The 144179-nt window shown below is 46.3% G+C and overlaps 1 protein-coding gene and 1 long non-coding RNA gene across 2 annotated transcripts; one reads left to right on the forward strand and one right to left on the reverse strand.

Annotated features, from left to right (window-relative positions):
* The first annotated feature begins 26294 nt into the window (after positions 1 to 26294).
* EMP1 (epithelial membrane protein 1) lies at positions 26295 to 83325 on the forward strand. Its single transcript, XM_069231241.1, has 5 exons — positions 26295 to 26586; positions 64358 to 64471; positions 69507 to 69603; positions 69742 to 69882; positions 80873 to 83325. The coding sequence occupies exons 2-5, from the start codon at positions 64394 to 64396 to the stop codon at positions 81028 to 81030; spliced, it is 474 nt and encodes a 157-aa protein (XP_069087342.1). The 5' UTR covers positions 26295 to 26586; positions 64358 to 64393; the 3' UTR covers positions 81031 to 83325.
* Positions 34754 to 80975, reverse strand: LOC138292561 (uncharacterized). Its single transcript, XR_011202724.1, has 3 exons — positions 80846 to 80975; positions 80457 to 80569; positions 34754 to 39077 (listed from the first exon to the last, which is right to left on the reverse strand). It is a non-coding gene; the product is annotated as an uncharacterized lncRNA (long non-coding RNA).
* Positions 83326 to 144179: the final 60854 nt, after the last annotated feature.

Consider the following 144179-nt stretch of genomic DNA (forward strand, 5'->3'; position numbering starts at 1 on the left):
CATCCCTTGCATTTAAAGATCCTGCCAGGGGTTGTGCAGTCAGGGATATGCCATAAGCAATCAGTCACTTCCAGAGACATAGACCTTCCTGAAATAGGACCCATGACCCCACACCAACCTGTTTGTTGCACAACTACAAGGCACTCATGTTGTTTGTAAGCACCTGTGCCCATTCTCCCTTGATGATTGAGAGGAACGCCTTCAGTGCCCAGTGAATCGCTTGCAATTCCAACAAGTTGATGTGGAGACGAGCTTCTGCCAGAGACCAGAGCCCTCTGATCTCCACCTCTCCCAGATGACATCCCCAACACAGTACCAATGCATCCGTCACAACCATTAGGCATGGAGATGGGTCTGCTATCAGTTCAACTTTGGTGTAGCAGCCACTATTGCAGGTCTTTCACAGTTTCCTTTGACGCCTAGATAGAATCTCTGAGATTATCTTGGTGCTGAGCCCACTGAGACTTCAGATCCCACTGCAGAGCCTGCATGTGCCAATTGGCATATTCCACGAGAAGGGTACAGGAGACCATAAGGCCTGCAGGTTGAAACATCGGATCATAGTCCAAATACCCTGGACTAGGTGAGGTGGAGCAATGGTGTGGAAAAGCACAGTGTCCCGGATGACTCCAATCAAGGGGAGCCTTTTGGAAGGAGCCAGGTATGACTTTGGCACATTGATGAAAAACCCAGATGATGTCAACAGGTCGGGCATGGTCTGGAGGTGCTTTATCACTGTGGAGGTAAGCCCACCTTCAACATCCAGTCATCAAGCTACGGAAAGACTAATATTCCCAAACACCACAGATGGGCTGTGACCACCACCATCACATTTGTGAACACCAGAGGTGCACTGGTAAGAAGACCAAATAGTAGCATGGTGAACTGAAAGTGATCTTGATACACCTGAAACCACAGGTAACATCTGTGAGACTGCAAGACAGGGATGTAAAATGTGTTTCCTGCAAGTCCATTGTTACCATCCAGTATTCTGGGTCCAGGCCAGAAAGAACATAGGCCAGGGTCAGCATTTTGAACTTGTCCTTCCGGAGGAAGGAATTCAGAGGGCGAAGGTCTAAAATGGGACCAAGGCCTCCATCCTTTTTCAGCACCAGAAAATAACGGGACCTGCCCAATTTCCAACGCTGGTGCTTTCTGTATTTCTCCCTTGGTCAAGGGAGCTTGAACTTCACGGAGTATGGACAAGTGGTCCCCAGGGAGGTATTGTGGTGTGGATGGGATGTTCAAGGGGTAGGAAAGAATTGATAAGAAGTATCCATTTTGGATGACTGGGAGCACCCATTATTCGAAGTGATACTCCTCCAGCCGGGAAGATGAAAGGAGATGCGACCCCCCTACTGGCTGATTCTGCAATGACAAGAACAAATTAAAGTGGTTTTGTGGTGGCTGCGGGAGGAGGGGTTGGGGTTTGGGCAGCTCTTTGCCCCTGTGGCAGGACACTGTCAGCCTGATGCCTGGCCTCGATGTCAAAAGGACAGGTAGGCCTATTGCTGATGAGGCGCACATTGTCTCTGCCTCTGTTGGTGTCCCATACCAAAGCCTTGAATGGGGCACTACTGTTGGGGAAACTGCTGAACTGGCAAAGCTATGCCCAAAGAGTAGACAATTGCCTTGCTCTCTTTAAATGTTTCAAGGGGTGTGTCCTCCTTTGCGCTAAACAATCTAGAGCCATCGAAGGGTATGTCTACGAAGGACAGCTGCATGTCAGATGAAAAGCCCATGGAGCAGATCCAGGCATAGCGATTGCCTAAGCACCACTCTTGTGCCAAATGCCATACCCAGGCAGTCATTAGTGTCCAGACCAGATCAGATTGAGTATTTTGCTGCATCCTTCGATCCAAAATTAGTCTATGTAAGGATAGGCAAATATCCTCTGGGACAGCTGGCAAGATGTCCACCATCCTGTCCCATCATGCAAGCAAATACTTCCCAGGAGATGTGGTGTATTGATGGAGTTTAGGATGAGCCAGGCATAGGGGAGAACATCAGTTTTGTAATTGTCTCTTTCCATTTAGATTCACTAACAGGTGGAGTGGTTGGGAAGAAATTGGGGTTCAGGCAGCTGGTAGATGGCTGAACCACCACGCTCTCTGGAGTAGGATGCTATAGAAGGAAGTCTAAATCCACAGCAGCATGTTCATGTAACCTTGCCACTGTCAATGCCCTTATTAAAGTGGAGAATAGGTTCTTGGCTGGATTGCACTGGGTTGTCACCCTCTCTCAGCTTGTTGGTCTTAACTACTTGAGAGGGCAAAGTAAAGTGTAACACCTCAGTTGCTCTCCGAATTGTTGTTGCAAAGGAGGCGGACTCCAGTGGCCATGGAACCAAGCAAAAATAGGCAATGTGTGGTGAAGTATCCAGACCACTGGCATCCTGGAGTTCAACAAATATGTTGCCTTCTTCGCCATACTAGTTATTTTCATCATAATCAGTAATCCCAGTGTCATACTGTGGGGCATAAGTGTCTGGCTCTGCAACATATTAGGTCCTGGGTGGTGACGCACGGGTCTCTGAATCTCATAGAACTATTGTGCCATATACGGCATCTTTGATGTCTGTATCTGCATCGATACCAGAGCCAGTGGTGTCTGCTGGGCCACTGAGCGTGGTGGGAGGGTGCAATCGTGAGTGGCACAGCAGCCGAGGCCTGTAGTGGTGACAACTGGGAAGGGGTCAAACTCAGAGCAAGGTTGAGGGGCAAGTAGGAATGGAGGGCAGATCTGCTGACAGTATCCCATACTGGAGTCCACCTCGGATCCATGGTGCGTAGAAACACTCCAGCAGGATCTTCCATGGTAACCTTAAATGAAGTAGCTGTTGTAGCATCGCTGTCTGATTGGGGAAAGATCAAAGTGGGTCTAGCGTTGGAATCGGCTCAGTGGCCTAGAAGAGCCAGGAGCATCACATGACTCCAAGCGGGAGGATGAGGGAGACCTGTGCTTAAATTTTTTATCTTTTTTGTACGACATCTTGGACTTACCCAAGCCCTATGACCTCAATGACACCACCAGTCCAATGTACGAAAGAATTTCTATGAAAGTTTCCAGATGTAGTCTGGTGCCTGGGGTAAAATTCACAGAGCAAGGACTATGCAGTTAGAAGACTCTGGGCCTGATTACAACCTTGGTGGATGGGATACTGTAGGAAAGTACCATCTTGCCTGGCATGTTACCCCCATATTTACTGTATATATGTTGTTTTAGTCTATGTGTCACTGAGACCCTGCCAGGCAGGGCCCCAGTGCTCATAAGTATGTGCCCTGTATGTGTTCCCTGTGTGATGCCTAACTGTCTCACTGGGGCTTTGCTAACCAGAACCTCAGTGGTTATGCTCTCTCTACTTTCCAAATTTGTCACTAACAGGCTAGTGACTAAATTTACCAATTCACATTGGCATACTGGTACACCCATATAATTCCCTAGTATATGGTACTGAGGTACCCAGGGTATTGGGGTTCTAGGAGATCTCTATGAGCTGCAGCATTTCTTTTGCCACCCATAGGGAGCTCTGACAATTCTTACACAGGCCTGCCAGTGCAGCCTGAGTGAAATAACATCAACGTTATTTCACAGCCATTTACCACTGCACTTAAGTAACTTATAAGTCACCTATATGTCTAACCTTCACCTGGTGAAGGTTGGGTGCAAAGTTACTTAGTGTGTGGGCACTCTGGCACTAGCCAAGGTGCCCCCACATCGTTCAGGGTAAATTCCCCGGATTTTGTGAGTGCGGGGACACCATTACACGCGTGCACTGTACATAGGTCAATACCTATGTACAGCGTCACAATGGTAACTCCGAACATGGCCATGTAACATGTCTAAGATCATGGAATTATCACCCCAATGCCATTCTGGCATTGGGGGGACGATTCCATGATCCCCCGGGTCTCTAGCACAGAACCCGGGTACTGCCAAACTGCCTTTCCGGGGTCTCCACTGCAGCTGCTGCTCCTACCAACCCCTCAGACAGGTTTCTGCCCTCCTGCGGTCCAGGCAGCCCAGGCCCAGGAATGCAGAACAAAGGATTTCCTCTGAGAGAGGGTGTAACACCCTCTCCCTTTGGAAATAGGTGTGAAGGCTGGGGAGGAGTAGCCTCCCCCAGCCTCTGGAAATGCTTTGAAGGGCACAGATGGTGCCCATCTCTGCATAAGCCAGTCTACACCGGTCCAGGGATCCCCCAGCCCTGCTCTGGCGTGAAACTGGACAAAGGAAAGGGGAGTGACCACTCCCCTGACTTGCACCTCCCAGGGGAAGTGCCCAGAGCTCCTCCAGTGTGTCCCAGACCTCTGCCATCTTGGAAGCAGAGGTGTTTGTGGCACACTGGACTGCTCTGAGTGGCCAGTGCCAGCAGGTGACGTCAGAGGCTCCTTCTGATAGGCTCTTACCTCTCTTGGTAGCCAATCCTCCTTCCTAGGTAGCCAAACCTCCTTTTCTGGCTATTTAGGGTCTCTGGTTTGGGGAATTCCTCAGATAACGAATGCAAGAGCTCACCAGAGTTCCTCTGCATCTCCCTCTTCATCTTCTACCAAAGGATCGACCACTGACTGCTCAGGACGCCTGCAAAACCACAACAAAGTAGCAAGACGACTACTAGCAACCTTGTATCGCTTCATCTTGCTGGCTTTCTCGACTGTTTCCAGGTGGTGCATGCTCTGGGGGTAGCCTGACTCCTTTCTGCACCAGGAGCTCTGAAGAAATCTCCTGTGGGTCGACGGAATCTTCCCCCTGCAACCGCAGGCAACAAAAGACTGCATCACCGGTCCTCTGGGTCCCCTCTCAGCACGACGAGCGTGGTCCCTGGAACTCAGCAACTCTGTCCAAGTGACTCCCACAGTCCAGTGACTCTTCAGTCCACGTTTGGTGGAGGTAAGTCCTTGCCTCCCCACTCTAGACTGCATTGCTGGGTACTGCGTGATTTGCAGCTGCTCTGGCTTCTGTGCACTCTTCCAGGATTTCCTCCATGCACAGCCAAGCCCGGGTCCCCGACACTCTAACCTGCAGTGCACAACCTTCTGAGTTGTCCTCCAGCATCGTGGGACTCCCTTTTGTGACTTCAGGTGGAAGCCGGTTCACTTTTCTTTTAAGGGCCTATTCAGGTACTTCTGCGGTTGCTGCCTGCTTCTGTGAGTGCTCCCTACGTTGCTGGGCGCCCCCTCTGTCTCCTCATCCAAGTGGCGACTTCCTGGTCCCTCCTGGGCCACAGCAGCATCCAAAAACCCTAACCGCGACCCTTGCAGCTAGCAAGGCTTCTTTGCAGTCTTTCTGCGTGGGAACACCTCTGCAAGCTTCTTCACGACGTGGGACATCCATCCTCCAAAGGGGAAGTTCCTAGTCCTCTTCGTTCTTGCAGAACACTAAGCTTCTTCCAACAGGTGGCAGCTTCCTTGCACTCTCAGCTGGCATTTCCTGGGCTCCTGCCCACTCTCGACACTGTCGCGACTATTGGACTTGGTCACCTTGTCTTACAGGTACTCAGGTCCAGAAATCTACTGTTGTTGCATTGCTGGTGTTTGTTCTTCCTGCAGAATCCCCCTATCACGACTTCTGTGCTCTCTTGGGGTAGTAGGTGCACTTTACACCTACCTTTCAGGGTCTTGGGGTAGGCTATTTTTCTAACCCTCACTGTTTTCTTACAGTCCCAGCGACCCTCTACAAGCTCACATAGGTTTGGGGTCCATTCGTGGTTCGCATTCCACTTTTGGAGTATATGGTTTGTGTTGCCCCTATACCTATGTGCTCCTATTGCAATCTACTGTAACTTTACATTGCTTGCATTACTTCCTTTTGCTATTACTTCATAATTTTGGTATTGTGTACATATATCTTGTGTATATAACTTATCCTCATACTGAGGGTACTCACTGAGATACTTTTGGCATATTGTCATAAAAATAAAGTACCTTTATTTTTAGTACTTCTGTGTTTTGTGTTTTCTTATGATATTGTGTATATGACACCAGTGGTATAGTAGGAGATTTACATGTCTCCTAGTCCAGCCTAAGCTGCTTTGCCATAGCTACCTTCTATCAGCCTAAGCTGCTAGAAACACCTCTTCTACACTAATAAGGGATAACTGGACCTGGCACAAGGTGTAAGTACCTCTGGTACCCACTACAAGCCAGGCCAGCCTCCTACATTGGAAGCAGCGATGGGATAAGTACTTGTAACTATTTACCACTTTGTCATTGTGTACTTTTCATAAGAGAATAATATACAAAACAAGTTCAGTGTATGTACACCTAACCAAAAGGTTTTGCTTTTCTCCTCTTAAACTTTTTACAAAGTTCTGATAATTTTCTCTAAACTTCTAAAAGTTTCCAAAAAGTTAGAAACAGTTTTTTTCTCTGTTCTTTAAAAAGTTCTGAAACTTTTTCTTTCTTCTCACTGTCTCTAAACCTTCCTTTATCATGTCTGATGTAGAGTCTGCTCTTAAAATGGTCAATACTACCTATGACAATTTGAATTACAAGAGCCTAATGAGTCTCTGCTTAGATAGAGGTTTAGTGATAGGAAAGAACCCCACAAAAGAGTTTCTATATAACATGCTTATTGGGAATGATGAGTCCCAAGCAGGCACTTCAAATGAGAAGTTAATAGATGGCTCCCATTCTGACTCAGGGGATCACCTTGAGGGAGGTGGGGAGGGTTTTGTTCCAAATCTGCCCCCTAGCAGACCACCTAGTAATGCTGGTAGTAATAGAGACTCCCATCATAGTAGGGGTGTTTTTATTCCTGTAGGCCAGGTTGTTAGAGTCCAGTCAGTTAGGGACAGATCCCCGCTGTTGTTTCCAATTTATCTTCTGTGTCCAAGCATTCCCAACCCACCCACCCTGAAGACAACATGTTAGAAAGGGAACTCAAAAAGTTGAGAGTGGAAGAGACCAGACTGAAGCTTAAACAGCAACAGCTGGCTCTAGATAGGGAATCCCTAGACCTGGATAAGGAGAGACAGAGATTGGGGTTAGGACCCCATGGTGGCAGCAATAGCAGTATTCCTAATATTAATCCTGTTAGAGAGCATGATTCCCGGAATCTGCACAAGATAGTCCCCCCTTACAAGGAGGGGGATGACATCAACAAGTGGTTTGCTGCACTTGAGAGGGCCTGTATGGTACAGGGGGTCCCTCAAAGGCAGTGGGATGCTAAATTGTGGCTATCTTTCAATGGAAAGGGTAGGGATAGGCTCCTTACTGTTAGAGAAAGTGATGCTAACAATTTTTCAGTTTTGAAGGATGCACTCTTGGATGGATTTGGCTTAACCACTGAACAATACAGGAGTAAGTTCAGAGACACCAGAAAAGAGTCCCCACAAGACTGGATAGACTTTGTTGACTGTTCAGTGAAGGCCTTGGAGGGGTGTGTGAGAAAGTAGCCTCTTGCTAGCCTTGTTACCCCCACTTTAGGCCTGTTTGTGAGTGTATGTCAGGGTGTTTTCACTGTCTCACTGGGATCCTGCCAGCCAGGGCCCAGTGCTCATAGTGAAAACCCTATGTTTTCAGTATGTTTGTTATGTGTCACTGGGACCCTGCTAGTCAGTGCTCATAAGTTTGTGACCTATAGGTATAGGTATGTGTTCCCTGTGTGATGCCTAACTGTCTCACTGAGGCTCTGCTAACCAGAACCTCAGTGGTTATGCTCTCTCTTTATAAATTGTCACTAACAGGCTAGTGACCAATTTTACCAATTTACATAGGCTTACTGGAACACCCTTATAATTCCCTAGTATATGGTACTGAGGTACCCAGGGTATTGGGGTTCCAGGAGATCCCTATGGGCTGCAGCATTTCTTTTGCCACCCATAGGGAGCTCTGACAATTCTTACACAGGCCTGCCACTGCAGCCTGAGTGAAATAACGTCCACGTTATTTCACAGCCATTTTACACTGCACTTAAGTAACTTATAAGTCACCTATATGTCTAACCTTTACCTGGTAAAGGTTGGGTGCTAAGTTACTTAGTGTGTGGGCACCCTGGCACTAGCCAAGGTGCCCCCACATTGTTCAGGGCCAATTCCCCGGACTTTGTGAGTGCGGGGACACCATTACACGCGTGCACTACATATAGGTCACTACCTATATGTAGCTTCACAATGGTAACTCCGAATATGGCCATGTAATATGTCTATGATCATGGAATTGCCCCCTCTATACCATCCTGGCATAGTTGGCACAATCCCATGATCCCAGTGGTCTGTAGCACAGACCCTGGTACTGCCAAACTGCCTTTCCCGGGGTTTCACTGCAGCTGCTGCTGCTGCCAACCCCTCAGACAGGCATCTGCCCTCCTGGGGTCCAGCCAGGCCTGGCCCAGGATGGCAGAACAACATGACTTCCTCTGAGAGAGGGTGTTACACCCTCTCCCTTTGGAAAATGGTGTGAAGGCAGGGGAGGAGTAGCCTCCCCCAGCCTCTGGAAATGCTTTCTTGGGCACAGATGTGCCCAATTCTGCATAAGCCAGTCTACACCGGTTCAGGGGACCCCTTAGCCCTGCTCTGGCGCGAAACTGGACAAAGGAAAGGGGAGTGACCACTCCCCTGACCTGTACCTCCCCTGGGAGGTGCCCAGAGCTCCTCCAGTGTGCTCCAGACCTCTGCCATCTTGGAAACAGAGGTGCTGCTGGCACACTGGACTGCTCTGAGTGGCCAGTGCCACCAGGTGACGTCAGAGACTCCTTGTGATAGGCTCCTTCAGGTGTTGCTAGCCTATCCTCTCTCCTAAGTAGCCAAACCCTCTTTTCTGGCTATTTAGGGTCTCTGTCTCTTGGGATTCCTTAGATAACGAATGCAAGAGCTCATCCGAGTTCCTCTGCATCTCTCTCTTCACTTTCTGCCAAGGAATCGACTGCTGACCGCGCTGGAAGCCTGCAAAACTGCATCATAGTAGCAAAGACGACTACTGCAACTCCGTAACGTTGATCCTGCCGCCTTCTCGACTGTTTTCCTGGTGGTGCATGCTGTGGGGGTAGTCTGCCTCCCCTCTGCACTAGAAGCTCTGAAGAAATCTCCCGTGGGTCGACGGAATCATCCCCCTGCAACCGCAGGCACCAAAAAGCTGCATTACCGGTCCCTTGGGTCTCCTCTCAGCACGACGAGTGAGGTCCCTCGAATCCAGCAACTCTGTCCAAGTGACTCCCACAGTCCAGTGACTCTTCAGTCCAAGTTTGGTGGAGGTAAGTCCTTGCCTCACCTCGCTAGACTGCATTGCTGGGAACCGCGACTTTTGCAGCTACTCCGGCCCCTGTGCACTTCCGGCGGAAATCCTTTGTGCACAGCCAAGCCTGGGTCCACGGCACTCTAACCTGCATTGCACGACTTTCTAAGTTGGTCTCCGGCGACGTGGGACTCCTTTGTGTAACTTCGGGTGAGCACCGTTTCACGCATCCTCGTAGTGCCTGTTTCTGGCACTTCTCCGGGTGCTACCTGCTGCTAAGAGGCTCCTTGTCTTGCTCGATGTCCCCTCTACCTCCTGGTCCAATTTGCGACCTCCTGGTCCCTCCTGGGCCACAGCAGCATCCAAAAACACTTACCGCACGATTTGCAGCTAGCAAGGCTTGTTGGCGTTCTTTCGGCGGGAAAACACTTGTGCACGACTCTACAAGGCGAGAGGGATCCGTCCTCCAAAGGGGAAGTCTCTAGCCCTTTGCGTTCCTGCAGAAACCGCAGCTTCTTCTGTCCAGTAGAAGCTTCTTTGCACCCGCAGCTGGCATTTCCTGGGCATCTGCCCATCTCCGACTTGCTTGTGACTTTTGGACTTGGTCCCCTTGTTCCACAGGTACCCCAGATTGGAAATCCAGCGTTGTTGCATTGTTGGTGTGTGTCTTTCCTGCCTTATTCCCCTAACACGACTCCTTTGTCCTTTGGGGAACTTTAGTGCACTTTGCACTCACTTTTCAGGGTCTTGGGGTGGGCTATTTTTCTAACCCTCACTATTTTCTAGTAGTCCCAGCGACCCTCTACAAGGTCACATAGGTTTGGGGTCCATTCGTGGTTCGCATTCCACTTTTGGAGTATATGGTTTGTGTTGCCCCTATCCCTATGTGTCCCCATTGCATCCTATTGTAACTATACATTGTTTGCACCGTTTTCTAAGACTATACTGCATATTTCTGGTATTGTGTATATATATCTTGTGTATATTTCCTATCCTCTCACTGAGGGTACACTCTGAGATACTTTGGCATATTGTCATAAAAATAAAGTACCTTTATTTTTAGTATAACTGTGTATTGTGTTTTCTTATGATATTGTGCATATGACACTAAGTGGTACTGTAGTAGCTTCACACGTCTCCTAGTTCAGCCTAAGCTGCTCTGCTAAGCTACCATTATCTATCAGCCTAAGCTGCTAGACACCCTATACACTAATAAGGGATAACTGGCCCTGGTGCAAGGTGCAAGTACCCCTTGGTACTCACTACAAGCCAGTCCAGCCTCCTACAGGGTGGTTACATGGCAGTAAAGTTTCTGACTATGAAAGCCTATATAGTCTTATTCTGAGAGAGCATATTCTGAATAACTGTGTGTCTGACTTGTTACACCAATATCTAGTGGACTCAGATCTGACCTCTCCCCAAGAATTGGGAAAGAAGGCAGACAAATGGGTCAGAACAAGAATGAACAGAAAAGTTCATACAGGGGGTGACAAGGATGGCAAGAAGAAGGATGGTAAGTCTTCTGACAAGGGTGGGGACAAAAGTAAAAATGAGTCTTCATCAGGCCCACAAAAATCCTCTGGTGGGGGTGGTGGGTCCAAATCCTCTTCAAATCAAGTTAAAAAGCCTTGGTGTTATTTGTGTAAAGTCAAAGGCCATTGGACAACTGATGCCAGTTGTCCAAAGAAAAACACCAAACCTCCCACTACCACAACCCCTACTGCAAATCCTAGTGCCCCTAGTAATAGCAGTGGTGGTGGGAGCAAACCTACTAATAGCCAATCCAAGGGAGTAGCTGGGCTCACTTTTGGTAATTTAGTTGGGGTTGGTCTTGTTAGGGAGACCACAGAGGCTGTGTTAGTCTCTGAAGGTGCCATTGATTTGGCCACCTTGGTTGCTTGTCCCCTTAATATGGATAAGTACAAGTAACTTCCCCTAATAAATGGTGTTGAGGTTCAGGCCTAAAGGGACACAGGTGCCAGTGTTACCATGGTAATAGAGAAACTGGTACACCCTGAACAACACCTACTTGGTCAGCAGTACCAAGTGACAGACGCTCATAACAACACTCTTAGCCACCCCATGGCTGTTGTGAATCTCAACTCAGGGGGGATTACTAGTCCAAAGAAAGTTGTGGTTGCTTCAGATATACCTGTAGACTGTCTACTAGGAAATGATTTAGAGACATCAGCTTGGGCAGAAGTGGAGTTGGAGGCTCATGCAGCAATGCTGGGCATTCCTGGGCATATTTTTGCTTTGACAAGGGCTCAGGCCAAAAAGCAAAAAGGACAGGGTAACTTGGATCCTGGAACAATGGACCAAGTGCTCCCTAAAGCTAGGGGTAGCAAGGGTAAATCCCTACCCACTATCCCTCCCTCTACAGATGATTCTCCTTCTGAGGAAGAAGAATTTCCTGCCTGTGCAGAACCTTCACAAGATGAGCTGGCAGCAGACACTGCTGAGCTTTTGGGTGGAGGGGGGCCTGCCAGGGAAGAGCTGAGTGTGGCACAGCAATCCTGTCCCACATTAGAGGGTCTCAGACAGCAAGCTGTCAAGCAGCAAAATGGGGATGTCAGTGACTCACATAGAGTTTACTAAAGGACAACCTCTTGTACACAGAGGCAAGGGACCCAAAACCTGGAGCATCCAGGAGATTGGTCATTCCCCTGCAGTACAGAGAGTTCCTCCTAACTCTGGCACATGACATTCCTTTGGCTGGGCATTTGGGCCAGATCAAAACATGGGAAAGGCTTGTCCCCCTGTTTCACTGGCCTAGGATGTCAGAGGACACAAAAGATTTTTGTAAGTCTTGTGTGACATGCCAAGCCAGTGGCAAGACTGGTGACACACCAAAGGCTCCCCTAATTCCACTACCTGTGGTTGGGGTCCCATTTGAAAGGGTAGGGGTTGACATAGTTGGCCCCCTTGACCCTCCTACTGCTTCAGGCAATAGGTTTATCTTGGTGGTTGTTGACCATGCCACAAGATATCCTGAAGCAATTCCTCTAAGGACCACTACAGCTCCTGCAGTGGCAAAAGCCCTCCTGGGAATCTTTTCCAGGGTGGGTTTTCCAAAAGAGGTTGTATCAGACAGGGGTAGCAACTTGATGTCTGCATACTTGAAAGCTATGTGGAAGGAATGTGGTGTAACATACAAATTCACCACTCCTTATCATCCACAAACTAATGGACTGGTAGAGAGGTTTAATAAAACTCTCAAAGGAATGATAATGGGACTCCCTGAAAAACTCAGGAGGAGATGGGATGTCCTGTTACCTTGCCTCCTTTTTGTTTACAGGGAGGTACCCCAGAAAGGAGTGGGCTTCAGCCCCTTTGAACTCCTCTTTGGGCACCCTGTAAGAGGTCCACTAACACTTGTGAAGGAGGGTTGGGAACAACCTTTAAAAGCTCCCAAACAGGACATAGTGGACTATGTACTTGGCCTAAGATCCAGAATGGCAGAGTACATGAAAAAGGCCAGTAAAAACCTTCAGGCCAGCCAAGAGCTCCAGAAGCAATAGCATGACCAGAAGGCTGTTCTGATTCAGTACCAACCAGGACAGAAGGTGTGGGTATTGGAGCCTGTGGCCCCAAGAGCACCCCAGGACAAATGGAGTGGACCCCATCTAATTGTTGAGAAAAAGGGTGAGGTTACCTATCTGGTAGACCTGGGCACTGCCAGGAGTCCCCTTAGGGTGACTCATGTCAACCGCCTAAAACCCTACTATGACAGGGCTGATCTCACCCTGCTCATGGCAACAGATGAAGGACAGGAAGAAGAGAGTGACCCTCTCCCTGGTCTCTTCTCCTCCACTGAAGAGGATGCTTTAGTGGAGGGAGTAGTTTTAGCAGATTGTCTGACTGCAGAACAGAAAGACAACAGCATAAATCTCCTTGGACAGTTTTCTGAACTCTTTTCAACTGTGCCAGGCACCACATCTTGGTGTGAACACACAATTGATACTGGAGACAGCTTGCCTGTCAAAAGTAAAATCTATAGGCAGCCTGACCATGTCAGGGACTGCATAAAACAAGAGGTTCAGAAAATGCTTGATCTATAGTGGTTAAACCTTCTGAAAGCCCATGGGCGAGTCCTGTGGTGCTTGTACCAAAGCCTCACTCAAAATATGGACAAAGGGAGATGAGGTTTTGTGTAGACTACAGAGGTCTCAATCAGGTAACAAAAACTGATGCTCACCCTATACCCAGGGCAGATGAGCTCATAGATACACTGGCATATGCAAAGTATCTAAGCACCTTTGATTTGACTGCAGGGTATTGGCAGATCAAATTGGCTGAGGATGCTAAACCTAAAACTGCATTTTCAACTATAGGAGGGCACTACCAATTTACAGTGATGCCCTTTGGTTTGAAGAATGCACCTGCCACTTTTCAGAGGTTGGTGAACACAGTCCTGCAAGGGTTGGAGGCTTTTAGTGCAGCATATCTAGATGATATAGCTGTCTTTAGCTCCACCTGGAATGAGCACCTGGTCCACCTTTGGAAAGTTTTGGAGGCCCTGCAAAAGGCAGGCCTCACTATCAAGGCCACAAAGTGCCAGATAGGGCAGGGAAAGGTGGTTTATCTGGGACACCTGGTAGATGGAGAACAGATTGCACCACTTCAGGGGAAAATCCAGACAGTCATGGATTAGGTTCCCCCTACAACTCAGACCCAGGTGAGAGCCCTCCTAGGCCTCACTGGGTATTACTGGAGATTCATTAAAAATGATGGCTCCATAGCAGCCCCACTTAATGATCTCACCAGTAAAAAGATGCCTAAAAAGGTATTGTGGATAGCTGTCAGAAAGCTTTTGAGGAGCTCAACCAGGCTATGTGCACTGCACCTGTCCTAAAAAGCCCATGTTACTCCAAGAAATTAATTGTTCAAACTGATGCATCTAAATTAGGGGTAGGGGCAGTCTTATCACAACTGAATTCTGAGGGCCAGGATCAACCAGTTGCTTTTATCAGCAGAAGCTTGACCCCTAGAGAAAAGCGTTGGTCTGCCATACAGGGGGAGGCCTTTGCTGTGGTCTGACACTGAAAAAGCTGAGGCCATGCCTGTTTGGAACTCAATTTATTGTTTAGACAGACCACAAACCTCTACTTTGGCTAAAACAAATGAAAGGTGAAAACCCTAAATTGTTTAGGTGGTCCATATCTCTACAGGGAATGGACTATACAGTGGAACATAGACCTGGGAGTACCCACTCCAATGCAGATGGACTCTCCAGATATTTCCACTTAGACAATGAAGACTCATCAGGTCATGGCTAGTCTTATTGTCCTTCGTTTGGGGGAGTTGTGTAGGAAAGTACCATCTTGCCTGGCATGTTATCCCCATATTTCACTGTATATATGTTGTTTTAGTCTATGTGTCACTGGGACCCTGCCAGGCAGGGCCCCAGTGCTCATAAGTATGTGACCTGTATGTGTTCCCTGTGTGATGCCTAACTGTCTCACTGGGGCTCTGCTAACCCGAACCTCAGTGGTTATGCTCTCTCTGCTTTCCAAATTTGTCACTAACAGGCTAGTGACTAAATTTACCAATTCACATTGGCATACTGGTACACCCATATAATTCCCTAGTATATGGTACTGAGGTACCCAGGGTATTGGGGTTCCAGGAGATCCCTATGGGCTGCAGCATTTCTTTTGCCACCTATAGTGAGCTCTGACAATTCTTACACAGGCCTGCCAGTGCAGCCTGAGTGAAATAACGTCCACGTTATTTCACAGCCATTTACCACTGCACTTAAGTAACTTATAAGTCACCTATATGTCTAACCTTCACCTGGTGAAGGTTGGGTGCAAAGTTACTTAGTGTGTGGGCCCCCTGGCACTAGCCAAGGTGCCCCCACATCGTTCAGGGCAAATTCCCCGGACTTTGTGAGTGCGGGAACACCATTACATGCGTGCACTGTACATAGGTCACTACCTATGTACAGCGTCACAATGGTAACTCCGAACATGGCCATGTAACATGTCTAAGATCATGGAATTGTCCCCCCAATGCCATTCTGGCATTGGGGGGACAATTCCATGATCCCCTGGGTCTCTAGCACAGAACCCGGGTACTGCCAAACTGCCTTTCCGGGGTCTCCACTGCAGCTGCTGCTGCTGCCAACCCCTCAGACAGGTTTCTGCCCTCCTGGGGTCCAGGCAGCCCTGGCCCAGGAAGGCAGAACAAAAGATTTCCTCTGAGAGAGGGTGTAACACCCTCTCCCTTTGGAAATAGGTGTGAAGGAGTAGCCTCCCCCAGCCTCTGGAAATGCTTTGATGGGCACAGATGGTGCCCATCTCTGCATAAGCCAGTCTACAACGGTTCAGGGATCCCCGAGCCCTGCTCTGTCGCGAAACTGGACAAAAGAAAGGGGAGTGACCACTCCCCTGACCTGCACCTCCCAGGGGAGGTGCCCAGAGCTCCTCCAGTGTGTCCCAGACCTCTGCCATCTTGGAAACAAAGGTGTTTGTGGCACACTGGACTGCTCTGAGTGGCCAGTGCCAGCAGGTGACGTCAGAGGCTCCTTCTGATAGGCTCTTACCTCTCTTGGTAGCCAATCCTCCTTCCTAGGTAGCCAAACCTCCTTTTCTGGCTATTTAGGGTCTCTGCTTTGGGGAATTCCTCAGATAACGAATGCAAGAGCTCACCAGAGTTCCTCTGCATCGCCCTCTTCAGCTTCTACCAAAGGATCGACCGCTGACAGCTCAGGACGCCTGCAAAACCGCAACAAAGTAGCAAGACGACTACCAGCAACCTTGTATCGCTTCATCCTGCCGGCTTTCTCGACTGTTTCCAGGTGGTGCATGCTCTGGGGGTAGCCTGCCTCCTTTCTGCACCAGGAGCTCTGAAGAAATCTCCCGTGGGTCGACGGAATCTTCCCCCTGCAACTGCAGGCAACAAAAGACTGCATCACCGGTCCTCTGGGTCCCCTCTCAGCACGACGAGCGTGGTCCCTGGAACTCAGCAACTCTGCCCAAGTGACTCCCACAGTCCAGTGACTCTTCAGTCCACGTTTGGTGGAGGTAAAGTCCTTGCCTCCCCATGCTAGACTGCATTGCTGGGTACCGCGTGATTTGCAGCTGCTCCGGCTTCTGTGCACTCTTCCAGGATTTCCTCCGTGCACAGCCAAGCCTGGGTCCCCGACACTCTATCATTACACATGGAGAGAGGAAGAGGGAGGAGGGGGGATAACTATGGAGGAACACTCCGTACTTAGCTCCCTATAATTCAAAGTACACACGAAAGTACGAGGTTCTCTATAAGCGGACGTCGCGGATATTAGCGTAGTCCTAGGTTGTATGTATTCCTATTTGGAAGGGTAACGTCAGTGGAATGTCAGTTGGAAATTACCGAGTGGAACAGCGAGGGGAGGGAAGAAGGGAATTTCCTTTTACGGACTAGGTGGTCTCACACACTATATAGTGTCATGCTTCATCATTTGACCACCTAGACCCACCCAGGTAGGACAGTGCCACCTGGGCGGACTCAACCTCACTGTTAAAAGAACAGGAGGGAGTGCGTAAATAAACTTGTTTCTGGAAAGATCGGGATCCAGCTAATCTACTGAAAAACTAAAAACACCTAAGCAGACACCTGTGAAGAGCAACAAATTTAATGGTGGTGTCTGTTTGGTGTAGTTAAAAAGGGGGGTTGGGACACCTCTGTGAGGACAAGGACTCACAGGGTCACCTAACTAATTACTAGCCAACATGTTTCTGCCCTCAAAAGTGAGCCAATGAAGGTCTCGGGGCATTCGTCAGGGCCTAGGATCCCTACGTCTCACGTTGGAGGAAAATACTCTATGGGGAAATCAAAGAGTGAGAAAATGAAAAAAGAATGATCTACATTACCCAAGGAATTACCTTGAGGCGGCCTATGGGGAGAAAAGCAATTAATTAGCACTCTGGTGGCACACAGCACTGCAAAACCAACCAACTACACACGTGTCAAGGGGATGCATTCATGCACGAAACACATATGTTCAAAAAAGGTAAAATACATGCGTGGAGTGACTGAGTGGGTATATCTACACAAGTGGACAGTCCTATCACTGCAGGGAATTATAGTTCTTACCCTTTTCTTAGAGGCAGCTAGCCTCTGGTATCCAGGAGGGGGAGTGTCCCCTTATAGTCACACACTAAGGGATAGAGATGAACATAAAGACGAAGTGAGGAGAAGAACAGAAGTAGGCAGAATAGATACAGAGGGAGCAATAGGGGGGAAAAAACAAGTTCCCAGTAGGAACCCACTATTGCTGGTAGAAAAATACTGGTTAAGAGAAACCGAAGTGACTATAGACAAAAAAAGTAAGATTAAAAGCAATAAGGGCTTATCTGTGTTGCCTGTGATCCGGTATGCCACTCACTACATCAAAAGGGACGCTCGCCGTGCGCCTACTTCGTCCTCTCCTTGGACCGCTTGTGACAAGTGGCTGAGGGAGAACGGTCTATTTATGGCTGTAAGAAATTCCAGGTGCGCCCTGTTAGCGCGTAAATTGGAGTTCAATTAATGTTAATCACCGCCGCGGGCCTCCTTGCGTTACTAGCCTCGATATGATTGCCGTAATGGCGGGCGCACCGGCCAAGCCGGGGCGCCGGCATGAATGTGATCGATTGCAAAGGCGGGCCTCTTTAGGTTGATGGCGCGATGTGCTTTGCCGCACCCGCGGGCGCCCCAGCAGTGCTGGGGCGCCGGCATGAATGCGGGCGAGTGCAAGGGTGGGGCCCGAGCCGGAAGATTCCGGCCCGAGCGCCACCAGCGGAAGGCTCGCGTTTACAGTGGACGCTGGGAAATGTAGTTCCCAGCGGTCCCGTAGCCCAAAGGGCTAAGAAAAAAAGGGAAAAAAGAAAAAGCGAGGAAAAACGAGGGAAAGGATAAAGAAAAGGAAGGAGAGGGGGGGGGAGAAAAAGAGGGGGGGGAAACGAAAGAAAGGGAGGAGGGAGAAGGGATATTGTAGAAGAAATGCAACCGGGGGGGGGGGGGGGGGGGAAGGGGAAGAAAAAGATAGAGCAGAAGCAGACGGAAGGGAGGACTCATAAGTTAGTCAGAGAAATCATTTATTGAGTGTGAACCAAGGGATCTCATCATTAAGACCATTGGTGTCCGTGTGTAATCTCCAGACCCAACGTTGTTCGGTCTGGAGCAATCTCTGTGTCATATTGGAGGACGATGGAGATAGTTGCTCAATGACCGTCCAGTGTAAGTCATCTGCCGAATGTTTTTCCAGAAGGAAGTGGTTAGTCAATTTAGTAGCCTCTCGTTTACAACGGATCGTACTCCTATGTTCACAGATTCTCGTGGCGACCTTTCTAGATGTCATTCCCACGTATTTAAGGTTACAGGGGCATCTAATCAAATATATCACGTTTTTGCTGTTACAGTTGGTTAGGGATCTTTGAGCCCATGGAGTCTTAAGGTCTAGGTCTATTGTGGTTGACTTTTTGGTGAAACAGCAGACACTGCAGTTGCCACATGGGTAGTGTCCTCTTGGTGGTGGGAGGCCCCATAGTGTGGTTAGTGTCGTCAGGGAATTGTTTTTTTCTTCTTTGGGTCTTGTGTGGACAACCATGTCCCGTATGTTTGTGGCTCTTTTAAACGCATGTAGTGGCTGCTGAAAGGGTAAACCACCAGATATAAGGATTTTCCACTCATCATTGATGATTTTCTGAATCTTATTGGATAGTGGATTGAAGGTAGTCACACACACAATTTGTTCAGTGTCAGACGTCCTAGTGCGTGGTTGTAGTAGTTGGTCCCTATTATTATTCCCCGCTCTTTTGTATGCTCTCTTCACCAGATGTGTGGGATAATCCTTGGTTTGCAGCTTACTAACCAATTTCTCAGCGTGTTTGCGGTAGTTTGTGAGGGTGGAACAATTCCGTCGTAGACGTAAGAATTGACCAACCGGGAGATTCTCCCTCAGGGACCTTGGGTGGAAGCTTTTGAATTGGAGCAGGTTATTCCGATCTGTGGGTTTATAATAGACCTCTGTGGCTAGAGCCCCATTGCTTTCATAGATTGATAAGTCAAGAAATGCTAGTTGGTTGTCACCTATGGTCATGGTGAAGTTCAGGAAAGGGTTAGCTGTATTTAACCAATTTACAAAATTCATCGCCTCATCTCTAGTTCCTGTCCAGACCAATAGAATGTCATCTATATATCGTTTCCAGAGTTTAATCTGCTGGGAAAACGGGTTGTCATCGTGGTTGACTACCTGTCTCTCAAAGGGTAAGAACTATAATTCCCTGCAGTGATAGGACTGTCCACTTGTGTAGATATACCCACTCAGTCACTCCACGCATGTATTTTACCTTTTTTGAACATATGTGTTTCGTGCATGAATGCATCCCCTTGACACGTGTGTAGTTGGTTGGTTTTGCAGTGCTGTGTGCCACCAGAGTGCTAATTAATTGCTTTTCTCCCCATAGGCCGCCTCAAGGTAATTCCTTGGGTAATGTAGATCATTCTTTTTTCATTTTCTCACTCTTTGATTTCCCCATAGAGTATTTTCCTCCAACGTGAGACGTAGGGATCCTAGGCCCTGACGAATGCCCCGAGACCTTCATTGGCTCACTTTTGAGGGCAGAAACATGTTGGCTAGTAATTAGTTAGGTGACCCTGTGAGTCCTTGTCCTCACAGAGGTGTCCCAACCCCCCTTTTTAACTACACCAAACAGACACCACCATTAAATTTGTTGCTCTTCACAGGTGTCTGCTTAGGTGTTTTTAGTTTTTCAGTAGATTAGCTGGATCCCGATCTTCCCCGACACTCTAACCTGCAGTGCACAACCTTCTGAGTTGTCCTCCGGCGTCATGGGACTCCCTTTTGTGACTTCGGGTGGACTCCGGGTCACTTTTCTTTTAAGTGCCTATTCAGGTACTTCTGCGGGTGCTGCCTGCATCTGTGAGGGCTCCCTACATTGCTGGGCGCCCCCTCTGTCTCCTCATCCAAGTGGCGACATCCTGATCCCTCCTGGGCCACAGCAGCATCCAAAAACCCTAACTGCGACCCTTGCAGCTAGCAAGGCTTGTTTGCGGTCTTTCTGCGTGGGAACCCCTCTGCAAGCTTCTTGACGACGTGGGACATCCATCCTCCAAAGGGGAAGTTCCTAGTCCTCTTCGTTCTTGCAGAACACGAAGCTTCTTCCAACAGGTGGCAGCTTCCTTGCACCCTCAGTTGGCATTTCCTGGGCTCCTGCCCACTCTCGACACTGTCGCGACTATTGGACTTGGTCCCCTTGTCTTACAGGTACTCAGGTCCGGAAATCCACTGTTGTTGCATTGCTGGTGTTTGTTCTTCCTGCAGAATCCCCCTATCACGACTTCTGTGCTATCTGGGGGTAGTAGGTGCACTTTACACCTACCTTTCAGGGTCTTGGGGTAGGCTATTTTTCTAACCCTCACTGTTTTCTTACAGTCCCAGCGACCCTCTACAAGCTCACATAGCTTTGGGGTCCATTCGTGGTTCGCATTCCACTTTTGGAGTATATGGTTTGTGTTGCCCCTATACCTATGTGCTCCTATTGCAATCTACTGTAACTTTACATTGTTTGCATTACTTCTTTTTGCTATTACCTGCATAATTTTGGTTTGTGTACATATATCTTGTGTATATAACTTATCATCATACGGAGGGTAATCACTGAGATACTTTTGGCATATTGTCATAAAAATAAAGTACCTTTATTTTTAGTACTTCTGTGTATTGTGTTTTCTTATGATATTGTGCATATGACACCAGTGGTATAGTAGGAGCTTTACATGTCTCCTAGTTCACCCTAAGCTGCTTTGCCATAGCTACCTTCTATCAGCCTAAGCTGCTAGAAACACCTCTTATACACTAATAAGGGATAACTGGACCTGGCACAAGGTGTAAGTACCTCTGGTACCCACTACAAGCCAGGCCAGCCTCCTACAGATACTCAATCACAAACGTGATGGATATCCCATCTGCCATATTACAAGCTCCATTATATCCTATGGAACTTGTATAACGGCAGGATATCCATCATGTTTGTGACTAAGTATCCCATCCTACAAGGTCGTAATCAAGCCCTCTATCAGAATAGTGATATATTAAGAGAGGAAGGGACAGGTTTGGTAGAGTGCTATATAAATAGATAAAGGTGAAGCGAGAGGTGTGGTACATATGATGACTTGAAATAGAGAAAAAGGTACAGAGAAATATGAGAGAAAGTCCAAGAGACAGGAGGGAATGATAGATGGAGAAAAAGGGATACAGGTGAACAAAGTGGTAGTGGACAGGAATACAGTAGTGAGAATGGGGAAGCAGAGAGAACATACGGAAAAAAAGAAAAAAGGGAAGATGGAGAGGTGAGGTAGAGACTGAATGGTGAGGTAAATTGAGAGGTTATTGAGAGTGAGGTAGTTAGAAAGATGTGAGGGAGAGAAATGACGCAGAAAGAAAAAAGTGTGTGTTAGAAAGTGGTGAGGTAGCATGTGAGGTGTAGAGAGGTAGAAAAGGGTGAGGCATGGAGAGTTGGAGAAGGAGGTGAGGTAAAGAGAGATGAGGTTGAAGGAGAGAAGTACATGGAGATGATACAAGAAAGTGAGATAGAATAAGAGCAGTGAGATTCAAAGAAGGTGATGAGTTAAAGATGAGGGAGAGAGAGGCGGTAGAGGCATGTATATAGGGCTAGGGAGCGAGAGTGGTAGAGAGAGGTTTGAAGCCATGACAGAGAGAGAAGAGTGGAGTAGAGTACAATGTACTAAAAGACAGGTGAAACAGAACGAGTAGTGAGAGAGGTGGGGGTATGAACACAGAGATGTGGTGACGGGTAGAAAGATGGAGGTAAAGAGAAAGGGATAATGGAGAAGGGGTAAATTGAAATAAGGAGAAAGACATGAGTCAGAGACTGAGAACAGAGGTGGACAGAGTGATAGAGATACTAAGAGAGGAGAGTGTTTATCGAAGTGGGGTAGTGGAAGGGGATTTCATAAAAGTCGAGGTAGAGATAGATAAGATACAGAGGCAGACAAGGAGAGTGATCAAGTAGAGAAAGGTGAGGTACAAAGAGGGGGAAGGTAAACAAAGCAATTTAGACAGATGACAGGAAGAATAAGTTAGGAGTTTGCGAAAGAAGCAGATATCAAGCATTTACAATGCAATAAGTCTTGCATTTGTGAAAGTTTGAGCTATTGGTATTGTAAATGACAATGGCCCTCATTTCAACCTCGGCGGTCTTTTTACAAGACCGCTGAGGTTCTGCTGGGCCGAAGACCGCCAGTGGTGGCGGTCTTCCGCCAACCATATTATGACTGTTGGCAGCCCTCTGCCCTTTTTTGGATGGAGAGCCGCCAGCAACAATACTGGCGGTCGGCGGTGAAGTGGAGGCTGCTCCACCGTCACCACCACGTCATCAGAACACCGCCCACCGTAATACGACCCAGTATTCGGTGTGGCGGTGTTCTGGTGATGGGGTGCTGGTGGCGGAGCATCCCCCATGGATCCCGTTCCCTCCCGGAGGACCACCGGAACAGGTAATGTGATCGTCCATTAGGGGAGGGGGTGGAGGGTGTTGTGTGTTGTGTGCGTGCATGGCTGTGTGAGTGTGTAGAGGGGTTGTGTGAGTGTGTGTATGCATGTGGTGGTGTAATGTGTGTATGGGAAATGTAACGTGTATGTATGTGTGCATGTATGTGCACATGTATGTGTGTGCGTGGTGGGAGCGTGCATGTAGGGAGGTGTGGGGGGTATGTGTGTGGGTTTTCATGGAGGTGGGGTGGGGCGAGGGGCGGGGTGGGGAAGGGTCCTACCAGCTTTGGAGGTATTAGGGGGGTCGTGCGTGTTGGGGGAGGACACAGGGGAGGGGCAGGGGGGAGGGGTAGACCCCGATCAGTGCCAGGGAACGAATTCCCTGGCACTGATAGTGCCTACCGCCATGGATTTCGTGGCGGTACAAATCCCCACGAAACCCATGGCGGTATGCGGGGTCCTGATACGGCCGGCGGTCTAGTAATGGCCGCTGGGCTGGAGACCGAAGTCTCCAACCCAGCGGTCATTACCACCCTGGCGGTCGGTCTGTTAAAGTGGCAGTTTTGGATGGCAGTAACCGCCATGGTCAAAATCCCTTTTTTTTTTACCGCCGGCCTGTTGCCGGTATTACTGCCGATTTAACACCGACCGCCAGGGTTGTAATGAGGGCCAATGTCTTTTACACATGGGTTTTGGTTTGGAGTTTGTAGCAATGTCATGTGTTCCCATTACAATTGTGATTCTGTGGAAATGGGTGTGAAGGAGATATATACTTGTTAAAATAGTTACTTGGTGAAAGTACAAAATGCACTGCTTGTAAGTCAGAGGGTACGTTGTACGTTTGGGGTGTTAAAGTGAAAGCGATACAAGGAAGTGCAGTGAGAAGAGAGAAAAAAAGTGGGTGCAGAAAAGTAAGGAGAAAACATGTAAGATGCTGATGGAGGATATGTGGAGAGGAAAGAGCAATACATGTCTAACATAGAATAAACATGACAGGAGTGATGGAGAAGATCTGAAGACCAGTACCATTTTCACAGGCCTCTGTAATGTTCAATTCACAAACTCACAATTTCGAATTGAAAACGGATTCCAAATTATTTCCAAAATCATAAGTGTTGTTATTTATTTCAAACAGCTACCACATCCACTGACAAAGCCACCAGTCCGGGCTTGTGTTAGCTGTTGTGTTCTATATGGCTACAATTAAAAAAAAGTTCAGAGAGGCACCAAAATACCTGTTGTGTGGTACACTATGGAAATCACAAAAATGTAGCTCATGTGTTGACGCCATGCCCTTAATTACATAAGCCACGCCCTTTCACAGACTATCCACCTCACTTTTTTTCATCCCATTTAAAGCCCTGCACACAGCAATGATCACTATGTGAGCAGTGGTGGGTCTGTATGTTCTTGGTGCACAGGCTCCATGAAACGGCTACACAAATGTAAATTGGTGCCATGGAAAACGTGACATATTTAATACATTCTGGCTTTCCTGTATAACACTTTTTGTTATGGGATTTTAATTAAGTTTTCATCATTATAAATAGTGTCTTAAATGATACAGCATGAAAGGGGTCGTTGGTTTAAAAATCAACCCTGGTTAAGAGTCACGCGTGACACAGAGAACATTTGGCAACTATGGATGTAGGTGCTAATCATATTGTGTTGGCCTGGTATATAGAAAGCAGGCTAATCTGTGCACTTCACACTGCACAACAACTGTCTGTATGGTGATTGCCAAGGTAAGATATACCCTGCACTGTGAATTAACGTAAATAATGTGCCGTCAGCATTGGCAAGATGTAAAGAGTAAGTGCAAGGATACATTGAACACCTCACGTGGCTGCCGCAATTGCCTAACAAAAAGTCCCCAACCCTGCGCTGCCCCGCTTCTCCTGAAGGTGTATTCTCCTCAGTACTGCAGGAGTTAGTTGCTGCACACGGACCCACACAACAGAAACCCCCAAGAAGGTAGTGAACTAGTTCCCATTAGAGGAATGACCCCAGCAACGATGTAAACATCATGTGACACGCGTGTCACGTCCTAGTTCTGTGATTCATTGCATGAAAATACAGAACAAATACATTGTTCCGACAGTCAGGAAAGCTGTGCTGTCTGTAGAACAACAAAAAAGAGAAAGGGGAGTCAAAGTGAGGAAGCACACATGAGAGCAACCCAGTGGAGAAAGAACAGCGGCTGGGATTAAAGGCAAAACCGAAACCAGGCGGAAGGAGGGGCCATCACACGCTGTAAAAGGAGGAAGCGTGAACGTATGTGATGGTCAACAAAAATGTTCTCTTAGTGAAAATGCCTAGGAGGGAACTAAGCACCCAAAGGAGGGACATTTAGGAAAATGCACCAATAAAAAGCAAGTATTTAAGACAAGCACAATAAACAATGAACGGCAACAGTGGGTGTGGTCAAAGTCTATAGACTAAATCCAGCATGTCTTGCAGCTAGCGCATGCAAGCTGCCAAGGATCGCCCTAAATAGGGTTAGCACGGTAGTGAAAGATGACAGCAAGAGAAAGATAAGGTAGCTAGAACAGTAGTTAGTAGAGAAGGAGGATTAGGCTGCGAGACAGAGGGAGAGGTAGACCGCAAACTAAAGAGAGGTTGAGACAGAGGAAAGAGCTTGAGAGAGGGTATGAGGGCGATAAGGAGAAACAAAGAACCCTCTGGCTGTTCCAGTCACTTTAATAGGGGGTCTTGGCAGCTAAGGGTCCTGGGCAATTGCCCACTTTGCCTATGCCTTCAAACACATCTGAATAGTAGAGTATTGCATTCAGTTCTAAACGCATCACTTATAGTCCTGTGTCTAATACTTGAGGCCTAGCCTGCAGTGCTGTGTCCAATTGTTGAGGTCTCCTATGGTGTATTGTGTCCAGTCCTAGGGGTCAAATCTGGGATACAGTGTCAGGTTTTGGAAGCCTCTTCTTCCGTGCTGGGCCCAGTCCAGAGATCCCATCTGTAGTACTACAAGCAGTTCTGGAGGCCTCACGTCTGGAGCAATGTCCAGTGCTGAAGGCTTCTCTCCTGAATGGTGAAGACAGGTTAGAGACAGCTTCTTGGAAAGCTGTGGAGAGTGCGCCAGGAATCTTACTAGAGAGCCCTGTACACGGTCGGGGGGGCGGGGGCGAGAGGGAATAACATAGGGATTGTAATTACAGAAAGAGAGGTAAGTGCGTGTTCCCAGCCCCCAGCAGAAAGGGCAGGACCAGTCACAGGCACCGACCGTGTGGAAGCAACAACATAGCTGGAGACTACTTTACACCTGGAACAGGAAGCGAGCCGGGGCTATCAGTCCACTTCAGGGGGCACAAATCCCAATCTTTTGCCCCTCTGACAGGTGTCCGCACACTGATCTAACCTGCCCCTTCCAAGGAATGTACCCAGGCGAGCACCGGTAGGAGAGCTTCCACGTGCCAGTCCAGCTCCTGGGTGATGCCAGCCTCCCTCCTCGGTATCTGTTGACCCGCCTGTTGCCTGACAGATGATGCTGTTTGCCTCTTTAGGTTTTTATGTGGGAAAATGTTGCGCGCTCCCTGTTCCCCACCCCAGCTGTGTCATCCATGCGACTCGCGGAGTGATTCACTGGCCTGCTATTCCATTCTCTCTGCCGCGGTGTTCCCTCCCAAGCAGCATGTCCTATTACCAGCTGCCAAGAAAATTGGGTGTAGCTGATTTTTGGCTTTTTTTTTGCTTTCAATCAGGGTGATTCACCAAGAGGCCTTTAAAAACAAGGAGGCACCTCCCCTTGGCACGAGGGAGTCCAAAGAGCCCGAGAGGAAGCGTATAACTTTGCGAGGAGGGGGCCCTACTTCAGAGGAGCGGCGGGACACACAGGAGGAAGAGCTGAGAGGCAAAAGGAGCCCTTCTCCAGGCAGCGGCATATTTACAGAACTGCAGGTAAGCTGCCGATCCCTGCCCAGGGCCTCTCTGCGGGGCTCCGAGGTGCAGATTTACAAACGTGTGCAAAGAGCTGAGTAGAAATGGGCTTACTCGGAGGCATGCTGGGGTCCACCCATGATTTCTGTATCTCCATCCACAGATGAAGTGAGACATAAACAAACGAATGCAGCTTTAGTAACGCAGAGGTGGTATGTGCCTGCTGCACGCACACATACATAAAGAAGTGTGTGTCTGTGTGTGTACACACACAGACTCATACATAGACCGGGAGGCTTATGTGTGTTTATTCGTCTAGTCTGCAGCTCACAAGTCCCAGAAAGACATATCAGTGGATTGATGCACTTGACACAGAGATATTTCTATACCTGTTAGGTCACAGGTCTCAAACCTAGCATGATCACCCTAGCTCTTCATCTTCCGAAACAGTGAAATAGCCACCACTGTGTTGGGTAACAGGTAAACCTGTTATTTGTGCACCAGTAAGCAATTCTTTCAGTGTTATGTGTTATAAAAATGACCAAAATCTTCAACCTTGTTCGTCCTAAGAAGTGTTTAGCACTCCCTGGACACTGGTGCAATACTGCACCACCCGCTAAGACCTCCTGAGCTCAAGCTTTGGTAGTGGTCATAGTATGCAGCACCCACTCTGGACTAAGCTGCCTCTAGGCACCTGGGGTGGAGCCAGGCTGTAGATCTGGTGCTCTCAAAAGGTGCTGGAGGAAGAGCACTGGTGCTTTAGATTCCATTAAGGCATTCCAGGTGGCATTCTTGTTATTGGTGGTGGCAATGGTAGCATTATTGCTATTCTTGTTGTTAATAATAATAATAATAATAATAATAATAACAATAGCTTTGCCTAGGTCTCCCCTAACCTAGTGAGCAGGGAAGGGCCGAATGCATCTACCCCACAAAGTGTTCTGAGGCTGGAATGCATACGTCTATAGTTATAGAGTTGTGTTTTCTGCTCCCAGTTGGGCGCCGTCCCATGCGTTTGGGGCATGACAGGCACAAGGCGATGTAGATGTACATGCAGAAGGTTCAGAGTTCCAATAGTTTGGGGGCTGTCTGAAAGAGGGGGCTCACATCTCTGGTCAAGTGAGGAAGGCGCCCTATGACGAAGAGACAGGGACTGAATAGCTCCAAGACTCGAGAACATTTGGGAAATATATTCTTATTTCTGATTTGTTTAATCATTTTCCTACTTCATTTGCTCCTTTTTGGTTTTTATTTGCTGAGGTACTTATGCATTCGTTTACATATTTAGGAACTCGCTTGCTGAAGTTTTCCCTCGCTACATACAGTCTTATATCTCTTTGGGGGGGAAGGATACTCTGCGCACCGTCCTATGCCATCTTTACTCACCGGACTACAATTTATGCGCTTCTTTTCTGCTTCATTGACACTTTTTTTTTGCTGCCTGCTTGTTTCATTATTTATAGGCGCCTAAGTCCATTTTTCGTAAATATGCTTATTTTCACCAACAGCACCTTGAGTTGATGTTCCATGGGACACACCTAAAGGGCACTGAGACAGTGGGTCGAAGGGGAACTCTTCCCCTAGTGATCAGTGAGGGCCAAGCTGACTCTTGGTGCTTATGGCATTTCCAGGAAGGGCTCTGCTGAAAAATATCCACAACATCAGGTGCGTTATGACCCCTGGCATGCCAAGGGTCCTCCCCAGGCACTAGAGGAGCAGGGCTGAGGACCACGAGGATCTGTGGAGCAGGGTGCGGCTCTCCCGTGTGGTCCTGCAGGGAGGAGAATTCTTCCCATGGAGCGGTGCGCGAGGGCCACACCTAGTAAGGATTTCAAAAGCAGCCCCACCCAGTGCGATTGCCATCAGAGGTATTGTGAGTAATGCTACGAGTCACGTTTGCAGCCACATCTGGTGTAGTGTGTCCTGTTCTGGAGGCCACATCTGGACTAGTGTGCCAGCTCTGGGGGTCATATATTCAGAAGTATATAGACAGCCCAGAGGAGGGCGTGGCGGGCCTGGTACCGCGGTTGAGTCAGGATGATGGTCTTAGCATTACCACCCTCCAGCAAAAGAGTGCTAAAGGTGTGAGGCATAACAAACCCCTTACAGGAGCAAACAGTTCAAAAGGCTGATTTGTGGAAGGAGGCTGCTGAGGGCATCTGAGGCCTAGCACAATGCAGGAGAAGGCTTGAGCAGCGGTACCATAGCTTGAGAGAGCGTTTGACGCCATCGTTGACGAAATGCATGTCTTCCTGCCACCCACTTCTGTTTTGGGACCCATCTTCGGAGGGTGCCAGGCTGCGTGCATCCCATGCGTGCAAGGAGTACAACTCTCGCTCTGTTCCCTCCACCCACGCCGCCCCCCCCCCCCCTTACATGGGATGCACAATGCTTCCACAGTAAGATTTACGAACCTCCATCGCAACCGCAGTCCCAGCCACTCTGTTCCCACGGCCAACACCCACGTCTCAAGACATTACCCGGGGGAGGGAGGGGGGGGAGGGGGGGGGGGGTGAGTAGCCGGTGTCCGCAGCCTATCCTTTAGCCAGATGCCACCTTTTGTAGTGTAGGCCTTCCCACCATTCCGAGACCCCCATTGGCATTCATTTGTTTTTCCGCTCCTGTTTTCTAGATATGTTCTGCATACCTCAGGTCGGGGGCCTCTGATGCCAAACGCAACTCTCTCGCACCACTTTTTTGTAAAGTTTGGAACACGTAGTGCCTTGAGGCTGCGCAGCACACCTACCATGTACACGTGACAGGACAGTTCAACTTGGTCTTTATTTCATCCATCTTAGAAGGATGAAAGGAACCTGTGATCCTCAGATGACATGCAAATGTCTGCAGCAGAAAAAGCAGAAAACAGAGAAGTGTTTTCAGGCGAAAACGCACGGATCCCGCGAGTGTCTGGCTGAAAAGTAATTGCAACGGAATGTGGCCGCGCCCTTACTCAGAAATGTGCCCACTTCGAGCCAAAAAAACAGAGCGTCCAGCTCTTGAAAACTACAGCTGGCAGAAAGCCTCCGGCACCTCCCAGTGAAATTAGCGCCAGATGCCAAATACCGGTGCTTCTCACAGGTTTAAGTCCCGAGAGTAGGAGGCAGCACAGCTCCGCCTTTCATCCTTCCACAAGCGACAAAATGAGTAAGGGTATTAACGATACGGACGTCTCTTTGTAGCGCCACGAAGACGACATCAAGTGTTCTACCGAAATTCAGCTTATAAATATAATCAGAACCAGTTTTTAGCAAGTTTGTCAGTCGAGAGGGATCATTTTACGATCCCATTCAGTCCTTGATCTCCTTGATAACTATTTTGTGCCGATTAAGTATGCAGGTTTTGGTTCGGGGAACGGATAAATATGAGGTCAACATCTTAACTTTATTTCCTTTCCAATGCCTTGTTGGCGCTCAAAATCTCAGCAAACAAATGTAGGCAAAAGCATACGAGTGTAGAATGTTTGTTTAAAACTATACCAAGACCACACAAGGTAGCAGGCACTGATCAGACAGTATCTTCAAACATGCTGGAATTGCCTAAAAGTTTACGCTCTAATAAGTATATTTCCATTTCTTTGATATAGCGTTTGCTGCGCCAGCCTTGTAGCTTCACGACGCTAGAAATATCATGCCTTACTATAATCCAAATCCACGGTATTCCTTTTTGACATAGAAAGTCCAAAATGTCAGGTCATGTTTTCCACGGTTTGAGCCCAGAGCTCCCAAACAGAAATCCCTGCGGCAGGGCGTTAACCGTCTGAGAGAGCAGGAGAGGAGTGAGCCTGATCCTGGTGTAGAAGGATCAGTGCAGAAGTCAGCTGCTCAGTCTTCTGATGAACCCACCAAACTTGGCTTTTCTGAACATGTAGGCCCATATTTACAAACTTTTGACGCTGGGCAGCGCCACAAGCCTTCTTGTTGCCTCAAACTAAAAGGGCAGGAATGTGCAGTATCTACAAGATACAATGTATTCCTGTCCTTGTTCGCTGCAATGGGGCGCAATGAGCTGCCTTGTGCCAATGCAGGCAATCTTGCACCATGGTGCATGGGTACCTGCATTGCAAGGATGATTGTTTTTGTGCAGGAAGGAACACCTTCCTGAATAAAAACATCCACAAGAGGATATTTCCTCTTTCTATGTGTGCTGAAAAATACAGCACAAACAGAAAAAACAAAAAACTAGCAGAAATAAAGGTATTTCTCCTTGTTACATCTCACTAACACATCCCTTGGGGAGGCAGATGCTTTTGACGCATTCCCAGGTTTACAAAACCTTGAAAATCTAGGAATGTGTCAAATGCCATGGGTGTCATGTGGGAACACCCACTATAAAGACCATGGCACGCCTCCCTTTTGCAAGGTGAGTCAACGCAGCAACTTGCGCTACATTGATCAGTCCATATTTACAAGGTCATGAAAAGTCAGGCAGGGCAGCTTTACGTGACCTTGTAAATATGGCCCTGCAGTGTGCACCGCCGGACTGTCACTAAAGATGGCATTCCAGTGGTTCAAAGGGCCTTGTAAATATGGCCCTTATTTCACACAGTCCTAACAGTTAAGAGTGTTTTTATAAGTATATACACATATCTATCTATCTATATATCTATCTATCTATCTATCTATATGCTGTCGTTGTAAAAAAACAAACAAAAAAAAAAAAACCTAATGTCTGGAGGGTGGCCTGCATGAATTGGCAGACACCCGCCAGTATTCCAACAAAAGCGCTAAACAACTTCATTCCATGTGACATAACGTGCAGCGGAGTCAAAACGGAGCAGCAGGTAAAAAACCGAGAGAGTGCGAGTTCATTTGTGTCAGTGGAGGTTCCAACCCTCTGCAAGAACCGCCATGTAAAGCTTCGGTTTCAGAAACGGCACCACTTCCCCTTGAATCATCTTTCAGTCTCGTGCCCTACCCTTGCATGCTGTCCCTGTCTCCTGTGGCTAGTCCACCTCGGGTACTCTGGCTTCCAACCCCTCGATGGTTGTACCTATGTCCCGGGAAATGACTCCAGCCCTGCAATCCGTGCCCCTCAGTCCATTTGTGTTTTTTCCTGGTGTGCAGTCCAGCACTGACCCCTTGCCTGTCAGCCAATTAGTGGTGCCCCTAGTGTCCCGGTGGGCCTCTCCAGCTCTGACAATCTACCCCTCAGCCCACCGGGGGTTTTCCAAATTCCCCGGTTAGCCAGTCCAGCTTGTGAGACTAGGCTTTCCCTAAAAGGCCTGTCAAGTGTGTGTGAGAGCTCTAGTTTGGACACCAGCACCACGCCCTGGGCACTCTCCATTGACAGGGGTGTGCCGGCTGGCGAGCGCGGCGGAAACGCCCTGATACCACGCCTCACCTCAGAAAACACGGGGCAATAGACTGCGGAAGCTTAGCGCGCGGCAGGCGGCCAGAGGCACGCCCAGGTGAGAGGGGCTGCGGCCGCCACTGTTTGGGCCGGGCGAGGCCTGGTGCAGTGGCGCCACTTAGGCAATCGCGAGAGGGTGTTTCAACAGCGCCTTAATCTGCTGTGGCCACTCCTCGCGGGGCGAGGGGGCACCATTCGAGGTCAACGGGCGAACAGGAATTTGGTTACACTCTGCCATAGTTTCCTATCGAAGTTTCGAGCACCTCTGTGGATACGTCGGATATGCTGAGTTAATATGGGTCGTGTACTTCATTCAGGCACACGGCAGGCCTCTACTACGCCTTACTCCCCACCACACTCACACCTGCCCTCGCCTTCTTCCATTTCATCTCAACCACCTATTCATCCCAACACCATATTTTCAACACCTAGGGGGTTCCATTTTTGCACTCGTATTATCTTTTTGAATAATTATGGGAAATTCAGCAAAATGGAAACCCGATATTTGGTGCTAATGTACACAAGGACGTATTTCGCGATAATCAAAATAGCATAAAACCACAATTGCTTTAAATAACAGCCGTTTGCATTGTGTTCATTTGCATTGTACTTGTGTTTCTGCGATAGGCTTTTAACAAGAATGACCTTGAAATTATGCAATAAGGTGTAATGGTGTACTTTCGGACATTTCGCCTGTTAGGAGTAAAGAGAAATGCCAGAAATTATGCAAGATTACTGCTTTTCTGCATGCACAGTTTGGGATTTTGAAGACAGCACGATTGGATGTGTCAATGCTTGTTTATTACAGTATATCAAGTACTCCATGGGGCAAAACGCACCTATGTGTCTTCAGAGAAATCAGGGTACTCTCAGTCATACTAGGATACTTGCAGTGAATTCAGGGTGCTGGCAGTAAAAACACTAACCAAGCATTGGCAAAGCCAATAGGTCTTGCTTATGCGAGAGCTATTGGCGGTGGCATTGTGCTTCATCCATGTTGTACACCAGCGTGGCTGCTGTTCAGCATGGTTAAAAGTTAGTGACGTAGAAGAGAGTGGTGTGGAGTGTCATAGAGTGGAGTAGGGCAGAGTGGTGTAGGGTATCGCGGAGTGGCATAGAGAGAAGTGCAATTGTGTGGAGTGGCATAGAGTGTTGTAGACTGGAATAGAGTAGGGTGTTATACAGTGGAGTAGAATAGAGTGGAGAAGAGTGGCGCAAAGTGTTCTCAAGTGGAGTGACGTTAAGTGGCATCAAGAGGCGTTGAGTGTGGTAGCGCAAAGCAGAAAAGAGTGGAGTGATGTAGAGTGAAGTGGCATGGAATGGCGTAGGGTGAAGGGGCATAGAGTGGCATTGAGTAGAGTAGAGAGGAATAGAGAGTCGTAGAGTTTTGTAGAGTAGCATAAAGCAGAGTGGGGTGGCGTGGCGTAGAGTGGAGTAGAGAGTCAGAGAGTGGAGTGGAGTGGAGGATAGTGGAGTAGAGTGCCATTGAGTGAAGTGGTGTTGAGTGAAGTAGAGTGTAGCAGAGTGGAATGGCACAGAGTAATGTGTCATAGAGTGGAGTGGCACAGAGTGGAGTGTCATGGACGAGAGTGTTGTGAAGTAGAGTGTCGTGGAGTACAGTGTCGTGTCGTAGAGTGGAGTAAAGTGTTGTGGAGTGTCATAGAGTGGAGTGTTGTAAAGTGATGTATCGTAGAGTGCCAGAGTGGAGTAGAATAAAGTAAAGTGGCATAGGGTGGAGTGAAATAGAGTGGATTAGAGTGTCGTAGATTGGAGTGGTGTAGAGTGTCGTAGAGTGGAGTGGCACTGAGTGGAGTTAAGGGGCCTGGAGTGGTGTACAGTGGAGTAGAGTGTCATAACGTAAAGTAGAGTGTCAGAGTGGAGTAGAGTAGTTTGGAGTGTCATTAAGTGGAGTGTCATAGAGTGGAATAGAGTGTTGCGGAGTAGTGGGTTGTACAGTGGAGTGGCATGTAGTGGCATAGAGTAAAGTGGTGTGGAATGGCGTAGAGAGTAGTAGCTTAGAGTGCCGTGGAGTGTCATAGAGTGGAGTAGTTTTGTAGAGTGGAGGTTTGTCATAGAGTGGACTAGAGTCGTAGAGTGGAGTGGCAATTAGTGGAGTAGAGTGGAGTGGTGCAGAGTGAAGTGATATAGAGTAGTGCAGAGTGTCATAGAGTGGAGGGGCATAGAATGGTGTGGAATAGAGTGTCATAGAGATTCACAGAGTGTAGTGTGATAGAGTGGAGTAAAGTGCTAAGTTGGAGTAGTACAGAGTTGAGTGACTTAGTATGTAGTGGCATAGTGTGGAGTAGAGTGGCATTCAGTGGAATGGTGTAAAGTGGAGTAGATTGTCATAGACTGGAGTGGCGTAGAGTGGAGTGGCATAGAGTGGAGTAGACTATTGTAGAGTGAAGTGGTGTAGAGTGGTGTAGAGTGGCGAGGCATAGAGTGGTGCTGCATGGAGTTGAGTGGCGCAGAGTGCCATAGAGTGGAGTATTTGTGGTGTATTGGTGAAATGCAATTAGGGCAAACACATTTTCAACTGAAATGACCATTACATTTGCACAGGCACACAGTTTTGGTGGTATAACTATACAACACACAAACCAACATTTGTGAAAATGGGCATCACCTAGTGTATTGATTTGTTTGGATCCTATTAAATATTTGTTTCCACCGAATCACAAAAATAGTGCTTCATTTGTAGTTTCCTAATTCCGATATATTATGAAATATTTGTACAGTTCATTTACAGGCATTTGTATTTTGTTATGTGCTAAAACATAATATTTTACAGCCCCCACCACCCAGTACCCAGCAAGATTGTCACATAAAAACTGTCACTTTGCAGTCAGAGAAAAAAAGTAAACACCAACCTCCATTGGAAAACAGAATCTAACATTTGACCTCTGTCTTTGAATACACAGCAAATGTGACACAAACACATGTCTTAAAGGCCTCTTTATTACTCATTCACTTCTGAACTTCAGCACAGCTATTATGGAGGTATTTCAGCACCCCACCTCCCTCTACTTCCAGCACCTATGGCATAGGCATGAAATTAAGGAAGTGGATTGTTTAAGTTTTATGTTAATACAAAAGAGCACTGACCAAAATAAAGATGCTCGTAGGCATAACATTGTTCCTTACAGGCATGCTAGATTAACTGGTACTGGCAAAGATGAGTAGAGTCAGTCAAGCAGACAGATAGGAGGCTGGAAAAAATTTCAAAGAAATACAGCACATTTACTAATTCCTGAACTAGTATACAAGGCAGTTAACTGAAAAACACATCCATGTTTGTGGCATGTCTCAAGAAAAAGTAAAAAAAAGAAAAGTTTCCAAAAAGCAAGCATTCATGGGACAATTCAGGAAACCAATCAGAGAAGTAGTACGCAGGCTATGCTCCACAGAAGAGGCAAATAAATGATGTATGGTCTAAATAAACAAAGCCAGCAAATAAAAAGAAAGCAATTGTGAGTTACAAGCCACAGAGCCAACATGAGTTACAAACCACCAAGCCACTGGTATTCAATAGGCAGAAGACATTCCCAGGGAAGCTTTCAGAATGTCCCAGAGAAGTCTTTTGCAACCAGACAGCTGTGCTATCTGGTAGGATTCGACCAAATAAGTGGTGCGGAAAGAAAACAACAAGCATTGGCAAAGACAATAGGTCACAGCTACGAGACAATAGCTAGTGACATAGTCAATGTTTAGCCATTCTCTACAGCAGGGTGGCTGCCATACAGCATGGCCTAAAAAAGTATTGGAAACACCAGTAGCTCTTGTCTTTGAGAGCTATTGGCTTTTGCAGCATTGCTGAAAGAAGAAAAAAGGGCTATTGCACAGCCAGAGCTTGGCATGTCATGGAGCTATTCTAGTTGAGGAGGTGTGGGCAAAAACAGGGATGGAGGGTGTGGGAAGAGCGAAGCACTATGGTGTAGCCAGCGCTGGCCGAGTAGTAGTGCTTTCTTTGTTTATTGCAGGGTGAGGGTGAGAGGCAACACAGAAGGAGGTGATGGAGGAGAAGGGTGATGGAGAGCAACAGAACAGACAGCAGGTTTGGAGGGTGAGCAACAACATGGACAGGGAATGGTGATGGAGGGGTGGCAGGACAGAGAGCAACAACAGGACAGTAGGTGGGGCAAGCAACAACACAAACAGTGGGTAGGGTGGGGTAGGAAGGAGAGGAAAAACATGGACAGCATATGGGGCAAGCAACAACACACACAGGGTAGAAGGCAAACAACAACACAGACAGCAAGAAGGCACAAGCGACAAAAAGGTCAGCGGGAGAGGCAAGCAACAACACAGACAACGGGGGCAAGCAACAACATAGACAGCAGGAAGGGACAAGCAATTACACTGACATTTGGAGGGAGCAGGCAACAACAAGTACAGCGGCCAGAGCAAGTAACATGGAGGGAATAGCAACATGGAGGGCGGGGGAAGCTGGGGCCCTGAAGCAACACAGAAGACAAGTAAGTGAGGGAGACTGCTGGAAAAAACACACACTGTAGTCAAGTGCTTAAACAAAAAGAAAAAAAACAGTGCCTGATTATGTGAGTAGTAGAAGGGCACAAGTAGTTGTGTCATGCTCCAGGAGAGGGATAACCACAAGAAGCTGAAGTGAATGCCTCATGCACCAACTTAGAAAAAGCAAGCAAATTAAGAGTGACAGTGAAGATAACCAATGATAAGCAATGGGCAGCCTCAAAGCCCATGTAAGGAAACCTAGGGCTTGATTTAGATCTCGGCAGAGGGGTTACTCCATTGCAACGGTGATGGATATCTAAATACCATAGAAAACAATGGTATTTAGATTTTGGTGGATGGGATATCCATCACCACTGTGACAGAGTAACCCCTCTGCCGAGATCTAAATCATCCCAAAATGTCTTGCAAGCGACAGAGCATGAGCTCTATCAGGTGAAACCTAAAAATAATCGCTTTCAGTATACAACACGTGTGATACAAAGACTTTCACGTGTGATGATTCAGGGTACATTTGAGATGAAAAATAGTTTGCCATGCCGTGCAATTGAGGCACTCTATAGAAGATGGATTGATACACCAATCAGCCAATAGCATGAGACGAGAGAGAAATACTCCGCTGGACAGAGCCAAAGTCCAGTCTATGTATTTTAAAGCACTGGAATGAATAGAGCGCACACATTCAGACAGCTGAGGTGTTAAGACAGACCTTAAAACATGGAACAGATTCTACTGAAAAAGGGTATTTCTGAGAATAATTGGACTGTGCTTGGAGGCCCTCACTGATCAAAAATGAGAATTTATAGATGGGTTTGCCCAATTTGTTTGAACCAATTGTATTTACAATACAAATCTATATTTCCATACCAAATGCATTCAAACCATTTGATTAAAAAATATGCTTTCGAATCAAATTATATTTGATACTATAGCTCAAAGTCTGTCCAATTATGGATTCTGGGGCTTCCTGACAACTCATAATTGTTTTTCTTTCTTCCAACACTACCATAATTCCAGAAAATGGGTGAGAAAACTACAGACCCTAGACATCTTCCCTATAATAACTAGCTCTCACAAACCAACTGGCTTCATATTAGACTAATTCTATAATCTTAACAATCGAATTAGGAAAATCACTAAGAAGTATGAAATTTCAACTAAAGCATCATAACCTAACATCAGACTATTCAAAAACAAGGCTTTCAGTCTTCAGTGCATATCACACTTCACCCCTCTCATATTTACCTTTCATTCTTCTGGCAGGCTGATTACTCATTCTGGAAAATTTGATTGGATCACTCCTAATATAACCTCCGTCAACTAGCTTAAGCTTGAAGCAGATTCAACATAAAACACATTTGACTTTCTTTGCAAGGTCCTTCACCTGAATTCTCCTCGATAGCTTCCACAGTAATCAGATCTCTTAGGCACAAAACCAGAAGTGAGGAAGCAAATCAACTCTGCTTCTTAAAATGCCTTCCTTCAAGAACATGGCCACCCACAGATGATCCTTCTCAGGTAATGCTGCTAGAATGTAGAAAGCCGTTCCCAATTCATTTCAGATTGGCTATTTCACTCCAAACCTTTAACCGTAAACTGAAGGAACACCTTCTAAAATTCCACTTAACTTCTCTCCTCTGACCTTGGTCTCGCTCTATCTACACTGAAGTTCTATTACACAATTTGCTTTTGTTCCTTCTACTCTATATCCAAGCTCCTGCCTTCTTCTGTCCCAGCTCTACAATCGTTTCTATCAAACCTTCCCTGCTGTTTTGACATTGTACATTACTGCTACTACCTCAATATTGTACTTGCTCCCTTGCTGTTGAAATTACTATGCCATTGCTGACTAGGCAACAATGCACTACCAAGTGTTATTCTATAGGTCGTTGCCACTACCAACTACAGCTGGTCTAGCTGTATATTCTACCTGTATGTTGATTAAAACACTGTTGATCAGCGCTCTGCGCCCATCTGGGCCTAGCAAATGAGGGAAAAAATTCTAAAATAAAAAAATGATGAATAAAATATTCCACGCAAGTCTTGGCTTTACTTATAGCATTCAATGTCATCCTTCACCTCTCTCAAAGCCCTTCAGCCTCTCGCCCCTTCCACCACTATCGCACTCCAAGTCACGTCCCTCCTACATCCCCTCATCCTCCAGAGTCACCTGCCACCACCCTCAAACAACAACCAGATGTTACAGAATGTAAAATCCCTGGCTTCCTTCTAGACAATGATCTTCATTCTAACTTGAACATCACAGGCATGGCCAAAGAGAACACCTCCGTCTCTGCTTTCTCAAAAATAATAATATTTCTAAAATACTCATTCGTCCTTGAAAATGCTTGTTGACGCTTAGGCAATAGGATGTTAATTGCAACCATGCTCAATGGTACTTATTTCATCCACCTTGGACGGACAGTTGAATTGATGCTCTGTGATTTGAAGCTGTGAGGTCCAGGTTACATACGGATGACTGCTAAAGACGCATTAGTCCACCAAGGTATCTTCGTCCTAGTAGCAGTTATAGTTGCCTGGGAGAAGGGGTAGTCTCGCAAGGTGTGTTTGTCAGAGAAATGTGACTGAGATTTCCAGGTATTTGTCTTTCTAACTCTTTGACAGGGTGGAGGTCTCCAGGTGACCAAGCGCAGGACCTCATTGAGTGCAGGCATCTATAAAAATAGATTAAATGGTTTTTGAAGGATAAATCCAGGAAAAAAAAACATTTACGCTAAGGCACAACACGTGATGTACCTTTTAAGGACGACCTATGCGAAACAGGTTTTATCATTGAGAAATATCAAGAGAACAGTCAGTTAATACAACCATCAGTAATTGGCGCATGATGCATTAGCACGATGTCTAGATCAAGAGAGATGAGATCGAGCAGGCAGACAGCTACAGGCAGACTAGCAAGATAAATAGAGATAAGCATATTGACAGATGGGTAAGCAGCCACCGCAGGAAAAAGGCACAAGTGGAAAGAGAAACTCAGACATTCAGACAGGCAAACAGATTCTGCAGACATGCTAACAAAAAGACCCATACATGCATGCCACCACACAGGAAGAAGAAATACAGACTGGTAGACGAACGCACGCGGATATAGAAATACAGACAGTTATAAACAATTAAATCACCGTTTATTAACCTGTGGTCTGTGGACCCCTGGAGTCCAAATTTAAATTAAGCCAACATTCATGTTACGCTGGTCATGTAAAATTCTCAAAATTTTAAAAAATTGTGTGATTAAGTGCCATTCACAGTAAAAAAAATGTATTGTAAATGTGCCATTTGTGTCACGGTTTCGGGCGGATCTGATCAGGACTTTGGTTGGGACACCCCTTGAGGTCACCGAATATCCTAAAGAGGTAGTACACTGGGGCAGAGGAGCAGCTAAAGGCATACACGGAAAGGACAGTTATGGATAGGCACAGGAAACAGGAAAGTAAAAGCAGAGCAACCCCTGTGTGAACAAACAGGAAACGGATTGCCAGTGGACAAACACGCTGGGGTTGTACACAGAGTAAGGCGCAGAACCTCCCACAGTGACAGGGAATCTCAATGCCTCTGTGCAGTTTGCTCTTACAGATAGTCACCCTGCCAGCCCCATAGAAAGGAGGCAGCAGAAGTGATTCTGTCTCTGGACCCTAGAGCACAAACAAGGATAGTACTTACATACACAGGACACGCTCTTGTGGGTCCAGCTGGAAACACAGTGGCGATTCCTGAGAAAACAGCAATAGCACATTGTCACTGTTAGGCACGAAATACAACGTATAACACTGGACAAGGATGGGGGCTGGAATTGCCTCCTGGAAACCAGGAGCCAACCCCAGTACACAGGAGGACACGTATACACTGGTGAAGACTGATAGAACACTTACCAGACACAAAGAACCAAGAAGAAACAGAAACAGAAGGGAACAAACAAAGAGGCAGAGGCAAGAACTAGGAACAGGCTCAGGCTGAAGCAAAAGGCGGGTCTAGGACTTGAAAACAGGGCGCAAACTTCTGGCTGGGAAAGACAGAGACAGGACTGGGAAACTGAGAACAGGCTCTGGCTGGAACAGGCAAGGACAGGACTGGAATACAGGGAGTAGGAAATGAGCAGTAAACAGGACTGGGAAACAGAGAGAAGGTTCAGGCAGGAGCAGGGCAGAGAAACAGGGAGCAGGCTTTGGAAGAAACAAACAGGTACAAGGCTAAGAAGTAGGGAGCAGACTCTGGCTGGAACAATCAGGAGCAGGGCAGAGAAACAGGAAACAGGATCAGGCTGGAACAGAACAGGAACAAAACTGGAACACCATCCGACAAGGGGTCTGTAACACAAAGGAATTGAAGTCCGATGCACGACGGGGAGCTTGAGGAAATGGCTGCTTATAAGCAGTTCCAAGCTGGGCTGCACAGGAGAGGTATCAGGTGTGTGTGGTTTCAGACACTTGCAAGTCCTGGAGGAGAGGATCCAGTGAAAAGGAGCAACTGGACTTCTCCCATTGAAAACAATGGGAAACAGAATCCGGGTTTTCCTGACTACCAAGCTGCGCATTATGGGATTTGCAGTCCCAAGAAGCAAATGTAGTCCTACACAAGTGTACCATGGAGAAAAGAGAAACAAACAGGATTCAGCAAGGGACTCTAGATAGGAGTTCAAGATGATTCCCAGGCTTCTGACAGTCCCCTTACAGCGCTCCCTGGAAATGGAACGACAGAGTCGTAACAATTTGTGGTAAAAAAAAAATTGCCATTTAATGCAATTTATGCACAGGAACAACAGAACGTGAGCTGCTGTTGTTTGAGGTGCTTGTTTGCACTTCTCATAAAATGTATCCTCATATCAAAAACTGATGCGGGGGCTCACTTTGGGCTAAAATATAGCGAGAAATGTCAAATTAGCATTTTGCTTAATTTCGTGAAATTTTTCCAGGATTTAATGTAATTATGCTAAAGCAAATTGCATGAAATTTGTACACCCCCATATGTAAAACTTACTTGCAGTCTACTGTTTTCCTCCCCAATGTATTTGATGTATGTATCAATAACATCAATAAGACAGGTTTACATTTATATTGATAAGCATTTTAAAAAACTTTTAGTCAGAAGCTGATTGCTAGTTCAGGACAGAGCTTGTTTGCTCGCAGACTGTCCACAACTCCGACCTGAACTAGACGTCAGCTTCTGACTAGAAACACTTGAATTATTTCAAGTTTACTAGAAAATCATGTGCATGTGCACACTTTAAGAGGCAGTGTCCAAACCACTCAGCGATCTACCCATGTGTACTACCCAAAAGTATGCTTCTCCTATCCACTGCTTTACGTGGTCAGGCACTTACAGCTCTTCTTGAATCGGGAAGGGGGTATGCCCTTTTCAGCAAATCTGAAATACCTCCACAGGCAGCCTTTGTGCAAGCTCTGTTTTTTTGTCACCTTTTGGCACAAAGATCCTGCATGATCTCCAGCTTTATCCATACCAAGCTGGATTGCTGCCCTGTGTCAGCCCAAGGGCAATGTCAATCTAGTTACTACTTTTGCCCTGCGTCTTCTGCTGAGAGCACTGATTTCATATGATTACCAACTGACACGTGAACAGGACATGGGTCTTGTTCTGGTGTATAGTCACTTTCACATTTAAACCTGCAATGAGGAACGTAGATGCATTGAGCTCATACCATGTGTACTTATTTGTGAATTATTGCTGTGGTTAAAATGGTAGAAGTGGCCTTGGGGTCTCTGGCTTCCACTTGCGATTCAATGGAATCCACAGATGTTGAACGTTTAACAACCACTGAATTAAATGAAGAGATAGAAGACATGGGAGGCAGACAGGCAAGCAATGGCAGACAGACATTTCTAGCACTGGCGTAACAAACGCCATAGCAGCCCCAGCTGTCCGGGCGAGCTCCAGGGGGTGGGGAGGCCTCAGCACAGCACCTGACCTGAGTGATTCTGGAGGGACCCCCCTCCATGCTCTTTGCAAGGGGCCCCCTCCAGTTTCGCTTTTATTATGCCACTGATTTCTAGAAATATAATGACAGACATATGCATTGGATGACGCAGACAGACAGAGAATGGAGGGTCCCGCTGAGAAAGAGACACGGTCTAGTCTCTTGGCGGGAACATTCGGGAGAGGAAGTGACCTGTAGCGATGGGACAGGTAAGTCGGGGTGGGACATGGGAGGGGGTTTATTAGGGGCTGAGGGGGAGGGACCTGTCTCTTTCTGCGCTGATCATCGCACGCTTAAGGAAGTTGGAAACCCACCCACCTGGCAAGAAGATGAGTTTCTTGGAGAAGAGTCATGTGTTTTAAATCAGGAGGAGAGCTTGTGGGAGGAGGTTTGGGACGCCAGTTAGGGCAGATTACGACAGAGTGCGGGACGGCAGTAGATGGGGAGGGTGGAGAGTCAGATGGGGGCCTGGCCACCCTTCCAGGGGAAAAAGAAGCAGGTGAAGGATGAGAGTGTAGTGGATGCCGGAAACAGGCAGGGCATGAAATGAAAAGGGAATGTGTGGGGGTATGGAAGTGTAAAGTGAAGGGAGGTGTGGAAAGGATGAGCAAAGATAATGTTACAAGGTGGGGTTCCAAAGTTGGAGTTATTGTTGAAAGTTTTAAAAAGTTATGTATAAGTTGCAATCCTTTCCTAAATAAATGGCCTTTTACACTAACATGACAATGTCACTGAATGGGTCCCGATGACAAACACGGAGAACAGATACTGACAGACTGGCAAGGCTACATGCAGGATAAACAAAAACAGACTAAAACTCAGGCAAGTAGTGGTAGACGGATCCAGGCCGAAGGATGATAGATTGAAACAATAATAGACATGAACAGGTACACATAGACGCAACAGATAACTAGGCAGATGAGGCGAACAGATGCTGGGAGACAAACACAGCCAGTCAGAAAGCAACACAGACAGATAATGACAGGCGCAGACAACCACTGAAGCACTGAGCTTTGGTTTTTACTCTCACTGTTTCTCCCAGAAGAGGATCTCATGATCACCCTTCCCAAGCAAGGATGTCCTCTTATGCCCTTGATATATCTCTTTTTATGAACAATGTTGGACTACTTCAGCAAGGAGTGTCAGGGACCCATCCGTCTCATCTCAATGGAAGCGCCACACCTTAAATGATCGTTGCTGCTGTGAGCCTCCGGTGCCTGGCTCACTACCACAGAACCGCCTTTAACCCCACACCCTGGGCATGATGGGACTGGTGCTATCCTGAGCTTGGCGCAGCCACAGACACCTGTGATGGGCAGATGCAGAGTCAAGGAAGAAGGCTCAGGGTGCAATTGTAGGGATGGGTGAGCCCAGAGGTGGGTCCTGTGCTCACTGTTCCACAAGACTAAAACTGCACCTGACGGACGAGGGCCAGATAGCCTGAAATCGGTGTAGGGCGACTTGTCACTGTTCAGAGGGGACCTGGTCTGGCAGTTCAGGCTGGAATGTTCCCTGCGGGCTGTACCGAGACTGATTTGCATAAGGCTGATTCCCGTCCAAGATGGTATGGTGGGTAAAAAAAACGATGGGCTGGAATGCACCCCTAAGTAGTTACCAACGGCTGAGGTTAATACAGAAATTTCACCTATCACTTGTTTTCATTTCTTCAGGTGCCACATGAAGCAACAAATTGCCTAATTCACTTACTCAGATGGTCATGAGTCAGCGGACCACGCCTCAGCCCTTTAAAACCACTATTAGGCCCTGTGAATACCAGCATTTTGAGTGCTGCTATCCAAGGATGCACTTTGGACACCGTCTTTGAAGGTCGGACACATATTGCTTCACATTTAACACTGTCAATCATCCCAACAATGTTGCAGTTCCTCTCAAAGGATGCTCTATCTTCTGCTCCTAACACTGTTAATGCAGGGGCGCCTTTCAGGGGCTTCGCAGCAAACCATCCCCAAACAGTATTGCACCCAAGAACATATTCCATGCCTCTGTTTGAGTTGGTAGGGGCCTGGTCACAAATCAGCAACTGCGGTGCACCTTCACTGGCTGCGGGTCAAAGCATCCCAGCTAACCCATGAGGAGGGGTCTCTGGCTGTATACACCACCTTTATATTCATATCACAGGCTTAGTCTCTTCCCCTTTTAACTCACTTCTACAGAAGTGCTTTGAAAGGTACTTTGAAAAGTCCAGCACAAGCTAAATAGAGAAACATGGGTGTTGGGCCTCTGTAGAGAACAGGATAGTTTTGGATACCCCACCGCGAGCTGAAAGTCGTTGGCTTGGGGTTCCCTACTTTGAGATGAATGCCAATGTCTTCAGATGCTCTACTGCAAGGTTAGAGTAGCGTGTGAGTGGTTGGCTATGGGTATCAGGCTTGGGGTGAGACTGAGGCAGCCCCTGGTGCTCTGGTCTGGAGGTAGGAGTGGGAAGGCAACTGATACTCACTTCTTCAAATGAGAATGGGTGCATGAGAAACTCTTCTCTTGACGTGAGAATGAGTGGCTTCATATACTCTACTCTTGAGGCAGTAGTGGAAATTTCTTCTGATACTCGTAGCAAGGAGAGACTCAGTTGTTTTTTGATATTCTACTGTGAGGCGAGATTGGGGTGTTTTCTGGTACTCTTGAAGTGAATGGATTGCTTAAATAATTGATTAGGGGTAGGGTTAGGAGGCGTTGAATACTATTCCAAGGAGGTGAAGGTGGTGGGAATCTGATACTCATCTCTTGAATTGAGGATGGGGTGCCCTTGGATACTCTTTTCTTGAGATGAGAGTGGGTTGGTGTAAGATACTTTTACCGTAAGGTGGGAGTCGGAATTCCTTCTGCTACTTTAAAAGGAGAGTTGAGTGGCTTCTTATACTCTAACGCAAGGTCAGATGTGGATGGCTTCTGATGCCACACTATGAGGTGAAGAGTGGGGTGGCTTTAGGTTCAGTTCTTTTGGGGTTAAAGTTGAAAGGATATGTATACTCTTTTCTTGAGATGAGGGTATGATGGCTTCAGAAATTCTTCTCATCGGATCAGAGCTGATCGTCTGGATACTCCACTGTGAGGGTAGGGTCTGGTGGACTGACATACTCTGAGGAGGGACGGTTGCCTCCTGATACCCATCAGCTGAGGTGAGAGTGGGATGGCTTCTGAAACTGTCCTGTGAGGTGAGTGGGGTGGTTTCAGAGACTGTCCAGTTATCTGAGAGTGGGTGGGCTCTGATACTCTTTTATGAGGTGAGAGTGGAAGTAATAATGATAGTCTACTGTGAGGTGAAAGTGGAGTGGCTACAGATACTTGTCACCTGAGCTGAGAGTGGGGTGCCTTGAGGTACTCTTTTCTTGATGTGAGTGTCCTGGGTTCAGCTATTCTTCTGTTGAGGTGAAAATAGATGGCTCTAGATGCTAGACCGTCATGTGAGGGTTGGATGTCCCTGGAAACTCCACTGTGAGGGGAAGAGCAAATGGCTTCTGTTAATCTCCTCGAGGTTAAAGTGGAATGGTTCTGGATAACTTTGCTGTGAAAGTGGAGTGGCTTCATGTGCTGTTCGATGAGGCAAGGGCTGACGGTTTCTGATGCAGTACTGCTGAGGTGAGGGTGAGCTGGCTTCTGAGCCTCTCCTGTGAGGGAAGAGTGGAAAACGTCCTCTACTCTTCTGTGAGGTGAGACTGGGCCCAGGAGAGACTGGATAGCTTCAGTTCCTGTCCTGTGCTATGCAAGTGGAATGCTTGCAGATACTCTTCTCTTGACATGGGAGGGCATGGTCTCTGATACTGTCTTGTGAGGTATAAGTGGATGTCCCTGCATACTTTTCTCTTGAAGTGAGAGTAAAATGGCCGCCTATACTCATCTATGAGGTGAGAGTTGGGTGGGTCCTAATACTCATCTGTGAGAAGACAGTGGAAGATTTGAGATACTCTTCTCTTAATGTGAGAGTGTGTGGCTTCTAGTATTCTGCTGTGACAGAAGGTGGCATCTGCTCTTTTCCTGAGATAAGAGTAGATGGCTCTGGACACTCTAACCCTTAGGGGAGAGTGGTACGGTTTCTGAGAGATGGGAGTGAGAAGGTTTCTGATCCTCCTCCCCATACCTCACAATAGAAAGGTGGACTCCAGTACTCTTCTCTTCAGGTGACAGTGGGTGGCTTCCAATACTCTCCTCTTGAGGTGTGAGCACATAGCTTCTCAATTTGTACCGTGAGACAGCATGGAGTGGCTTCTGATACTCTATGTTGAGATGAGGACGTGATGGCTGCCAATATCACAGGCTGGGCCACTGCCAGCCTATAATGTTTGCATCATACCAAGCCACTCTCAGTTTCTGTATGCCCATACCATAACCCAAGTGCTGTCAGCCTTTATAGATACTATAGTCCCACCCTATACATGTCCATACCATAAGGTGGCTTGTATGTGCCCATACTATAACCGAGATGCTGTCAGTCTTTGGATGTCTATACTGTAACTTAGCTACTCTGCTTACATACCAGTGTCTGAGCGTCTCTCAGCCTGCAGATGTCCAAACAGTAAATGGAGTCACTTGCAGCCTTTAAATGCCCCTGGCATAGCGAAGTGTACAAATAAGTGATGGGTAGAATGCTTGAATTAATCTCAACAACTGGTTTACGCACCTGTCCCAATTAGGGCGTAACACTGAAGTATACAAAAAAGTGATGGATGGAATGCCTGAATTCATCTCAGCTACTTGTAAATACTCAGGCTGCATCCCAGTATGTTACTTTGCACACCATGCCACCTTAGTTTGGACCCAGTCTTATGCAAATCAGTCTTGTCCTGCTCCAATGGAAACAGTCCACCCCGAACTGCAAGGACAGGTCCTCTCTGAACCAAAACACAAGCAATTTAAGTCTGGTTCTGATCGTGTGAGGGTGCATCGGGTAGGTATAGCTTAGTTCTAGTGGCATAGCGGCCGCTGTCCGGCTTTGGATGTTTCTAACACAGACACGGCTTGAGGCAGTATCATTAGCACAACCAGTGCTACTCTATGGTGGTACATGCTGGTAGCTGATCCTGTTCTATTCTCAGTAAATCCAGGCCACAGGCTCTGGCTGCTCCGGTTCCAGTATCCAAAGTTGTATACTGTTCACCGAAATCCAATGCTTAATTTGAGCCAGTGGTTTCTGGTGCGGGCACCAGCACTTATTTTTGAGGGACGGCACTTATTTTTCTGCATCAGGGAATTACTGCGAGCAAAATGCACTTATGGGCAAGACGGAGGAAGAGAAAAACGAAAAAGCGCCACAAAAGGAGAAAGCAGAAAGCTGCAAGAGTTTGCTGAGGGGGTAGGGAGTGGCTGTAAATGGTTTGAAGAGGCACGAGGTGGCTTTAGGATTACTGTGCCTCAGCATTCAGTGCTCGCACATTTAAATGCAGCAGCCGCGTGTTTCAAAGGCGAGTTTTGAGCACTGGCATGTTTTTATTTACAAATTAAGCACTGCCGAAATCCGTGCCGTTCTCAGTTAAGTACCTACTGTTCACACCGGATTTGATTTGCACACCCAATGCCAGTCCCCGTAAATCCATACCACTTCCCAAATGCTGTTACTATATGTGATTTTACACACTAGGCTGAGCCGTGGCACTCTATAAATCCATAGCGGAGGCACATTGGTGTCACTTTCTAGAAGTCTATCCCTTTGGCTAAGCCAGTGCCATCCTCCGCGGAGGCTGAGCTGGTGCCACCCTGCTCAGGTGAATACCGGAGGCGCAGCCAGTGCCACTCTGCAAAGCCCTGCGCTGCACGCTGAGCCGATGCCAGGCTGCCCACGACCATCCAGTCGGCGCCAGCTGTGGTCATTGATTGGCCACGAAAGATGACCCTTCTTGCAGGAGTTGGTGCGCCGGGAGCTAGGAGATGCAATGCCAACCTAGGGGCCCCTTGTTCCCCACAGCTCGCCCAGGAATGAGACAGACTGAAGGGCGGCCAGCTCTGTTTTAGGGCACTTGTGAGATGGCAGTGTGTACCACGAGGCCAAAGGCTGTAAACCGAGCCAAAAAAGCACACTGGGTTGATGTCTTTACTGCAGAGATGTGCGTGCAGCTAGCATATGCCAACGTTTTAACTTGTTTAAGTATCTCCCTCGCGAAAATTCATGTCAGGAGCTCAGGAGGATATCCACGTGAGATAAATGTACACACAATTAAAGGAAATTGAAATAATATTCACATCATTTGTTAATCTGAAAATACGGTGTGACTGCAGCCATGCCGTGGGCTCTGCTGTATAGCAAAAAATCAAGCGCCAGCCGCAGCTGAGAGGCCGAGTATTGAGGGGGGCTTGGACTCTGCACTTCCTTTTCCATCTGACTTAAGCCCTGAGCATGTACTCGTGCTCTTACATCGATGGCCAACCTTGGGCATTCTGTGAAGCCTGCAAAAGGTGAGACATTCGCCACCATCTACCAGATCGTGCCGTCGCCTTGGTAGCGCCGTATTATTTATTCATTCTTTGTCTGGGGGTTCCTTTCTGTTTTTCATAGGACGCGGTGTAATTTTTGAAGCCAATAAATGAGAGGACATTTGTAAGAAAAAAACACAAGTATGAATGGGTGCAACTAGCTTACTCAGAGGAGCCCTGAGCGGGGCCAAGATGGCAAATGTGATAGGCAGGCGGACTCTGTGGCGACACCGCCTAAAGCCCACGACCCGCCCCTCGTTTCGGAGATCTCCCAATTTCAGCAGACAGGGGCATTCAAGTACGCATAGGAGGGAATTAAACTGCAGCGGCTCACACGATTCAGCGAGGGCGGAAACGGAGCCTCCCAGGATGCTCTGGTGTTGCTGCAAAGACGTGACAGCTTGCAGGGCCGGTTTGGGAACCAAAAATAGCCCTGGCAAACTTTGTCAGACCGGCCCTCATACCGCACTTAGCGGCAAGCTAGCCTGCCCCCTGCGAGAAGGGCTTTGGAGGGAGTGTTTTGTGGGGGGAAATGCAACTATGGTGCATTTTACAACACATTCTTCAATATAGACCTATGCCAAATCAGGGAAGATTGGCGACATGGCTGCATGGCTCAAATAATGAATGAATAGTTGTATGGATGAGAGGGTGGGTGGATTACTTCAAGAAAGGATGACAACGAATAAATACTTTTTAGCTACATGGAGCAAATGATTTTAATACACTGACCCAAGGGTGAGTATTCTGGTTGTCATTTTAGTTTATACGTTAAAATATCACCTTGAACAACCACCAGTACTTCATTCGAGCTAGTGGTAGCAGGTGGGACCCACCAGCGCTCATTTTTTGGAAACCACTTATTTTTCCTCAACAGAGTTTGACCCAAAACAAGAGAGCGAAAAACCCTAAAAGAGTAAAGAAGGAAAACAGCAACAAAGCGAGAACAAATGAAAGAAAAGAAGGTGAAAGATTGAGCTAAAGGGGAGGGAGTGTCTGGTGGTGGATTAAAGAGGCATGAGGCCGAATCAACAGCCTTCATATTCAGCTCCTGACGCTTGAGAGTGCCGGTCACCGGTGTTTGAGAAATCTTTAGGCACAGGCACTTAGGCCCATATTGATACTTTTTTAGCGCCGCATTTGCGCCACTTTTTGATGCAAAAACAGCGCAAACTTACAAAATACTGGCCCATATTTAAACTTTTTTAGCGCAGCATTTGCGCCACTTTTTGACGCAAAACGGCGCAAACTTACAAAATACAATTGTATTTTGCAAGTTTGCGCCGCTTTTGCGTCAGAAAATTTCACAAATGCGGCGCTAAAAAAGAATAAATATGGGCCATTGTATTTTGGAAGTTTGCGCCGTTTTTGCGTCAAAAAGTGACGCAAATGCGGCACTAAAAAAGTATAAATATGGGCCTTACTATTTTACAAAAAAAGGCCTGCTAACCTCCACCATCAATCCCTGTGAAGCATGCGTATTCTAGATGTATTTGACGCAGTTCACAGATTTAGCGCCTCAAATAATTAAACACAAACATTAAGCTTTGATCTAAAATGGAAGAGAGAAAGAGCTGACCATGTAGTGGCCAAATTGCACAATGTGAAACCAGGAAACCTTACACTAATCCCAGCTTCCACCTGATCACAATGTGTAATCCTAGATATTTACTTTTTTTACAGGGCCTCCTTTTCCCTCAGCATCACATGAGAGTAACTTTAAATATAAAATCCAGCCTACCATGAAGTGAAGGTATCTCCTATGCTACTGCGGGATCAGAACATAAAAGTACCAGTCCTACAAGTCGAGGGACATTATTCAGGCTACAAATTTTAGAGCCAGACAAACCTGTGATTGGGTCAACTTCTTGAATTTTTACTTGCAAAGAAATGCATTTAAGACTCTGAGGTCTAAAATGGGACACAGACATCTATTTTTCTTAAGCACAAGGAAGTGACAGGAGTAACACCCCTGCCCAATCTGTTCTGGGACAAGCTCAACAACTGCTTTATCACCAAAAGAGAGTTTAGAGGTTCAAAATCATAGCACATCCTCCAACACCATAGTACCAGACTGACTGACAGATGTCTTATAGGTATTCCCACAGGGCACACTTCTTGGTGAATGTGTGACTACAAAGAGTGTTCGCCCCCGCTCAGATCTGGCAGACAAAAAAAACCATAGGGTATGACAGTGCTCATTTTAAGGCAGGAAACGTACTTACCCACATATGAATGTTCAGGATAGAACTAATGATAGGGATCCCATACACCAGAGGTCTCCAAACTTTTTAATGCCGCGCCCCCCCAGTTGAAAAATAAAAATCATTGGGCCCCCCTCAGAATTGTTCACATTTATTTTATAAACATGGCAATGTTTAAATATGTCTAAACCTATTTAAACATTGCAGTTAAGTACTGTTACCTTTTAAAAACTGCAATAACATGCGTCTGCTTAAAACAAAGGCCTGTTATCTGTATAATATTTATTTTGGTCAGAGTCTGGGGCCCCCCCAGGGATCACTTCAGGCCCCCCTAGGGGGGCCCGCCCCCCAGTTTGAAGACCTCTGCCATACACCCTGATGCAGGCATGTGACCCATCCCTTGGCACACAACGGGTTGAAACGTTGACACCACTAAGGATGATGGGATCATTATACTAACATTGATCCCCTTTTTTCCCTTTATTTTGTAATCATACCCCTTGTATTCACCAAGAAAGGAATTTCCCTTGGGGTTTACCCAAGGTATTTTTAAATAATAACCTTAAACCCTAAACTATTCAGTGTATTTTATTAAGAACTCCCTCTCATGGTTTTTCAGTCCACCCTGATAGTATCATCCTATCAGGGTGGGATACGGTTGCCTACGATGATGCATGCCACAAAAGTGTGGGTTAAGTGTTCTCATCCGATCTATACTGTACTTATCAGCTGATCAGTAGCCAGGCCTGGTGCAGGCTTTCAGAATTACATTAAGCACTATCACTTTTTGTAATCTCACACTCGCTCCACTACCCCTTTTTGTAGCAGGGCCTTGACGTCCTGCTGGAACATGCAGGTGTACTTATCTGCCTGGGAGAAGAACATAGGGCAGTGGGAAAGGGAAACTGTTGGAAGGGCATAACCAGTTTCTATGACCTGTAGGATCCACAGGTTGATTGTGATGGCCTGCCAAGCCTTTGAATGGTATGCACCTTGCTCCTGTATAACTGTAGAAACTGGTTGGGTTGTTGGACTGGCTTGTAGAGTTTACACTGGCAAAAATACATACCCCTTATATAACCGAGCAGCCTTGGGCGCTGCTACACCACTGTGGGTTCCACAGGCCTGAAGGTGCACCAGAGGGAACTAGGACAGTATGGAAGAGTGCCAACATGGCTTGGGTAAATGCCAAGATCTGTGCCAGTGTCAGGCTAAAGCTTGATTTGACACTGGGGTGACCCCGACGAACTTTGACACAGAGAAAGACCCAGTCACATAGGGACCTGCACCTGGGAAGATGATCTGGATCTGAGCAGGAACTGCAGCATGATCGAGGCAAATCTCGTGCTTGCTACATGCATAAAGCGTTTCACCTTATGCTCCTTTATAGGTTTAGTGCGCAAGAGGCCACATTGTCACGCAAATTTGAATTGTACCAAAGTAGTGTAAACAGACTGCACGAAGGTCTGAAATGAACAGTTGTCCATGGCAGAAAGAACACCCACAATCTATGTGATGGGGAGAACCAAGTCTACACCAGCAGTTCAGGTCCCGCTCTGTTTCCCATAGCCATCTTCTGTCACTGATGTGGGGTGGCCTCCTCAGGCATAGTTATATTTAAAAAAAATGAGTAGGCAAGCAAAAGTGCGAGTTGTTGTTTCTCTTAATAAGGAGAAGCATGCACCCCACTCTCTACTCCTCCCTCTACTTAATACTTACTCCACAGCTAGCCTTCTGACTGATTCCCAAAATCTGCCCATCCACATCGTCTGTAGACCTTGATCACCAAGGATACACAACAAAAAAACAACCTGCCAGTCATTAAAAAATCGCCCTGGAGTAGAATACAGTTACCCTCTGTCTTTCATTCAATCAAAGTGGTTCTAATGTAGTGCAGATCTGCTGTCTCAAACTCTGGAGCTGCATCTCGTCTCATACCGTACCATGAGTTAGAATTCCTCACAATCATTAAATCCTGGTTCTATCCCTCATCTAAACCCTTAATTGATATCCAACCTCCCTCTGCTTTCAAGATCTTTCACCTAGACGGATCCCACAAAATTAGGTGGTGCAGCCATTATCCACAAAGACTCTGCCACTTGTACCCTCGTCACTTGTCACTACTTTACTGCCTGTGGTAAAAAAGAAACTGTTTGCGGAGAAACTCCTTGATTTTGTGACAGCACAACTTCTATCCTCCCACAAGTACAATTTCTTAGGTGATTTCAACTTGGCCTAGAATTCCCAGAAAGGCATTGCCTCATTTCTTAGTAATTTTCTTGATGACATTAAGCTAACACAATCTGTGATTGACCCTCACATACCAAAGGTTCCAATCTAGACTTAGTGGTTGGCGAGAAGGACCTCATTCATACCCATGACCTTTGCAACCTACAGTGGTCTGAGCTCTTTCTTATCCTATTCAATTCTATATTGTCAAACCCCTTAATTATTACTCCTACCAAAACCCTACCCCTATCAAAATAGCAAAAGGCATTGGCCACAGGCAGTTGGACTCACTGCTTCAATCACTAAAGCTCCAAAGTATCTACCACACCAACCACTGCAACCTAATTGCTCAGTAGGCCAATCACAATAAAGCTTCGGATTTTTAACGTGGAAGCTCATATAAAACTAAATTCAAGACAGGCATGAATTAACTATGATACACAATAAAACAGAAAGAACTAAGGGCCAGATGTATCATCTGATTTTGCACTCGCAAACAGCGAAATCGGCCGTTTGCGAGTGCAAAATCGGGGTCTGCAATGCATCAACTGCATTCGCAGACCAAAAAGTGAAAATCGCAAAAATTGCGATTTTCTGCATGGGGCGACCTGGATTTTGCGATTAGCAAAATCCAGGTCGCAAAGCAATTCTGCAAAAAATCGCAAATTGCGATTTTTCGCTGAATGGTATTTTGCACTAGCAAAATACCATGACCTGCAACCAGGTGGTAACCTGGTGCAAAATTTAAAAATGCAGTACAACTGCATTTTTAAATTAGATATGTAAAGCACACATGCCCTTTTGGCATGTGTGTACTTTACATGTGCAAAAAAAAAAATTGGGGTGCAGGAGGGGGGGGGGCCTTAGGCCCCCAGCACCCTGGCCCTTTGCTTTTCCCAAATTGTGATTTCTGTTTCAGAAATCGCAATTTGCGAAATGCAAAAAATTTGCAGCTATGGGCCAACAGGCCTATAGCTGCGAATGGGACCAGTATCGCAATTTGCGATTCGGTAATTGCATTTGCGATTTTTAAGAAATCGCAATTACCGAATCGCAAATGTGATACATGGCCCTTTGCGAGTCGGTAATTGCGATTTCTTAAAAATCGCAATTACCGAATCGCAATGGGCCAGATTCATACATCTGGCCCTAAGGGCTGAGGAATGTAAATGGGAGTAAAGTACCTTCCAAAGTCAATCTCCTGCCTTAAAATATAAAAAGAAAACTTACCAGACTCTCTTACAGCAAACGAAAAGTCTTTTTCAAAGACAATCCAAAAAGCATCCAACAAACAAGAAGATAACTTTTTAGAAACACAAACAATGGAAGAAGAACTCCTACTCCTCCACCCAAAGTTATAGTCTGCAGTGCTAAGTATTTACTAAAAAATATACCAAAACTAAGACAGCACAAACCAGCTACTCCACCTCTCCCCTAGCATCAAATACTTTGATCTCAACAGGAAAATCCAAATGCTTTCTTGATTTCCTCCACACCCAGCACAAAGCACAATCTACATCACATCAATGTTGATATATTTGTATCCCAACATGATCCCACCTCCCTCTATCAGCAAACAGCAAGCACATACCCTCTTACTTCTAATGATTACGATCAACTCTCCCGTACAGCAAGTTATCTTTCCAGAGGACCTGTAAACTGTCTATGTTCCTCCTCTACTCAAATAAGTAAATAAATAAATAATGAAGGCAGAGCCAAGGACAGCTGAAAACTACAGACCTATCACAGTCCTCCTTTTCCTTCCTAAGAATGAGAGAATTGATCCATGGTGGTATTCCGTAATCTATCTATGGCTTTTGATACCATAAACAATGACATCCTCCGCCACACAGTCAGGGACAGGATGGGCATTCAAAGCACAATACTAAACTGGTTCAAGACTTATCTCTGTACATAACACATAACAAATACCTAAATACAATTGCATAAATACACATTTTGCAAACTTTTCCATTTGCTTTGTTTTATCTGACAGGCAGAGTGGTGGGGAAAACACTGGGGTTTAGGTAACTGGTAGATGCTTGTACCACTAGACTTTCAGCATGAAGTCCAGATCCCTGGGAAGCAGGTTTATGCTGCCCTGCTGCCTGTTGCTGTACCTGGGAGCAAGATCTTGGCTTTGCCCAGGTGCCATCAGCACATCAAGTAATGGCTCATTGAAGGGCAACAGAGGTTCTTGATTGGTTTGTCCAGGATTAAGGACCTCAGTGAGGACACTGGTTTTACTACCAGGGTGAAAAGAGTGAGTTCTAAAATGTCCACCACTTTCCTAATGAGTGTCACAAAGGAGATGGACTCCTCAGTTTCCATGGCTCGATGGTGGGAGGATAGACCTAATGCAAGGACAAGTCCTAAAAAAAAAAAAAGAAGAAGGGGGATTAACCAAGTGAGACAGTATACAAAGTACTTCAGGGCACGTGATATCACAGCATGTGACATCATGACACGTAATATCGCAAGTGGCACCACAGGAAGTAGCATTACAACCCATAACCTCACAGGCAGTGACATCACAAAAATTACTTCTGATCTTAAGTCCTCATAAATATGTTTAGCAGGCATATAAGGAGTACATTTGAGTGAATTAAAAGATTTAACAAATGAGATTTTGTGTTGGGGTTGTGCCAAAAACATGACTCAACCCGACACAAAATATGGGCCTCAAAATTTAGCATTTATTTTTTTACATTTCTGCCACAAAGGAATTGACACAAGGAGAAACTTGACAATACATCTGTTGTGTATAATTGGTTGCAAAGACTGCATTAAAAAAAATCTTAAGGGCTTTAGGCATCTGCTGCAGAGAGCTTCAAATGCCCCCTAAATATCAGGGAATAATATTAATGCTAAGATTACTCTGGTAGTTAACGCGTTTGCTGGACAGATATATGTCGTGTCTAGTCCCAGTTGTGAACCAAAGTAACATACAGGGTTAACGTCTCTCCTGCAAAGCACATCATGATAAATTTTTTATTTCATGTAGATAGGTAAGTGGGCTACTGCTTTTAATAGGGAAATCCTTTTGTTACTTGCAGTTCATAAATTGTAATCTTCTAATATAGCACAGTGAGCAATAAAGGACATATGACTCCTACACCTTGTACCCCTCACTATCCTATGTATCCCATCCTGTACATAGATTTACACTTTTATGATTTATTGTCAATGTATAATGTGTACATGTGGCTGTAAAGCGCTCCGGCATCCTGCATTAGGATAAGTAGAGCTATAAAACAAAACAGTGATAATAAATTTCTATTTGTGTAAATATAGGACAGACCAGAATATCTAACATTCTTGCTGTGCATGCATAATTATATACAGGGACTGACCAAAGTCAATATCATGCCTCTCTTAAGTACCTGTAATTTGACAACAAGGTGTGTGCTTTTGTTTCCCCTCCATTGCATTCGCAGGTAGGGGTGAGGCTCCAGATAGCTCCAGCGAGAACAAAAAGAGGCCTGATGGCCACTTAACTTCAGGGTTTTGGCCCCACCTTGAATTTAAAATAAAAAGCCCTTTCTGAGCATGTTGCTGCTCAGAAGGAAAGCAGACAACGTGCAGGCGCTGTGTTTAAACATTACACCAGGACGAGTTCAGCATATTATTTTGCGGCACAACTACTTGGCAGGGTGGACAGCATCCATCTTTTCAAAACAGTGGGTGGATGCAGTGTACTTCCGACTTGTGCCTTGACCTAATGTCTGGAGAGGTGACCAGGCGACTGACCTCTTGTTAAGTCATCAAGAAGGTTGCCATCATCAGATTCATCATAGGTGTTGTCATCTGCTTCATGAGCATCAAGGGAAGCAGTGTACATCTCTGGGTTTAAATGGGCATATTGGCCTTGTCACTGAGGTGGAAAATGGATTTCAGAGTCTGATAAAACTATTGGCTTCGCTTCCGGCATCAGAGCTCAGGCTGCCAGGTTGCGATTACTCTTCAAGCAGCACTCACGTGACACCCAGTCGTGTTTCGATCTCAGACACAACAGAGAAACGTCGTGGATATCAGTCATCAACATTTTTTTGTGACAATCCCAGCATAACTGAAACACTGTGTATTTTTGGGGGGAAACATGCTTGCACTCTTAGAAGTTTGAGGGGAAAATTCTGTCAGAAGGCAGGATTCGAGAAGCCCCAGATCCATGTCAAGATGCATGGAAAGAAAGAAACTGACATCAGTGTACAAAGGTGGCACATGTATGGTGGCCTCAACATCATATCCAGGGCGAGATGGATCCTACTCAGGGCTACACAATGTCACCTGCAGATGAGCAAGGGGATTGCTAGCAAAAGATCCCGGATACAGTCTGAAGCCAGGGGAAATTCACAAAGTGAGGAATCTGCAGTTAGAATTCTATCAGAAAAAAATGATTTTTGCTTCAATTTCAAAGAACTCCCATCGAAATGGTCAAATAAACTAAATGAGCTCAATATTCTTCTCAAGATTGTGACCTCAGCTATATCCCTTGGTTTTACTCTTGCTAAATCAACAGAACCAGATGTCAACTCAAAGTACTGCAAAACATCATGCTCTTTGTCTCCACTCAAGATCTCAAAACTGCTGTCCAAACAATGGTGATCTTGTCTATTGAACATGGAATTACTCTATTCTTTGGTCTTTCTAAGTCTCACCTACCTCTGCCCCCTCATCCCTGAAGACTGCCCTTCATCTAGAAGCTAGACAGAGCACTGGCAGTGGAAAAGTTTACAAAATCTCTCCCGTCCTAGGATCCCTCAAATGACTCCCTCTTGAACAACTTTCTCTCTGCAAAACAGTATGGCTCATGAACACAGCAATTCCTCTGAAAACACCTATTTACCCTTCCCAGAAACACAAGAGAGCTGAATGCAGCAGACTACTTAGAAGCAGACCATCCCTACTCCTCAAAACCCCAGAGCTAAAAAAAAAACACGTTTAAGAACTTAACTTGATATGTATCTAAAAATCTAGAACGTTCTTTCATCTCACATCAGATGTGCATCCTCGTTAAAATGTTAGTCTAAACTGGAGCACCACTTCCTTCACCCCACCTAATGCATCTGGAATTCAAACAGAATTTCTCCTACATTTTGTGAATGGGAACTATGTAAGTTCCATGAGAAAAAAAAACGGGTACTATTCGTAATGGAAACTGTAGTTAGCCCAAAGATCTTACTCCTGATATCCATCCCTTGTAAAATTGTAATGCCTCATTGCAATCTTGTAAAGCTCTCTGTCATCCTTTGGGATTGAGCAGACTGTACCAAGACCCATTATTTAAAATAAATGGATGCAATATGGGAAATGCGTGATGGGTGGTAATCCCGAGTTTGTAAAAAGTACTAATTAACAAATATGTTTAGTCACTGTAATTCGAAAAAAAAATCTGTGATGATAAGGTATTTAATTCAGACTCGACCGACAAGTCCTTCTCTTATCGAAATATATTGGGCTTCTGGTAGTTTCTTTGCTCTGTCGCCATTGTGGCTCATTAATTCCTGTTCATATGAAAGAAGGAGTGAGTGACCCTTACTTTGCATCATTCGGACCGTGTTTAGAGCACACTGTGCTCCCCAAGTTCCCATCTCTAGAACCCATGAAAGAGGAAAGTTGAGTAGCAACTCTTAAACTCTTAGAGGATTCAGGGGTCAAAATCCGAAGGCAATCTATAAAGGCCTCCAACGACCGACAAACACCTCAAATGTACAACAGAGCCGAATCTGTGCGTGCCCTGGCCAGAAGATTGAAGCCTTGATAGATGGTATTATGCTGACCGACTGAATGGCGGATGTTGGCTTTTGTGATAATTCACCTTGTCTAATATTTTGTCTACGATTAGTCGGTAGGTCAACTGAAGGTAGTTTTTCACCTGAAGGAGTTCAAGCTTGTGGACACACTGCTGATCTTAGATGGCTTTGAATACCCCTATCCCCACCTCCCACTGCTGCAGACCAAGCACAATACCTTCTCAACCCTTGGCAGTCTTTCAACAAATAGAACGACAAAGTGAGGTGCTTGGGGCACGTGGAGAGACAGATTGAGATGCTGGAGGCACACCACAGACAGTATGATGTCCCTGTGTGCAAATGGACAGTGTGAGGATCTTGGGGCACAAAGTCAGAGTGTGAGCTTCTCGGAACACGTGGGCATGTGGTTTTAGGAGCTTGGTGCATATGAGCAGGAAATGTAATGAACCTATGGCAAATGGACAGACTGAGGAGCTTGAGGCACACAGACTGGAAAGCTTAAGACACACAGACAGACAGGGTGGCGAACTTCAAGGACATCGGAGCTCGAGGTACATGGCAGACCATGTAAACAGCTTGGAGCAAAGGTAAAGACCAGGTGATGAGTCTGGGGTTAATGGACTTGTCAAGACCTGGGGGCACATTAACATAATTTTTGATTCAGCTGTGACTCATAATCCGATCGTGTGATGATGTCATGGTCACTGACCAAATACAATTGAGATGGATATGATTACTGACCCTGTAACACTTATTGGGCATGATTACTTGACCTAACCGACTCCCGTAACTTTGGTACTGCGGGGAGTAAAGATCTAAAAACCAGGGACTGCAAAACACTGGAACTCCTTTAGCCACATGTGTAAGATCCTCTTATAAAGCTGTTATTAAAAAAACTATTGTGATTGTGTGCGACTTGCCTGGGCTAACTTCTGCACTAAAAGAGAACCAGCTCTCTGTGTGCTTCTTGAAAGACCTTTTCTATCACCAAAAAGCTGCTTCATCCCACCGCTTGTAACAACTCTTATAGGGCCTTCCAACAACTTTGCTCAGAACTCTCGGATTTCTTTCTGCAAAAAAAAATATCTATTCAATCCAATTTTAAATCACAACCGACAATTCAAGCAGAATTGCTGAAATGCCCACATTTAGCCTCACAAGCAGAGCCTCTTTATCAATTTTTATTACTCTCTTCGGATGAAGCAGTGGTGACATTTTTAGCTACTAAATCCGGCTCTCCGTCGCACCTCCGTCTACCACATATTTTATCCCTAGCACCAGACATCACCAGCCCAACTATCATAGACCTTTGTGGTATCCTTGCACTTCCTTGAGCTCTACATTAGTCAATTTCTACATCTCCCAAATCGCGTCACTAGCGCAATCATTGAGCTTTGATCTCGAGTCATATGCTGATGACACTTAGATCACTGTCTCCATATTAGGCATGTCAGACATGACATGTCTTAAGTCCTGTTGCTGTTTGAGTGCTGTCACAACGTGGATGAGAGCCGGCATACCAAAATTAAGCAGTTAACTCTGAAATCCTTCCTTCCTTATGTCAGGCAAGCGGGCATCTGGCTACCCCTGTGGTGGCCCATAGAGTTAGGCCTCCCACTAGCCCAACCCTTTGGACTAAGAATCTGGGGTTTCTCTTTAATCAGAATATTACCTTCTCTAAACAGATATCTTGGATTTCTGGTACTTGTTTTAATCTACTACGGATGCTCAGGAAAAATGTACACGACTTCCGTTGAATGTTCGCATAACCATAATCATTGATTTCATTACATTCAACATGGGCTATGGCAATGCTGTCTACTTCAAGTTTCCTGATCTCTTACCATCACTTACAGATTGCGCTAAATTTAGCAGCAAGGCTGATCCTAAACGTCCCTGTTAGTGCCCCCATCTCATTTAATCTCAAAGCCTTTCATCGGCTCCATGTGAGTAAATAATGTAATTTTAAAGCACTTTCTTTTGTCCACTGGGCCATCCACAATTCGGGACTAACATATTTAAAGGATAAATTCAAATGCTATCAGCCTTTTGGTGAAGGTCCAAGCTTCCTAAAAACAAGATTCGAAGGTCACAATTTCTCCTTCATGGAAGCCAAACACCGGAATAGTCTTCAAATGGCTCTCAAAACCACGTCTGAATTTTCTGCTTTTAGGAAGAAATTTAAAACGCAGCTTTTCCCCTTCCGCCTCGGGTGCCACTACGCTCTTTGGGGTATTTGCATGCTATCAATTAAATAATAATAAGGATGGGCCATAATTACTGATCTAATTACACTGATGGGGTATGATTACTGACTCAAGAACACCCTGGTGGGGCATGACACTGACCCAAGCTCAGTGATGGGGTTTGATTACTCTTTTAAAAAAAAAATTATTTTTATTATTTTTAACATCAGTACATAATAGTACATAATAGGATACATTGTCACTTTCGAACAACAACAAAAAAAAGAGAAAAAACGAATCCCTCAGGCTTATCCAAGAAATAATTTCCCCAAATTAGAGAGAACTTTTTGACATTGCCTGTTCTCCTAGCATATCTCATCTCCTGAAGTCTAACTTGAATCATTTTATTGTACCATCCTTGACTAGTAGGAGATAATTCTGACCGCCAGTTTCTCAGCAACAGTGATCTAGCCACTGCCGAGGCTATAAATACAAGCTTCTCCAACCGGGGAGAGAGTCTTGCCTCGGGATCATAGCCCAGACTCAACAGACGAATACTGGGAAACATGGGTACCAACACCATGGATGATAACGTTGCAAAGACCTCCTCCCAGTATCTCTGTATACATTTACATGTCGCTATCGTATGTATCCAGCCAGCTGCTCCTATTTCCTTGCACCGAAAACACATATTTGGGTGGCCGATACCCATATGGGATAGGGCTTGCGGGGTTCGATATAACAACCATTTGCTAAAAAATATAATTTTGTGCCAATTAGCCCCTCGTAGCACAGAGAAATTTAGGCGCTTAATAGTCTCCCAGTGTTCGCTTGAGAGCATCATGCCCTCCTGACTGACCCATTTCTTTTGAGCTCTTATCCCCAAATCCACTTTAAACCTTTCCGACAAGAGCCTTCTCCATGCCCCGCACTCCTCACCCGCAGAGGAGTAAATAATTCTGATACCAGTGATTGGGTATTAATGATAGAATTAGTATCTAAGTCTTTAAAAATCCTCAGCAAAATATTGTAGGATCTGACCAGCAAAAGATCATTATTGACTGTAATCATGATTTTCCATGGGACTTCCCAGTTACCCTCAACCCCAAAATCTCCAATTTTACTATATCCAGCGCACTCCCACCTTTTCACCGTCATTTCGTTAAGCTGTGTCCCTGAACCTAGAGAAATCTGTGAGAGTGGGGTGCGGAAATGTACAGAGGGAATTGATTATTTTCTAGCGAAATCCACTCTTCTCTTAAGAAGCCATTTTAAAATTTTATAGAGAACTTTTTTGGGCGATTTGGTCAAAAGAGCTGGGTTCCGAATATTATGCTCTTGACATATTAGAACCCGAAAATCAGTAAAAAACTTGGAGCCCGTGAAGTATTCTAGCTTAAAGCTAGCATAATAGTGTGCAAAAAAAGCATAATAATAATCTTTGAAATTGGGTAAGGCCAATCCCCCCTTCTCCTTGTCGGCGTACAGTATACTCAAGGCGGCTCGAGCTTTTCGGTTCTGCCAGATGAAGGAGCGAAATAGGGATTCCAGTGTTTTAAAAAAGGGTTGCGTCAAAACACACGGAATGGCTGCAAACAAGAAATTAAAAAGTGGTAAAATTGACATTTTAATTAATGCGATGCGGCCTATTAATACCCTGATGGGGCATAATTACTCAGACCCAATAATACTGAAGGGGCATAACCAGTGACCCAAGATCCTAATCAGGTATGACAACTGACCCATTAATACTGATGAGGCATGATTACTAACATAATAACACTCTGAGGGGGAATCATTACTGAATCAATAGCACTGAAGCCATATGACAACTGACCTAAAATATTTTCATGGGATATTATCACTGACCCAGAAATGTCCTGACAGGGTATCACCTCTGACCTAGAGATGCTCTGCGGGGCATTATTACTTACCTCATAAAACTCTGATGGAACATGATTAATATCCAAATAACACTGTAATGACACATGACTACTGACCCCTAAAAGCTCTGATAAGGTATAATTACTGACCAAAAAACAGTGATGAGACATCATTACTGATATACTAACACTGATCGTACATAAGTGACAAAAAGAGGTTTGGAGCGGATATGATTACTGGCCTAAAAATAATTAGGATGTGGCATAATAATGATATGACACCTACCTAATATTACTCTGATAGGGCATAATTACTGACTTACCTCTCATGGTGCATGATTAATATCCCCACAACATTCTGGTGGGGACATGATCATTGAGCCAATAACAATGGATGGATATGATTACAGACCTCATAATACTATGAGGGGCACAACTCTCCGATGGAACCTGGTTACTGATTGATAACACTCTGAGGAGGCGTGATGACTGACCCAATAACACTGGCAGTGCATGATTACTGACCCAAGAACACTGATAGCGCATGATTACTGACCCAGTAAGATATAGAATTTTAGCTGGATAATGGGGATACTTTGCAATGGGGGGTTCTGAGTGACATCGACTGCACAAGAAGAAAGAAGTTTGAGTTGTCTATGATGTCACTCAGAGATTAAAAACATCCGCTATTCATTATTTACGGATCCACAATTTTATGTTACGTGTGACCCCCCAGAATCATATGTCTGGGCTCACAACTGCTACTCAGGGGCAGAGGAATAAGTGGGAGCTATACATAACATGGCTTTTCTCTTTGGACTGATTCAAGTTATTATTAAATTACCAGGAAGAGAAGAACTTTACTACTCGCCTAACAGGAATTAGGGCCTGATTACAACTTTGGAGGAGTGTGTTAATCCGTCCCAAATGTGACGGATATACCACCTACCGTATTACGAGTTCCATAGGATATAATGGACTCGTAATACGGTAGGTGGTATATCCGTCACATTTGGGACGGATTAACACCGTCTTCCAAAGTTGTAATCAGGCCCTTAGTGTCAGAAGAACACTATGCCGGGAGGTCAGATGAGGGCATGAACACTGGATAGCATTTGCAGCAGACTGAGGGAGGGGAGTACATATTGCCACAGGCTTTGTCTGCTGAGACAAAGTACCCAACTGCTGCTGCCCGATAGGGGCTGGTTACTGCATAACTGTCAGCCAATGCACGCTAACTGCTATGAAACACAGGCACGTCTACAAATGAAGTACAGTAAAAGTGCGAGGCCTCTTTGTGAACATTCTTGTCTGTTTTCTGTTGCAGAATCTCCTTCCAGTGGTCTAGCCGCCAGACGCCATCATGCTGGTGCTACTCGCCGGGATTTTTGTCATCCACATTGCCACTGTGGTGATGCTTTTTGTTGCCACCATCGCCAACGTATGTATTCCAGCTGCACATGCCTTATACGTTGCTTGCCCGAAGCCTGTCCTGCTGCAGCGTGTTCTGTTTATATTCTATGTGCCATAGCCGATTTATTCCTGCAGAACATGCAGTGTATCTGATTATATTTTGTGTGGAAGACGCTTGCACTGCTGCTGCTTATGTTGTGTATGTTCTATGTGGTACTGAAGCTTGCAGTCCGGGTTCATAAGCTAGTTATATCTTGTGTGGAAGGACGCTTGCACTGCTGCTGCTCATGTTGTTTATGCTCTGCGTGGCACTGAAGCTTGTACACCAGGTGCATAAGCTGAATATATCTCGTGTGGATGGATGCTTGCACTGCTGCTGCTCATGTTGTTTATGTTCTGTGTGGTCACTGCTGCTGCTCATGTTATTTATGACCTGTGTGGTACTGAAGCTTGCACTCCTGCTGCATAAGCTGGTTATATTTTGTGTGGAAGGATACTTGCACTGCTGCTGCTCATGTTATTTATGTTCTGTGTGGTACGGAAGTTTGCACTTCTGGTACATAAGCTGACTGTTTACATGGAAGGACACTTGCTCTGATACTGCACATGCAGTTTTTGTTCTGTGTGGTACTGAAGCTTGCCCTGCAGATATACATGCTGATTATATTTTGTGTGGAAGGACGCTTGCACTGCTGTTGCTCATGTTGTTTATGTTCTGTGTGGTACTGAAACTTGCATGCCCTGTGTATAAGCTGATGATGTTTTGTGACGAAGGACGCTTGCTCTGATACTGCATGTGTTGTTTATGTTCTGTGTGGTACGAAAGCTTGCACTTCTGGTGCATAAGCTGAAAATGCTTTACATGGAAGGACGCTTGCTCTGATACTGCATATGCAGTTTTTGTTCTGTGTGGTACGGAAGCTTGCCCTTCTCGTGCATAAATTTAGGATTATATTTTCTGACTGTTGCTGCTTATGTTTTGTAAGTTCTATGTGGTACTGAAGCTTGCACTCCAGGTTCATAAGCTAGTTATATCTTGTGTGGAAGGACGCTTGCCCTGCCGCTGCTCATGTTGTGTATGTTCTGTGTGGTACTGAAGCTTGCACTTCCGGTGCATAAGCTGCTTATATCTTGTGTGGAAGGACACTTGCACTGCTGCTGCTCATGTTGTTTATGTTCCGTGTGATACGGAATCTTGCACTTCTGGTGCATAAGCTGAATGTTTTACATGGAAGGACACTTGCTCTGGTACTGCATATGCAGTTTTTGCTCTATGTGGTACTGAAGCTTGTCCTCCTGATATACATGCTGATTCATTTTTGTGTGGAAGGACACTTGCACTGCTGCTGCTCATGTTGTTTATGTTCTGTGTGGTACTGAAGCTTGCCCTCCTAATGTACATGCTGATTAGTTTTTGTGTGGAAGGACGCTTGCACTGCTGCTGCTTATGTTATGTTCTTCGTGGTAAGGAAGCTTGCACTTCTGTTGCATAAGCTGAATATATTTTACATGGAAGAACGCTTGCTCTGATACTGCACATGCAGTTTTTGTTCTGTGTTGTACTGAAGCTTGCCCTGCTGCTACTCATGTTGTTTATGTTCTGTGTGGTACTGAAGCTGCAATACCATTGCATAAGCTGATTATATCTTGTGTGGAAGGACGCTTGCACTGCTGCTGCTCATGTTATGTTCTGCGTGGTAAGGAAGCTTGCTCTTCTGAAGCATAAGCTGAGTATGTTTTACATGGAAGAACACTTGCGGTGATACTGCACATGCAGTTTTTGTTCTGTGTTGTACTGAAGCTTGCCCTTCTGATGTACATGCTGATTAGTTTTTGTGTAGAAAGACGCTTGCACTGCTACTGCTCATATTGTTTATGTTCTGTGTGGTACCGAAGCTTGCACTCTAGGTGTATAAGCTTCTTATAACTTGGGTGGAAGGACGCTTGCACTGCTACTGCTCATGTTATTTATGTTCTGTGTGGTAGTGAAGCTTGCACTTCTGATGCACAAGTTGATTATATTTTGCGTGTAAGGACACTTGCCCTGCTCATGCTCATGTTGTTTATGTTCTGTGTGGTACTGAAGCTGCAATACCAGTGCATAAGGTGATTATATCTTGTGTGGAAGGATGCTTGCACTGCTCATGTTGTTTATGTTTTGTGTGGTACTGAAGATTGCACCTCTGGTGCATAAGCTGAATATGTTTTACATGGAAGGAAGCTTGCTCTGATACTGCACATGCAGTTTTTGTTCTGTGTGGTACTGAAAATTGCACTCCTAATGTACATGCTGATTTGTTTTTGTGCGGGAGGACGCTTGCACTGCTACTGCTCATGTTGTTTATGTTCTGTGTGGTAATGAAGCTTGCACTTCCGATGCACGAGTTGATTATGTTTTGCATGGAAGGACGCTTGCTCTGATGCTGCATATACAGTTTTTGTTCTGTGTGGGACTGAAGCGTGCGCTCCCGCTGCATAAAGCGGATTATATTTTGCATGGAAGAATGCTTGCTCTGATAATGACATGCAGTTTTTGTTCTGTGTGCTATGGAAGTTTGCACTCTTGGTGCATAAGCTGATTATATATTGTGTGGAAGGACCCTTGCCCTGATATAGCACATGCATATTTTGTTCTGTGTGGTACTGAGGCTTGCACTCCTGGTGCATAAGCTGCTTATATCTTGTGTGGAAGGACACTTGCACTGCTACTGCTCATGTTGTTTATTTCTGTGTGGTACGGAAGCCTGGACTTCTGGTACATAAGCTGAATATGTTTTACATGGAAGGACGCTTGCTGATACTACACATGCAGTTTTTGTTCTGTGTGGTACTGAAGCCTGCACGCCTAATGTACATGGTGATTCGTTTTTATTTGGAAGGACGCTTGTACTGCTGCAGCTCATTTTGTTTATGTTCGGTATGATACTGAAGCTTGCACTCCCGGTGCATAAGCTGATTATATTTTTTGATGTGGAAGGACGCTTGCACTGAAGCTGCTCATGTTATGTTCTGCGTGGTAAGGAAGCTTGCACTTCTGTTGCATAAGCTGAATATGTTTTACATGGAAGAGCGCTTGCTCTGATACTGCACATGCAGTTTTTTTCTGTGTTGTACTGAAGCTTGCCCTTCTGATGTACATGCTGATTTGTTTTTGTGTGGAAGGATGCTTGTACTGCTACTGCTGCTCATGTTGTTTATGTTCGGCGTGATACTGAAGCTTGCACTCCCGGTGCATAAACTGATTATATTTTGTGTGGAAGGACACTTGCCCTGCTGCTGCTCATGTTGTTTATGTTCTATGTGGTAGTGAAGCTTGCACTCCAGATGCACAAGTTGATTATATTTTGCGTGGAAGGACGCTTGCTCTGAGGCTGCATAGGCAGTTTTTGTTCTGTGTGGGACTAAAGCGTGCGCTCCCGCTGCATAAACGGATTATATTTTGCGTGGAAGGATGCTTGCTCCGAGAATACACATGCAGTTTTTGTTCTGTGTGCTACGGAATTTTGCACTCCTGGTGCATAATCTGATTATATCTTGTGTGGAAGGACCCTTGCCCTGATACAGCATATGCAGTTTTTGTTGTATTTGGTATGGAAGCTTGAACTCCTGGTGCATAAGCTGCTTATATCTTGTGTGGAAAGACACTTGCACTGCTACTGCTCATGTTGTTTATTTCTGTGTGGTACAGAAGCTTGCACTTCTTGTGCATAAGCTGAATATGTGTTACATGGAAGGACGCTTGCTCTGATACTACACCTGCAGTTTTTGTCCTGTGTGGTACTGAAGCTTGCACTTCTGATGTACATGCTGATGCGTTTTTGTGTGGAAGGACGCTTGCACTGCTGCAGCTCATGTTGTTTATGTTCGGTGTGATACTGAAGCTTGCACTCCCGGTCCATAAGCTGATTATATTTTTTTATGTGGAAGGACACTTGCCCTGCTGCTGCTCATGTTGTTTATGTTCTGTGTGGTAGTGAAGCTTGGACTCCTGATGTACATGCTGATGCGTTTTTGTGTGGAAGGACGCTTGCACTGCTGCAGCTCATGTTGTTTATGTTCGGTGTGATACTGAAGCTTGCACTCCCGGTGCATAAGCTGATTATATTTTTTGATGTGGAAGGACACTAGCCCTGCTGCTGCTCATGTTGTTTATGTTCTGTGTGGTAGTGAAGCTTGCACTTCCGATGTGCAAGTTGATCATATTTTGCGTGGAAGGACGCTTGCTCTGATGCTGCATATGCAGTTTTTGCTCTGCATGGGACTGTCGCATGCGCTCCCGCTGCATAAGCAAATTATATTTTGCGTGGAAGGATGCTTGCTCCGATAATGCACATGCAGATTTTGTTCTGTGTGCTACAGAAGTTTGAAATCCAGGTGCATAAACTGGTATTAATTTGTGTAGAACGGCGTCTGCTCTGAAACAGCACGTGCAGTTTTTGTTCTGTCTGAAGAGAGCTTGCACTCCCGATGCACATGCAGATTACATTTTGTGTGGAAAGACACTTGCACTGCTACTGTATATGCTGTTTATGTTCTGTTAGGGGTGGAAGCGCGAGCTGCTGCAAATGTGGTACCTGTTGTGTGACCTAAGCTTGCACTGTTGCTAATGTCCTTTGTGGGAGAGAGGATTGCACTGCAACGCCCACTGATAATGTTCTGTGACGGAGTAAGCAGCACTACTGAACATGCTATTTAAGTTCTATGTCAGAAAAGCGCCCAGTGCTGCTGCACATGCATGGTGTGTTCTTTGTGGAGGAAAGCATGCATTGCTGCTGCATGTGCAGGTAGCGTTCTGCCTGGAGGAAGTCCTGCACTGCTGACGCACAGAGTGCATTAGTGAAACCTACAAAATACTTTTGCTAGTCAAACCGCTGCCAAGTGTCTTTGCCAATGTGTACATTGGTATATTGTTGTAAAGCTGTTTGGCGAGGAACACACTGGATCAGACTGGCAGGGGTCTGCCTCTAAAGTGCCCATCTGCATCCCTCCTCGTCATAAATGCACACTGCTGTCAGTCCTTATTTGTATTACACCATTTGAGGAATGTCTCCTCTCATTCGCAGGTCTGGATGAGGACCAGCGGCAGCCTTTCAGCTGGGATATGGAAGACATGTGACGCTGCGGGTTGCACACTTCTTCCTGATCTAGGCGATAATGAAAGTGAGAAAATAATTTAAAAAATTAAAAAACATTGACGTACAGCGAGTGTTCTGCAAAGATTACCCCCTCCCCCAAGAAACAGCATTGAATACTGGGAAATCTCTTTCTCTCTAACCTTCTTCTTTCCCCGTCCTCTAGGCGCTATGAAAGCGGTCCGAGCGTTTATGATCCTGGCCATCATCTTCGGCTGCATCGCCCTGATGGTCTTCATTGCCCAGCTCTTCACCCTGGATAAGGGCTGCCGCTTCTACATCACTGGCAGCATCATGCTCTTCTGCTGTAAGTATCGCCCCCCAAGAACACTCCTTCACCGCCTCCCAGTTTGCTCCAAGATGTCAGGGTACCCACAAAAAGGCAACAGCTAGAAGCAGGGCTGCAACCAGCGCAAACATCAACAACTAGCACCAGGAAGCCAGCCTACGCCCACGCATTTAACACCAACATGGGAGCCAGCTTCTAAACTTCCTAGAGGGCCTGATCTTGGTTTCACAATTTTCCTGCCAGATCTACTCCACCTACCACTCTACTGGAGGTTCCTTCCAAGCCACTATCACCCAATGGGTAATGATCACCAGTGCTCCCCGAATCAACTCTATGTTGACCTTGATAATCATGTTCTTCTCTCCACTCATCCTTTCCTTCTAACCACTCTTTCCACTTATAATTCTTCAGAAAACTATTGTCTTTTCCCGAGTCAACTCTGGTGCCTTTACATATTGACAATGCAGATACGTGCCATACCTTACCATCACTGAGTCTCACTGAATTGTTGTACACTGCAATTACTCTCAAGGGAGAAGAAAATCTACTTTGACCTTTAACTGTGTGTTTATTGCTCTTGAGTTTTACAACATCGCCAACACATAAATTAAACTCCTTACACTTGTGGATGTCATCATAATACTTCCTATATTTGCCCTAAGCTTTCTCAATATTTGTCCTCACCTCCTCAGGACTCCATTCCACCCTTTTGGCAGCTTTAAGCCAACCAACATTATCCTTTGACATGGGAGTTCTACCCCTCATAAGTTCAAATGGACTTGCGTTAGTACTAACACATGCGATAAACCTGAAAGCCCACAAGGTTTTCCATAATTCTGTTTTCCAAACCAAATGATTGCAATTAGATAATTGAATCATTCCTTTGAGTACGCGGTTGAACCTTTCGACAGTACCATTACCCGCAGGATGGTAAATCGAAGTAGTATGATGTTTAACTCCGTTCCTCCTCACATAATCTTGGAAAGCTGATGACGTGAATTGTGCCCCATTGTCAGACACAATACATTTTGGTAAACCCTCTCTTACAAAAACTTTATCCAAAAATTTGATGATACAATTTACATCTGCTTTCCTTACAATTCCTACCTCCAGCCACTTTGAAAAGTGATCCACAAGTACTAGAAGGAAGGTCTGTCCATCGCCTTCACTTATGGGCCCCAAGACATCAATACCTACTCTTTCCCAAGACATGTTGGGAGAAGGAATAGGATGTAAAGGCGGTCTTAACATCACTTGCGTCTTGTCAGCATTTTCACACACATGGCAATCTCTCACCATTCTTTCTACCTCCTTATCTAGCCCCAGCCACCAGTACCAATGCTTCACTCTATTCTTGGTCTTACCGATGCCTAGGTGGCCTTCATGGCAAATCTCGAGAATTTTCTTCCTTATTGTGATAGGAGGTATCACCTTCCCATTTCTAAGAAATAAACCTTCTTCCATGGATAATTCATCCCGTACTTCCCAGAAGGATAACAAATTCTTGTTAACCATTTTCTTTAACGGCCACCCTTTAGTAATCATGACACCTAATTCTTGCATTACCTCATCTAAGTCCTGTTCTGTATTCCATTAATCTCGTGTAATACCCCTGCATATACCTTCATCCACAATAGGCACCCACATGTCTTCTTTGTCAGCTTCATCAGTATCCTTGGCTAGCAAGGGCATGCGACTTAAGAAGTTTGCAACTGTGTTCTTTACTCCAGGTAAGTATTGCACCACATAGTTGTAGTCAAACAAGCGTACAGACATTCTCGCCAACCTAGGAAAAGGCCTTATACAACCCCTTCGTGGTTAAAACTTTCACAAGTGGTTTGTGGCCACATCTTAAGATGATTGTGGTACCCCACACATACTGTCTAAAGTGTTCCAGTGCCCATACACATGCGAGTGCTTCACGCTCAATAACTGAATACTTCCCGTCAGCTGGAGTTAATGAACGTGAGGCAAAGGCAATCGTATCTTCGTAGCCTTTCTTATTGATTTGGGTAAGAACTGCCCCAATTCCCTTGCAACTGGCATCAGTTGTAATAACACATCAAAGACTTGAATCGAAACCTTGCAATGGTGGTGCATTGTAAATATCATGTTTCAACATGTTAAAAGCATTTTGACATGCTTCTGTCCACAAAAACGTGTTTCTAGCTTTAAGCAATTGTCTTAAATTATACGTTTTCGTAGAAAAATTACGGACAAATTTGGAGTAGAATTCTACCAAACCTAGAAAAGCACGGACCTCATCCTTGTTCTGAGGATTCAATGCCTTGCTTATCGCAGACAATAACTCCTCCTTTGGTTTAATTCCTAGAGCAGAAACTACATGCCCCAAGTTATTAACGTGGTCACATGCAAATTTGCATTTACTAAATTCTGCCCTCAAACCCTTTTCGTCCAACACATTTAGCACTTTTAACAAGGTCTGATCGTGATCATTCCTTGCCCTTCCCATTATAAGGATATCATCGTGAAAGACCATTGTATTGTCGATCCCCGCAAGAATTGTGTTCATCAATCTCTGGAACATAGCTGCTGCTGACACCAAACCAAATGGTACCCTCCGAAATCTGTAACACCCAAAGGGTGTGACGAAAGCGTTCAAGTCCCTACTACTGGGATGTAACCGTACCTGGTGATAGGCCGCTTTCAAATTAATGGAGGAAAACCATTTAATTCCTCTAGTGCGTGACAACATTTCATTAATGTGTGGTAAGGGGAATTGATCAATTAGTATGTTCTTATTGAGATCTCCCAGGTCGATGCATAATCGTAAATTCCCATTGGCTTTCTTCACTATGACTAATGGGGCCACCCACTCAGATGATTCTACCGGTTCTATAATTTTCTCCTCCTGCAGTTTATTCAATTGCACTTTAACATCTTCCTTTAAAGGAATGGGAATATGTCTTACTTTATGCACATGTGGTACTGCATCCTTTTTTAAATGAATGAGATGCATAAAGCCTTTCATTTTTCCAATCTTTCCTGTGAATACATTAGGAAATTTCTGTAGAACTAGTTGACCAACTCCTAACCCTGTTTGTACAGACAATACTGGTTCGGGATTGTTAGGATCCAATATTATGCCCAATTTTCTCTGGTTAATCCATCCCAAAACGGAAGGACCTTTAACTGCAGTATACAATTTTCCTGTCATTTGTCTGTCTTTGTACTGGAATTTCAACCTCTTGAAACCTAACAATTCAATGATTTCACCAGTAAAAGTCTTAATCGTTATATCTGGCAAGCATAACTCCTCACCCACAATGTGTTTGAGATTCTTTTCCCACACATTTTGATTAATAATAGTATATGGAGACCCCGAATCTACTACAACATGTATAGTCACTCCTCCCAACACAGTCTCACAAATTGTTTTTTTCATTCTATTTTTCTCTTGTTGCTTCAAGCACAAAATGGCGTCTTCATCAGATGAATTTACACATTAGATACACATGTTCAAATCATCTTCATCAGAGGAGTTAGTGTCTTCAAGTCTCGTCGCCAATTGTAAGAACTTCGTCCACGCGATGGGAATTGGTAAACGTGCTTTATTTATTCTAAGCACAGATTATACAGGAAGACAGCGCAGTTGTCCCGTACACTTCAACAACCGTCAAACCGCCGTTCTCGAATGCCTCTCTGTCATCATAACCAGAACGTGCTGCATTACCAGCACGAGGCATTCGAGAACGGTGATAACCATTCTCTGCATACACTACATATGTCTTAGAAATTTCTTGATAGCGAAAGATTCGGCAATTTATCCTGAAGAGCTCATTCATTTCTAGGGATATACAGTACAAGAAAACCTAGGATGTAGATATATGCCTGGTAGAGCTGCCTTCTGCAGAGTTGAGGCCCAAGGCCTATCCCTGGGGGCCTAGGTCCTGAAGCCAGGAGTCAAAAGCCAAAGTGCCAATGCAAAGAGTGTTTAAGGGCCAAAAGTGACATCCATTCCTTAATGGTGGGTGCTTCAGCAGATTAGGCCAAGGTACTACGTGCAGGTTTGATAGTGACCATGAAGAGACAAACACAATTTTGTTTGCGACGGTGCACAGCTAAAAAGCTGAAGGGTCCAGGTCAAGATGTTGCAGCGTCCACCTTTGGCATTTTCTTGGAAGTCAGTGCAAGAAATTTTACAAATCAGCTGATCAGTTGGGGGTCCCCAGGGCAAAGCAGGCCATCACAACCTGCCTCCAGGAGCAGATTCCCCTTTGGCTGAAGGGGATTTTTAGCAAGAGTCTCCTTTCCTCCAACAGACCTCTGCAGCTGCACAGTAAGTGTGATATATCTTTCGGTCTGTGCCGCATAGTCTGCAGACCCTCTTTGTATTAACTTTCTACCATTGAGGGAGGTGCTGGGAACAGGGCAGCAGACCCAGACAATGTTTCAGAAGTTTCTCTTTCATAACCCTGGATAAACCTAAACTTAGGTATTTCTGGGGTGCTGACGTGGTGTAAGTATGCAAGACTATCCAAGCATGAGCTGTTCCAGAGAGAGAGTTGTCTTATCTTCCAGTAACGATTACAGCTTGACAGTCTTCCACACTGTTTTTTTAAACATGATGTGACTGGTCGGGGCTTCCCACAGCCCAGTTAACCTGGTCTTAAGCAGGGAGTCTTGAAGGTAGGTTCAGACTAGTGATGTTTCTCTCTGTGGTAGCTCCCGCCATAAGTAGTGGTTGAGTGAACCCAGCGGCACCTTCCTTATTTTGTCCAAACAGATGATAAACGCTCCTTGCCTTGCCAAAGACTAATTTGACAGACCAAACTCCAGCCTGACCTGTCCTGGAGAGGTGTACTTTGGCAGGTTATAGATTATTCTCTATGCTTTCACTAATGTGCTGTCCAGGATTCTTGCGTCTCTGCCCCTTTGGAGTTTGTTACCATATGTTAATGTCAGTAGGAGTTTGGCTTGCAATACCTGGAGAACTGGAGATAGCATTGGCCCATTCAACTTTGCTTTCAGGTTCTTAAGGAACACTGCCAGTGACAGCCCTTTCTGTTTTATTGCTCCTCTTTGACATGTAAAATTACCCTCCTTGTCGACTAATGCCCCTAGATATTTATACTCTGTTGTTGACACGATGGCTGTGTTGCCCCAGTACAAGGTTGGCACCTTTTGCAGGTGTAATTTATAGACATGGTGCGTGTCTTGTCGAAAATTGACGTCTAAACCATTTTCTTTGGAGTATTTCTGTACTGTGTGCAGGAGGTGTTGCAGGCCCAAGACAATGGGGGTCATTACGACCTCGGCGGTCTTGCAAAAAGACCGCCAAGGCCGCGGGAGACAGAATACCGCCAGTAACAGTGTTACCGTCCGCTGGCCCAGTGGAAATGTCACATCAACATTGCTGCCGGCTCGTAATAGAGCCGGCGGCAATGCTGATGTGCAGCGGGTGCAGTAGCACCCATCGCACATTTCACTGCCCGAAATTCGGGCAGTGAAATGCGCGACGGGCTATGCCTGGGGGCCCCTGCACTGCCCATGCCAAGTGCATGAGCAGTGCAGGGGCCCCCAGGGGCACCCCAAGTCCCCTTACCACCAGCCTTTCAATGGCGGTGTTTACCGCCACGGACAGGCTGGCGGTCGGGGACTCATAATCCCCATGCACCGCTGCCCTGGGGATTATGACCGCCAGGCGGAATCCTGGCGGAATATTGGAGGTGCCGGCGGTATGGCCGTGGCAATTCCGCCATGGTCATAATTGATGGCGGAACACCGCCAGCCTGTTGGCGGTGTTACCGCCACCTTACCGCAGGCCGCCAGGGTCGTAATGACCCCCTATGTCATCTGCATACAGGAGGCTCGACAGCGGCAGAGCACCCAGCCTTGGGCCATGGGAATTACAGTTGTCAAGTGCCAAGGTCAGATCAGCCAGGAATAAGCTAAAAAGTGTGGGAGCCATGACACACTCCTGCTTTAACCCTTTGGTTGTTGGTATTCGGCTTGAGAGGTGCGCCCCTTCGCTGAACTTTATCTGCATCCATGTATCTGTATGGAAAGGAATTAGAATGTCCAGAAGAAATCGTGGGATCTCCAGCTTGCCATCTTGCTCCAGAGCTTGGCACAGTCCATGGGATCAACGGGTGCCCTAAAGTCGATAAAACAAAGATGAGTGATTGTTTTTAAACTTTCACACTGTCTAAAAGTAGTGCAATGGCCACGATGTTAGTGATCGTCCCAGAGGTTTTTGAAAAGCCAGTTTGATTAAGTGGAATTATTGCATTTTCCCTTGCCCAGGCTAGCAATTCTTCAAGTAAAGTCACCACATAATATTTTGCCTCGTTGTCAACTAGGGCAATTAGACAGTAGTTTTTGGGCAGCGACTTGTCCCCACTTTTGAGTATTGGGGATATTAACAATCCTTTCCAGGCATCCAGGGTTATGCCTGTGAGCCTAATTTCTGGAAGAAGTGGCTCTACGTATCACCAGAGAAACACCGTTTGGACCTGGTGCCCCTTACTTCCTGGCTTTGCCTATTTGCCTCCTGATTAAATTCATTTGTGCGGAACTGGGGGAAGGCCCTGACATACTTGGAAGAGAAGTTGCAGAGGGTGTTAGTTACGTTCATGACGGTTTCCTAACCCATATTGGAGACAATGCCACCTTGATTGAAGTGTTCCCCTAAGAATTTCTCCCAGTCCGCTTCTGCTATATGCGATGTTATACCCCCTGCGACGGGCGTGCCAGAGTATCTATTGTTTTCCAGAAGCAAGCCCCATCATTGTGCTTAATGTCAGCAGATATTTTGCCCAAACGTCATCCTCGCGTGCTCTGTTGACGGCCCACTTCAGCTTCTTGAGTGTTGTTTTATACTGACGTAAAGCGGTTTGCAGAAGATTGTCCTTGTGGTATAGTCACAGGGATCTTAAGGTGCTATTCATGGATCTTTTAAGCGACCTTATCTTGGTTCGATGTGCCATGATGGTGCTGTCGTTATGTAAATGTGTTGCATGGCTCAATTTAAGGAGCTGTGATAAAGGTTTCCACCAGGCTGTGGGTAAAGGACACCCACCTTCTTATATTACTAACAGCAGTGCTTACTTTGTGCTTGTTGTTTCCGGTGCGGAGCACCGGCCCTTATTTCTGAGGGCCTTCGCTTCGTTTTCTGTCTCAAGCATTTAATGGGAGCGAAAGACACGTGGGAAAGACGGAGGAAGAGAAAAACAAAAAAGGGCCAGAAAGAGGAAAAGCAGGAACCTGTCAGGGTGAGCTGAAGGGGGAGTGGGTGGCTATAAATGGACTAAAGATGCCCGAGGTGGCTTCAGGATTACGCTGCTTCAGTATTATGTGCTCGCACTTTTAATTGCAGCAGCCACGTGTTTAAGAGGAGAGCTTTGAGCACCGGCACCTTTTTATTTACAAATTAAGCACTGACCAACAGCGAGGTTCCCTTGACCTTGCAGGAACGCTACTGCAGACAGATAATTGCTCAATTTTTGCCTGGGTGAACTTGATAATTAACTCTGTCGGTGGTGTCTGGGGCCAAAGGCATCCTGGCAAATACAGGCATTATTGCTAGGAATGTTATTTCTTGAGGCCGATGATTGCTGTCTCCTTTGTCGCCCAATCAAAATGAAACCACTCGGTGGAAAAGAGGAAGGGAGACGAAGGTTTACCACACCACCTATATCCATTGAGCTTTCTCTTGGTCACAGCCCCCAGGCATCTGCCAGTGTCAAAACACGTGTCGATTGCCATGGCTTGAGCACCTGGCCCCTTTCACCTCCTCTGGGCTTCAGCAAATAAAATCATGCTAGTGCGATGCTCAAATATTCAAAGATTTTTTTAAAAAAACCTGTTTGAAATGTACTTTCATTCTTGCAGACGTGAGAGGAGGGGTCTGGAGGAGCTGGACTCCTCTCTCTAGCAGCCTGCAATTGTGTGTGGAGGAAGGGCAGGCATTGTTCCAGGGGTCAGTGATCTGATCAAAAATATTTCTGGGGGAGTGGGCTGATGTCCTTGTGCCCTTATAAGCTCTGCTCCCCTGCTCAGCAGCACCGCATAAGCAGCTAGCACCAGCACTTAAACTGACAGCTACCACCAGGGTTCAAGCCAGCACCGACAGCTAGCGCCAGGGTTCAAACCAGCACCTGCTTGAACACCTAGCACCCTCAGTGGTGGAGGACAGGATCGCAGCCTGGCACAAACCCCCAGGCTGGAATGCTAAACACTGGACCACAGGGGAGAAAGTGGGGAGCTGCCTGAGTATCGAGGCCTAGATTTGAACCACCTTCAGATATTAGTAAGTGGGGTGAGCATCCTGAACCAATACAGATACACCAGAAACATTAACCCTGGGGCCACACCACTACACTAAAGACAGTATTAGGAACTGGTGAAAGCACTCAGGTGAAGGAATACCAGCAAGCACACCATCAGAATAAATAGCAGTGGGGCCGAGCAAGTGGGCCACAAAGCCCTAAGCAGCACTTGACCGCGGGTTGATAGGGACCCCCGGGTAATTATGCACACAGCGGAATCAGAAGCATGCTTGTTCTGCAAAGTCTACAAAGGTGGGGCATGTCTGCTTGATATACTGAAGTGAGCAAGCTTGAGGGCACGAACAGCGCAGACCATGGAAGCTACAAATGGTGGAGGGCCCAGGCACCAATTAAAGGTGGCCAAGCACCGATCACCAGGCACGGTTGGAGACCTGCCTGGAAGACCAGTACAGGCAAGCAGACGTATGATGGAGGCAGGCATAACACTCATAAGAGGGAACTATCAGCAACACAGATATATAGATATAGGGGTCAAAATTACTGCTTCGTATCAATGGCGTTATCTGGTTACTGCCATCAGAAAGCAAGATGCGAATTAAACACAGGATTCAAAAAGGGTAAAGACAGAGAAAGAGATGAGGCAGGATTGGCCCCAATCACATCTGCTTTTTCAGCTCTACCTGGAGCCGATGGTGCAACAAATTCGGAAAGTAAAAATGCCATGCAAGTGGTTAAATTAGGCAAGCTTGAGTTTTAATTTCCCTGTTTGTAGATTACATTTTAGTGACCTTGCACGCATCAAGGCCATCGTTGTAAATGACTGAACTCCAGAGATTTTTCAAAGCCTCAAGGTTTAAACTACATATCACCAAGTCAGAATCTCTAGGGATTAACATCCTAAAGAGCAATGAGACCTGGCTGAGAACTAACTAACCATTATCTGGAATCAAACCATTATTTATTATATAGGAGTCCCGCTAGGTCCAACAATAAAAAGTATACACAACACAAGCTTCCCACGTCTTTTGAAGGAAGTCCAAAAGATTGCAAATCGGGCACTCTTAACTCTGATGGCATGGTGATTAGTTTCAATAAGATTATGAATTTGTCGAAGGCCCGATTCGTCTTTCATGCTATAATAATTGAATCACTCATTTGCTAAGAGGTATCTAATTTGATGCATCCCATTTTGCAACACTTACAAAAAAGTATGTCTCAATTTCATAAAATGGGGAAAAAAGCAAGAACTGCTGCAAGAACTGCTTACCGCCCAGCATGGAAAGGAGGCTGGGGGTACCAAACTATGCTGCCTAATACCAGGTTCCTCATCTAAATTACCTTCTAAAGTGGTCAAAGGGTTAAGTGGAGAAGCACTGGTGTTCATAAACCACTTCATGGGTTGTGGGCTTAATATGGGAAGCTCCATGGATACCTCCGACAAATTCAAAAGACACTCCCAAATTTGACTAGGCCTCCAGTCACCAGGTCTATCCTCCTAATAGCAGGGCACTATAGATGAATCAACAGGTCTTACACATCAATATAAATGCCATTCTTTAGGAACCCGGACTTCGGACCCATGTTTAATAGAGAAGCTTTTGGCAAGTGACATCAAGTGAGATGCATCAAATTAGATACCTCTTTGCGAATGAGTGGTAACATTGTTTAAATAGGCCAACATAAACTATGGGTAAGAGGAGACAGGGAAGTTTACAAATATATACAGGGTAGGCATTGGGCTATGCAAAAAGATCAGAAAAACGGCAACACGCTAAGCCACTAAGTTTGATAAACCACTATGGAGGGTTTCAGAGGCACTGAAAGGACAGTGATCCAAGTGTCCACCGGTCAAGGTTGAGAAAAGTAGTGGGTGTAGAGCTCAATAGAGAGCAGTGGGAGAGTATTTACAAGGATGTCTCTTGGGGGGACCAAACAAGTACAGGGAAGAGAAACGGCCTGCGTAATTTTACATCAGTGGCACTGGGCACCTCACAGTTAACAAGGAGCACTCCAAGCTTTGCTGGAGGAAGTGAGGGCCAGGTGGGATTCTTGCTCATATCCTAGAGGCATGCTCCAAACTGGGGTCTTACTAGGAGAGATTGGGAAGGCAACAGGCATTATAAACATTCTAGTCGCAAGAAACCCAGCTAGCCTTTTACTGGGATGGATTCCAGCGTTGAGGTGGGGAGGGCAGGGGAAACAAACGAGGCTAACAAATGTATTGTAGGTGACTGCTAAGCACACAATATTGTTCAAATGAGGGACAACGTTGATACCCTCTCTAAACAATTGATGTTGAAGGCTCTGACATATCCTAAGCATGAAGAAAATCATACCCACCATCTGAGAACAGCTGAAATCTTAGTGGCGTCGGGTCCGGTGCTGCCTTACACCGCTAAAAACCATGGGGCACTGACCTGTCCCAGAACGCGGGGGGCTCTGCTGCTAGTTACCTGTTGAGTGCAAAACAGTAAGGTAATGTTTGTCGAAAAATGACAAAGGATGTATATGGAACATAAGACTGGGAGCTAACGGGAGCTGGAGGAGAGGGCGGATTGGGGGGCAAGGGGACTTCATTGTCAACATATACTTAAGCAAATCTAGCAATACTGGTCGGTAGTCTGTGGATAATCTGTGTCCTGTATTGATGGCCTGGGGTTGATAGAGTAAGAGATGCCGTGGCGATGGCCTCGCCACATCGGCAGGGCTGCTGAGGCTGATTTACTTACTCTCAGTTCTTGCCTTTGTCTTCTCAGGGCTGTGCATATTGATCGCTGTCTCCATCTACACCGCGCGCTTCCCCAGCACATTTCCAGGTGATTGGTTCCACGGCTACTGCTTCATCCTGGCCTGGATCTGCTTCTGCCTCAGCTTCCTCGCGGGGCTGTTCTACCTCGTCCTGCGGAAGAAGTAAGGCTTGCCAGGGCACGGGCCCCCCTCTCACGGGCAAACAGCACAATACTCCCACTGCAGCTACCACCTCATCCCATCACATGCCAGGAAGAAGGAAGAAGCTCCGTGTCGCCGAGGAAGGGTGGACATGTGTGCCGGGTGGAGGGGGCCGCCATCTTTGACAGGGTCGCCACTTTAAAGGAAGCAACTGATGTAAAGTCAATGACAATGAAAAACAACGGGCCTTTCAAGTCTCCTTCGTTCAAGCAGCGGTGTTTATGTAGTAACCCCTATAGCAATTCACTGTGGCTCTCGTTTTTTTGTCTCGTCTTTGTTAGTCAAATGTCAGCATATTACGTGTTTACGCTCACTTATGAAACGGCTGTAAAGTGCGCAAAGAAACCGTAAAACCAAGCAGTGTGCTATAATTTCAAATGTCCCCGTTAATGGTACAGAGGTGTTTGAAGAGGTGTGGGTGGAAGAGTGACATGCTTAATGAGATGCCAGGGTAAAATGCAGCGAACACTGGGACACGTTTGTGTTTTGAAAGAGAGGTGACTGGCTGGACAAGTTTCTGCAAGAATCCCTACATCACCAGTTCGGCATTCTCTGGCCCTACAGCCACCCTCCAGTCCTATGGCCAAAGCCAGGCCTCAGTCACCCTTCACCGGGAGCCACTGCGCCCCTTCCAAGACACCCGTTAGTCACTGCACAACAGAGACTGGGCGGGGGTAGCCCTGCTTCACCGCACAGCGCTTCCGTTACAATTTTTGAAAATAACCGGTCGTTTGGCACAACCACAGTCACCCCCTCCTCCTCTATCCCCGCACAACATCTTTCAACCGAACTCTTCTTTCCAGTCGCCATCAGTCGGAGGTTTGGGCTGTACTACTAAAGTTTGGCTTTATAAAACAACTCTCCAAGAGGAAGCCACAAGATAGGGGGGGTATCATTTCCCTTGCAATCCAAGGATGGAATTCACCGTTCGTGCACCCTATAAACACCTACTTCATAGCGCTGCATCATGTACCTTCAGTGTCCCAATAGTTTCTATTCCATATCTCCATGAAATAGAACCGAGTGCTCCACAAACCCTTTCTCCATAGCTCTGAACCCTAAGGGTGTCCATCGCCACAGACACGGCTTCAGTGTTTTCTTATCTCTGAAGGGTTGGAAAACTCCCAACAGTTCCGTTTCCCGGGAAGTGAGAGGGGTTCGCAAGACTCTTTGTAATCCTAGGGATTTCCTTTTTCACCCGAGATTCATTAACCCTCCATGAAAGGTTGTCTTAGCACAAATACAGTCTGTGGCCCCGCGTTCGGGTTTGTTTACACTTGTATATGACTGAGAACATAACGGCGTTCTCTACGCTTTTAACCATAGACATGTCCTAATCTTGTAGTCAGATAACGGGGGCAATGCAGCGATGGGGGCTGTGGTTCAGTACTGACGTTCCTTTCATCCACACAAGAGACGTGGCCCCTCGCACCAGTGTGTCCATCTCACTGCCACTTGCTGGTACAGAGAGGACAATAACGTATTGTCCACGACACAGGTTATGGTCATATGACTGGAGCCACAGAGGTCCCCCCTGGCAGAATGAACAGACCCACAAGAGAGCGCGCTCTAACTGCACTGTGTCCACATCTCGGCCCCGGTTCCAGCTCGAAAGTGAAAAAGGACACCCACTCATCTCACTGGTGCCAGTTTTACTGTTCTTTGTGAAAACAGACTGCAAAGACATCTTTTGCAAGAACAGACTCTAAAATATACACTGCCAAATTCTCGACCTTACAAAAATATCTCCCTACGAAAAGGCCGACCTGTATTTCATTCCTAAATTCAGCCAAACTCACTTGACACACATTGTAGGAATAGGTTTACCATCCTCCCTCCCGTCCTATATATTTAGTGGCAAATGCTTACAGGTCTCTTGGAGTTTTTGTAGGGAGATGCTTATGTCTCTTTGACATTTTATCAGTATATGTTTACTTGGAGTTTATGCTTTTGTAAACAATATTTTTGCTGTCTACACTTTCACATGCTACCCATTTTACATTACTCGCCTCTCATCCACACAACATAATGCTGTGTGGATTTTGTGTGGGAGGCAGGACAGCACAACATCTCTCCAGTTTCTTTCTTCCGTCAACATTCCATTCAGGCTACAGCATCGACTATATGTACCAGTCTCAAACATCCAAATGTTGCAAACGTATCATATTGCGGACTAGCATGTTTATTGTACACACACCATGTAAATATTTTTATATAAATGTCTATGATTTTAGGATTAAAGAACTTTGTTCTGTTCTCACCGGTGTCCAGTTTTTGTCTTCATTTTCAAAGATGGTATTCATCGTAATCATGTAAATTTGTTAACGTTAGAAAGAGGAAAGCAAATAGAGGCGCAGATATACTACCGCCACATCAAATTACGATACCTCTGCACAATATGTAAATTCTGGCTTCATACTGTCACCGTTGCTCACCCTCTGGTAATAGGCCAAGCACCAGGTTAATACTGAGAGCACAGACAGTTCAAACAGCCTAAACAATTCAAATCAGGTAGATATTAAAATACATACTCTACAAGTAACGAAATTCAAGAAAATACGAATGTAAATCAACTAAAACATACAACGCAATCAGATCCTAATATAGTGGGAACACTCCTAAAATTAACTTGGCGAAAAGTTCTTTCATGCCATCTAAAATGTGGACCAGAAAGTTTCTGCCACAACATGTTGTTTTCAAAAGCTCGGAGCACCATTGCTCAGTATCCGCAGTATGGAACTCAAAGACTGCCCACAGAACGCTAAAGCTGTCTGTACCCAGACACTAACAAGAGGGCTCTGAAGTTGTGTGGTGTGGGGTAGAACAATCACATGGATATTTGATGGGTAAAAAAAACCCATCTAGATTCAAATTAACTCTGTTGTGTTGATCCGGCAGAACCAGTACCTTGGTTGGATGAAAAGAATAGCTGTCCTGGTGAAGAAGACTGCATATGGACTTTTTAGGGACCTAAAAGGGCTGAGATGTCAGGTGAACTGTGTACAAGCTCCATGGAGCTGTGGTCAACTTGATTCACTGACTACTCCGGTCACTCTGTTGCATCAACACTTAGCCTTAGGCAGGAAAACGTTCAGCACTAAAGACTAATTGCATAGGTTTGTTCTTTGGTGGCCAAGGAAACCTATTTAATTTTTTCAGCTAACATTATTTCAGGAGTTTAGAACACATTGGCATGTCACTTTCCAGTTAGTTGTAAAGGGACCAGTAACACTGTCACTAAATTCCTTTCGAGAGGCACATCCCGCTTACCTGCTACAGAATACACTATTCGAGGTCCCAGATGATTTTTTAAAAATCTATGTGGAAGACTGGATCCCCTGCACTGCACCATAAGCCCTGTCCAGAGACATATGCGACAGGGGACTCGGCCTCCCAGACCTCTGTCTATACTGCTGGTCCGCACAACTGCTAGTTTTCAATGACTGGATGTTTGTCCCACAGGAAGAACCCACCTTAAAAGCAAAAGGAAGACTTTTGCCCCCCAGGCATACTTGCAGAACCTTTGCAGCAAATGTAGGCCACATCAACACCCTTCCCTGACAGACGTAGTGATAAAACTATGGAAATAAGCCACCAAAAAATGAGATGGCAGGAGTGGCTCATGCTGGAGACTCAAATATGGGATTTGTTCCTACTGGGAGCCTTAAAGGCGTTGGAATGCAAGCACCAATGGGACATGATCATGATATCAAGACTGGGAGACATTGGTGGCCTGTGGGGCCTGCTCTCCTTCTCCGATCTACAGACTCAATATGAATTGGTGACAACTCAGTACTTTCGATACTTACAGGTCGAACACGCACTCCAAGGTTGCCCGGATATGCTGTGTGAGGTCCCCGACGCAGTGAGGCTGGAGTTTCAACTGCTAACATATAGGACATTGGTGTCTAACTATCAGCTTTCCCCGGCCGTGTTATGTAGGAGGTGGACCTGGGGGTCTTGACAGATGAAGATTGGAGAGGAGGTATGTCAACACCCTTGGAAGGTGGCCATCAAGGCCAGAAACTGGCTGGTACAGCTGAAAATACTCCACCGTACTTACCTCACCAAAACTTGACTGCTCCTGATGGGTAGGACTGATAATGACACGTATCTGAGGGATCGTGGCCATTGTGGAACCCTCACACACACTATCTAGTACTGTCCACTCATCCAACGGTTCTGGACACACGTGAGATGGTGCCTGTCCACAGTTGCAGAGATGCCAGTGGAGACGACCAACAAGTTGAGCACCATGGGGATATGGTGGGACCGAACCCTCCCTAGACACACAATTCTGTTCTTTAAAGTGGTCCTTATTATGGCCCAAAGAGACACTGCTCATGAATGGGGGAGTTGAGACATGCCCACATTACACAATGGCATGTGAGAATGGATTGGTGCATGTAGGCTGAACGCACAATATGTAAAAGGCAAAGGACGCCCTCGGAAATTCAAAAATATATAGGGTCCATGACAGGTTCACAGGGACCTCGATTGATTGCCCGAATTGTCAAACTGTCAGCTCTACATCAAATATGTCTGAATCACTGATTTTCAAACTGTGTGCTACATTAACGTCAGGTTTAGCTATGCATGTTTTTGTTCACAGCATAATAAAAAGATTTTTTTTTTTAAAGCAAAAAAAAAAAGAGAGGCACATCCCGCATCACCGGTCAAAAGTCTTAGCTCCGCAAATAGTTATGAAAAAATAATTACAACTGCACATATTTCTTTAATGTGGTAGGATTTTGACTGAGGCAGTTGCAGCATTTTCTCCACAGCGATCTTGTCTGGCCTTTTTAATACATGACTTGTCTAGATCCAAGTGCCTACAGAGAATTGAGTAGCTTCCAAGGGATTATGCAGTACCTTACTTAGCAAACAGAACACGAGGAGTCAGAAAGCGATTCTTCCCTTGTGATGCCACATCTCAGGCATCTCCAGTCCCAGGAATAACCTGGAGTACACATGAAGGAGCATCTGTTAAGGATGCATATCATCCTAAGTTGAGCACAGTTTCCTTCATGCACAGACTGTACCATACAGAGTCAAATGAACAAGTTACTCACCTTCAGTAACACTTTTTCTGGTGGGTACTCTTACCCTAGATACTTCAGCTTTTGAACCCCCTAAAGTGCCAGACTGGATCCAGAAACGTTTTCAGTAGTTGCTCATGCGCACTGCTAGGTGGAGCCATCAGACTCCACAGCAATCTTGCACCTCCTCTGGAAAAGACAGTACAGAGCAGTATATATCAGTGGTATAACACTAACCCCAGCAGCACCCATGTTGTGGGCGTACCAGAGCTCCAGGGGGCCAACTCGGCACAGTACCCTAGCCTGAGAGCTCCTGAGTGAGTCCGGGGGGGCCCCCTCCTTGTACTTTGCAGGAGCTCCCCCGCATCCCCAGGTTTCATTATGCCACTGGTATACACACGCCACCCCTGCACACTGACATCAGTTGACCATAAGGCATTCTGCGCTCTTAGACATGGAGCATCAATAACAGATATTGATCCATGACAGTGTGTAGAATCCCAACAAGAACAAATGGTTCCCTCGAGGAGAGCTTGTAGCTTATGCTTCCTTGACAACCTGTTTGAGATATCACAAACAGTTGCATGTTGAATTCTAGATTTCTTTCCTACAGTAAAGAAATTATCACAAATGTCCATAAGGTCGTCCAAAGACACAGCACAGTGCAAGTAAGTTGTGACAAAGGTGAATATTGGTGCTCAAAACAATTCTTACATACAGCAATACACTTTTGAGCAACAGTATATATTTGGCAGCAAAAAACTCATACATGAAGTATACTGGATAGAGGAACAACTAAATAGCAAACAACAGTGTCATTCATTTCAACTTGTCAGAGCAATTTCAAAGGGGCCTTTATCAGGACACAGAAAAGTGGTAGCAACTTATGGCAAACAGAGTAATAAATCGGCAGTTAAAACCAAATTACTCGATGATTAGAAATATTATTTGGGATGTGCAGTCATTTTATCCTAAAAAGAAATTGTAAAAAATCCATAAGGGCTCAGGCTTTCGCATTAACTTAACACCATCAAAATTCACAAATAAATTAACTTTCCTTTGAATGACTGAAGGGGAGGTGCAAAAAGAACAGATGACGGACGGAACGCTGAACAACGCAAACATTCACTCCCAGTTACAAAGATCTGTGTTTAATCCATCATTTTTTTGCTCACCATGCCACCCTAGTTTGGACCTAGCCATATGCAATTCAGTCTTGACCCTGTTCCCCATGGGAACAGTCTAGCCTGAACTGCCAAGCCAGGTCCTCCCTAGCCCGGAAACAAGCATCCTAGGACCGGTTTCAGGGTATCACCCTTCATCAGCCAGGCTAGCTTGAATCCAGTGGTGCAGTGAGCACCGGACCCACGTCTGGGCATACCCTTCCCACTTAGGCAAACATTGACCCCAGTCACAAAGATACAGGTTTAATCCATAGTTTTTCTGCTCACCAAGCCACCCCAGTTTTGACCCAGCCATATGCAAATCAGTCTTGACCCTATTCCCCATGGGAAAAGTCCAGCCCAAACTGGGGGTGAATGTTTGACATTGTTCAGCATTCTGCCCATCACTTCTTCTCTTTGCATTTGTCGCCCTAAGTGGGAAGGGTATGCCCAGATCCGGGTCCCTTGCCCCTCATGCAACTGGAGTCAAGCTAGCCTGGCTGATGAAGAGTGATACCCTGAAACTGGTCCCAGGATGCTTGTTTCCAGTCCATGGAGGTCCTGGCTTGGCAGTTTGGGCTGGACTTCTCCTATGGGAAGCAGGGTCAAGACTGATGTGCATATGGCTAGGTCCAAACTGGAATGGCATGCGTAGCAAAAACACAACGGATTCAGGGCGGGATCTCTGTACTGGGGGTTGAATGTTTGACATTGTTCAGCATTCCGTCCATCACTTGTTCTTTTTGCATGACTGAAGGGGAGGGCCAAGTACCAAAAGTGTGTTCATAGCCCAACCAAGCACCTACATACTAACAGTTGTGGAAAAAACAAAGGACGGTCTATAGTCTCTAAGCATACGTGGAATAACTATGCAAGGCCAAAAGAAGAAACCCAGAAGAATCAAAGAAAGACCATGAAGATAAAGCTGAATCAAAGGTACAAGGCTAGCATGCTTACCAACTGGAGAAACACTGTACCTACTAAACAGGTTTAAAAGGTTACATTGTCTAAGGATCGGTGAGGAAACCACTCTCTGGGCAAAGAAAACATACACAAACTATTACAATCTTCACCTCAGAAAAAGCTGCATATCTTTAGGGGAGGATTTCCATCCATTGGATGGCAGAGCTGCTTACTCTGGCAGCAGGGCGGGTTCTCCTCTGTTGGCCGATGCGAGGAGCTGTGTGTCTGCTTTGAATCTGTGAGCTGAACTCAGCACTCAGCAGGCACACTGGCTTTTCCTTAACTTAAGAAAGAGGCAATGAATGAAAAAATGGAAAGAGATCACAAATATAGCAAGGTTCAACAGGGAACTTTAGTGTGATTGAAGAAGAAACTAAGACTAAAAAAGAAGAAATACTGGCAAGTATCTCAACGTATCACAGAGAGTCCACTCCACCAATGAAACCATGTCACCTAAAGACCATAAAAAGTGCTGTTACGAAACAACAACAAATGGAGCTAATATAAGAATGTGCGATGCTGCAAAACAATGTCATGAATGGCTTGCTTCATATCCATGAATTTTAATGCCCTACCTGTTATACACAGGTGTGCAGAGAATTTAACAAGCAAACATAATAAAACCTGGAAGTCCACTTCACAGAACGAGGAGGAGGGTGGGCATTTGGATAGTTCTAACTGAAGAGTCATCAGCTTTTGACAAGATACCAAACCAGTACTTCCTAAAAGTTGGAGGGTTTGAGGAGTGGACTTCAAAACAGGAAAACCTACAGGACCAAGCTGGCAAAATGGCCCTCTCTGCAAAGCAAGACAGTAATGCCTGGTGAAAGTGTAGACGAGGCTGACATAGGCAACTGGCAGATGTTCGGCACTGAAACACCCCTAGCTAAGGCTATAGTTGTGGCCTAAGCTTCAGATGAATGGGCCAGAAGGCCCCAAGGAGGCTCCTTGTTGGACAACACATAGCACATTTTAACATAGAGAACAATTCGCCTGCATGAGGTCTATTTCTGGACCCCTTCCCTCTTATTTGCACTCAAGAAACCCACAAAGGGTTTGTCATATCCACTCATTGCTCCTTAGTTCAATTGGTAGAAGAGCTAGGGCCCTCCTGGGGTCCAACAAATGAAGCATCTCTACCTCCTTATAGGGAGGAGTCAGAGAGAAAAAAGGGGGAACCGTGACACACTACCCCACAGGAAAGGCCAATACCATCTTCTGTAGAAGGAATGTCCAGGTCCAAAGTACCAATTTCTAAAAAAAAAAGTGGTATATGTCATATGTACTGAGAGCACATGTAGTTTACTGACACAGCGTGCAGAAGAAATCACAATGAGGAAGACACTTTTAAAGATCAGAAGTCTAAAGGAACAGCTTTGGCTGGAAAGATGTGCAAATTAAGGTGGTGAAAAAACAAATTAACTCCCAATTGTAGCATAACAATAGGTACAGGAGAAAATATATGAAAGACATTTCAAGAAATCATGAAACATCACAATGTATGGCCTAAACAGGGAAGACTGATCACGAAAATGTAGAAAGGGTAAGAAGGCAACAAATGTCTTTTCACATTGCACACAGCAAGGCCCTGCAGAGCAAAATAAAGCACAAACAGAAGTATATCCGCAAGTTTAGCCAGGAAGGGATTGACCCGACTGCCCTTGCACCAGGCCACAAACTGGTCAGCATGCACAGTACATCACCAGGATAGGATAATATACACCATCTCTACATGCTGGGTAAATCCACCCAACTGCTTCTACTCAATATCAATCCGTGTAGGTTTGGATAAAGAATACCTGCCTGTTGCTGGGACAGCATGTCCTCTCATAGAGGCAGATGGAGCAGAGTGCAAATGCTCACATTTAGCAGTGCCACACTCTCTGCACCAAGTCTTGGGCTATTGGGATGATCTAAGCCAAGTCTCTCCTGACCTTCTACATGATCTAAGCCAAGTCTCTCCTGACCTTCTACAAAGCTAGGGAAAGTAGCAGGAGAGGTGGGAAGGCGCAGAGAAGATTGGAGTCCCACAAGGGTGAAAAGCATCTCCTCGAGAGCCCTGAGGTGGAAACTTTAGAGTTGACAGTGAGTGTTCTCAGCAGTAACAAAAAGATACATTCAATGACTTCCTGGGGGGGGAAGGCTCATCGAACTACCTCCAGGTCCAAAGGCCAATGATGTTTGGCTAGATGGAGCTTGCTGAGCTTCTCTGCCCTGGCATTCAGGGATCCTGCTAGATGGTTGGCAGTCAGCAAGATCCCCTGAAGACCCAGTCAGCATCAGTCTCAGAGCTTCCTGGTACTAAACCTGTGACCACACACTACCCTGCTTGTTGCAGTACTACACGGCCATCATGTTGTCTGTTAGAATTTGCACACAGGGCTTTCCTTGATAGATGGTAGAAAGACCATGAGAACCAACTGGACGGTACACAGCTCCAGAAGTTTGATGGGGTGCAACTGTTCCAACAGAGACCAGAGGCCACAGATCTCTACCTCATATAGGTGGCCTCCCCAGCCCAAAGCCAAATTTATCCATCATCGCTGTGTGCACTAGGTGGAGTAGGGATCACAGCAGGCAAGTGTCCTTCATCCACCACCGACACACAGATGTTATCCTTGAGATGCCCCTCGTGTTGAGTGCATTGAATATGGAGGTTCCACTGGACAGCCTGCAAGTGTTAACAATCCTGAGGTACCAGAAGGATACACAAGGAGACCAAGGAAACTTAGAACCATCTGGGCCGGAACCCAAGACCGATCCTGAAACATCAGGATCAAATCCACAATGTTCCTGAGTTGCAGTAGGGGTGGAAAAGCTTTGAACACCACTGAGTCCAAAACTGCCTCCAACAAAGGGAATCCAATGCAGTGGATGGAGGTGGGAGTTTTGCTTATTGATGGATATAGAGTAGAGGAATAGTCATAAGCCGGTTTGACTGTGAAAAGACCACCTTCAACAGCCAGTCACCAAGGTATAAAAAGATGTAGATTCACGATCTGTGAGAATGAGCTGAGACCATGGTTATGATAATTTTGAAAACACAGGGGCAAAAGTGACCCTAAAGAGCAGAACAGCAAAATGAAAGTGTTTTTTCTCCAAGAGGCATCAAAGGAATCACATGTAGCACTGAAAGACAGGCACATCTAAGTACAGGCACTGCAATTTCCAGGACACCATCCAGTCTCCTGGGTCAAGAGCGGAGAGGTTCTGGGCTAAGGTGAGCATCTTGAATTTGTCCTTTCAAAGAAAAGCATTCAGGAACAGAGATCCAAAATGAACATGAGCCCACAACCCTTTTTAGATACCAGAAAATGGAGAACATAGCACCCTCTGCCTCTCTCCGTCTCAAGAACTGTCTTAATGGCCCCCTTGGACATTAATGACTGAATCTCTCTGGCAAAGATGAAGGCATGTTCTTTAGAAGTCTGGGCGACAACAGGAGGATCTGGAGATGGGCGGTTGTCAAAAATTGAAGGGTGCAACTGTAGGAAAGTACCATCTTGCCTGGCATGTTACCCCCCATTTTCACTGTATGTATGTATGTTTTAGCCCCTGTGTCACTGGGATCCTGCTAGGCAGGACCCCAGTGCTCATAGTATGTGTCGTGTATGTGTTCCCTGTGTGGTGCCTAACTGTATCACTGAGGCTCTGCTAACCAGAACCTCAGTGTTTATGTTCTCTCTGCTTTCCAAATTTGTCACTGCAGGCTAGTGACTAAATTTACCAATTCTCATTGGCACACTGGTACACCCATATATTTCCCTTGTATATGGTACTTAGGTACCCAGGGTATTGGTGTTCCAGGAGATCCCTATGGGCTGCAGCATTTCTTTTGCCACCCATAGGGAGCTCTGACAATTCTTACACAGGCCTGCCACTGCAGCCTGAGTGAAATAACATCCACGTTATTTCACAGCCATTCTTCACTGCACATAAGTAATTTATAAGTCACCTATATGTCTAACCTTCATCTGGTGAAGGTTGGGTGCCAAGTTACTTAGTGTGTGGGCACCCTGGCACTAGCCAAGGTGCCCCTACATCGTTCAGGGCAAATTCCCTGGACTTTGTGAGTGTGGGGACACCATTACACACGTGCACTATACATAGGTCACTACCTATGTATAGCGTCACAATGGTAACTCCGAACATGGCCATGTAACATGTCTAAGATCATAGAATTGTCACCCCATTACCATTCTGGTATTGGGGGGACAATTCTATGATCCCCCGGGTCTCTAGCACAGAACCCGGGTATTGCCAAACTGCCTTTCCGAGGTTTCCACTGCAGCTGCTGGTGCTGCCAACCCCTCAGACAGGATTCTGCCCTCCTGGGGTCCAGGCAGCCCTGGCCTAGGAAGGCAATACAAAGGATTTCCTCTGAGAGAGGGTGTTACACCCTCTCCCTTTGGAAATAGGTGGGAAGGGCTGGGGAGGAGTAGCCTCCCCCAGCCTCTGGAAATGCTTTGACGGGCACAGATGGTGCCCATCTCTGCATAAGCCAGTGTACACTGGTTCAGGGATCTCCCAGCCCTGCTCTGGCACGAAACTGGACAAAGGAAAGGGGAGTAACGACTCCCCTGACCAGCACCTCCCAGGGGAGGTGCCCAGAGCTCCTCCAGTGTGTCCCAGACCTCTGCCATCTTGGAAACAGAGGTGTTGGGAGCACATTGGACTGCTCTGAGTGGCCAGTGCCAGCAGGTGACGTCAGAGACCCCCTCTGATAGGCTCTTACCTTTCTTGGTAGCCAATCCTCCTTTCTTGGTAGCCAAACCTCCTTGTCTGGCTATTTAGGGTCTCTCCTCTGGGGAATTCTTCAGATAATGAATACAAAAGCTCACAAGAGTTCCCCTGCATCTCCCTCTTCGACTTCTACCAAGGATCGACCGCTAACTGCTCCAGGACGCCTGCAAAACCGCAACAAAGTAGCAAGATGACTACCAGCAACATTGTAGCGCCTCATTCTGCCGGCTTTCTCGACTGTTTCCTGGTGGTGCATGCTCTGGGGGTCTGCCTTCACCCTGCACTGGAAGCCAAGAAGAAATCTCCTGTGGGTCGACGGAATCTTCCCCCTGCTAACGCAGGCACCAAAAGACTGCATCACCAGTCCTCTGAGTCCCCTCTCATCCTGATGAGTGTGGTCCCTGGAACATAGGAACTCTATCCAAGTGACTCCCACAGTCCAGTGACCCTTCAGTACAAGTTTGGTGGAGGTAAGTCCTTGCCTCCCCACGCTAGACTGCAAATCTGTGTGCTGTGTGATTTGCAGCTGCCCCGGTTCCTGTGCACTCTTCCAGGATTTCCTTTGTGCACAGCCTAGCCTGGGTCCCCAGCACTCCGTCCGGCAGTGCTCAACCCTCTGATTTGGCCCCCAACGTCATGGGCCCCTCTTTTGTAACTCTGCATGGACTCCGGTTCACAAATCTTCCTAGTGCCAGTTCAGGTATTTTTGCGGGTGCTGTCTGCTTTTGTGGGGGCTCTCTGAGTTGCTGAGTGCCCCCTCTGTCTCCTCCTCCAAGGGGCGACATACTGGTCCTTCCTGGTCCCCAGCAGCACCCAAAAACCTCTACCGCGACCCTTGCAGCTAGCAAGTCTTGTTTGCAGTATTTCTGCATGGGAACACTTCTGCAACCTTCATCGCGACGTGGGACATCTTCCATCCAAAGGAAAAGTTCCTAGTCCTCTTCGTTGTTGCAGAATTCCAAGCTTCTTCCATCCAAAGGGAGCTTCCTTGCACCTTCATCTGGGGTTTCCTGGGCTCCTGCCCCCCCGGACACTATTGCGACTCTTGGACTTGGTCCCCTTGCCTTGCAGGTCCTCAGGTCCAGGAATCCGTCTTCAGTGCTTTGCTGGTGTTTGTGGTTCTTGCAGAATCCCCCTATCACGACTATTGTGTTCTTTTGGGGTAGTAGGTGTACTTTACTCCTACTTTTCAGGGTCTTGGGGTGAGGTATCTTGGACACCCTGACTGTTTTCTTACAGTCCCAGCGACCCTCTACAAGCTCCCATAGGTCTGGGGTCCATTTGTGATTTGCATTCCACTTTTGGAGTATATGGTTTGTGTTGCCCCTAGATCTAGGTTCATCTATTGCAACCTATTGTAATTCTACACTGTTTGCATTACTTTTCTGACTCTTACTTACCTGTTTTGGGTTTGTGTACATATAAGTTGTGTATATCACTTACCTCCTAAGTGAGGGTATCCTCTGAGATACTTTTGGCATATTGTCACTAAAATAAAGTACCTTTAATTTTAGTAACTCTGAGTATTGTGTTTTCTTATGATATTGTGCTATATGATATAAGTGGTATAGAAGGAGCTTTGCATGTCTCCTAGTTCAGCCTAAGCTGCTTTGCCATAGCTACCTTCTATCAGCCTAAGCTGCTAGAAACACCTATATTCTACTAATAAGGGATAACTGGACCTGGCACAGGGTGTAAGTACCACAGGGTACCCACTATAAGCCAGGCCAGCCTCCTACAGCAACCCTAACAACCTACAGGACCCACTGGCCCAAGATAATTACACACATATTCTGTCCCCCGCTGGCTGTGAGTCCCTAACGGGGCATCAAAGTGGTTCAGCAGTGGCAGAGAAAGAGGATGATGAGTGATGACCATGCTGTAGTTGGCCACACTCTCTGGTGCCTCCATGCCCCCGGAGTCCCTAAAGGGACGGGTGGCGGGCAGTAGGCTGAGAAGGCCACCTCTGGTTATAAGCCAGGTCCTGGGAGTAACCCATGAACCTAATGTATCGCTGGAGGAACTGGTGGGTAGAAGCTACCAAGCCTACGTAGTGAGCCTTTGCACAGCTATCTTTGAATCACTCCAGAGATAAATTAGCTCATCTCCAAACAGCCTGGAGTCATCAAAACGCATGTCCGTGTGGAATGCCTGTACATCAACCAAGAAACCTATGGTGCAAATCAAAGCATGATGATGAATTACCATCTTAGCATTCACAGCACGGTCAACATAGTTTTTGGTTTTCAAGTCAGCCCCAAAAATTTACTTTACAGCATTGTGTCCATCACAGGCTGTTAGATCTGTTATCCTAAGGATGGTCTTCTCCCAAACTTTTTGCCTTACTCCTTCATTTTTGCTAATCTCGTTTTTGTTGGCCTTAGGACTCTGTGCACTTTACCACTGCTAACCTGTGCTAAAGTATTTGCACTCTGTGCCTTAAGCATGGTGAAATTGGCTCACACCAATAAGCACATTTAATTTACTTTTAAGTCCCTAGTCAAATGGTACTACATGTACCCAGGTCCTGTAAGTTAAATGGTACTGGTGGGCATGCAGCATTGATTATCCTACCCTCCTAAGTAGCCTTTTAAACATGTCTCAGGCCCGATGCTGCAGCCTGTGAGTGCAGTTTAAACTGCCACTTCCACCTGACAAAATAAACATTCTGCTAGGCATAAACCTTCCTTTAAAATACAAATAATCCACCTCTGGGGTTTGCCCTACACAGCCTAGAGGGCAGAATGCAGTGTATGTGAAAAGTTGGACATGTACTTTTAACTTTTACATGCCCTGGTAGTGAAACACTCTTAAATGTGTTTTTCAGTGCTGCAAGGCCTGCCTTTTCCATAGAGTAACAATGGGTTAACCTATTACATTTAATAGGTGATAACTTGCAGCTGGGAGCAGGTAGGAATGTTGAGTTGTTATCTAAAGAATTATAAATAAAAACGCTCTTTAATGGTAAAAAAACGGATATTAAGTCACACTTCTGAAAATGTAACTTTTAAGAAGTTGGCATTTTCTTGCCCCAATCCTCTGGTGCCTGCAGCCTGTATATTGGGTCACATGAGCAGATGTAGCAAGCAGCTGTTTTTTAGGTATTGCGCTCAGACAGTGAGGCACAGGGGAATAGTATTTGGGAGGATGGGCCAACTCTGACTTGATGAGAGGGAGGGGCTGTTACCTACCACACTCAGACATCACAAAGGACAGGGAGACAGAAAATTCCAAAAAGGGAAACCAAAAATTCCAAACACCTCTAGGGTTGAAACCTCCAGAACCTTCTTCTAATTCAAAGTGGGCACCAGGTATAAACAATAGACCCTCAGACTCAACTCTTCAGTACACTTCTGGACCTGTGGATACTACAGAAGGAGGATTGCTGTGCTGCTTTGTTGCTTTGCTACTCTGCTGGTTGAGAAGGAAGACTGGGCCTGTACCCTTCATCCAACGCAAAAGTGACTCCAAGGGTCAGATGACTGACCTGTTTTTTTCCTCTTGCCCCTTCAATGCAGGAGGACCATGAACCATACTTGGATTACCTCATGCTTGGACTACGCTAATGCCCTATATCTGGGAGCGTCATGGCCCTGCTAAGTCACCTTCAACTGGTCCAAAATATTGTGACTAGGCTTATTATGTGCCTGCCCATTCGCATCTTAATCCCCCTGTATTGAAATCAGGAAGCAGATCCTTTTCATATCCATTGTTTTGGTTCCCAGGGCTGTTTTTCTAGCCAACACAAGCTATCTTGCATGGAAATTTGTTCCTTATCACCTCTCTAAAGTGCTGCGCTCAACCTCTGCTGCATTGGATGTTGTCCCACGCATTGTGCGCTTGAGGAAGGGAGGCACAGTTTTTTCATTTCTTGCTGCTAAAGCATGTAACAAGCTTCCTTGAGATCTGTGTAAGATTCCTCTTGAGGCTGCCTTTAGAAGAGAAATTAAATCAGCTCTTCTCCCCTAGATGCATATTATTTTCACTCTCAGTGCCCGGACACTCTGAGTAGCCATGTGCTCTATAAATCCCTCCATTCATTCATTCATTCTGATGACTGAGTGAGAAGGCCAGCTAAAATAGAGAGTTGGGGTATGCTCCAGATGGTCAGAGACCAGTGTCTAGAGGACTTTGTGGGAGGGTGGCTGTTTGCTGGAGCGAGGGCTTCAGCATTGTCTTTGCACCGAACCCCGCCAGCAGCTTGAAGGCCTTCAGTGCAAAGTGGAGTAATTGCTGGTGATACTTCTGCAAGCATGAGGAAAGACCTAAAGATTATGTTGAGACCCTGTTTTCCTTGAATCACTCCTGTGCCAAATCTGCCTTATCTCTGAAGTGAAGTGTCCAGACGGTATAAGTGCCGTCAGTGCCAGGTGGTCAAAAAGGAAGATCTTCCTGGAGTCATTCTGAAGTCATCTGATGACTTCAGCTGGGCTATTCCTGCAATTAACTGGTGAAGTCATCCCAAACCATCCTGAAGTATGTGTATAGACCAAAAAATTTAAATGAGATGACTCTAGAATCATCACAAAAACTACTCTAGGATGGTGTTCTGATGACTTCCACTGGCAGGGAGTAATGACCTTCTACAACTCCACAAATACTAATTGACAACTTCAGGATAAGTGTGAATTACTCCAGGATGGTCTCTAGACAATCTACTGATTCTTGTGGATTACTCTAGGATGATTCTACAACAGTTTCAGGATGACTGTGGATAGTTTCCCGATGATCCCATTACCACTTCAGGATGGCTGTTGATTACTCTGTAATGACCCCCCTACAATTTCAGGATGACTGTGGGTTATTCCTCGATGATCCTATTACTGCTTCAGGATGGCTGTTGATTATTTTGGAATGATCCCATGACAATTTCAGGATGAGTGTGGATTACTCTAGGATGATTTAAAGACTACTCAGGAATGAGCATGGATTACTCAGGATTATTTTAGGACAACTTCAGAATGAGTGTGGATTACTAAACCATGACTACATGTGGACTTTCAGATGATTGTGCAATACTCTTGGCTGATTTTCTGCCAACTGTGCATAGCTCCTAGATGATTTAATAAATTATTTAGAATGGCTGTGGATCAATGTTAAATCCTTAAGGGTTGGATTACACCTTGACAATTCCATGTTACAAGCACATTAGCCAACTGCCAATATTTCATTGCAAGGTCTCACTAGTAGTTTAGGAATATGGATTTGTTGATAGTGAAATATTTAGATGACCACTTCCTCAAGCTTCCTTCCAACTGAAAAAAGGTCACTTGGATGTAACATGCCTTCTTTACACAATACCATGAATTATTTGCAATGCCATGAGTTCCAAAGAACTAAGTGCCAGAATTACAAAACTGTCACTGAACGCAGCACAGCACCCAAAATTGCTGTGTTGCATGATTGGAGAGAACATGAAAGTACCCTTTCTCCCCCTCTCCCTTGCGCCAGTTGACCATCAGGCAGCCGGGCACCATGCACACACCTCTGCATCATAGTGCAAAGGTGTCTACCATAGTCTAGCTTAGGCTAGATTTAGCCTAGGCAAACTTTAAAACTTTTTCCCACTTTGGACAGGTATCGTACCAAATACCAATTTGCTTCAGTTTTTAAATCCAGAAAAGGAGTTTGCATTAGTTCCGAGTTATAAAACATAAGCAAACTAAACACAAAACTTCCATAAATCTGGTCCCGATAATCAGATCATTATTCTTCTGCTTTGGAAAGATTACTTTTTAATCTCTACAAAGAGGGGGGCACTGGTATGAAATAATTCTGAGAATCATGCTTTTTGGCTAGATTGGTGCTGTAAAAATACCATATATACAAAAGTAATTACCTGCAACAAAGTTAAACTTTCCATTCAGAAAAGCTTAACTTGTGGTGCTTCACTTCCCATGCTCCTGACTCACTGGGGCTTGCCTTACTTTGAGGTACAGCACATTATTAGTTGTTTTACATAGTGACTAGTGGCAAAAGACTGAACAAAACAATGGTTCAAGTAAAAAGGATTAACAGGGGAATGTCATCATGTCATATTATTGATCTAAAGCACATCATTAGCCCCATGGGGGCCAGGATACTGAACAAGAGAACAAAAGAAAGCCCTTGACACTGTATGAGAACAAAAAGAAAAGCCAGAAGGCTACAAAAGAGAACAAATAGATTCAACGAAAACCAGTAACTTCGTTGTTTGTTTCTAGATGTGGAGTTTTCTTTAGTCCTCTTCTTGCATTGCAGATCTTTATAGTCAGCTTCCTTCTCATAGTTCTGTTGTCCAGTGATGGCCAGCCGTTTACCCTGCACACAGACTTCATAAACTCTGAAAAATTAAATGAACATACATTAGTATCATATTACAACCACTATTTTAGTTTTTTCATAGGGCTGGGTTGCCTTTAAAATGTTCCAATCTAATATCTCATGTTGTGTGCCTGATGAGATATGGTTTTGGTTGCAAGGGTTCATAAGTTTAACATTAATAGCACTTGGTCAAAAAGGCAGAGGTGAGAGCAAGGCATTGATGAAGAGGATGTAGAAGGTAAAGAAAGAAAATGCTCCTTTATGAACTTATGAGTGAAGCAGCATGTTGTGGACTTAGGAAATCTGTTTGCGTTTCAGGAAGAGGTAAGAACAGTTGCATCTACATCAAAGGCCCTTAAACCTTTTTTGGATTTTGCCCCTATAAGTAAAAGTTGAAGTTTAGGTCTCTCTGAAACTTCATACATGACTTGGGGAAGCATGAGTGGCAGGGACCAGAGTGGGAAATATAAAAGAGTAAATATGAGCAACAGAAAACAGATAATGAACACAAACCACCACTCCACAAACTGTGGTGTTTAGCTCCTCCACCTATTGGACCTATTGGTCCCTAATGCACCAGCTACACTAATGATAGTTCCTGCCCCAAGCAGTAGGCTGTCTTATCTGCCTCGCCATTTGCCCAGTTCTGAAATAGTCTGCCTTTTGCGGGGGATGGCAACAACAACAAAAAAGTAATTCTTGTGATTTCATATAACTACACAACATCAAATTACGCAAATTACACCCTCCCATAATTAGGACAGCCTGGAAAAGCACTAATTAAACAAAGTCACGCATCGTGGCCATCTTCATTTACAAGGTATTTGTGCCCCACTGGAACATACCCATAAACCCATGGGGCTGCACACTCAGATCTACAAGCTTGCTGTTTCATCACATTATACATTATTTTCCCAAAACACAAGGGCATATTGGAGGGTCAATATCTGGCCAATGTGGACCTGGATGTTGCACACAAGTGGGTGTTTAAAAATCCCCAAGCTTTTAAAATGCTGGCGTATTTGAAAGAATGATTGATTCAAGTACAGATGTAGGTGTTGAAACAAACCTATGTGTCCTCTGCAAACAAGTAATCAATACCAGATTTCATTTACATAACCATCTTAAAACGCAGCTATGTCGGGCCTGAACTCTACTTCAATATTCATATTTGGAAAACAGTCTATGAAACTACCATTCTGACCAGAAATCCAAATAGGAGCTTACAACCAAGTGCTAGGAAGAGGGTGGCTGATCTAATTAATGGAACAATTGATCAGGTCTAAATACAATCTGTGAGCACGGTGTTTTTAGCAGTGCAGTCTGCACGTGCACATTCATCCACTTTGACCCCCCCCACACACACCTAGACCTACATATTTGGAAATTAAATCCCAACACATGGCCTTGCACCAGATTTTCATGTCATTTGTAGCACAAACCCAGGACAAACAGTTACAAAATTACACCTCCCAGCTGTTAGTTAAGCGTGATGGAGCCCTTGTGCAATAATTTAATACAGGACCACATATGCAAACATTGGAGGTATAATGTATTTTCATAATCCTATACTGGCTGAAAGTTAATTTGAACATTTACAATATCTTACCAAATAATGCATCAACCTTCTCCTCATCTAGGGCAGCTTCTCCAGCACGAGCTTTAGTTATACCTTTTGCAGATGCAAGTTCTTTCGGTGAAAAAAGGATTTCACTGACACCATTCAGAAGGAAACCTGCACTATCTTCATTGTCCTGAGGGGAAAAAAAGGGGAAAAAAAAAATCAATCTTCAAGCCATCTTTTACATTGTACAGCTCAAGCACTTTTCCATTTGTTTATTCACATTTTAAAGGTATAAATATGTGTCTTACTGTTGACAAAATTAAGGCACTATATTAATTCTATGCTGTAATAAGGATTGAGGCTATTGATACTGCTGACAGGTAGAAATTAAGTAGTTATTAAAAATATGTCTAAGCAGCAAAAGGTATGTTATGGTCATCAAGAAAAAAGACTGGCATGCCGGCTTAACAATATGCAATTGTGTATTATGGCAGCACTCATTTAGCTCTACTTACGTCAAGGCCACCTCTTTCGTTGCTTGGAAATGGGTCAGCATGGCAAGGCATATGGTTCACATTCACATCTGTGAATGTTGCTGTAGACGGAAATTCACTGTAGGCCAGCCCGTGTGACTGTGAACTGTGAGCCAAAAAACCTTGTGGTGTCAACAAATTTGGTGCCATTTTATGATCACGTTTGCAGGGTCTAGTAGGTGTTACTTCATTGTGTGAAGCAGTCATTTCTTGTGTAGGAAATAGTTTTTTGGGTATCAGCTGGTGACGTGGTGAAGGGAAGGCAAGTTTTTGTCTTTGATCCTTGAATTTGATAGGGGACTCCAAGAAAGTTTCATTTTCACCACCTACTGCTTCATATTTGTTTGTAGATTTCGGATGAAGGACACTAGCCATCCCTGCTAAAAGGGACAGGTTTTCCAGTTTCTGCAAGTTAATCTGTGAACTTGCTTCTCCAGGCTGAGAAGATGTCCTTTCAATATGAGCTTGGATAGCAACTCTTATATTATCCTGGCCACTCTGCTTGGCTTTATTTTTTTCCTTGCATCTTTTCTCTGCAATCTCTTCCTCTTGGAGCTCACGCAATACCCTTTTAAGTCTTCCAGCACTTCCTCGACTGCCACAGTCCATTAACAACTGCTTTTCCTCCTGTGCCCTTTGAAGTAAAACCTGTTTTAAACCCTCTGTTGTGCCAGAATAGCTTGCAATTAAGTCTTCAAAAATATTTTGAATCATAAGACACTGTTTTTTCACTGAAAAAAAAAGAAAATGATAATTTCAAAACTGTGACAAGACCACAGTGAGGATTTGAAATATCTTCCCTTGATTACCCAAAATATGTACATAAACATGTATTGATATCAAAGGACACAAACTTACTATCAATCCATAACAAAGTAAGTTTTTCTTAATGGGCAGTACACATTTTAATTTTTGAACTTGAACTTCCTGAATAAAGGCACCTAACTAAAATAGTTCTTTATCCACAAATGGCATGTGTTAAACAAACGTTTTTAATTATTTTACTTACCAGATGATTGGAAAAGAACCACAGCCTTGAAGTCTCTTCTCTTCTGTGATTTGCCGACCACTTTCATCAATATTTTCAACCAGCCATATATATAGAACTTCACCAGGATTGTCCAAAAGCAGAAATTCTCCATCTTTTCTAACACAAACTGAACGATCGCAAGCGAAAAATAGGACGTTGAATCAAGCCATGATTATATCCTGCTAGATACAAAAACCATGAATTAGTTTGCGACTGGTTAAAGATTTAGGGGTAGTGATGCTATTAATTGTGTTTGACCAATGACTGTGTTTCACCACTGCGCATATTATTTGCTCAATGTTCACCAGTAGCACATTACATGTTGTATTCAGTTTACCTGGCTATTGGCTTTAACATGGCATTAGACATTACATTTGATATTTAGGTTAGTAGGCAGATTGTTTTAGATTTGTGTGGGGCAGATTGTTTTTTATTGGTGGGGGCAGTCTGAGTAGGCCAGATTGTTTTATATTTGATTGGGGCTGATTGTTTGTGATTGGAATGGGACAGATGGGGCGGACTGAGTTGGGCTGGGTTGGGAGGACTGAACTATGGGGGATTGGAGTGATTTGGGTGAGTGGGTTGGTTTGGAGTGGGGTGGACTGGGTTGGTCTGGCATCAACTGGATTGAGTGGGGTGGATTGTTGTGGGGTGAGGTGGGGTGGATTGGTATGGATTGGAGTCAGGCAGATTGGAATGTACTGCACAATTATGTGTTAAAGAATACTTTCAGAAATTACACATCAGAAAAAAATAGAGTCTTTTTCCAGTAGGCTTTGTAGAAAGAGCAGAGGACCTAAACAGTAGTTATGTCGAGATCTTTCAGAGCAGGTTTGATGTTGTTCTGAATATATACATTAAGGCTTATGGTGGCTACTTTTGTAGTCTCTGCAGTCTGACAATGAGTGCTTCGCAGAGGCCTAAGTAAATGGGTCTAGAGTAGTCCAGACTGATCATAACAAGGGATTTGGCCCACCCGGTAGCCAGTTTGGAGTAAAGGGAGTATTTTGCGGAGCAGGAAATAATGAAGTCTGAATCCTTTAACCACTGTGTTGACCTGTGGAATAAACAACATCTCTGATTCAAAGAGTATTCCCAAGTTTCAAGCTTGAGGGGTGGTGAGGAAGGGAGAATTCTTAGACCTGGCAGTGACTTTGTTTGACCCTTCTATTAGGTGTACAGCTGTCATTCTACATAAGAGTGTGTCCCAGTTTTGAATCATACTGTTAGGTTTGGTTAGTGCTCTAGCGGTTTTGGAAGGAGTGATGCACACCATGTTCAGAGGGAGGCTAGTAAGGAACACGAGCATTCAAAGATGATACATTGGTCTATGGTAAAGGGGAAGCAAATCATAAAAAATGTATATGCTGCATAAGCTGGAGAATTATGCCCAGGGTGATGTGGAATGCTTGGGGCACACGGTGTGTGGTACATATATTGAACAAAAGAAAATTCTTGTTGAAGCTCGCCCAGACCACAAAATAGTGAACAGTTGGTTCCCTTCCTCTGCCTTGCCTAGTACTACTCAGAGCGTGTGGGGAATCTTGCTGAAAATGTTATTTGAAAAAGGTGTAATGTGTGTGGAGTGGTGGCTGTGACCAGGGCTTTAAGCAAATAAATGAAGAGATTATTGAAAGCTGCATGTTTACACCCTTTGAACATAGCGGCAGGTTTTAGTGATATTCAGTGCTAGTGGCTATGGTATTGGAGGTTGGCTGTCGCAGGTGTTCCGGAGGTGAGGCATTTTCTTGTGTTCCTGTGGCAGTGAGTTGTTAGTGGGCAGTTTCATGTGTTATGTTACTATTGTTTACATATTGGTGCCCCAAGGCCACAATACAGATATATCACTACTGAATAGCTCTTTTTAGGAAAGTGTCACTCTCATGGTAGTGTGGTTGAGCATTTAAGAGACGCTCATAAAGATTCATACAGACGCAAACAATAGCACTAAATAACATGAACTGCCAGTTAGTGCTTTGCTATGACAAATAAAAGTACTTTTTAGAGAAGTATATACGATAGAACAATTCAAACTTAGATACATTAAAAACAAAAGGCAGTACCACCTTCCAGGCAACAGACAACAGACAAGACCCCAAACATAACAGGTGGAAACTGATCTCTACTGTGGTTGTTACTCGATCAGATAGTACAGATATATCCATGGAGCGAAAGGGTAGGTGTTGATATCTCTTCCCTGGAGGCGAGAGGAGTTTAAAATATATTCATCAATAAAGTTTATTATAGAGGGAACAGAGGTCTAAGTTAATAAGTTTATTTGATCATTAAAAAAAAAATCATAAAAGCACACATTGATAAAAACCTAATAACAATAAACATATAAACCAATTCATCCTGTGTGTGACAAACTGCTAAAACAGGATAACAATCAGGGGATACCAGTACTCTCATATAGAAGTCACATAACACTTTAAAAGGAGCTTGTGGTGATTGACACAGACTTTTCCCTCAGATTCTAAAGAGCACCGATTTCCTACAGCCTACTTCAGGTTGGAAAAAGGAGGTAACGCTGATATAGACCTCTGGGGAACTACGTAAAATTAAAAAACCTAAATCAGGTCGACATTTACTTCCCCCTAAGCACTGTAATTTAATTAGTAAATTGAGAGTAAAATTTAAAGAAAATCATAAAGTAAAGCAGACTCTGTGAGGACGCCTCATCGCAGGGGCAAACAAGGATGGAACTGGGGTCGAATTGATCCAGAGGAAAACATCAATGTGATCTTATGGGACCCGTCGTCAATCTAGTAAAAAGCTTTCTATCCCATGTATTGCACACCCAACCATAGTAAGGCATCATTTGGAGATGGGATTTATTTATCTGTTTATTATGTTTCCCTCTGTTATGAGAATATATGGAACTACGAAGCACTGGAAAAGTAGCCCAAACGTTTCTGTTTATAAAAAAAAGTCTATCGCAACATGCGCTAATCCAATGTGTTTTAACTTATGAGGCAGCAAGGAAAAAAGGATGCTGTTTCACCCCGCATCCACAACATAAGCACATATACACCAAAAGGTAGTGCGTACCAAAAGATTTGCCGTTTCTCCCACCAGTCCCGGGAACCTTGATTATTGATATTGTATAGATTATGTACTGGAGCTACGGTAACAACATCTTAGTTGCGAGTCAAAAGGTTCATTCGCGTCCCCTTGTAAGTTTATTTTTTAAGGTCAGACACGCTAACACTTTGACATTCTCTGCGCTCTCCCAGAGTGTCAATTCATCTGCTAAATTTAACAATTTCCATCACTACGCTCTCAAGCTTTGACATCGCCTGTATTTAGCACTGTCAGAGCAATATACGTGCTCCCCTAAGGCAGATAATGCTCATATTTGAATCTGGATTGAAGTCAATGAAAACGGCGTTTAAATGCCGCGGGAGTGTTTTAAACATCATTTGGCGTACTTTAGCATACAAGCGGGCAAGTGATATTTGTCTTGGAAATTTATGGTTAATGAGCTAGGAAATGCTTCAGAACAGTAGAAAATGTGCTGTTATCGAATGTTCCACCATTCCTATACTTTGTGGCATTTTATATGCTTTATCACTTTCTGAGTTTAAATAAGCCTTTTAGAGCGATATACGTGCTCCCCTAAGGCAGATAATGCTCATATTTGAATCTGGATTGAAGTCAATGAAAACAGCGTTTAAATGCAGCGTGGAGTGTTTTAAACATCATTTGGCGTCTCTGGTTAACCTGGGGTCAATTAGCCCCGGCCACTGCCAGGCGGCAATCCCCCGACCCAAAGCTCATTAGCTAGTCCTGCATGCTCTTACCTTACGGATTGAAGCAGTTTTCCTCCTCGTAGGTAGGTAGAAAATATAAAAAACAGAGCGAGGCCAACCCATTGTGCACCTCATATCAACGTTGCACCCTCACAGTTCTCTCTTGGCGCCGCAGTACGATGATGTCACTTCCGGCGCTGCCGGATGTGCGTAGAGTTTTTTATCAAGTTCACCTGCGATTTCATTCCTGCAGGTACCTGCATAGAGGTGAGCAATGTTCCCTGTAAGGCGCGTGCGCATTTCCTCCCCCCATCGCTTCAGAACAGTAGAAAATGTGCTCTTATCGAATGTTCCACCATTCCTATACTTTGTGGTAGTTTATATGCGTTATCACTTTCTAAGCCTAAATAAGCCTTTTAGAGCGATATACATGCTCCCCTAAGGCAGATAATGCTCATATTTGAATCTGGGTTGAAGTCAAGGAAATAGCGTCTAAATGCCGCGGGGAGTGTTTTAAACATAATTTGGCGTACTTTAGCATACAAGCGAGCAAGTGAAATTTGTCTTGGAAATTAATGGTTAATGAGCTAGGAAATGCTTCAGAACAGTAGAAAATGTGCTGTTATTGAATGTTCCACCATTCCTATACGTTGTGGTAGTTTATATGTTTTATCACTTTCTCAGTTTAAATAAGCCTTTTAGAGCGATATACGTGCTCCCCTAAGGCAGACAATGCTCATATTTGAATCTGGATTGAAGTAAATGAAAACAGCGTTTAAATGCCACGGGGAGTGTTTTAAACATCATTTGGCGTACTTTAGCATACAAGCGAGCCAGTGAAATTTGTCTTGGAAATTAATGGTTAATGAGCTAGGAAATGCTTCAGAACAGTAGAAAATGTGCTGTTATCGAATGTTCCACCATTCCTATACGTTGTGGTAGTTTATATGCTTTATCGCTTTCTGAGTTTAAATAAGCCTTTTAGAGCGATATACGTGCTCCCCTAAGGCAGATAATGCTCATATTTGAATCTGGATTGAAGTCAATGAAAACAGCGTTTAAATGCCACGGGGAGTGTTTTAAACATAATTTGGCGTACTTTAGCATACAAGCGAGCAAGTGATATTTGTCTTGGAAATTAATGGTTAATGAGCTAGGAAATGCTTCAGAACAGTAGAAAATGTGCTCTTATCGAATGTTCCACCATTCCTATACTTTGTGGTAGTTTATATGCTTTATCGCTTTCTGAGTTTAAATAAGCCTTTTAGAGCGATATACGTGCTCCCCTAAGGCAGATAATGCTCATATTTGAATCTGGATTGAAGTCAATGAAAACAGCGTTTAAATGCCGCAGGGAGTGTTTTAAACATCATTTGTCGTACTTTAGCACACAAGCGAGCAAGTGATATTTGTCTTGGAAATTAATGGTTAATGAGCTAAGAAATGCTTCAGAACAGTAGACAATATGCTGTTATCAAATGTTCCACCATTCCTATACTTTGTGGTAGTTTATATGCGTTATCACTTTCTAAGCCTAAATAAGCCTTTTAGAGCAATATACGTGCTCCCCTAACAGGTCATGTCCTTGGGGTGTGCAACCAGGTCACAAAACTGCCTTGATGCCCTATTGCATGGAGCAATGATATCCCTTTTTTGCATTAGTGGTATGGAGAGGCTAATGCAAAAGATCTTGGCTAGTTATGCGCTGCGCGCGCGTGAATGGTCAATTTCTTGGCGCACGTATCCTTGGCTGCAGCGCAGAGAGACCGCACACTGCCGCACACAGTGGAGAAACATTTGAGGGAACATTGGAGGTGAGTGGGACTGGAAGCAGTTGGACTGGGAATAGAAAAAATAAAAAGCTGTTTTTAAATGTGTATGTGAGGGGTGCAATATATTTCATTAAAACCACAAGAGTGACAAAAATCCGATGTGTAAACTCTGAATAATTACCTTTGCCGCTTTATGTACTTCTGCAGCAAGTGTCAAATCCTTGCATTTCGACTTACTGATTCAAAGGAAAAGCTGTTTAAAAAGAGACGTAATGACCCATGGGGATATAAAAGTAACGTACGGCTGTGCAGTTCTTTTTTGCTTTCTTAGAAAGTAAGCACGCTGGGCGTTCAGAGTGTTTTATGGGTCACGAGGGAAGAAGGCAGAAGAGTTCTGTTTTTTCCTCTAACTGTGGCTCTCGTTGGGGACCAGCAAAAAAAGAAGATATGTTTGTGTCTGAGAGTTCTTCTGTAAAATGCAACTTGTGCCTGCTTAGGATAGGTGGATGAGGGATGGATGGATGTAAAAGATTATGAGAGATAAAATAATGGATGGATGAGTGAAAGGATGGCTGAGTGAAAGTATGGATGGAGAGTGAAAGGGAAAGTGGGTTGATAAATGGATTAAAGGGTGGATAGATGGATGAGGGAAATAATGGATGGATGAGTGAAAGGTAGGGTCGATGGATTGATGGATTGATGAAAGGGTGGATGGATGAATGAGTGAGTGACTGAAAAGATGGATGTGTGAAAGGATGGATGAATGATAGGTGCGTGGATGGATAGGTTTGATGGCTACGTATTGAGATGAATGGATAGACTGGAAATGTATGGGTGGACGGTTAGAATGTTGAAAGACTGAATGATGGATGAAATAATGAATGAATGACAGAATGAAATGGTGGTTATCAGCAGGCGAATGGAAGGAGGAAAGGGTGAATGGATACAATTAAAACAGGAGCGCTCTTTTGGGAAGGGACGCCAGATCTATCTCCCTGCCCACGCTGCTGTGTCCCAGCTTAGCCAGCAGCAGAGGACAAGGTGGACATTTTGTTCTCCTGTACTTGGACTTCCCTCCTTATGAGTCCAAGCAGACCAGGCTTGGGGGGTCTCAAAGTGCACACACCTCTACAAACAGTGGTAAATTGCAAGAAGTAGCACCGCAGTGGTTCCGATTCTAGGGCCACCTACAACCTCACTGGTACCCTCAAGCTGCTTCAGTAACCCTACTTGGGATTTCTTCCTCATGGTTCCTGGTGTCTAGGAATCTCCAGGAATAAAAAGGTAACAAGCATTTGCAATGCAATTGGTCTCGCATCTGCTTGAGTTAGAGCTATTGGCGTTGTAAATTAATAACTGGACATTTCTTGCCACATAAATTAGTCAACCCTGCCTCATAATTTGTCCTTTTCCTGCCACATAATTCCAGTGGCCCTGAATATATCTAAAGTACTTCAATATGCCTTCTTCCTCTATCTGCAGCGAAAAATGAAAATGTTGCCATTTTGCATCCTAATTTAAATCTGCCATGCTAATTCCAATAGAATACCACTTTCACCAGCCCACCATCAAACTAGCAATTCATGTTAAAATCACCAGAAAAAAAACATTTTATTGAAAACAAAATCGTACTTTTGAAGTAATCAGATACTCATTTTCAAATCATCCAAAAGTCATCAGGAACAGTCTCATCTTATAAAGTAATCGGATACTCATTTTCAAGTCGTTCTTAAATCATCAGGAATAATGGCACCTTCTGAAGTCATCAGATACTCATTTTCAAGTCATCTTTAAATCATCAGGAATAATGACACCTCCTGAAGTCATTGGATACTCATTTTCAAGTCATCCTCAAATCATCAGAAATAATGACACCTACTGAAGTCATCGAATACTCATTTTCTAGTCATCCTTATATCATCAGGAATAATGACACCTTCTGAAGTCATCAGGTACTCATTTTCAAGTCATCCTCAAATCATCAGGCTGAGCTTTTAAGCTTTCCTGATGACTTCAAGAGCTTGATGATGTCTGATGATGTGAAAATGGCTTCTAATGTGGTTGGATGATCATCAAATGACTCTCGAATGGCTTCTAAAGCAATCCTGTTTGACCTGGGGGTCGGCAGAGGTGCCGTGAAGGAAGTGCGTGCCATCGGGAGATGCCAGGCAAGGGAGCGGAGCCGGCCATGCGATTCTACCCACCCTCGACACCTTATTTGAGGCCCTTTCTCCCGGCCGAATTTGGAGCAGCTCGATTAGGCCTCCAGCCTAGTGCGGAGTGAGCGGAGGTGTGAAGTCGCGGTGAGATGCACTGCGCTCCCGGGGCAAAGGAGTGGGGAACGGTTGGCAAATGGTGAAAGGGTGAACGATAAAGCCCCCCACAGTGCCTCTTGGGCAAAGACGTTGCTAAAGTTTAGGTGGATCAGCTAAAGCAATCCCGCTGAGGGGCCAAAAAAAAAAAACACTCAGAGGAGTGCCGTGGGGACCTGGGAGTGTGCACAGCAGCATCTATGGTTTGATCCTCCGCATTTTAATACCATCTACGATCAACGATTACCAGGAGGAAGGAAGATGAGGAGAAGGAGGAGAAGGAAGGGGCGAGCGGGTGGAGGGGTGAGGAAAACTGCCCCGTACGCTTGCAGGTTGTCACTGATTGTCAGTGTTAGAACCCACATAGCTCTCAGCTCTCAATCCCACCCTTGGCCCCCCGCCCTGGACCCTGTGATTGCCTCTGCACCTGCCTGTAAAAGTGGTATAGCTGTGGCATCCAGTGGTACAGTAGCAGCAGCAGTGAGAGGTGAAAAACGCTGCACCTCTCAGGTGTCTAGAGGGAAGTTGGGGTGCAGATAAGGATAAGGATGACTGAAGGACATTTCTGAAGGAGCAGGACTTTTCTTAGTCGTGCATGTAAAAAGACTAAGTCAAATCCTTTAAGAAACAAGGGCACTCCTCACCTCAATACAAAAAGTATAAATTCCATTTTGCCTTCTGTTCAAAAGAAGTCACCTGAAGAATTAGCTCTTAGCGACAGCACTGATTTAGCAGCTTGCTGCGCTACCAATGGGGGGAGGGAGGATGGCTTTACCCCTACGAGGGGGGTTTTGGAGACCCAAAGGCTTCTCCCGGAAAATCAAATGCCTTTTACAGTGAATGTGGAAGGTGTTGCGGGAATTAGAGTGGGAGAGAGGATTTCACTCTTCCTGATATTGACCTGAATTGCGTATGTGGAACAAGGAACTCTTCCAACAGTCACCTAAGACCCATCTGGATAGTAACCTCGGACTCAACACCCCAGGTCTAAGGCTGTTCAGTAGTACGCCTTCTGACCATTCCCTTTCCCCACAAATATCCTCTGCGACGCCAGATCTTATGTACTATCTGAATCTACTGAGTGGCCCTCCAGAGCAAAATTTAATATTCACTGAGTCCTTTATAAGGCCTTGAAAGAATTATATCCTCAATCCTTGTTCTTCGAGAAAAATCAATTACCAATTCTGATCATACTCAAGACTTATTATTATCTATATTGAAAACCTTGTTAGATCAAAAGGACCTCAAATCAGGCTACGATGGGAAATCCGGTAGGGCTACTAAGGTTGCTCCCCTAAAGTTGGGGTGTCAAGACTCACAACAGTTTTTGTGCTCATCAGTCCCCTGTACACCTGTGATTCCACCTTCTCTGCTTTCCCTCTCTGATCAGGGTACACAGGTGGGAAAGCCACAATTCCATTTGAATTTTTCAAATGCACAGGATCCTTCTACGCAAGACAGTGTTGTTTATTCTCTGGAAAATCTTTTTTTCCAGCCTTTCCCCTACGACCAATGTGGCCCCTATTGGTCTTGAACTTGCTACGCCAAAAAAAGGGAAGAGTTTAGGAAATTAAAATAAAGGGGAACACAGAGAAAAAGAAGAATCTCTAAAAAGAACCCAAGAAGGGTTAAGTTTGAGGACAAGGGCCATAATGGAGCCTCCTCCCAGCAAGAAGAACATGAATTGGTGCTGAGGATGGAGAGCCCCAAGGTGGTGAGATCTGCTGGCCCTCTAATCTCACGGGGAGAACAAGACTCTATATCTCCGCCGGAGGTGCAACAGACTCTATCCCATGACTCCATGAGTCTGTTTCCTGTCTAAAATCCATGCGATATCTCTATCTGTAATGTAGATGCTAATGTAGTGGCCGCAAACTATACTTCAGATCTTTATGAAGCGGGAAAGAATATAGTATGGAGGAAGTCTCTCAAGGCTATATAGAGACCCTTGAATGTTTAGAGTTTTCTGCTTTAGTTGACTCGAATGTAATCTTAAATCGTTCTATATTAATTTCTTGCCTCACAGGTATTGACGAGCTAAAGTTTATTGACAGTTGTGATATTTCTTGGGTTTATCTCGAACACATTATAGAAGTGATAAAGACAAAAGTCTGGTTCTTTTCTAAAACTGTTTTAAACCTGATTTTAGTTAATTGTGAGCAGTTACACTGTAGAGGTATAGATGTGGTTCCAATATGGGGTAAGGAAGTTTCCCTTAATTGGAAACAGCCCCACTCTGCCCTATGTGCGAATGGTACCAACTGGCATCAAAGGCCCACTTATAATAATTCTCCCTTTGAAAACGTAAAAGTTTCTGTTTCCCATGGTGAAAGAGTGGTGAAGATTATGGAGGATGACTCCTCACATTTTACAGTTCCCAAAAATGAAAATTGGAGTTAGTTGGCGGGGGCTTTAAATAATACTCTAAATTGCACTCAGGCAAAGGGAACATCCTCACAACCCTTTTACTAACCAGAGTCTCTCCATGGCATGGAATGCTGCAGGATTAGAGATCCATTCTGAAAAATTAGATCTTATTTGTTTTCTACAGGTGGATTTAATTGCACTCAGGAGACCTGGAGCGTAGCAGATTTCTCCTGTCTAGGGTATTTGCTCTGGCACAGCCCTCCAAGAAAGGTCATGCAAAAGGGGGTATTGCCATGCTATTAAGCAACAAATATAAATGGGACTATGTTAGTCTGCCCGTCTCCTCAAATTCTTTTTAGATAGTGAGAGTGCATCCAATATTGGAGATTGGCAGAAAAACTCCATTGCTAATAGTTAATGTATATATTCTTCCTGATAAGGAATTTGATATAGTTCTATTGTACATGCTTAATCAAATTTCTGTAATCTGCTCCAATCAACATGAAAGTGTAGATGAGTTACTGATAATGGAGGATTTAAATTGTAAAGTTTCCAATCTATCCCTTTCCATTTTTGGGGACTTAGAGAGAGAAACCGCCTTAAATATTCAGCCGATTTTATTTTCCCTAGAATCAGGTCGTATAAAGGGGCTACACCTTATTGAAAGGTCTGAGGGACCGATGTTGCATCATCCAAAATGGGTGTTTTCGTTCTGACTATCCTGTAGCTTCTACACATAAATCCCTACAGAGCAATTCTATTATTGGTTACATTTTAGCCTCTTACGATTTTGCCCAATCAGTGGAGGATATGCAGGTTAAGGACACATCTTTTAGTGATCATAAATGTTTTGCTTCATTCGTTAAAAATGTAGTTCTCCTCCATAGATTCATGGAATCATTTGGGCAAGGTCATTAGATTCTATGGGAAAACAGAACTTTTTGGACCCCCGTCAAAATGTCTTCTGTGAAAAAAGCACTCGAATTCTTAGTGAGAGATGTTGATGAATGGAACGTGGGTCCTCTAAATTATTTCCCTAAATTTATTGATTATATAACCCAAAGTGTTTGATATCAAAGCTGTAACCCTCCACAAAAGAAAGTAAGGCAATCAATTTTATTGTTAAATAGAGAAATTAATAAATTGGTAAGGAGACAGTATGAAAGGGAGACCAAGGATAGGAGTAGGAGAATATCCTTATTAAAAAGAAGAAGAGCGCGTGTGAAGTTAGGTATAAGGAGGGAAGAGGCGGAGCAGATGTGGATAGCAGTGAGGGAAGCAGCGGCGGCAAAAAGTTCCCGTAAATTCTGGGCTACTGTTTCCAAAGGCTGTAGAATCCATAAATCGTCCAGCGCTCCCCCAATAGCCGAGGCTGATTGGAAGAACTACATATTTTCCCTTTATGCAGAAGACGGGGTGAAAGAGCCATGGGAAATGGTCTGAAGCAAAAATAACAGATCTGAAGTGGACTGCTGGGGTCCCACCGCATGACTGAGATCAAGGGATTTATTAAGTCAATGAGGAATTTCAGAGCAATGGGCCCTGATGAGGTCCCGATGTCCTTAATTAAACTAGAACCTTTGCTCTGGGCAAAAATTCTCCATCTGGTCTTTCGTGCCTGCTATTTAAAAAGTAGAGTTTCTGACTCCTGGACGGCGAGTGTCATAGTCCCATTATATAAAAAGGGTGACAAATCTCTGCCCATAAATAATCGCCAAATTGCACTACTGGATGCAACTGGAAAGATATTAGCGAAAAGTATATTAACACATTTAACTTCTTGGGTCAAGGAAAATTAGATACTTCCCCTGGAACAAGCAGGTTTCAGAAAGGAACATAGGTGGTCATTACAACCCTGGCGGTCGGTGTTAAAGCGTCGGTAAGACCGCCAACAGGCCGGCGGTAAAAATTTTGCAATTACGACCGTGGCGGAAACCGCCAACAAAGAGAGCCACTTTAACAATCCGACCGCCACGGAGGTACAAACAAACAGCGCGGCGGTCACCGCCAACAGACAGGCGGAGGACAAAGTAACGCCCACAGTATCACAACCTACCAATCCGCCACCTTTTCCCGGGCGGATTCACAGCGGATAAAAACACGGCGGAAACAGGATTTCGAAGGGCAAACGCTCACCTCTACACACCCCACGAGGAACGAGGACACCATGGACCCGGAACTCCAAATTCTCCCTGCGATTGTCTTCCTGCTCCTCTACCAGGAGCACGAATGCCGGCGGCGAAGACCACGGTGAGTACTGCACCTACGACACAGGGTAGGGGGGAGGGAAAAAACAGGGACACACACATGCAACACCCCCACCCCCACCCACTACAACACACACACTAATACAGCATGATACATCACAGTTACACCCCCCAATCCCCCCGGAAGAATGCAAAGACAATAGAAAATGAGTGTAACCATTGTAATATATTAAAATCAAGTAGGCAAACATATATATATACACCATGTACAAAATATATACCAAGCATAGTAGTCCAGGTAGTGCTCCAAATAAGTCTGTGGAACACTGGGCCCACACGGTATGGGCGAGGCCCACACAAAATCCCCAGCCATGACGGAGAGAACACTGCAGGGGCATCAGAGAGCAAGAAAACAGGCACCACAGGGGGAGGGAAAGGGGGGACACCTCAGCCGGTTGAGTGCACGACGCCAAATCCACGAGAGGGCCACATGCCCACTGTTCAATCCTAGGGAGTGCAAAGCCACAGTCTCTCAAGTCTCTACAGTGGGTGGGTTGCCCACTGTTCTATCGTGGGGAGTGCAAAGCCACAGTCTCTCAAGTCTCTACAGTGGGTGGGTTGCCCACTGTTCAATCCTGGGGAGTGCAAAGCCACAGTCTCTCAAGTCTCTACAGCAGGTGGGTTGCCCACTGTTCAATCCTGGGGAGTGCAAAGCCACAGTCTCTCAAGTGGATAACAGTCTCCACTGGTTCTGGAGGGGGCTTTGTGCCCAGAGAGCTTCATCCTGCTAAGGACAGAGGTAGTGGATGGATCTCTCCACTGGTTCTGGAGGGGGCATGGTGCCCAGAGTGCTTCATCCTGCTAAGGATAGAGGTAGTGGATGGATCTCTCCACTGGTTCTGGAGGGGGCATGGTGCCCAGAGTGCTTCATTCTACCCTTGACGTAGCGTCAGTGCCATTGGCGCTCATGGGCCAGCGTTGCTTGAGACGGCGGTGCCCTGTTCAGTGGTGCTTGAGACGGCGGTGCCCTGTTCAGCGGTGCTTGATACGGCGGTGCCCTGTTCAGCGGTGCTTGAGACGGCGGTGCCCTGTTCAGTGGTGCTTGAGGTGGCGGTGCCCTATTCAGCGGTGCTTGGAGCGGCGGTGCCCTGTTCAGCGGTGCTTGAGGCGGCGGTGCCCTGTTCAGCGGTGCTTGGAGCGGCGGTCTCCTTTGCAGTGACTCAGCTGCTGGTGGTCCTTCATGGCCCAGCGGGGCTTTTGCTGGCGGTCCTTCATGGCCCAGCAGGGCTTTTGCTAGTGGTTCTTCATGGCCCAGCGGGGCTCTTGCTGGCGGTCCTTCATGGCCCAGCGGGGCTTTTGCTGGCGGTCCTTCATGGCCCAGCAGAGCTCTTGCTGGTGGTCCTTCATGGCCCAGTGGGGCTTTTGCTGGCGGTCCTTCATTGCCCAGCGGGGCTCTTGCTGGCGGTCCTCCATGACCCAGCGGGGCTCTTGCTGGCAGTCCTTCATGGCCCAGCGGGGCTTTTTCTGGCAGTCCATCATGGCCCAGCTGGGCTTGTGCTGGCGGTCCTCTCTGTCCCAGCTGGGCTGGTGCTGGCGGTGGCCTCCTGGGCAGCTGGGCTGGTGCTGGCGGCGGCATCCTGGGCAGCTGGGCTGGTGCTGGCGGTGGCCTCCTGGGCAGCTAGGCTGGTGCTGGCGGTGGCCTCCTGGGCAGCTGGGCTGGTGCTGGCGGTGACCTCCTGGGCAGCTGGGCTGGTGCTGGCAGTGGCCTCCTGGGCAGCGGGGATGATGGTGGTGGTCTCCTGGGCAGCGGGGATGATGGCGGTGGCCTCCTGGGCAGCGGGGATGATGGCGGTGGCCTCCTGGGCAGCGGGTATGATGGCGGTCTTCTCCAACGTGCTGCTCTTCCCAGACTTGCTGACTTTCTTGTGCCCCTTCCCCACCTTGGAAGGTGTCGCAGCTGACTCCACACTCCCACCTGTACCCCTGGGAGCGGCTTTGGTGGCTGGAGTCTTCCCCCTCTCCCGCCGGGCACTAGCCAACTTCTGATGCTTCACAGGTGGGGGACTGTCTGTGCTGTGGCTCCGTGCCACACTGGCTGCCCTGGTGGCCGGTGCACTCCATATTCCGGTGACTACAGGCACCACTGGTCCCAGAGATGTTGTGGCTGAGGTGCTAGTTCGGGGCCTAGGAGACGGACAGGGTGGGGGAGGTGTGGGAAAGAGGTCAAGGTTGGACAGGAAAAGTTTTTTGGAGACACTGGGACGGGTAGCTGGAGGGGGTTTGGGAGTGGAGGAAGAGGTTGTGGTTGTAGGAGGTGTCCGTTTGCTGACTTTGGGTGAAGGTGCATGCGCTGGAGGCTGTCGTGAGGTGAAGGCTGTTGGGTGGGTGTGTGCCTGCGTTTGTGTATCTTGGGAGGGGGCGTCACAGACACACTGGGAGAGGACACGGGACGTGTGAATGGTAGTGGGGGTGGTGACTGCACGTGAGCTGGGGTATGGTGGTGGGTGTGCTGGTGATGGTTGTAGTGGCTGTAGAGGTAGTGCATGCAGGTGTGAGTGTAGACAAGACTGGGAGGGAGGAGGGAGAGGAGGAGGAGGGGGACACAGTGGAGGCAGTGGATGTTGGTGTGTCTGCTTGTGTGTGATGCTTGCGTGAGTGCCTGTGGGATGTGTGGTGCTTATGTTTGCCTGAGCTTCCCTTGTGTGTTGACGTGTATGCATGCTGGTCTAGAGGTGTGCTTGGGATAGGCTAGGGTACAGGGGATTGGGTCTGGGTGGAGGAAGGTGGAGGGGGGAGGCTAGACACAGGGACAATGGCTGCCATCAGTGCTGAGGCCAGAGTCCGAAAAGCTTGCTGAGGGGCTGCCTGACCAGAATGAATGCCCTCCAGGAATGCATTGGTTTGTTGCAAGTGCCTTTCTACACCCTGGATGGCATTCAAAATGGTAGACTGCCCAACAGTGAGGGACCTGAGGAGGTCAATGGCCTCCTCACTTAGGGCAGCAGGAGTGACTGGGGCAGGGCCTGAGGTGCCGGGGGCGAAGGTGATGCCCACCCTCCCGGGTGAGCGGGCACGGAGGGCGAAGGCTGGGGGGCTGCTGGGAGGGCGGTGCTGGAAGGGGGGGTGGCGGCTGTACCTGTAGATGGGGGGGCACAGATGTTGCCGCCACCACAAGGGAGCTCTCATCAGAGGACGAGTCCGTTTCACTGGTCTCAGCTCCTATCCCTGCCGTGGAGCTTCCCTTGCCCTCCGTCCCACTGGTGAAGTCCGATTCTGTAGTGTGGCCCTCCATGGCCATGTGGGATGCAGCCCCCTCGTGCTCCGGTGCCACTGCTCCTCCGCCTGATGATGCTAATGCACACAAGAACAGGGAGACCACAAAAAGGGGGGGGACGACAGAAGAAGGACATGTTGAGTATATGCATTACCGCTACCGTTGGCGGACACGACAGACACAGAAGCCCCCTGCACTACGCCGCGCTCTTGGGCTCCACTGTTCAATTCCTGGGAAATGGCCTACTAGGCTATGGATGACATCTGCACACATGGATGACACAGGGGCATGACTAGGTGTAGTTGGCACTCTACAGAGGTGCGGTGGGGTGCCACATGGCCTGCCTTACGGAGGGACCTTGCCTACAGAACTTGCCCTGGCGTAGGGAAGCCCACAGCCCACCTCACCCACCCAGACACCTCCACTGCGTGCAAAATCTGCAGGATGAGAGTGTACTCACCCCCTTGTGGCTGCAGTGATGCCCTCAAGCACCCATCCAACTCCGGGTACGCCACCGCCAGGATCCTGAACATCAGGAGGGTCATGGTGCGACGGGCACCCCTCCCACGTTGGGAGGCCATCCCCAGCTGAGCCTCCGCCGTCTTCTTGCTCCAGCGGCGAATGTCCTCCCATCTTTTCCGGCAGTGGATGCTCCGTCTGTGGTAGACACCCAGGGTCCGGACGTCCTTGGCGATGGCACGCCAAATATATTTTTTCTGGTGGGCGCTGACCTACATGATTTGTACAGGGGGAAGAGAAGGTTATTACCAACTACACAGTCAAAGTGATTGGCCCCCATCCCTACCGTTGCCATGTGGCACATGCACTCACTGTCGTTTCATGCACGCCGCACTCTCCCCCCTTCCTTCTTACATCCACCCCACTCCACACAAGCATAGCCCATACAGCATGCTCCCAGTGTACTTACCTGTTTGTCTGGAGGACCGTAGAGTAGCGTGTACTGGGGGAGGACCCCATCCACAAGTTTCTCCAACTCCTCCGATGTGAAGGCAGGGGCCCTTTCCCCAGACACTCGAGCCAGTGTCTCTTGCAGACCGAGGTCACAGCAGCACTTGCAGTGTAGGGCCTCTCCTGTCAAAGATCAGGTATCGAGTGATTGAACAGATAGAAAATGGCAGTCACGTCCACGGCGGTGTGTACCGCCACCGCCGGCGTACATCGTCATTACCTCCTGGGACCCATAGGGTCCAATGTTAACCAATGCAGCATTGCACTGCGGTCTTCGACTGCCTACCGCGACGGTGTACAACGCCAGCGCAGTTACCTCACATCCCATTGTCCCACTTTACAGGTCAGGCAGCCGCCATTTCAGGGGCCCGCATGGCTACATTTTCAACTGCATCACACATACCTAGGCCTAGACTCAACACACATACAGGCCACTTTTTAGATTATGAATGGTGTTCTGTGTAAGCTGTGGGTACGTACCTCTGAGTTGCTTGACTCTGTGCTCGCTGTTGTCCTTCACAGGCACCGTCCGCTCGGAAATGTGAGGAGATGGCGGCATCCTCCGGTGTACCGACCCGTGGTGGACCTGTCGACAATGGAGGAAAGACATGTGATAATCACATACAGGCTTGACCGTGCCACAATCCAGGAACTGTGTACCCAGTTGGAGCCAGACCTGATGTCAGCTATCCGCCATCCCACAGGAATTCCCCCTCAAGTGCAGGTGCTGTCAGTGCTCCATTTCCTTGCAAGTGGGTCATTTCAAACAACAGTGGCCATAGCATCAGGGATGTCCCAGCATATGTTTTCCAACGTGTTGTCCAGAGTGTTGTCTGCCCTGCTGAAACACATGCGGAGCTACATCGTTTTCCCGCAGGTGGAGGATTTGCCTACAGTGAAAGGTGATTTCTATGCCAGGGGACATATCCCCAACATCATAGGTTCAATTGATGGGACACATGTGGCTTTGGTACACCCCCACAGGAGTGAACAGGTGTATAGAAACCGGAAGAGTTAACATTCCATGAATGTACAGATGGTATATTTGGCAGACCAGTACATCTCCCATGTGAATGCCATGTTCCCTGGCTCAAGGCATGACGGTTACATCCTGCGGAATAGCAGCACCCCTTATGTGATGGGTCAACTCCAGAGGCACTGTGTGTGGCTATTAGGTGAGCACCTGGAAGCAAGACAGTGGGAATGGTTGCCTGGGTCTGGGGATATCCCTCCAGGTTAGTGTGTGTCTAACAGTTGTCCCTCGCGATTTGCAGGTGACTCTGGTTACCCCAACCTGTCATGGCTACTGACCCCAGTGAGGAATCCCAGGACAAGGGCAGAGGAACGCTACAATGAGGCCCATGGGCGAACTAGGAGGGTGATCGAGCGGACCTTCGGCCTCCTGAAGGCCAGGTTCAGGTGCCTCCATATGACAGGTAGATCCCTATTCTACTCACCAAAGAAGGTGTGCCAGATCATCGTGGCCTGCTGTATGCTTCACAATTTGGCTTTGCGACAACAGGTGCCTTTTCTGCAGGAGGATGGTCCAAATGGCAGTGTTGTTGCAGCTGTGGAGCCTGTGGACAGTGAAGATGAGGAAGCAGAGGAAGAAGACATGGACAACAGGGACTCAGTGATCCAGCAATATTTCCAGTGAAACACAGGTAAGAATACAGAGCTGCCTACTACATGTACTTAAACACTACTGCCTCTCTACTGTCGGTCGTTTTCACCCAGTGTATGGTCACTGAGTTGCCACTTTCCCTTACGATTTCACAGATCTGGGTCCCACAGTGTGTCATCTGCTTTGATTCCTCATGGACCAGAAATGTGTGATATAGGTATGTTGACATTACAAATGAAAGAGCTTTTTGCAACAGTCATTGCTAATACAGTATTCCGAAATCACAGACTGACTCCAGATTGCTTTGTGCTTTAAGGGTGTTTATTTAAGTGCTCAATATTGGAGGGTGTTGTAAAATGGTGAGTGGTGATGGTGGAGGAATGCCCATGGCAGAGTCCAGTTTATTAGTCTCACAGGTGCATTGCCCAAATGGGCATAGGAAGTGGAACTGGGGCAGTTTAAGGATGGACAGGGTGACAAAGAGGAACAGTAGGATGACAATCAGGGTGGTCTCATTTCTTGGCGGGGTCTTGGCATCGTTCTCTGTCTTGTTCCTGGATCTCAGGGACCGTTTGCAAGGTGGTTCTCCCTCTGCAGGGGGTGGGGTGCTGGTGTGGTGGTCCTTTGGCGGTGCCACCTGTCCACTAGCGCCGGCGGAGGTGGTGGGCAGTTCATCGTCCATGCTAGTGTCAGGGGCCCCTTGTTGTGCCACAGTGTCCCTCCTGGTGTTAAGTACTTCCTTCAGCACCCCTATGATGGTGCCCAGGGTGGAATTGATGGTTCTGAGTTCCTCCCTGAAGCCCATATACTGTTCCTCCTGCAGGCGCTGGGTCTCCTGAAACTTGGCCAGTACCGTTGCCATCGTCTCCTGGGAGTGGTGGTAGGCTCCCATGATGGAGGAGAGGGCCTCGTGGAAAGTGGGTTCCCTGGGCCTGTCCGCCCCCTGGCGCACAGCAGCCCTCCCAGTTCCCCTGTGTTCCTGGTCCTCCGTCCCCTGGACCGTGTGCCCACTACCACTGCCCCCAGGTCCCTGTTGTTGTTGGGGTGGTGGGTTAGCCTGGGTTCCCTGTAGTGGTGGACACACTGCGGATTGACGTGTCCTGGGGACGGAGGTATGGGCCCGCTGGGTGGGTGCTGTGCTGGTGTTTCCAGAGTGGGGTAGCTCTGTGGTGGCCTGTGACTGGGTGTGGGGAACCGACTGTCCAGAGGTCCCCGATGGGCCGGGCTGGTCATCTAGATCCAGCTGGACAGAGGTTCTGTCATCACTGTGGGTCTCTTCTGTTGGTGGTGTGGACTTGTGTGGACCCTCCTGTCCGGTGACGTTGGGTAGGGGTCCTGCAGGGGTATAAAAGGATGTTTATTACATCTGTGTGTGGCATGGTGTGCAATGGGTGGGTGACCGTGTATCGCAGTGCTTGCATTCCTATGTGGGACCTTGTGTGATGATGGTTTAGAGGGGGTGTATGGGTATGTGCAGTGGCCATGCTTTAGTGATGTGTGTCCATGCGTTGTTGCATGCAGGGCTTGGTGTTGGGATGGGTGGGTTGTGATGTTGGGACATTTGTGAGGAGTTAGAGTGATGGGGGTGAGGGCGAGGGTGGGGGTATGTGATGGCATGCAGGTAGGGTGGGGGATGTAATAGTTGAGATTTGACTTACCAGAGTCCATTCCTCCAGCTACTCCTGCGAGGCCCTCAGGATGCAGAATCGCCAAGACCTGCTCCTCCCATGTTGTTAGTTGTGGGTGAGGAGGTGGGGGTCCGCCACCAGTCCGCTGAACCACCAGGTGGTGTGTTGATACCACGGAACGCACCTTCCCCCGTAGGTCGTTCCACCTCTTCCTGATGTCCTCCAGATTTCTTGGGTGCTGTCCCACTGCATTGACCCTGCCCACTATTCTTCGCCATAGCTCCATCTTCCTTGCAATTGAGGTGTGCTGCACCTGTGATTCGAATAGCTGTGGTTCTACCCGGACGATTTCCTCCATCATGACCCTGAGCTCCTCCTCCGAGAACCTGGGGTGTCTTTGCCGTGCCATGGGGTGGTGTAGGTGATGTGTGGGGTGGTGTGTGGGGTGATAAGTGTGCTGATATGTAGTGTAGTGTTTGGTGCGTGGAAGTTATATGGGTGATGGTGGTCTGTGCGTGTGGATGCTGGTATTGTTGATGGTGGTGTCTCTCTCTGGCCTTCGTTCGTCAAATTTTGTCATAGGGGTTTGTGGGTGATGTGGGTGTGTGTTTTATATTGTATTGGGTGTGTGGGAGTGGTGTGTGTATGTGTATCAGGTGTGTGTATTTTGAATTGTCCATTGTGACTGTGTTTTGGAGATGTGTGTGTATTTTGAGCGTGGCGGTGTGTACCGCCAATGGAATACCACGGTTGAAAGACCGCTGCGTGGATTCGTGGGTCGTGATAGTGTGGGCGTATTTCTGTGGCGTGACGGTGGAGGTTTTGTTATCGCCAGTTTATCACTGACCTTTGGTGTGGCGGACTTGTGTGGGTGTCTGAATTTTGGCAGATTCCGTGCTGTGGGTCATAATAGCTGAGGCGGTTTTCCGTGGCGGTGTGTTGGCTGTCTTCTGCACGGCGGTAAGCAGCATTTACCGCCAATGTTGTAATGACCACCATAGTACTTTGGATAATATCTTATTGTTGCATATTTTAAATGAAAAACATGTTCAGACCAGGGGGGGACAATATATGCTGCATTCATAGACTTTTCTACGGTCTTCGATAGAGTGGATAGGAAAATACTGTGGAAAAATTATATGAGCTAGTTGTACCCCTAAACCTGTTACGTTTGGTTATAGCTTTGCACTCTTCTACCTGGTGCAAAATTGTGCTAGGAGGAGAACAGGGCTTGTCAGCTAAATTTCCCACAAAAAATGGTTTGAAGCAAGGCTGCTTGTTGGAACCACTGTTATTTTCTTTATATATTTATGACCTGCCCAGTTCCCTGCAGAACGTGGATGGTTTTGAACCCAAAATTGGAGGATATCCACTCTCTTGTCTTGTATAAGCAGATAATATATTTATGATTGACCTTACTCCGAAAGTTGAGTTGTTAAACCTTTATTCCATTCAGCACCACCTGCAGATTAATCAATCGAAATCCCAAGTAATATGTTTTCTTGGGGAAAAAACTGGGTAAGAAATTTAACTTTTTGTGGTTCCTGGGCCAACACAAGTTAGAGAGGGTAAAATCCTATTTCTTCCTTGGGAACATTTTCTCTTCTTCACTCAATGACAAGATCACATGCGTAGTAATGCCTCTAAGGCTCTCTCTCAAGCACAAGGTTTAGTTGCCTTTTTTACAGCAGTCTGCTGGCGCCATTTCTATCACTTACTAACAGCTTATCAAATAAAGATCACTCTCTTGTGTGCTTTAGGGGGTACAAAGATTTCCAAATGGAATTTTCTTGATAGCATAGAAGGGCAGATATTAAGATGCTTAGCCTTCTGTAACAACTCAGCCGCAATGGCAGCTTTAAGACTTGAATTTGGTATTAAGAATGTTTTTGCACATGGTCTGGTGGCTGTGGTCAGGAGGGCTTATAGTTTAGCCCATGGTAAGGCATCCACTCTAAGAAACGTAGCTTACATAGAAATTTTTAGTAGACTAAAAAACAAATTTACGTTTTTTAGAAACTATAATCTAGCTTTACAATTGCTTGAGCTAAACAAAGACTTGATTCAATCGTTTCCGCCCACCACTTAAATTGTTTTTTTAAAAGAAGTGACTTGGTCGAAAATCTTCTCTTCAGACTTAGGCCTATATTTATACTTTTTTTGCACTGCATTTGCGTCATTTTTTTACGCAAAAGCTGCGCAAACGTAGTAAATACGATTGTATTTTGTAAGTTTGGGCTGCTTTTGCGTAAAAAAGGGACGCAAATGCAGCGCTAAAATAGTATAAATATGGGCCTTAGAGTTCTGCAGCAGTAAGAGGAGACTGGCCAAGCTAACCGAATCAGTAACTTTTAAACAATCTCAGCTATATCTTGCTTGGAATCTTCCAGATGGGGTGAGGCGCCTGTACATTTTGTTGAGATTAGATAGACTGCCTCTTAGAGATCTAACCTCCAGGTGGGATGGATCTGATAATAATTGTGATCTTTGCCAATTGGGTGTACAGAACTGAAAGCATGTATTATTTGTTTGTCTGGCGCCAGCCATGGCCAGGAAAAAATGGCTGAAACCCCTTTATTTGTATTTTAATATTTGTTCTGATAGAGAAGCCTTGGAAGCCGTATTTAATCCTCCCAATGAATCATTCTGTTTTAGGATTTTAAAATGTTTTCAGTACTTTTTAAATCTCTTTTGAGTCTCCTTGTATTGGTGATAATCAAGATGATTGAAAGTGACTTATTCAAGGTGAGGATTATGATGAGAACATTTGTTGCTTTATAATGCTTCCTTCTGGTGCTATAGGTTTATTGTCTAGGATTTTATTGATTACTTCTTATTCAGGACTGGAAGTCTATGCTGCACAACTGTTTTATCGAAGAAAATACCATGGTACGCTAGGGTTTTTAACATGAGAAGTTTCCTTTGGGGTACCGTGTTGCACTGTTTGAGGCGCTTTATGGGCTTTCTTGAATTTTAATGTTTTGCGCTTAAGAAGCTAATTCGAACAATTTTAGAACACTTTCGTGATATATTTTGCTATGTAATGTCTGAGGGGTTTTATTATTATTATTTTTTTTCTCTTTTTAGTATTGTGACTGTATAATTGATATTTCTTCATTTCCTTCTGGAATCTTATAACTAATATTTTATGCTGTTTTATGCTATTTTATGTATTGGTTAAGCATGTGGATCTCTTAGGAGTTCCAAATCATGAAATAAATAAACTTGAAACTAAGCTTGAAACAGTCGAGAACAAATCTTATGATTTGTTGTATTCTGGCCAACTTGGATTATCTGTGCAAAACTGTCACAAAACTCTTCATGGATGGTCAGCAAAAATGTTCCGACCATATCCCACAAAGCATGTGAATATCTCCCTGGGAGGCAAGTAACATTGACAAGTGAAGGGCTTGACAGGCAGAAGAAATGTTTTCCGAATACTTCCATGTGTTTGGTTAATCTGTACGTAGGTGTTGTAGGAAATTATTTCGTATTGAGCTTGCTCGTGAAGGTCTGGACAACCAGGCTTTCAGGTGAAAGATGCTGGAGCAGGAAGGTAGGATCTCTACAGGCAGACAGGAGAAAGATTTAGCCCAGATGCCCATTAATGTGTTAGTGAGGGCTTCATTAAAAGGGAGAACCGGCTTTGTGGACACGTGTATGCCTGCAGAACTTCTGTCAGCACACTGGTTTTGATCTCAATGCATGGGAGCTGTAGGATGCCAAAAGATCACAGCAAAAGTAGCTGATTACTCCACTGAGGGGCTAAGGAGAAAACTCAGCCCAGTGTCAGTTGAGGTGTCAAGACTACTGGCCTCCAGCAGATCCATGAACAAATTAGCATCATCATAGTATTAGGCATCAACCCTATCCTCAGCTCTAAGATTATGTTGACTTTTGTCAACAAACAAGTTATGGAGAACTTGTGGGTGATTTCCCAGTGGGTGGAAGGCAGCAGGGGAGGAAAGAGGTGTGAGTGGGTTCTGCCTGAGTCGGAGTGACAATGTATTGGTTGTGGTGTATGATGCAACTTTGCTCGTGGTCGGGTTTGTGCTGGAATTGGATAAAATAATCAGATCCTCCTCTGGCATCAGTGGGTGTCAGGGCTAGTGTTGACATGGCAGAGACGGTCGTGGATCATGGCTTTAGAATGGAAGTTAGACTGGGTTTGAGGTCAGCCCGGGTGTTAGGACGGACCTAGGACACAGGGTCTAAAGCCACACACTGCGTGGAGGATGGATCATTTGACAGTGTCCCAACTGGAGGCCTCCACGGATCTCTGGGGACCGAAGACACGCCAGCTGAATCAGTAATGGTACGGCATATGCAGAGGATAGCTTCTCTGAAAGCCTCTATCTGCTGCAACATCAATGACTGACCTAACAAATCTGGGTGCACTGGAGTAAGTTGGAGATCAATTCTTAGATACGGGGTAGGACAGACGTCAAGAGGCATCCTGACATCTGCATGACTTTTCAGGTTGAGAGTGGTGAGACAGGGAGGAATCTTTTTGAACTCTTAGTTTTCTTTTCTTTTGCTTGGACTTACCTGAAGGCTTTAAATGGGAAAAAAATATGTTGCAAGAATCACCTCACTAGTGGAAGTGTGTTAGTGTTCTTAACCGGAAGCAGGATGAACGCATCTTCCATCAGTGTTCAGCATTGTAGAGTTTTGCAACCCTGGACTCCAGAGACAGACTTTGTGAGGATCAATCACAACAAAATAAGAAGGTACACAGTTCCAGAATGAAAGGGATAATAATAAAACAAGTAAAGAGAAGTTCCTGTGAATATAATCTGGTTGGAACAAGAGCCCTCACTCACCAATTGGTGACATGCTTCATCATCGGGCTTTCCTCCTCGTCAGGCCGGCACTGCACTGCCTGACGGGCCCCTCATGGGGGCTTTTTACCGGAGATTTTTTGAGTATAGAATTGCCGGTTGGTGAGTGCTAGAATGTGGGATTGGTACAAAAAATAAATCAATGTGAGGTTAAAAATGACTAGAGGTCTAAGGAACTCTTATTTAATAGGAATCAAACCCCTGTCATGGTTTAAAACAGTGGTGTAGGGGAAAAGATTAGTATTATATCTAATCGACCCTTAATCAGAAAAAATTATGAAAAAAGTTTATCTACAGTCCCTATAATCAGAGAGTGTGTGGAGTGCAAGTACAGTAATCCCTATACTGCCTCAAATAAAGGTCAACATGTTTCTCGCATTTAAAGTCAGTAAAGATCAGTGCGATTCGTCAGGACCAAACCTACCTAATCCTCATATCGCATTGAGCTTATTGTTGAGTCATTTCACAGGAACCTAAAAAAATGAAAAGAAGGAAAAAACATATAAACCCATATCACAGATAAAGTAGTGTGCACTGTGAAGGGGTAGGGGATTCGGACCACACTGGAGACTCATCCCTTGTGTGAGATGTACAACATAGTGAGACAAACACAGACAATACATATAGGGGGTCATTACGACCCTGGCGGCCGGCGGTATGTTGGCGGTAACACCAACAACAGGCTAGCGGTGTTCCGCCAGCAATTATGACCGTGGCGGAATTGCCACGGTCATACCGCCGGCCCCTCCACTTTCCCGCCAGGATTCCGCCTGGCGGTCATAATCCCCAGGGCAGCGGTGCCAGCACCGCTGCCCTGGGGATTATGATTCCCCGACCGCCGGCCTGTCCATGGCGGTACACACTGCCATGGAAAGGCCGGCGGTAAGGGGGCTTGGGGTGCCCCTGGGGGCCCCTGCACTGCCCATGCACATGGCATGGGCAGTGCAGGGGCCCCCAGGCATAGCCCCGTCGCGCATTTCACTGCCCGAATTTCGGGCAGTGAAATGCGCGACGGGTGCTACTGCACCCGCTGCACACCAGCATTGCCGCCGGCTCTATTACGAGCCGGCTGCAATGTTGATGTGACATTTCCGCTGGCCCAGTGGAAATGTCATAATAGGGAGACAGAAATACCGCTGGCAATGGCGGTATTCTGTCTCCCGCGGCCTAGGCGGTCTTTTGAAAAGACCACAGAGGTCGTAATGACCCCCATAGGTGGTCATTACAACCCTGGCGGACGGTGTTAAAGATGCGGTAATACCACAAACAGTTAGACGGACAAAAAAAGGGAATTATGACCCTTGGCGGAAACCGCCAACAAAGACAGCCACTTTAACACACCGCCCGCCACGGCGGTACAGACAAGCAGCGCGGCGGTCACCGCCAACAGACAGGCGGGAGACAATGTACCGCCCACAGTATCACAACAGGGCAATCCGCCACATTTTCCGGGGCGGATTCACCGTGGATAAAAACACGGCGGAAACAGCTTTTGCTATGGGAAAACGCTCACCTTCTACACATCCCACGAGGAACGACGACTCCATGGAGCCGGAACTCCAAATACTACCTGCCCTTGTCTTTCTGCTCCTTCACGACCAACAGCGACGTAGGCGCAGAAGATACCGGTGAGTACTGCACCTACGACACAGGGGAGGGGGGAGGCAAAAGTTAGGGGGACACCCACCAAACACCCCCACCCTCGCATAGTACAACATACACACCAATGCAGTCACAAAAAGAACAGTAACAACCCACAATCCCCCCGGAAGAATGCAAAGACAATGCGAATTTCGGGCAAACATTATAATGTGCCAATATACATGTCATACAAAAATATACAAATATATGTATTCCAAAATCACTCATATTTACATAAATAATCCGATAAGTATTGCAGATATGTACACAACAATGTCCGTACACAAACAGTCCAAAAATGCATGGGCGAGGCCCACAATAGATACCTGACCAAAATCCGAGAGAACACTGCCGGGGCATCAGGTAGAAACACTACAGGCACCTCAGGGGGAAGGGAAGGAGGAGCACTTCAGCCAGATGAATGCAAAGCCAGATCCATGACGGGGCTCCATGCCCATTGAGGTATCCTGGGGAGTGCAAAGCCACAGTCCTTCAAGTCTCTACAGTGGGTGGCTTGCCCACTGTGCCATCCTGGGGAGTGCAAAGCCACAGTCTCTCAAGTCTCTACAGTGGGTGGCTTGCCCACTGTTACATCCTGGGGAGTGCAAAGCCACAGTCTCTCAAGTCTCTACAGTGGGTGGCTTGCCCACTTTGCCATGGCGGTTCTGGACTGTTCAGCTGTGCTTTGCCATGGCGGCTCTGGACTGTTCAGCGGTGCTTTGACATGGCGGTCTCTGGACTGTTCAGCGGTGCTTTGCCATGGCGGTCTCTGGACTGTTCAGCGGTGCTTTGCCATGGCGGTCTCTGGACTGTTCAGCGGTGCTTTGCCATGGCGGTCTCTGGACTGTTCAGCGGTGCTTTGCCATGGCGGTTCTGGACTGTTCAGCGGTGCTTTGCCATGGCGGCTCTGGACTGTTCAGCGGTGCTTTGCCATGGCGATTCTGGACTGTTCAGTGGTGCTTTGCCATGGCGGTTCTGGACTGTTCAGCAGTGCTTTGCCATGGCGGTCTCTGGACTGTTCAGTGGTGCTTTGACATGGCGGTTCTGATACGGACATTGGTGTGTGGCATGACGAACTCCACACTGGACATTGGTGTGTGGCATGACGAACTCCACACTGGACATTGGTGCGTGGCATGACGATCTCCATACTGGACATTGGTGTGTGGCATGACGATCTCCACACTGGACATTGGTGTGTGGCATGACGATCTACATACTGGACATTGGTGTGTGGCATGACGTTCCATCATTGCCCAGCGGGGCTGTGGCATCCTGGCCCCGCCTGGGCTGTGTCTTGTGCGGTGGTCTCAGGACCAGTGACAATACTTGGGCCCTCCTGGGCTGTGTCTTGTGCGGTGGTCTCAGGACCAGTGACGATACTTGGGCCCTCCTGGGCTGTGTCTTGTGCGGTGGTCTCTGGACCTGTGACGATACCTGGGCCCTCCTGGGCTGTGTCTTGTGCGGTGGTCTCTGGACCTGTGACGATACTTGGGCCCTCCTGGGCTGTGTCTTGTGCGGTGGTCTCTGGACCTGTGACGATACTTGGGCCCTCCTGGGCACTGACTCTGGCGGTGGGCTCTGGACCCGTTACGATACTTGGGCCCTCCTGAGCACTGACTCTGGCAGTGGGCTCTGGACCCGTTACGATACTTGGGCCCTCCTGGGCACTGACTCTGGCGGTGGGCTCTGGACCCGTTACGATACTTGGGCCCTCCTGGGCACTGACTCTGGCGGTGGGCTCTGGACCAGTGACGACGGTGCTGGCGGTTGTGTCTGGACCGCCGGAAATGATGGCGCACTTCTCCGCCGTGACACTCACAACAGGCTGGGCAGACTTCCTCGGGACCTTCCCCACCTTTTTTGGAGTTACAGCTGACTCACCAATCGCCTTCGATCCCATTTCACTTGTTGTCCCACCAGGAGTCTTGACACGGTCCCGTCGTCCACTCTCCAATTTCGGAGCCTTTACAGGGGGTGGGCTGCCAGTGCCTTGGCTCCGGGTCCTACTGCCTGCCCTGGTGGACGGTGCACTCCAAAAACCTGGAACACGCACCACTGGTACTGGTGGCTTTTTGGCTGAGGCGCTACGACGGGACTGATGAATTGGAGGGGGGGCAAAAAGGTCAATTTGACAGAGGGACAGTTTCTGACGAACACTGGGATGGGTAGCTGGAGGGTGTCTAGGAGTGGAGGAAGAGGAGGAGGCTGTAGGAGGTGTCACTTTAGCTGTGTTGGGTGCAGGTACTGGAGGCTGTCGTGAGGTGGATGGATGTTGGGTGAGTGATTGCCGGCGTTTAGGTACTTTGGGAGGGGGTGTCACAGACACACTGGGAGAGGACACAGGGGACGTGGAAATGGCAGTGGAGGTGGTGAGTGCAGGTGAGCGGCGTGTGGTGCTGGGTGTCCTGGTGCGAGTCCTAGTGCCTGTAGATGTGGTGCATGCAGGTGTGTGTGTAGACGAGACTGGGAGGGAGGAGGAAGAAGAGGAGAAGGGGGACATAGTGGAGACAGTGGATGTTGCTGTGTCTGTATGGGTGTGATGCTTGTGTGAGTGCCTGTGGGATGTGTGGTGCCTATGTTTGCCTGAGCTACTTTTGTGTGTTGACTTGTGTGCATGCTGGTCTGTAGGTGTGCTTGGGATGGGCTGGGGTACAGCGGATTGGGTCTGGGTGGAGGAAGTTGGAGGGGGGAGGCTGGACAAAGGGACAATTGCTGCCATCAGTGCTGAGGCCAGAGATTGCAGGGTTTGCTGAAAGACAGCCTGACCAGAATGAATGCCCTCCAGGAATGCATTACTGTGTTGCAACGCCCTTTCTACACCCTGGATGGCATTCACAATGGTAGACTGCCCAACAGTGAGTGACCTGAGGAGGTCAATGGCCTCCTCACTGAGGGCAGCAGGGGTGACTGGGGCAGGGCCTGAGGTGCCTGGGGCGAAGGTGATGCCCACCCTCCTGGGCGAACGCTGAGGGTCTGCTGGGAGGGCAGTGCTGGTAGGGGGGGTGGCGGCTGTACCTGTAGAAGTGGGGCGCACAGATGGTGCCGCCACCACAGGGGTGCTCACATCGGCGGACGAGTCTGTGTCGCTGGTTGGTGATCCGGTGGCCGACGTAAAGCTCCCCTCGCCTTCCGTCCCACTGGTGTATTCAGAGTCTTTGGTGTGGCCCTCCATGGCCATGTGGGATGCAGCTCCCTCGTGCTCCGGTGCCACTGTACCTCCGCCTGTTGATGCTGATGTACAAAAGGACAGGGAGAGCAGGAAAAGGGGGGGAGACAGAACAAAGAGAGTTTTAGTGCATGGCCTACCACTACCGTTGGCGGACAGGACAGACGCAGCAGCCCCATGCACAACGCCGCACTCCTGCCCTCTGCACATGCAATTTCTGGGATATGGCCTATATGGCATTGGTGGAAATCTGCGCACATGGATGCCACAGGGGCAACTATACCTCAACTTGATAATTTACTGAGGTGGGGTAGAGTGCCACATGGCCTACATTACGGAGGGGCCTTGCCTTCCTAACTCGCCCTGCCCTAGGGATACCCAGAGCCCACCTCCCCCACCCAGACACCTCCACTGCACGCAAAGTCCACAGAATGAGAGTGTACTCACCCCCTTGTGTCTGCTGTGATGTCCTTAAGCGCCCATCCAACTCCGGGTAGGCCACCGCCAGGATCCGGAACATCAGGGGGGTCATGGTACGACGGGCACCCCTCCCACGTTGGGAGGCCATCCCCAGCTGAGCCTCCGCCGTCTTCTTGCTGCAGCGGCGAATGTCCTCCCATCTCTTCCGGCAGTGGATGCCCCGTCTCTGGTGGGCCCCCAGGGTCCGGACCTCCTTGGCGATGGCACGCCAAATGTCCCTCTTCTAGTGGGCGCTGACCTACATGACATGCACAAGGAAAGAGGAACAGTCATTACCAACTGCACCATCAATGTGAGTGGCCCCCTCCCTACTCTGACCATGTGGCCCATTTATTCCCATGCTTTACTGTAGTATGACTTCTGCCCCCTTCCCTCTTCCACCCAGCCCTGTCCACCCAGGCCTAGCCCCTACAACGTGCTCCCTGTGTACTAACCTGTTGGTCTGGAGGACCGTAGAGTAGCATGTACTGGGGGAGGACCCCATCCACAAGTTTCTCCAACTCTTGTGCAGTGAAGGCAGGGGCCCTTTCCCCAGACGCAGCAGCCATCGTCGCTTCCAGACCGAGGTCACAGCAGCACTAGCAGTGTAGGTCCTCTCCTGTCGAAGGTCAGGTATCTAGTGATTGAACAGATAGAAAATGGTGGTGACGTCCGCGGCGGTGACGTCCGCGGCGGGGCGCATCATCACCGCCAGCGCACCTGTTCATTGGCTCCTGGGACCCATAGGGTCCAATGTTAACCAATGCAGCATTGCGCCGCGGTCTACGACCGACTACCGCAACGGTGTGCAACGCCAGTGCTGTTACCCCACAATCCCATTGTCCCAGTTTAGAGGTCAGGCAGCTACCATTTCAGGGGCCCACATGGATTCATTTTCAACTGTGTCACACATACTGAGGTCTACACTCAACACACATACAGGAAGGGTTTTGTGTCTGCTGTAGTCTTGTGTGTAACTGTGGGTACATACCTGGAGGAATAGTGACTGGTTCTTCGCTGTTGTCCTTCTTAGGCACCGTCAGCTGGGACATATGAGAAGATGGCGGAATCCTCCGGTGTACCGACCGCTGGTGGACCTGTTGACAATGGAAGAGAGACATTTAATTGTGACCTACCGGTTTGACCGTGCTACAATCCAGGAACTATGTACCCAGTTGGAGCCAGACCTGATGTCACCAATCCGCCATTCGACTGGAATCCCCCCTGACGTGCAGGTGCTGTCAGTGCTCCATTTCCTTGCAAGTGGGTCATTTCAAACAACAGTGGCCATGGCATCAGGGATGTCCCAGCCTATGTTTTCCAACGTGTTGTCCAGAGTGTTGTCTGCCCTGCTGAAACACGTAAGGAGATACATCATATTCCCTCAGGTGGAGGATTTGCCTACAGTCAAAAGGTGACTTCTATGCCCTTGGACATATCCCCAACGTCATAGGTGCCATTGATGGGACCCATGTAGCTCTGGCTCCCCCCGCAGGACTGAACAGGTGTACAGGAACAGGAAGAGTTATCATTCACTGAATGTCCAGATGGTCTGTTTGGCAGACCAGTACATCTTGCAGGTAAATGATATGTTCCCTGGCTCAGTGCATGACGCCTACATCCTGCGGAATAGCAGCATCCCTGATATGATGGGTGAACTCCAGAGGCACCGTGTATGGCTATTGGGGGACTCTGGTTACCACAACCTTTCCTGGCTATTGACCCCAGTGAGGAATCCCAGGACCAGGGCAGAGGAACGGTACAATGAGGCCCATGGGCGACTAGGAGGGTTATCGAACGCACCTTCGGCCTCCTTAAGGCCAGGTTCCGGTGCCTCCATATGACAGGTGGGTCCCTATTCTACTCACCGAAGAAGGTGTGCGACATCATCATCGCCTGCTCCATGCTCCATAACTTGGCATTGCGACGCCAGGTGCCTTTTCAGCAGGATGATGATCCAGATGACGGTGTTGTGGCAGCTGTGGAGCCTGTGGACAGTGATGAGGATGAAGCTGAGGAAGACGAAAACGACAACAGGGAGTCAGTCATACAGCAATATTTCCAGTGAGACACAGGTGAGAACATTTTCATCTTTACCATTACATTAACTTTCACACATCTACCTCTATCCTGTACCGACATTTCACTCACTATTTGTTAACTGAGTTGTCCCCTTCCATTTCAGTTTCAGAAATGCAGTAACCTACGTGTCAACTGTTTGCATCCTTGAAGGGCTTGTGATGTGTGACATAGGTATGTTAGCCTTCCAATGGGTAACCCATTATGAAACTGTAATTGATAATACAGATTTACAAATCATAGACTGACTCCATTTGTTTTTAGTGTTTCAAGGGTGTTTATTTAAGTGCTCAAAAAAGTGATGGGGGGTTGTAAACTGGTGATGGGTGATGGTGGAAGAATGTCCATGGCATAGTCCAGTCTATTAGTCTCACAGGTACATTGCACATCTGGGCATTGGAAGTGGAGCTAGGTCAGTTCCGATTTGGACAGGGTAACAAAGTGGGACAGTGGGGGGACAATCAGGGTGGTCTTATTTCCTGGCAGGGGTCTTACCATCTTGCTCTGTCCTGTTCCTGGATCTCAGGGCCCGCTTGCGTGGTGGTTGTCCATCTGCAGGGGATGGGGTGCTGGTGTGTTTGTCCTGTGGCGGGGCGTCCTGTCCACTAGCGCCGGCGGAGGTGGTGGGCATTTCATCGTCCTGGCTAGTGTCAAGGGCCCCTTGGAGTGCCACGGTGTCCCTCAAGGTCTTTTGAATGTCCGTCAGCACCCCTACGATGGTGCCCAGGGTGGAGCCGATGGTCCTGAGCTCCTCCCTGAACCCCAAATATTGTTCCTCCTGCAGACGCAGGGTCTCCTGCAACTTGTCCAGGACCGTGGCCATCGTCTCCTGGGAGTGGTGGTATGTTCCCATGATGGAGGAGAGGGCCTCGTTGAGAGTTGGTTCCCTTGGCCTGTCCTCCCTCTGTCGCACAGCAGCCCTCCCAGTTCCCCTGTGTTCCTGTGCCTCCGTCCCCTGGACCGTGTGCCCACTACCACTGCCCCCAGGTCCCTGTTGTTGTTGGGGTGATGGGTTCGCCTGGGTGCCCTGTAGTGGTGGACACACCGCTGATTGACCTGTCCTGGGTAGGGAGGTTTGGGCCCGCTGTGTGGGTGCTGTGCTGGTGTTACCAGAGGGTGTAAGCTCGGTGTTGGGCTGTGGCTGGGCAAGGGGAACCGACTGTCCTGAGGCCCACAATGGTCCGGCCTGGTCATCAAGATCCAGTGGGGCAGAGCTGCTGTCGTCACTGTGGGCCTCTTCTGGGGGTGGAGTGGTGTTGTCTGGACCCTCTGGTGTGGTGACGTTCCTTCGGGTTCCTGCGGGGGTATAAGTACATGATTATTGCATGTGTGTGTTTCATGGAGTGCAATGGTTGGGTGTTCGTGAACCCCAGTGCAGGCATTCCTGTGTGGGGGCTTGTGTGCTGATGGTTGGGGGGTGTTGTGGGTCTGTGCAGTGGGCATGCTTTGGTGATGGGTGTCCATGCTTAGTTATGTCATGCAGGTCTTGGGGTTGGGATGGGTGGTTGGTGTCATGGGTAGATATGTGAGGATTTGGGGTGATAGGGGAGGGTGTGATGGTGGGGGTGTGTGATATCATGCAGGTAGGGTGGGGTGGATGGTTAAGATGAGACTTACCAGTGTCCGTTCCTCCAACGACTCCTCCAAGGCCCTCAGGATGCAAGATAGACAAGACTTGCTCCTCCCATGTTGATAGTTGTGGGGGATGAGGTGGGGGTCCGCCGCCACTCCGCTGTACCGCGATGTGGGGCCTGGATACCGTGGAACGCACATTCCCCCGTAGGTCGTTCCACCTCTTCCTGATGTCCTCCCTATTTCTTGGGTGCTGTCCCACAGCGTTGACCCTGTCCACTATTCTTTGCCATAGCTCCATCTTCCTAGCTATGGATGTGTGCTGTACCTGTGAGCCAAATAGCTGTGGCTCTACCCCGATTATTTCCTCCACCATGACCCTGAGCTCCTCCTCGGAGAAGCGGGGGTGTCTTTGGCGTGACATGGGGTGGTGTAGGTGATGTGTGGGGTCGTGTATGTGTTGATGAGTGTGGTGAGTGTAGTGGTATGTGGTGTTTTGTGCTTGGATGTTGCGTGGATGATGGTGTTGTGTGCCTCTGTGTGATGGGGTTGTCTGTTCTGTGCTGTCTCTCTGAATTTTTGGTAGTAGAGGTTTGTGGGTGATGTGGGTGTGTGTTTTATATAGTATTGGGTGTGTGGGAGTGGTGTGTGTATGTGTGTCAGGTGTGTGTATTTCAAATTGTCCAATGTGGCGGTGTTTTGGAGATGTGTGTGTAATTTGAGCACGGTGGTGTGTACCGCCAATGGAATACCGCGGTTGAAAGACCGCCGCGTGGATTCGTGGGTCGTAATAGCATGGGCGTGTTTCTGTTGGCGTGGAGGTGGAGGATTTGTTTCCGCATGTTTATCGCTGACCTTTGGTGTGGCGGTATTGTGTGGGTGTCTGAATTTCGGCGGATTCCGTGATATGTGTCATAATAGCTGTGGCGGTCTACCGCGGCCGCGGCGGTGTATTGGCAGTCTTCTGCATGGCGGCAAGCGCCTTATATCGCCAATGTTGTAATGACCCCCATAGTCCTCTAAATTTAGAGGAAGTATCCTTACCCTTCTTATATTAAAGGATGGGCCCCATCGGGATAGCAACAGGCATCAGTGGTCCCAGCTTGTCTAAATACCTGGGTGCATATGTAAATGTAGACAGTTAAATAAACGCCACAAAAAATGGCACAAACCGGTCAAAACAGAGTAAAGATCAGTATAGTAGTTTCTTCCAACTATCTCACGATTGCATGATTAAGTATAGTAGAAGAAACCCCTAGTGTCAGTCCCTTGGTTAATAATAATAAATCCCATCAAAGTGTGGCGTCTACCAGATGGCTTTATTCACAGTCAACTCTGGAGCTATCATTAAAAATTAGTGTAGGAGCTTAGATGCGTAGCTCCGTTAATGCCAAGGAAATCAGTCAATCTGGCCAAAAGTGATATAGCCTAAAAAAGTGACAGCTCCCACCAAGCAATAGTGTAATATAGGGTAAAACAAAGTTACGATAGTAATGCATTATCGAGACTATCAAGACAGCTCCCGTCAAGCGCCACAAGGGTTGCTGTGTCAGAATCGCGAACCGTCTTGTTATTCAGGAGCGCATGCTTTGCTGTTCCAATCACTCGCTAAAAAGGTGGAGGAAATGGTAGAAAATAACTTACCCAGCTCTGTAGGTCCACACGGCGGTGAACACCTACCCCTCAAACTCAAACGCAAACTCCAGAGAATCCAGAACACAGCCGCACGCCTCATCCTTGGCCTCCCCCGCCACGAACGAATCTCACCACACCTCAAATCCCTTCACTGGCTCCCCATAGACAAGAGAATCACATTCAAGATCCTCATCCACACACACAAATCCCTCCACAACACCGGCCCAACCTACCTCAACGACAGAGTGAACTTCCACACTCCTACCCGTAACCTCCGATCAGCCGACCTCACCCTAGCCACAGTCCCCCGCATCCAACGCACCACTACAGGAGGCAGGTCCTTCTCCTACCTCGCCCCCAAAACCTGGAACTCCCTCCCCACCAACCTCCGCAAAACCAAAGACCTCCTGCTCTTCAGAAAGAACCTTAAGACATGGTTGTTCGAACAGTGACCCTCCCTGCCCCCCCCCGACTCCCCAAGCGCCTTGAGACCCTCAAAGGTGAGTAGCGCGCTCTATAAAGTTTTTTTGATTGATTGATTGACCCCTGCTCCGTGCTCCCAGAATGACAAAACGGGAACGCGGAGCTGGTAAATAAAGGGGCCGGTAATTGGACAGAGCATCGGCATTGAAAGAGGACTGTTATTTGAAATAGAAATGGCGGCCATCTTAAAGTAGAGTGTAAAAAAAGAAAGGTGATATTAGTATGGAAGGGGGACACACTCACATGGAAAAAGGACTAAATGGTCCACCACGGAGGGCGGCCATATTGGGGAGTTTATCCTCATTCTAAGTAATGTATATATGTTCGGAAAAACAAGTTTCTAATGAAAAGGTCAGGTTCAAAGTAACCCTAATACAACTGAGTGTGTGATTAATATATGCAAAAAAGATCTAAGTGTAACTTATAATGGAATATCTGCCCAAAAGAAATACGTCATAAAGGTATATGAGTGTTATAAAAGTGAATAAAGGGCATAAAAACTTTCTAGAGATCAAGTATGTAATAAAACAACGGGAACTCAGCAGTGGGTTAATTCCAGCCAGGGAATGTCATCATTCAATCCTGTCCGATGTGTCCCGAGTCTAAATACCCAGCGCTGTTCTCTCTCAAAAAGTCTTCTAGTACAGTTCTTGTTAATCGTTACACGTTCCAGTACTACCCATCTGAGATCGTCAGGTGTGTGGTGAAACTCTATAAAATGTTTAGTCAGTTTTGTGGCTGATTGCTGGCATCTTATAGTGCTGCGATGTTCATTGATTCCAGTCTTAAACATCCTGGTGGTCATCCCAATATAGTGAAGACCGCTTGGACAGATGATCATGTAAATGCAGTTCTTAGTGCAGAAGTTCATATATATCAATAGCCGCCAAAGTGTAGTCTCACCCAGGTCCAATTCCTGGGTGTGCATGGAGAGGGGACAGACATTACAACCACTGCAAGGATAATGTTCTGTAACTCCTAACCAGGATGTAGGAGGGGTGGTGTCACGATTTCGTTGAGGTGAAGGTCTGGTGTGTACCACTAGGTCTTTAATATTTTGTATACGTTTGAAAGCAAATAGAGGGCAAGCTAGAGTTTCCCCTGAACTATTCAAGATGGACCAGTGTTTTTTGATTATCTTCTTCACTTGGTTGCTTAATGGTGTGAAGGTGGTAACACAGGTCAGTCGGGTTTGGGGTTCGCGTTGATTTTCACTCAAAAGAACATCTCTGGGTATGTTGCGAGCTCTTTTCTTGGCCTGTCCAATAATCCGTTGTGGGTAATTACGATTTTGCAACTTCTGACTAAGAAGTTCCGCTTGGCTATGAAAGTCAGAGATTTCGGTACAGTTACGTCTTAGTCTTAGAAATTGACCACAAGGTAGATTCGTCCTTAAGGATTTTGGATGGCGACTGTCAAAAAGTAATAGACTGTTCCTATCTGTAGGTTTGTGAAAAATGGATGAATGTAAAAATCCGTCAGCCAACATGATTCGTAGATCAAGAAAGGAGACCTCTTCTGTTGAAAAATTAGCACTAAAACGTAGGTGTCTCTCCAAGGTGTTAATCCAGTCAATAAACGCCTTGGCCTGGTCAGTATTGCCCTTCCAAACCACCAAAATGTCATCTATTTAACGGCACCAAAGTCGAATATTAGACGAAAAAGGTTGTGTTGGTGGTAAGATATGTCATTGTTCAAAGGTGTACATATACAGACAGGCCAAACTGGGTGCAAATGTACTTCCCATTGAGGTCCCTTGTATTTGGTGGTATAGTTGATTCTCGAATTGAAAGAAGTTCTCTTTTAAAGCTAGACTCGCACACTGCAGAATAAAAGTAGTGGGAGTTTTATAAGGCCAAGGCATAGAGCTAAGAATATCTTCAACTGCTTCCAGAGTGGCATCCTGTGGTATGTTGGTGTATAGTGCCTCTACATCTAAGCATATCAACATATCCGAGGTTCCACTGTCGTTGACGCTGTCTAGTAATATCAGAGTGTCCTTAGTGTCTTTCAAAAATTTGGGGGTTATTTGGACAATAGGCTGTAAAAAGAAATCCAAAAGGGATCCTATGCCTGACACAATGGGATGACCCGGCAGGGGTTAGGAAGGCAGTAGAAATAGGGAATCCTTGGTTCCTTTGCGTCCAGAAATTTAGCTTCTAAATGGGTTATCCAGTCTGAACTCTCCGCCTCATGGATCAACCCTTGAATCATTCTCTGTAAACATGGAGTGGGATCTGAGGAGATAGGTTCATAATACATGGTGTCGCTTAACAGTCTTAAGCATTCTTGTCTGTAGGTAGTTTTGTTGTGGAGCACAATAGCACCTCATTTGTCTGCTGGTTTTACAATGATATCCGGATGATGGGATAGTGTGCGGATCACTTCTCTTCCACTAGTAGACACATTCTGAAAATGTGTAGTTGGTTGTAGTGACTCAATTTCATGATGCACTGCTTTTCAAATGCAAGTACTACAATAGGTACAGAGGCAGCTGGTGGCATAAATGTAGAGGGATTCCTCAAGTTTGTATCTCCATTGGGGGGAGGGATAGGTTGATTTTTAAAGAAGTAGTGTAAACAAACCTTCCAAAACATAGCAGTGACCTCACAGTTGAGGCGGAAAGGATCTTCTTTGGGAGTGGGTACAAAACCCAAGCCTTTGTTAAGCACATGCATCCGCTTGTGACAGTTTCTACAAGGCTTAAGCCCTGTGGTCTTAGGTGGGTACAGGTTCCACTGCACACTGAAGAAGAACTTGGTAGCAAAAGATTTAATCAGAGACGAGGCAAAACGCTTGGGAGCGAGTCCAAAATCTGTGTACAAAGACGTGGTAAAAAAGGAATGGACATAAATGCACAATGGAGGCACTTATATGTTACTCTGACATCACTTGGTGACAGAGTTTCACAACACTATCTGTTGGTTGTGTAGAAGCAATGGTGAGAAAAAAATCTCAGGATCCTGTCTGGTGTCTCTGGTATTTCCAAGGTGAAGAATCTGCTGTCAGAAAGGTCTATCAGAAGTCCATCTTTGGTCCTTTCCACATAGAAGCTAATGGTTCAGCTAAAGTCCAGACTATGCTGCCCCTCTACATCCGTGGCAGGATGAGAAGGCAAAAAGAAAGAAGGCAGAGTAATGGTCTGTGCCATGTAAAAGGGGAAAATCACCTAGCTGCACAACTGTGAAAGACCATCCTCTCTAAGCAAAACAAAGTATATGGAGCTTTAGCAGAGAGAGCATGCCTTTCCACATATCAGTAATGGCAATAAAAATAGTCTTTAACAGTCAGCAACCCATAGAACAAATGGCCATCAGCTTGTACCAAGTTACATATCACTGAGGCGTCACAAAAGGGGAAGCAGGGAAGAGATGGAGCAATATTTTCAGTAAAGCAATCACCAACGGAGACTTAAACAGCTAACACACAGAGATGCTTGGCCAAAAAGTGACAAAATCTAAACACACAGATTAGCACATAGAGGATCCATATGTTCCAAATGACCCAAGGTCAAATTGTGCTCTTAGCCTGGGTAAAAGGCTCTTGTGCTGCATAAATGGCATTCATCATTTCTGAGGGAAAATTAAGAGACCTTCCATCTCCTTCTCAATTTCCAGGCATGAAAATGAAGACTCCCCAGGGCATTGGGTACCGGAACTGGCCCAGTTGCTGCAAAAGAAGATCCACTCTGAACAACAATGATAACAAAAGGTAAATAATGAGTGCTAACAGCTCACAGTAAAGACAATCCATTGGCAATGTGAATGATGCGCTCAGTTCCTTTGCGTTTTCTGGAGTGCTTGAGAAATCAATTGAAGTGAGAGAAAAGTACAGAGGGGTTGGAACTCCATGAGCTCAAAAAACTTTTCCCCAAAGAACTTTGAACTGAGAACTGGAGTGCACACAGAAGTCAACACTTTCCCTCTGCCAAACAGCCTGCTCGAGAAGGGCCTTACTGTGCAAGAATCACCTGTGCCATCAGACGGTCAACTTCCCAGTCATAGCCCTCCTCAACAGCATCACTTCAATACTGAGAAATGCAGGCAACTGGTTAGCTCTCAGCCAGATTTGATTAGCCAGAGTCCATTGCTAAAGTCTAATAGTATCTGCACAAAGAAGCCTAGGCTTTACACTGCCCTGCTTGTTTATATAGTACATAGCAACTGCCTTTCCCTTTTAAGGTGGGCAGAAAAGAAACAAACAAATTGCCATCATCTCAATTAAGAACCAGTTCTTGAAATACTACTGTCCTGGGTGATTTTCCCTACAAGTGGTCTCCCAAGCTGGTGGATAAAGTATCCTTTAGCCCCATTAACTAAGGTGGCAAGGGGCTGAATAGCTTACCAACCATCATATTTACCGCTTGCCTCCACCCACTGTAGACTGACTAAGAAACAAGTGTAGAATGTCAGCAAATCAAAGAGGCCCCCCGATGTGGAAATCTTAGGCACTGGAGGAACTCTGCAGTGACCCTATCCTTAACCTCATGAAAGACCAGTAAGATCCAAGATGCCATGAGTTCAAAGAGCCTAGAGATTTTCAGTATTGAAGTGCCTCCTGTCAAATCAAATATGGGAATCATATCCACAACACCTCAGAACCTTGGATATGGTGGAAAAGCCCTTGGACACATATGCTCTAATGGAAGGAAGATGTTTCAAAAGGATCAAACACAACTTTAAAACATGAAGGAGAAGTCTACACAGTGGAAGGCTTTGCCAGTCTGGAGTAGAAGATTCAACATCAGCTGTGGCAAACTCTACTTAACCTACCTAACTTCTAAAGATGAAAAGATATGCAGCCCTGATGTATGAGGATATGGTGCCACAAACACCACAACTTAGCCAGGAATTTGACAAGCACCCTAAGATTAAATGTTAGCTATTGGCAGTAAACTTCCATCCTTTGTGGGGTTAAGGAAAGTAAGAAGCCAAACCTCTTCCTGCCTCTGAAACCCTATCCATTACACCTCTATCAAGATGGTAGTGAGGGGACAGGAACTAGTTTATCTGGGGGAAAACAGCCTTAGCATTCCTGGAAAAGAAACTGCAAAATGCAGTTGTATTAAATGGTAGCACCACTGGGCCATGGTTATAAACACCAGATATCCAGAGTCATCAAAACCTACCCACTGACCTGGTAATCATTATTTTATAAGATCAAATGAACGTTTTTTGAAGGTCCTGCTGCAACAGAGGAGGGCTGCAGTGTTGAATGAACTGCTATGGAGACCGCAGGCACCAAAAAGTTTACCAATGTTGTAAACAACTGCCCCCGCTTCTTAAAATGGTTTTAAATGGTCAATCCTGGCAACACATTCTCTGATATCACACCCATCCCCTGTAGTGTCACTCAGGACTCCACACATCTTAGCCAAGGGGCATACTGACTACTTGGGTAAATGTCGTAAAGATCTTGACATCTTGTTCTATCAATACATGATACTCAGGTCTATCTCAAACCGGAGTCCCCAGATTCTATCACCAAAAGAACATTTTCACTTCAGAGCATCCACAAATAAATTAACCAAAAAGCACCTTAAGTGTAATGCATAAAAAGACTACATTTCATCTCGTCACACCCAAAACTGACTCAGATTCTGAATCCATGGGTTCCTACGTGTCTCTAATCTTAACCTCAAAAGTCACTTCCATTTTATGGCTAAATCAGCCGCAGTCCACATCCATAAACCTAACAATTTAAAACTATTTTCTACTTAGAGCATCACAAGCTAGCACTGGAAGCCATTGTGATTTTCTGTTTTAAACATGGTTCCACTTTTATACAGGTTTATTAAACAATATACCAGCCCGATTCAGAGGAGTGTTATATGCCACTGCTATGTTTCTCACAAACCCTCAAGAACATTAACCCTTCATCCCAGCACCAGTGTTACTTAAATGGTTCGCTATCTAAGTATGATGCTCTATGAGAACAGCTGCCGCACATTCTAAACTGTAAACCTTGAAACTCCAAACATCTTTCCCAGAAA

Source organism: Pleurodeles waltl, chromosome 4_2 (assembly GCF_031143425.1).
Source record: "Pleurodeles waltl isolate 20211129_DDA chromosome 4_2, aPleWal1.hap1.20221129, whole genome shotgun sequence".
NCBI classification, from domain to species: Eukaryota; Metazoa; Chordata; class Amphibia; order Caudata; family Salamandridae; genus Pleurodeles; species Pleurodeles waltl.

What these genes read in the sequence shown, in the direction of transcription:
- EMP1 (XM_069231241.1), top strand. Translation starts at nt 64,394, where the DNA reads ATGCTGGTGCTACTCGCCGGGATTTTTGTCATCCACATTGCCACTGTG. An exon ending in TTGTTGCCACCATCGCCAAC is followed by an intron (nt 64,472 to 69,506) that starts GTATGTATTCCA and finishes TCTCATTCGCAG; the next exon opens with GTCTGGATGAGGACCAGCGG. An exon ending in TGATCTAGGCGATAATGAAA is followed by an intron (nt 69,604 to 69,741) that starts GTGAGAAAATAA and finishes CCCGTCCTCTAG; the next exon opens with GCGCTATGAAAGCGGTCCGA.